Raw genomic sequence first — 144,179 nt, forward strand, 5'->3', positions numbered from 1 at the left:
AAAAAATAAATAAATGCAGGGAGATTCTTCGAAAAAGTAAAAATTCAAAAATCGAGGACCTTCTTTCTTTCAGTGCTATGAGCTTGAAAGCTGAAAAGCAGTTGATGTCAAAGAATGGGCATGAATAAAGGTCGCCGTGACGATCTTCTTTTGAAACACTGTAAATAATTCATCACATTTTCTTCGGCAACAAGGTAGCCTCCAGTCGAAATCAAGAAATAGATGGTAGTTTAACGGCGTGTACTTGTAAGAATATAAACTAAGCATTTGAGCACGGCTAAGTTAAAGCAAATGCTGGCTGTCTGCAGAGCAAAGTTCACCCGGGAAAAGCAGCGCTATACGAGGTGGTGCGCTTTGTGCTCTGTTGAAAAGTGGTCCTAGAGCTTAGTAAGACGGGGTGGACAGCCGGGAAAAAAATCTTCAAACGAAAAAAGCGATAAAAAAGGGCAGTCATGATATTGAACAGAAGAATAGTAGGCAGAAAATATGGTAACAAATTATTGTTCCGCACTTTGGCTGACTGGTGAGGCTTCTTATGCGTAGAGTGCCGCAAGTGTATACTAAACGCGACATGACATTTTTCATGGCATTGAGTATTTTCATGCCCGTAGAGTACGTAGGTAAAAAAAAAAGCTTCCTTTGACACCCCTCTATTTATATTGCGCCACTACATTTAGTTTTCGTTCGTGGTCTGTTCTTTCTTGCGAAACAGTTGAATTATTTCGGAGTGAAAAAAAGAGACTAGGATAGCGTTTTGTAAATGAATGTATCCTGGACGCAATGTACCTTTTCGTTATTTCAATTGATTCCATTCGTGTTATAGAAATAGGGCTTGAAAACACGGACACAAATTATAGGTGCACCATAACTAGCCTGGCAGTAGTTTCTTTTTTGTTCCCTTAACTCTTAAGTGTGTATATTTGTAGGCCTTGTCACTTTAACTTGAATACCTGCAAACTAAGCTCTCTCTCATTCGACTGATTGCTAAGAGAGATCGATATTTGATGTAGCTGAGTAAACAATGTACCGGGCCCCGCCGCGGCGGTCTAGTGGCTAAGGTACTCGGATACTGACCCGCAGGTCGCGGGATCGAATCCCGGCTGCGGTGGCTGCACTTTTGATGTAGGCCAAAATTGCTGTAAGCCCGTGTGTTCAGATTTGAGTGCGCGGTAATAAACCTCAGGGGGTCGAAAATTCCGCAGCCCTCCATTACATCGTCTCTCCTAAACATATGGTGGTGTTCTGGGAAGTTAAATAAAGCCCACGTATCAATCAATGTCACAGACCAAAAACAAAAATGAATATAGGCGTTACTATTAACCTAATTTTCCACCATTCATTTCTTCCAAAGGCAAGGACGCTAAAGTATTTTTGGATGTAACTCTGTAAACTTTTTTGTGAAAATTCTGCAAGAAAAATTACTGAGCCCTGAAACTTCACCGTTACAGGTTGAACGTTATTGCGATGTCCTGTTACTAGTGCATACTTCAAACGCTTTGTGCATGAAACCTTCTCGAAATCGCTATGCCCCCCCTACGTGGTCATAACGGAATAGGCGCAGCAGCATGTGTGTTTTCTGTACTTGGTGACGGGCTTTAAACTACGAAGCCATTACGATGATCAGATATTCTGACGCCCCCTGGCCCTGGGCGCTTGTACCATGCCTTAATGCGACAATATTTCATTTTGCATTGCGAAGAATGTATACAGGACGCGTGTGTTTGTAAAGAATGAAAGCCATTTTCACTGAATTCACGAGCAGATGCTCGGCCGAGTGTTAGAAGATCTGCTTGCTATGCAAACGACTCGTGTTGGATCCCCACTCGCACTTAAATGACTCCGTAGCGGTCTCCATTCTGTCCGAAGGTTTTTCTATCATTTATTTTATTTTCTATTAGATGCGGAGCATCTTATACTCGCGCCTTGTAGTGCGCCGTCCACGCCGTCCGCGCCGTCCACACCGCTTCTCAAACATTCGACAGCTGACGCGCGCGCATGCGCCGTCGCGCCGTCGCCCACTCTTCCACCATCTGTGCATCCCTTCCTCCTCTACACACCGCGCGCGCTTCACTCCTCCACCATCTGTGCACCCTTCCTCCTCTACACACCGCGTTCGACATCAACAATTCTCCTGATTCTCCAGTGGACGCGCATGTGGCGTCGAGCTTCGAGAACATTCAACAGCTGACAGTGCATGCGCCGTCGTGCTGTATATATACTCAAGGTCGGCGCTTGCTCGCTCAGTTGCCGCTCGTCGGTTGGTTTGTACGGCGCGTCGACGTCCAAGGTCGCGGTGAAATGAATTCCAACGAATCTACAAACACAATGATCGACGTCCCTTCGACCAGCGCCGCCCTTTCGCATACGTGTGTATGTGTTCACTCATTTAACACCCCCTCCTACAACCACGTTAACCAATTTAGCCATCGACCCAAGTAAGTCGCAATTTAACACCCCATTTCACAACCACGTTAACCAATTTAGCCATCGACCCAAGTAAGTCGCACTTTAACACCCCGTTAACCAATTATATGCTCCGCATCCTCCTCAGTGTTCCCCCGAGGGAAGCTGCGGGCAATTTTTTATTTTATTTGCATCAGTCTCAATTTTACGGCAAGGCTCTAGATAATAGTTTTTCGCGCACAGCCAATCACACCGACGCCAAAATTTTCGGAAAATGAGCTATTTAACGCTTTTGCGTTAAAGGTAATCTACATGGCCAACGCCATCTTTCAAATCTGCGCCTAGAGACCATCGCAACCTAGCAAATATATCCTAAACGTATATATTTGCTCGTGTTTCAAGAGTGCGCTAATCACCTCCGTGTTCCATCACTGCGACATTATATTTGGTCCTCCAGCCATAAGTTACGCGATGAGAGGGTGTGCCACGTGAGTTACGAAGCTACAGCTTGCAACACACGTCATGGCTGTCTGACAGCGGCTCACATGTTGACCCAAATACGGAGCACCGTTCAGGTTTATATCAGTTCACTTATCTGGTTTCATCGTTCCACTCACAAAACACGCAAATAGTAAAGTTAGTTTTATATTTGCTTATTAGCCGGTAGCTTTTATTGGTGAATCCAAACAGCCAAACAGTCTAGATATAATGGAAATGTGAATAAACAAGGACCATTACCGAATGTTTTGCAATATCAAGATACGAATAGCCCTGAGTTTTTTGCTGTGCGATAGGGCTAACAACGACGGATCAGCGGGAGCATTGAGCTGCATGTGCAACTATCGGCAACATGAAGAGTGGTGTTGCACAACGCAATCATGGCTGCCCGCTTTTCTCTGCGAAGCACATTGGTAACCTTTGGTCAGATCCTGGTATATTCAAATTTTTTTTTATTCCCGAGAAAGTGTATAAAATAAATTTTTTGAGCTCTCGCAAAATATAACACTTCAAACAGTTATTCAGTGTTGTTCGCAGGTGACAGCTCACTTTTATCTCTACAACCTATACCACTTCTATTGTAGGTGTTGACAAAATCAGATGATTGCTACTAGTGCTCTAGAAAACTTTCTTTATTCAGATACATGAGGTGGTATTACTTTCGCCGTTCACGGGCAGTACCATTCCTTGATATTGCATAGGCTTGTTTCGAAGCAGCCCTCACGGCAAGTCACTGGAAAATAAAAAAAAGAAATTCAGTCAAACATTAAAAACGGCAAGGGCTCGTGAATCTGTATGCCACTTCGAGTAGCACCATCCTCTAGTAAGCGGAACCAGGATAAATGCGCAAGCATTACTGAATGAAGAAAAAAACAACGTATTTTTATGAGCTTGAAAGTATTTCCTACATGGAGAAAGGTCAGGCTACTCGCACCTCGCACTCGAGTTCATGGATTTGCTTTGTAGCCATGGCGACTCTCCTTTATTAGGGTCAAAACGTCAAATCACTACTGTATAAAATCATTCTAGCGTAAAAAAATATTCCAGCTTTGCTACTGGTTTGTTACGCAAAGCAGTAATTATTTTGCTACTTTCGTCACAATATAAAGCTACAAAAAATAAATAAATACACAAAACAATAATGAAAATATGTCAACAGTGCACATTGGCTGTTTTTAGGGGTTATATTCACAAACGCATATTCGCTAGGGCACTGTATATTTCATATTTAGGTGACCTGAAAATGTGTCAATTTTTGTTGCTTGTGCTCATGTGATACCTGTTTTGGCTTCTTTCCAGCCATTACTCTTTTAAAAAGCGCAGCAGCTGCCACTGCTTCACAACAATTCACGAAATGCGAAACATGCAAAGGAAGGTGACTGTTGTATTTTTTGTTTAGCAAAACCTCACGAAATAATGTAAAACGTACAAATGTTATGCGCACGACTATGCCTGTTGAACAATCACGTATGTTCTACATATGCAGCTGTGCTTAGTTGCCTAATTATACCGATAGCAATATGAGTATCAATAACACAAGAAGCGCTGAGTTCGCATGTAACGCTTGTGCTTGCGAGCATAGCATCCCTAGATAGTGCTACGCAAATCAACTTCAGTGAATGGCGCTTAACTACAATGGACGCTAACCTGATGTGACCCCCGTATTATTGGAATACATGTGTACTGCATATAAAATGAGATTTGCAGCACTGGAACTTCACCTGACGTTTCAAAAACATAACGCCTGCATTTATAGGGCCTTTTTTTAAAACAGTGCCGAAACCTGGCGTGACTCACGTGGTAGAACGACTGAATGCCACACAGACTGCTTGTGTAAGATTCCAGCTGGTAAAGTAACATTTATTTATGGGGTCGGCACTGCCAACGTCAATTTATTTTAACTGCTCTATCTCATAAATAGCCCATCAATTCTCCCCATTTCTTGGTAAAAATAAAGTGCCAAAACCGAAGGCACGTACCCGCATTGCGGCCCGCCTTCAACGGGCATGTGCCACCACACGTGTCTTGAGGAAAGTATTCGATATCGTACGCGACGGTATTTTAACGTTATTCATTTGACGCTGTAGTCATAATCGTAAAACCCTCTTACCCTCCCATACTAATTTTTATCTACCCCACGTAAACGAGATTATCACCAGAGCATCAAGACGTAGGTTGCTAGATAGATAGACGGATAGATAGATAGATAGATGGATAGATAGATAGATAGATAGATAGATAGATAGATAGATAGTTAGATAGATAGATAGATAGATAGATAGATAGATAGATAGATAGATAGATAGATAGATAGATAGATAGATAGATAGATAGATAGATAGATAGATAGATAGATAGATAGATAGATAGATAGATAGAAATTCGCAAGGAATTCGCAACTCACGAAAACCCTCTGAGGGCTGGTAAGACTGGTCGAAAAAACAGAGGTGGCTGCGCTTAACAGGGTCAACGCGGCACTTTCGCTTGGCGCCACTTTCACTTGCTTCATCAAAGGCGAGAAGTAGCTGGCCGCGAACCACCTCATTCTCATCGGCATAAAGCATTTTACTCCGCAAACAGTGGAAATAGTGGCGCTGTGTGCGCAGTTATCGAGACTTAATGGCAAGCCGCATCGGATTTACTTCAAGTTTAAGAACTTGTCTTGCGAGCCTGAGGTTGAAGAAGGGAACTGCTCGTGTGTAGTGTACCTCTCCAAAAGTTGCTAGCATTTTTGCGCTGTGTTGGTGTACTTCTACAGGCGAGGCCTGAACAGTTCTCGAGGGATTGGTTGATATGTGTAATATAACGTGCCAAAAGCACCATATGGTTATGAGAGACGCCTAAGTGGAGAGGTCTCCCGAAAATTTGACAACCTGGGGCTCTTAACATGTAGTCAAATTTGAGCACACGCGCCTATAGCATTTTTGCCTCCATCAAAAATGCCGCCGCCACAGCTGAGATTCAATCCCACGATCTGCGGGTCAGCAGCCGAGTACCTTAGCCACTGCACCTGCCAGTGCGGCTGGACACATTTCTTGAGATAACTGCGTGGCGAATCGTGCTGCCCACTGCATTTATTCCATTGAGTTCCGTTGTCTCATCGAAATCTAAATACGCATGCCATTCATTAGATCACAGAACAGAGCTATGTCTGGGCTAGTGTATTTTGAGATGAATAAAATCGTAGTTTTGATTGTATTACAAGCCTTCTTTCTTTTTGTTGGCGACCGTGTAATGAAATTTCTGATGATTAACATCATGTGCTTCGGAAGACTCGATTGTTCGTGTTAGCAGTAGTTGATATTCAAAGTAGCTATATGTAGGCACATTATGCACGCTATGAATGCACGGACATGATCTTGTCATGGGGTCATGACGTCGACGAAGGAAACAGACTGAAAGTTGAAGTCGAAACAGTTAAGTTGTCACTGGTCGTTTAACACGAAGTCAGAATACAGAGATGGCACGGAAAGCGGCGAACAGTGCATCGGCCATCGACCAACTGACAAGCGGTGGATCGTGTCGGCATTTATGAATGTGCATTTGAATATTTCAGCGTTATCGCTAACGGCTGCATAGTTTACAGAATTGTCGGTAATGTTCACGTAGTGGGTTCGAAGTGCGTTGCTTCGTCGAAGACGAAAGGTAGATGGCCGCGGATAAACTATTTCTGATCGGCATAAATGGTTTTACTCTTTAAAGAGCGGAAATATAAGAGCTTCCCGCACAAACATTTAGCCTCATCGGCAAACCGCAACAGATTTACTTCAAATTTAAGAACCTTACTTACGGCCCTGATGTTGAAGAAGTACAAAAAAGAGGACGACCTTATTTTCGATCTGGTGGTCCCATGCCGCCACTTTTCCACGGCGTGGGTGCCCTCCCAAGTGAAGAAAGTTCGTTCTGCCCAGCACTAAGCCAGAAGTGTGCTTGTACCTATTAACCTGGCAGCAGTGATTCTCTGCCTCCCACAGGATCCGCGAGTGCTCCACTATTTATGCTGACTTTATATGTGCCCCCGCCGTGGTTGTCTAGTGGCTAATATATTCAACAGCTGACCTCTAGGTCGTGGGATTGAATCTCGGCAATGGGTGAATTTTCGATGCAGGCGAAAATGCTGTAGGCGCGTGTGGTCAGGTTTTGGTGCACGTTAAAGAAAACCAGGTGGTAAAAATTTCCGGAGCGTTCCAATACGACGTCTCTCGTAATCATATGGTGCTTTTTGCACGTTAAAGCTCACATATCAATCAAACATCAATTATTTTACATGTGCGGATGTTTCATATTCTAGCCAATCTTAGCTCCCGCTTTTTCAAAGAAGCAAAGAAATGAACAATATTTTCGAAAGGTGGGCGGCGTTTAGACTGGTTTATGTAAGCATGATTGAACATCATTCCTATTAGTGTATAGTTACTGATTGTTCAGAAAACTAAGCAAGCACAGCTCTGCAGAAAAACTGTCGATTCGAAGTCACATTATATAGGAATGGCATATAAATAAATAGGCAGCCATCCAAATACGACTGCATAACATTTTAGCGTGAATAAAAGCCACGATGAAACACCAATGTTTTGACCACACTTGCTCACCCCACTTGGAAGTTATATACCGCTATAGAGTTCTGCCAAAGTCGCTCATGAATACTCATGAGCAACAGCGGCTCCCAGGTACTCCATGTGCGAAAGCAAGAGTTGCGAAGCACGGTATTCCATCTATCATAATTTCGACGAAGCATCGAGTGCCTGTGTATGGCGATGTTTTGTTGTATTTTCGTTATGCCATAAAAATATTTCATGCGCACGCAGCCGGCGGGGCGCACGTACAGGGCTTGAAACCACGGCTCTTGGCCGATTTATATTATACTATATTTATATTTATACTATATTTTCTCACTAGTGTGCAAAAAGTGTCGTCGAAGGTATTAAAAGCAAAACATTTTTTTATTTGGTGGTCGATGTTATCATGACAATAGTGAATGCGTTCGTTTTTTTTTTACAAGCGCGCGTTAAACAACTAAAACACATATCTTTTCAATTCGGCTCCCGTAAACAGTAAAAGTAAAATTCAACCAGTCAGCTCTACGACCTGTAAATACGCATTCAATTTATCCATTTATTTGTTTAACGTCCCTAAACTACCATATCAATAAGACAGACGCCGTAGTAGAAGTCTCTCAAAATTTCGACCACTTGTGGTTATTTAACGTGCATCAAAATCTGAGCACACGGGCCTACAGCACTTTCACCTCCAACAAAAATGTGACATCTGAATTATAGATATTAGCTTGAGCGCTGTTTTTGGTTTTTTTTGGGGGGGGTGTAGAGGGATGATTTTACGTAACTTGCTGCCTGGTATAAAACTCTTTAAGAACTGGTCATGTTTTCGAACTATGTGAAAGGGACACCTTCCCCTGAAGTTGTAGCACTCTATACTATGTGATCTCTTTTTTTATATATGAATAACTACATGTCTACACAACGGACCATCTATTCTTCGCGTCTTCGTTGAATTGCAAATGAAACAAACCACTCAGTTGTCGTGAACACAAAGTGAAATCATTACTGGCATACCACTAAAAGATCAGCTCCTTTGTTTCTCCCTGTACCACTTACCTGTCTAGGTGATAGTGAAGCAAACAAAACTACGTCAAAATAGAAATGACCCTATAATTATTCGAGGTGAGCACAGTCTAGCAAAACTCTAAAGCCTTTCGGGTTACCTAAGTAAACAAATCAATGGTTTATCGTATCGCAAAATGTCCAGAGAGGCACCTTGTGGGACAAAGCAACGTATCATCATATCAGAGGCCTAAACACCCTTGCCCAGGAGTTTGGTACAGCACTAAATATGTAAGCTTGAAACGGAGGTTTCCCGAAAACAAATTATGCCTTTAAAATCCGTTGAATGTGTATGGTGTGTTGACAAAGCAAACTGGAAATGAGAGAATAAATCTGCACCTTCCCATTCAAAGACTGGGTCATGAAATACGAAGTTATTTTTTTTCCTCAGCACGACGTATTTCTTCTGAAATTAGACCACATATATAAGGGAAATTCCGATCTTAGTATTATCGGAAAGTTGCCTGGTTTGTTACGCTTGTCCGGATCTTTATCTGCGTGTTTGGTTTGCAAGAGAAATACATCGATATTATTTTGTCTATTTCAGCAAAGCCAAATATACCAAGATCTTATATTCGTTACGATAGACATATACTTGATGTCATGTTTTACAAAAAAAATGTGTTTCAAATAAGGATATGTAGAACAAGTACTGAAAGATAATTCACTCTGTGAAATAGGTAATAATAATAAATGAAATGACCCTTTATGAAGAAATAACAAAAAAGCTGAAAATGTTTATCTGGTACAAGAAGTTGGCTTAAAGTGAGAGCCTGAAGATAACCTAAGTTCGGGCTCGTTATCATTACGTGATGAAATTTTCTACTTATTTACGACTCTCGTTACGTAACGGTCTAACAATTGCCTTCTTTATCGCTTCAAGCACACGGGTACATTTGGACTTAGACTGCCTGGTACTGTAGAAACAGTTAAATAACAGGGAGGCGCCATACAGTGTGCCATATTGTTATCCTAATGTCTCGAGCAAATTTGTCTACTCATGTGGGTGCTATTTCAAATCCACTTGCTTTGATTTTTGTGGGATCACTTTTTTTGCAGAATTCCAATTTATTTAACAAGACCTCGTTTAAAGGTATGCCTTCACCTCTCTGTAACTTTCTATGGCACACTTCCGCCTCCAAATAGAAGCCTGTCTTGTAGTCTTGAGCCCACTCAGGTCATTTCTGAGCGGGTAGGCACTACTTCACGCCGCTGTTGTGAGTAAAGCCTCGAGCGGCCATGGCTCTTTTTACGCGAGCCCGACGAAGCCGAGGTGCCTGCCAGCATACGAGCTCAGAGGCCCTTCGCTGCGATAGGTATTGATTACCAATCACTGCATTTGGACTGCCGGAATGTGGAACTCTTGTGATGCGGCGCATTATTTGAATGTTGGTTCAATTTCATTCAAATCATTCCTTCACTTTGACTTTCTTGGAACCAGCACATGACTGGTGGCATCGAGCAAACATCTCATAAAATGTAAGCTAAAATAAGGCTTTGTTGCACAATACTTTCGGTGCTGCAATTGCTCTACTCTCTAGAGTATATTAGGGCGAAAATAATTTATCGCAGAATCAAGATATTCCGTCAATCCAAGTAATTGGCAAAGCGGTAAGTAAGAAAGGCAAACTATAATGATCCAGAAATGCGAAATGTCTTTTGAAATTTTCAAGTGTCCAGCAGGGCTGTCCGACGAAACATAGGACTATTCATATAAAATCACTGGTTGTTTTCAAAAGCAGGATCTCTCTGTTGTTAGAACTAACCATTCACGTATTGGGTAAGTCCACATGAATAGGCTCTGAAACTCCTACCTATATGGCACACCTCGTGTTGCGGAAATAAATTATAATAGAGATAAGAAATGCGCCAAGTAAAGCATACTAAGCAACATGAAAACACATACCAGTACAATAACTACTTAATAGGGAGCAATACAATCAGCCACACTGTATACAACTTCTCTATTTTTGACGTTTCCTTATGGTAAAAGTGTTCGTATTAAATAAAAGTAGAATCCGTTTCATTTCTTCCTAAATTTTGAAAGGGGGTCAACTGTCGAAGTTGATACTTTTTTTTCTTTATATATATATATATATATATATATATATATATATATATATATATTGTTTTTCACTTTAAGCTTCACAGCAAGACCACATATTTCTGACAGTTTTGATTTAAATATTGTTCATTGAGAGTTTTTAACGCAGCTGTAGTGAGCAAATGCAAACCACTGGTGACAATAAAGTTATTTATGTAATGTATAAAGAAATCTTTTTTAGAAGCATAATAATAACCAACCAATCGACCATCAAGGATTAAGAAGAACTGTGACTGTCATCTTTCATCCCTGCAAGGAATTCCAGACCAGCTGAGTCAACACAAATTTTGGATAACGAGAAAGAATTGCGAAACCAAAGTTTCAGGGGAAGAGAAAGAGGGACACTAGAGAAGGAAGGAAAGATTTAGCGTGTCTCTGGAAGACTTGCTCATCAGCGATTTCCAAAGAGGCCACCGTTGTCGTATATGTCTGGCTTATGTTCGCGTCAGACCCGGGAACGTGTGCGTTAAGCAAATAACAAGTAGCAGCAAACGAGAGCCTTCGGTGGTTTGAAAAGAAGAAAGCGGTGCGTCATTTGTCAGAGGCTGCTGCTTTGTTAAGTAGGTCTTGATCTCGTTTGCACTGCACAGGTGGTCTCAAGCGTTTCGCATGCCTGGCTGTTCAACAAGCTGCGTCGTCATTGTCAAGGCAGAACTTTCTCCGCGAAACCATCCTCCATGCGAATCTGAATTTCTTGCTTACAAGAAATTCAGATAGTGTCTTCAAATTTTTTACTCCTTCTTGGTGCAGCATAGCACAAGTCGCTTTAGCGCTTATAAACTCCAACAAAAGTTTTTCATTGTTCTGCTTTTTATGTTTACGGAACTGCCTAAACTAAGGTCAAGTCTGCGAAAAACAACAACAAAATAACTCTACGTTGACACAAAAAAGGAACAAGGACGACGCAATATTTTATTTTATGTCTTCTTCCTTTTCTCGCCCTTTTTCGTGATGTGTCACTACCTATTCATCCAACTTTTCATTCTGCTGATGGTTTCATATCACTAGATTTGTTTCGATATCCATAAAACTCTGATTTCTGGCAGCCAAACTTCCGCAGCATTCTTAGAACCAAGATGATACAAGCTCTTTTGTACGTGAAGGGTGGATAAATACCTAATAATAATCTTAATAATTGGTGGTGTTTTACATGCTAAAAGCAAAATATGAATATGAGGTCTCCATAGGGGTAGGCTTCGCCAGTTTCAAACTAAATGATTTTTTTAAGTTTGCAGTAGCGCCCAAGTACACGGGCTACGGCCATCAAGCTTTTTTGCCTGGATTGAAAATAAATATTCGATCATCCCGGGCTGCACTACATCAACAACCTCCGCATCAGCGGCAGAGAACCGAAAGCACTATACCGACCCGGCAGCCACAAAATTTCATTTGATACAATAGAAGTGCGCTTGCCCCATGCACACACAATAACAGTAATTTTACAGTATTGGTGCCAAAAAGCATACCTTCGGTTCTTAGATACTGTTTGAAACTGAACTCACGTAAACTGAGAACAGGAACTATAAACTATCTTGGCAAAAATATGGGTGAATTCCGTAGGTGGAGCATTTCGTAGAAAAAAAGAAACAAAAAAGAGAGAGAAGTGCTAAGTTGACGGCTTTACTCACGGTAAATTGTACTACGTCTGGATAAGCCTGCGCAGGTAAAGGTAAAGCAAGTCAGCAATATTTAGGAGTTAGAAGAGACAGTGCCTTCTAGGAGAGCATTACTGGTGGAGCTATCAATGAGGAGCCATAAAACGGCACTGATAGATGTTTTACTGTTATGCACCTCTAGCTAGCTCCAACTCGGCATGATAATACACAACAGAAGCGTTGTTACACTTTTAGGAGCACGAGAAGTATACTAGTTGCTGCGACAACACTTGCTTATTGTGCGTAAAAGCAAGGGTGCTTTGAAAATATTTCCAACAGAAATGAAATAGCCCTTTACAGCTGGTGTTGATAGGTTTGATGAGCAGGAGAAGGCGTCCTTAACAGCCTGACTAAGGCACAATTTCCTGCTAGTTCAAGCTATCCACAATTTCAGTTTTCATTCATCAGCTTCCAGCTTTAGTTTTGTAACTGATGAACTATTACTATAGTTCCGACCGAGATACGACACCCCAAAGGAGAATGGGTTAAATAAACTGTAAACCAGTTTGCGCCCTGCAGGGTGCTTGCCGCGTCTATACCTAACACCTTCGATAAGGGTGTTTTGACAAACCAAACACCAATGTCATTTGTGTTTGGAACACAAAAACACCCATGCAATGGGTGTTTTGGTTTGTCAAAACACCTTTATTGTGGGTGCTAGTCATAGATACGCAAAGTACCCTGAAGGGTGGAAGCAGGTTTTAGTTTAGGCTATTGACAACGATAATATACCTCTTTACCAGGGACCTATTCACAATAAAAAGAGATATTCTTTTCTTGAAGCAGCAGCGCAAGCAAGAAAATAATCTTGAATATTATGAGTCTAACATGATAAAGGGAGTGTGTTAATAGAGAAACCATGAATGCTTGCAGCAGAGCAATTTGGGGCCAAAATTTAACAGAGCCATAAAAGGGCAAGCCTACATTTCAACAATATCTGCAAACAAGACAATGGCTCAGTCGTACAATAGATCAGTGGCCTTTGAGGGGGTGGTATTAGGGAATGGGATAAATTTTAGAAACCTGGTTTGATTACATGGGAGATGTTCCTAAAACAACTCTAGTAAAGCGACAACGATGGTACTAGACAGTGTTGCTTCTGAGTTAGCACTGAAAGTTAATTTGACTAGTACCAGATGTCAACTTTTTGAGTCAAGCGTTTGCTCAAATATAGAGAATTTGTTATGCCTTGATGAGAAGTCTATACTGCCAAATAGGAGGGGAGGCGCGGTGACTTGGACATATTTCTCGTCTTAGATGTAGGACGGGGCCTTGCGGCTTATTTCAAGAGCTCTTCGTGGTTCGTTTAATTTTTCTTATTAAGTGCAGTCAAGTGATTATACGCGTTTTATCTGTGAAATATATCACTAACCACGCAAGCAGCGAGAAAAACCAAAGATAACAGAGACAACACACCGCACAATAAAGGAAAGCATCGGTGTGTGACCTGGGAACACGAACGAAACAAACAGAGGATTAGAAACGAACGTGATAGCTTGTATCTGCTTTCCTGTAGATTCTTGTCTCCAAGAGAGGCTATCTCAATCCGCATACTTTTATTGACAGCTTTGTTACGTAGACTTCAATACCAAGTGCTTATGTATTTACAGATTTTAGAGCAGTGTAATTAAAACAACGTGCATGTGATTATTATAACTACTACGCTACGCTTACCTGAATGGGAAATTCCTTTACCGCAGTATGGTGCTCCTCTTTATCAGTGGCTTGTCCGAATGACAACGCTTCTGCAAGGTAATTCGTTTGCCTTGCAAGCAAAAATAAAGCCAGTACACTATTTCTCCTTACGATTTCAACCACTGAACAAATAGAAGATTTCTGGTACCAAATATTCGACTGCATGAGCTATTACGCGCTAATGCGTCTATTTAAGAGAAGGGTTGGCCTTTTTAGTGCTATTTTTATGCTCGTGGAAAATTTACTGTCTGAAACTTGCAACAAATGACGAGCGATTACTCCCAGCAAGTATTCTGAAACACGTGTCGTACGATATTCAAACGACTCACAAAAAAATAAAGCAGCACACGCACTTCAGGAATGATAGCACTAGCAAAACAGCCTGGAAATAATTGTCGAAACCTCACTATAAGAACACCTTGCTACAATTCCTTTTCGGCGTTGTGCAACTTCTTGACGTGTTGCGGTATTACGGGACTCTGTGCTCTGCTTTTTTTACACACTTTTCTTCATTAGGGTGAATTGTGCCGAGTGTGTGTTCTAGTCATCCAGCAATCTCGTTATGGCAATGACGCTCACGAGAGAGGTTAAGAGAAGTCGTAAAAGCAGGTATTGCAAAATTTTTGACGTCATCATCGAGAAACGAGTGGAGCAAGCAGTGCTTTCGTTTATGCAGTCTTACAGCTGGCGAATCCAGACCACTCCACAGTGCTTTCATGTAAAATCCCACCTTTTACTATTCACCGTGCACCCTGTACGGGGCTTCGCTTAGGTGCGCAGAGAGAATTAAATTCAGCGCACGCACGTTAAGCGAAATTCTTTTGGGGCATCGCTATTTATTTATCACGTAGGGTAGTATCCATTAAAACTGAGCAGTAAACCTGGTGGCTTCGACGAAAAAATTGGAGCCACATTCTTTCCTTCTCTCTATCTCTCTCTGTTTTCGGCTTGAAAAGAACGCCTGTGCTGGTGTAAGTCGCCGGCACATTCTCAGCACAACTCGCTGCAGTCAGGTACTCTTCCCCTGCGATTACCATTCAGGTTTTCTAAAGAGTATGTTTTAGAGGTCCTCGACTAATTCAAAATTGTCTAAGTGATTTAGCATCCATAGATGAGGTATACCCAATGCAGCTGCGTGTTTTTGTGACGTCAATCTGTCTTTTAGGCGAGAGGCTTATTCTGTGTCAGAAGACATCCACGTTTATTTTGAGTTGTCCACAAACAGTTTAGTGCACTTGGTGTATTCCTGAAGAGCTTTGTTGATCTATTTTAGCGCATTTGACCGGGTGCCTTTTATTCCCAAAGAAGCAAGTGGTTGTGCTATCTCGGTGAGGCACTGTTCATATAACAAGCGGTCGTTATTTATTGAAATCGTAAACAACTAGCAACTAACGCTCGCTAGTTGGTTTAGGACAAGTAGAAGATGGAAATGTGAATTATGTGAATGGCTAATTAGAAAGCACACTTCCGTTTGCCAGTTCAGCAACGCAGCTTTGAAAACAAATTTTCAGGCTACGTGACACCATTTGTATCCTTCCATTAGGTAACACCCTTCAGCCACACGCTTTCTTTCCATGGTGCGGTAATTGCGGTAATTACGAGCTTAAATGGATGCGCGACAACAACAAGGTTTGAAGTGTGCGTAAATGAACTAGGATGTAATTCTGATACACTGATTCTTTTTTATTAAAATTCTCAGAGTACCACATGTCTTCTCATAGCCACATATGAATATCTTCCATTTCATTTGGTGAAGCCTTTGCTCACTTATTAGTAAATCCGAAAGTACTATAGCAAACATCGAATTATTCCCGATATTGACACTTGCCTTCTTAACCCAAAGTAATGGCGTCATTTCTCGTACAAGTCAAGAAAAATGAGTTTATCTTTCAGTAAATCGAATCTTGAGAAAATTCGTAAACAGATTGTTTTAACTTAGGGCCCAACTGATTGATGCACACTGCAAGTAGTCCTTTCATTTATCAATAATCTTGAGATCGCCAAAACCGGTCGTTAGCTGTTCTCATTTTCATCATCCTTTCATGCATTACATTATCTCAATTTTTCTGCATGCTCAGCGATGCCGGAAAATCCTATATAACTGACATCTTCCTTTTTTTCTTGTTTTTTTTTCTTTTTCAAACCAAACCGTACGTCTCGCAGCAAGCGATGAATCTTCATGGCTACCACATAGTCTGAAAAATAGCGTGTAACAGGCACTGCTTTCCGTATACCGATGTTCGAAAATGTCACAAACTAACTTGCCTTGAACAAGCACTACGCTATGCCCTGTGTAGGTTTGCGTCTCCAAACGTTAAAATTACTCTGACCTCTCTCCTACAGCGAACAGGGGTTGAAGAAACTCAGCAGGGCATCCATGATGAATGGTGTCGCAAACAGTCAATGTACGCACAGCGAATGCATGTATGGACATAAGTATGCGCGTTCACGCATACAGAAAAGCATTGCTGTTCTTTTACGCATAGAGAAAAGAAGTTGCCGAAGCAGACTGAGAAAAAGCAATTTGCCAAGCACACAACACGTGCACTCTTAGGATGAAGTATGCCGGGGAGAGACTTTTTTAAGACAAAGTGCTATGCCACCGCTTGTCAAAGTTGAATCTCCACCGACGACGTGGTGATTCTGTGGGCCCTACGGACTTCAGTGTTCTTTGTTCCTGTAGTTCTCATGCCTTTTATTTCTCAGCAAAATTGCTCTTTTTCCCATATTGTTTTATATTTTATATTTCCACCGATATTGCCAACTTGCCTGGCGCTATCCCTTGTTTTACTTAGTCTGCGCTGGTTGGTGGACTTTCAGGTTATGTGTTTTTAGAACCGTGTTCTAAAACAACGCAGAAGAAGTTTCAACCCACCATCTCCGATAGTTCGTATTTGCTTTCGCGTCTTTTTGGCCTTTTCTTATACTTTTGGCGAGTTTCTGCCAGTTGTATCACATTTGACGGCTGACTTATGGCCGTTACAAGTGAGGATCGAGTAGTATAGATGCCAACCTCTTTGATTTATTGACTGGCTTCAGAGATGGATTGATAGTTTTATGCCGCACAGCGCGTGAGCTCGACGAGTCGTGAAAGAGGGTAGACAATTTTTGGGGGGAGAAAGATGGGTCAACCACCCGTTATAGGTGTTTGTGCGTTCGCGTATAAAACATGTGCGCATGTACCTGTTTTATGGGTTCGTGCATTGATGTTTACAACAGTATGCATACAACATGCACAATTGAAAAATTCAGAAAAGTTATTCTTCCTCCAGTGATGAAGGAATGTCCCCTTGATCATGAAACTGCTACACCACCTCTCATCCCTTCCTCCCACCGCCTACGCCCCCCAAAAAATGAAGCACTGGTCATCCAAGCTCTCTGAGAATAATAACAGTTTTGTCATTTAACAACATGCCTCAGTAAGGAATCTTCACCTCGTTAGCTCATCCAGCATTGTGGTTTATGTAATTATTACTTTTGTCGTCGTTCTGATCTCGCGCTATACCAATCGTCATGTCATACCAACTGGCCCAAACCGCCACGCTTCTAAGTGACTACCACCTCCTTGCGGCTAGAGTTCCATTCGATATCGACTATACTATCAGGTTTAAGAGGAGTGCGTTTTTATCTCAGAATCCGTCCTTCTGAAGCTGGTGGTCTTACATATACAGTTCAGGCAGTAGCTGGGTGCTGCTGAAAATTTATTGCTTACGTAAACGAAAATACGAGCGAGTAAGTCCACATGTGGGTGTTTGAAATCATAAAGAAGTGTACAATTAATACAAAAGTTAGTTCTCCTGTCAAAAAAAGGCATAAAAATGTATACATATAAAGGCCTCTAGTTCCTAAGTCAACACTATGGGTTAAAAAGGCCGTGTTTAGAAACAAAAACTCTTTTTAGCTGTTCGAATATAACCGAAATGAAAATAGTGGTTTCGCCTGCGTCCTCGTTATCACATTGTTTGTAATTATAATTTTTTGGAATATAGAATATTATTCATGCTCTTTTTGCAAAAGGCCATAAGTGCATATCACCAGCCCTACATCACATCAAAGTATGAAATAAGAGACGTTTCGTTCATGTTGATTGTGAAAGTTGACAAAGCGAAAAATCATTTGGTGCACCAAAAAAAAAACTGGCAGAATAAATGGAGATGTGCTTCAAATAAACAGGTTTATTGGCTTGCCACCCGAGGCTCCGAGATTATCGCAGTATTTTCGCAACCGCTACTCTGTATGTGCAGCCAAAGCACTCGTATTTCAACACCTCTATTTAGACAAACCTTCGTTTAAAAGAAGCTTGCCTGTATGTAGGCTGCATATTGCGCAATACGTGAGTTTACAAAACCTTTTGTCATTTTTTTGCTCCCTGTGTAAGCATGGCTGTACGTTGCGTGGTCGTTCGTGTGCGTGGTAACGACATATCTAAGTCAAGATGTGCTGTAGCTTGACGGAAGCTGTGACTGTCAGCTTACAGCCAGGCAAAAAAGGGTGGGCAGCCAAATTTCGTGGCTTTAAAGAAGCTACACAGCAGTGAGAAATGAATGCACCATCCTAGAGCATTAATTGCGAGAATAGTTCTCGTTGAGCTTTTTGAGAGGCCACCAAGAGCTTCTCAAGAACCCTACAAGACCAAGAAGCTGCTCTTGTACGAATTCCACAGCTAGGTTGAGCAGTTTTGCACACGCGGTGTTCGACAACCGACAGTGAATAAAGGTATGCCAGCTCATATAGGAAACGCATAATTAAGAATACTGCCGGGAAACAAAAGAAATGACCACGTATCTGCATGTTACATTGCAAATGTCGTCAAAAGACGATAGTGTTGCGTCTGGAGAGAGTGAATAAAACGTTTATTTGATGTTCTGCGCAAGAAATTTGGTGAATCGTATTCCAGAGGCCCTGCGTTAGAGTGCCTCGACCATGCAGCGGAGGTGAAAAAGCGCATCAAGTCACGTCACATGTGAGACATGAGCGCTATCTGGCAGTACTCTTGGAAAACAAAGCATGCACGGTCTCGGAGGTGATAAGGTGTAGAACACAAGGCGACGGGTAGGTGCCACCACCCTGTCGTCTTAGCAAAGCGTTGGAAACACTTGCTTTTTCGTGCAAGCGTTTCCTCGTCAGAGCAACGTGAGAAATGATACGGTCCTTATAATTACTTATGTATGCTCTTTCTAGTAAGAGACATACATACAGAATATTGACGTGTTCTCATGGTGCCTCAGATATGCGCAATAATTGCTTTTCAATTGACAATCGCACAAGCTGAATCTCGAGCAATATTGGTGGGCGCTGTGGATTGGGTCGGCCGTTTGGAGTATCATTTGGCCACTTTGGTGCCGTTTAGGGTACCGTTAAGGGCAGACAAGCAGACATTGTACAGACAGACAGACAGACAGACAGACAGACAGACAGACAGACAGACAGACAGACAGACAGACAGACAAATGAGCAGACAGACAGACAGACAGACAGACAGACAGACAGACAGACAGACACACAGACAGAAAGACAGACAGACAGACATTGTACAGACATACAGGCAGGCAGGTGCTTTTGATATCTATCCGCTTATTCTTCACACGTAGACAGTTCTGCGTGCTAAACGCTGATAATAATATCCATGCGCTTACGCACTCTGCGCAGCTTTGTTCCTTTCAAAGCACTTTCGAGGACACTCGGACTTCTTCCTAAAGATGAAAACGCTATAGCGGAATCAGGCCCCGTTCTCATTACTATCGATCGCGCTTCACCCGAAAAGACTTCCTAGCGTGTAAAATTGGTCATTTGGAACTCTTCCAGAACATCCTATGCAAATTACTTTGCAAATTACCCACTGCGTCATTATTTTCACTTTTTGAAATTGCGGAACTACCATGACGCGTCCTTTGTGCAGTTGCGCAGCTGCTTACTTTGTTGTGGAATGGAAGTTTTAAACCACTCACTCTTCGTGCAATTCACATTTTCGACGTCTGGTGCGATTTAATGATTCTGTCACGCAAGACTGAAAGCACTGGACGACTCCTTCTATTGCATGATTTCTCAATGCATTAAATATTACGCATCGGTCTCAAACATTTTCGCAGCTCCATGGCAGAGCAGCGGCTTGCTACACGAAAGGCCTGGGTTCGCTTCTCACCAGTATCAAACATTTATATTTACTTGCATCTATTTCGGTCACGCACAACGCTGGTTTTTAGCTCACATTCAACGATGCCAACACCGACACCAGTATTTCCGTGAAACTAAGTTTGTAAAATTGTCCTTTTATAGTTAAATGTAGTTTGCTTCAAAGCAATTTCTGCTTTAGTAGTTGTCTTTGCGGACGAAAGATTTCCATCAAGAAAACAGTTCACGCCTTTACGGCTTACTTTAGGAATTATGGTCATACTTCCTATAAATACCGAACGTCCAACAAATGCAGATGTTTGTATACATACTTTGAGGTTGCTTGAATAAATAAAAGTCTACTTATGCATTGTTTTTCTCTTTAAATGCAACTTGAGTCAGTACGCTTAGATTTTATTTTGTCCTGAGAGGAAGAGAAATGAGAGGACACACATTCATTTGGTTGTGCGTGGAGGCGAATGGATTCATTGTAGTGTGTGAGCTAAATGACCAGGTGTCTAAACGGAGCTGGGCCATTTGTTCTCAAACACCGCAAAACACAGCTGTGAGAAGTCCTTCTGAAAGCGTACCAGATTTCATGAAATGGAACTTACTCTTCGATTGATTGTAATGCTGGGGGCCAGGATGAGAAAATTTATAGCGCTGCCATTTGTTTTGAGTAGGATTGGCAATGACCCTCTACTGCAACTTTTGTGGAAAGGATTTTGACAATATGAGAACATTCCTTTCTTGTTTCCTCTATATTTTCTCACCAGCTTCAGTACAACGACAGTCATAAGAACACGTCTAAACTGGTGCCCCTTCATTAGACAAGAGGAGTCATCAGTAGGAAGGTAAGCTGTTTGTGGCGTATGAATAGAGGTACATCAAGTCTATAACTCTTATCTTCTGATGTGTAAACTTGTTGTCGGCCGATTTTATAGCTCGGAATGATGTTGCGTAACGGCTCTAAAAGGAACACACCGGAACAACTCGCTTCCCGTAGACTGAGAGAAACTTTCACTGTGTGTTGTGTCAGCTGTGTACAAACTATATGGAGCCAAAATTTAGAGTGTTATCTAACCAGAAAACGTGAGCTGCACTAATGAGGATGTAAACACGTTTATTTAGTGCATTAGTCACTCCTTCGTGGTCCTAACGGCTTGAGCACGGCTATGAATTTCGGCATACGCCAACCACTCTCCGCGGAGACAATCTCGAAAAGCACAGGTTATCAAACACGTTGATAAAATGCAGGGTAATGCAGTGCTGGGTTTGGAGTTCAACAACGCAAGAGATCTTGGAAGGTAAAGGTTCGCTTCCTGTCGATCAGTGTTCCAAAGTAGATCAAACTTTGGCGGACGCCACAGTGAGGAGCTTAGGAATAGTACGACCACCTGGAGTTATTTAGGCGTCCACTAATTCTTCACATTACACCAGCTTCTATAATTCTTTTCTATGAAAAAGTAACTACCACGGCTAAGTTTGAAACCAGCCTTTTGAGTCAGCAGCTGAGTGCCGTAACCTCTCAGGCGCCTAGGCAACGAAGTCAAAGAAAAGACCGTTCTGCACACTCAAGCTATTGAGCATAGTTGTCGTTGCGGTTGCAGTTGAATAAGTGATACGGGGTTCTGTTTATTGAAAGAATCTGTCGATGAATCTCTGCCACCATTTTGCTTCCTGTGAGAAGGGAGATGGAGAGCCTGCGTAAACCTCTTCAGCCGTAACAGTGCAATCCACCACAACATATTTTGTCACAATTATTTGTATTTTGAGTGCAATGGTATCAGTGCCTCTAATCCCTCCTACTTCTATTTTGGTCCTGAGAACACCATTACATTGCTAGGCGTTTGAGTGAAGAAGGTTGGTGACGTTCGGAGAAGAAATTGTTGAACACGCACACAACAAAGAGAATGGCAGGCAGTGAAGGACACAGAAAGAGTGCGGCCTATAATGCAGGATAGCAGCCCAGAAGTGACGTGCATTACGTTTGTCGCTGTATGTGCGCTTCACACGGAAATGACTGAAGGCACTTTCGAGTGACAGTCTTGCTTGTGCATCTTGCTTCCTTGACGCAAAGCCCAATATACCAATCAATCAACCAATCAATTTTAAACCGCAAAAATAAAACAATAAAACGTTACAGCTTTGCCACAAAGACAAAGCAATGAAAGTGATAGCAACAAATTGCAAGGTCACGCGCAGAATGGCAAGAAGATCAAAACGTGCCCCACGTTTGTGACGCACAAGTGACGCACGCAACGTACTAACAGGTACATATGAATGCGAATAAGCGTCTCAGTTGTTACTTCGCTGGATCTGAAAAGCGTGCCCTTATCGCAAACGGAGGCTGTACAACAATTTTAGTGACCTTTGTGCGCCCCGTAACTACCACAGAAAATTTCCAGTGAAAGGCTAACGCAAATCAAGGCGTATGATCCTCCGTACCAGCTGATAAGGGCGTGTGGAAGATTGTCCACTCCCCTCCTCTTCGCAGGCCACAGTACGCATGAGAGATGATAGCCGCCGCACGCTCATTGCGCCATTTCTGATAATGCTGAAAACACGATTGCCCCCCCCCCTCCGAGATTGCCGCCAGCAGCGGCAAGTGGTAAATATATATAGCTTGCTGTTTAGATGGTAACGAAGGTACCCATCAATGGCTCAGTGGTTAATTCCACGCATTCACCCCACAGAGGTTCCACGTTGGATTCGCGCGCTGGAGCCTTTTTTAATTTTTTTATTTCTTGCATTTTCATATATATATATATGCGTTTACATATAGGGTGCACAGCGAAATTCAGCCGAGAGTGTTCATATAAGTGCTACCGCAATAACAATTAACAGTTCAATAGAGACACTCTTCATAAAGCGAAATAAATGAAAAAGTGGAAAAACGCATAGGCTAAAAAACCAGCCTAAAAAGGAAAGAATAAAAATACAAGAGAAGCATGGAATGAGGGTGAAAATATACACATTTGTCTAGAAATGTTCATAATAATAATAATAATAATAATAATAATAATAATAATAATAATAATAATAATAATAATAATAATAATAATATTATTATTAATAATAATAATAATAATAATAATAATAATAATAATAATAATAATAATAATAATAATAATAATAATAATAACGCAACACCTCAACACCATGATATGATAGTGACAGACGTCGTAGTGCAGAATTTTAGAAATTTCTATGACCTAGGGTTTTGTAACATGCATTCATATCAAGTAAGCCCATGTACCCCAAGCATTTCCGACGCTTCCATTGTTATATATATATATATATATATATATATACTGATGTACTACCTTAGAGCCAGGTGTAGCCGTAAGCTTTTTTTTTACGTATATGATTGCTTGTGTGCGCCTTTCAGGATATTGAGCATTCTCTTGTTCAACGTTAAAAAACGCTCCTTTGGTGAACGTTTCTTATAATGTCGACGATACTACTTTTTTTTTTCACTATGCGAGAGACAGTTTTTCAGCCGCTCATTCGGTAGCCATGCACCTCCCTTGCTACAACGAGAGCGAGCACAATTAGAAAAAAACAACAACACGCGTGCGTTTGCAAATTATGAACGAAAGCGTGCTCCTCCAAAAATTCAGCCCATTCTTTTCGAGCAGCTCAATCGAAACTAAATAGCGTGGCTACAAAATTAGAAATTATGCTAGAAAAAAAAACACGTGCAGGATAGCGAAATATTTGCAAGGGCTGCGTTATTTTCTTTTGTTTGCGACTGTTCTTTTTTGAAGTTGAATTTATATTAAGCACGATCAAAGTGCTAGCTCTCATGATCCCCATTTCGTTTATCTTTTTCCATGCTATTTGTGAGCCAGACTGTTTGAGTATAAACAGATAACGAGAAAAAAACAAGCATATTGACGTTATAGGAAAGCATGTCCATGTTATAGCAAGGCAGCGACGTTTCGTAGCATCGCACCACTGCGAAAGTAGCAGTGATGCAATGAAGACAGGCAATATGGCCTCTACGAGAGTTCTATTTAGTGAAATGTTTCCAAAACCTTTCAAATTCGAGGGGGGGGGATAAACATGCAGTATTTGTGTTTGTGAATGAAAGCAGCTGTGCGCCGTGGTGCAACAGTGGCTAGGGTGCTCGGCTGCTTTCTCGGAGGTCATTGGTTCTAGCCCAGCGGCGACGGAAGGATTTCAGTAGAGGCAGAGTGGTAGAGGCCTCTGTACTGTGTGATATTAGTGAACGGTAAAGAACACCGGATGTATAAAATTTCCTGAGCCCTCTACTGTAAAGTTTATTATAATCATGTCGTAGTTTAGGGGCGTAAAAAAAGCAGACGCAGGTTGTGTTATTAGTCACAGCCGCTGTCTGTACTTTATTGAGGAGGTACGTATATACGCTTAATTACTGCAACTACCTCGCTGCGATGACTGACTGTGCTCAACTTTCTGTGCAGATACTGCAACAACGCAGCCCCATCGCCTGTCAGCCCACACGACAAAGAAGGCCCATTTTACCCCTTCAGCACGACGGGTTTGAGCTGAGGCTTTGACCATTTATGCACCCCTGCACTCATTAGTGGATCGATGGCTTATTTCCTCCTTTCTATTCATCATCTCGCACAATTTAAATCCACCCACATTTAAATCCACCAGCGTAGGGTGGGCGCGTTCCTGCTTCAACACCCTGCCTCGCGCTTTCATGTTTCCTTCATTCCTAAACTTCTTGATTGATGCGTTCATTGCCTTTTTGCCGCAACACTCTTTTCAGTGCCTCTGGGTGCATAATCATGAATATTCATCGGCTTAGTTGTGCGGGAGTGGTACAGAACACTGCAGTTAGCGCTAATTCTTTACTGCGCTGATTTCGTTTCATGTTATTGTTTTACCTAGGGAGACCTATTTGAACGAGGCTCAGCTCAGGTGTGATCACTACGCTTAATGCGTTATATCACCCTTGGGAGCACTCAATCTAACTGAATTCTGGAATACTGACTACATCATAACCTCTATGAATATACATACTCTAGAGAGAACTCTAAGAAGAGCAGAAAAACAAGAAAACTGCCACAAGAAGGCCAGCGTCACAATTTATATCCTAGCTCTTTCTTTAATTTATGTTTTTATATACACGTATCATGTGTGCCACAGTTTCCTATAAAAGAACGAGAGGAAGGATATGCATCGGTGATTTCTTCGTTTTAGAAATACCTAATGAAGCCACCAGACAATGGAGGCAATAAGAACAAAGTGTTAATTATCTATACAACCTTCAAATGCAGTGGGGCATCATGCTGACAGACGTCAAGATTTCGCATCGAGACTACTCATTATCTATTTATGCTGTAAACAAAACATAGCAGTTAGATACTTCAATTGATATCCCCCCGTGATTTACCGGCTGTGCTGTCTGCTGGCTTCGTTAGACTTCTATATCTGCCGCATCTTCAATTATCCCGAAGCTATAGAAATAAAACATACAATACTGCAGCTACAGTAAAAAAACACAACCAAGAATTAGAGTAATGAGAATAACATTGTCTGCAGTTTTACGTGCCAAAATCACGATAATATTATGAAAGACGCGGTGGTGGAGGGCTCTTAAACTGTTGACCAGGTTGTGTTCTTGAACGTGCAGTGACATCGCACAGTTCACGGGCCTCTACCATTTCACCTCCATCGAAACGTGACCTCCACGGCCGGGTTCGAACCCACGTCCTTCGGCGCAGCAGCCAAGCCCCATAGCCACTCATGCACCGCCGCGGACAACAATATCTAGAAAGTTCGCACGTTGAGTATAGGTTGTTTCTGCATTTTCGTGTCCTCTGCAAAAAAAATTAGATTACCTAATATTAGGTCAATTTTTAGAGATTATAGCTACACTAAAAAGGGAAGCTTTAGTTTTCCTTTTTGCTGGGTAGGTCTGTGGTGAAAGACGAATGTCTTGTCACTTTTTTTTAAAACTTTGTCATTCATTTTGTACACGACGTGAATGCCCCAACCTGGCTACATTCATGACTAAACTGGGATGCCTAATTTCACGGAATCAGCAGATTTCAGCACTGAGGAAGTATGGAAATTCTATTTGTTTTACCTTATAGCTATTCTACTGCAAACAATGAAGTTTAAACCAAAATACTGCTACTTGCATAAGTAATTTTGAACACAAACTATTGTGACCCAACACGACTAACTCGATTACAAAAATTAGATTCAATATTCACTAGAATATCCTTCAGCTTGTCAAACCTGTTCTGCAGACAGATTTCCATGCCTTTTTAATGCAATATTTTATTCTAAGCCATAGATCTTTAGAGCAGAACAAAAGCGAGTCCAACTAACGAACCATTGTTTCAAGACACTTGAGTTTCACCTCATGGAAAAAGCGTGATATTAGTATCGGGCCCGGCTCGCGTCGCCTTTTCACTCCACAACGTCGCCTCACTTCTCCGTGGAGACTTGAACGATGTCGCAAGGAAATAAGCATCAATGCGAGTAGCATTGGCAGTTCGAAACTATCTTAGGACACTTACTGCAAGTACAGTTACGAAGTGCCCGCTGCTCCATAATCCTTCTTTTTCCGAATATTCGAAGTACCCATTACGACCCTCTATGGCAGCAGGTGAAACTTTCCAATTGCTAAAATGGTTGACGCTTTCGTTGCTGTTGATGATGAGAATTAAACTTCCCTGAGCCCTTCCTAAGAGGTACGCTTGAAAGACCCCCGACAGCTTGGGCTATTTCCGTGTGTTGACGTCTGGCCCAATTCAACGATTCTTCCGCTCAACATTAGTGCGTTCAGGAGACTGCTGGCATGGCATGACATTCGTATAGGTTTTTTCCGGAAAGTTTCAAGCAGTGACTGTGGTAGATCACATGCTTGCCACGCAAAAAGTGCTGCATTCGCTTCTAAGTCGGAGAGATAGATTTAATGGTTTATTTCCACCAATCTCGCAGTTTCATTTACAGAATTCGTGGATTTTTGCTTACAAACAACGATGCTGATGCCGGCATTTCGATGAAACAAGCTCTTTATTGGTAACACAGTCCAATTTTTGTATATGCTGCACTGGAACTTTTCTTTAAAATTCTACTGCTTATGACTGTGTCATATACAGTATATCTTACTTCCCAATGTGCACTTTCTATCTTGTACCATTCCAAGTTAGTCATCACCTGCTGAAGGTTAGAGTAATTGAGAACAATATTGGTGCTTCAAGCACAACATGAAAACAAATATATCAGCGGGAAATGAGATGGTCAGCACGGCCTCTCTCGAATAATTCTCAGGCTTAGGATTTCTTGGGCTGCTTAGTGGCTTGGGTGGTTTCACGTCTTACAATCCTAATAATGGGGCTTATTTGCTTAATTTTAGCGACGCTCTCTTGTGAACACTTGCTTCACGCTCTGTGGACATAGTCCTGATGTGACTTTGAATATGCTATATACGCTGAAAGTATTACAATCACTCATTTATGTGACTGCATTGTTTGATTCAACTCCTTTCCTGGCTCACATGAACGAAACCAAGAATGTTGAAGGCAAAATATATCACAGAGGTGTGGTGCAAATATTTTTTCATGAGCACATTTGGTGGCATATTTTATAGAATAACCATTCGCCTTAACGCAGACAAAACAACACTTCGTGTGTTCTTTTGTCCCTGTTCGTCTTGTCCGCGTCCAAGTAGTGCGCTCTTATTTTAAACAGTCAAGTATCGCCAACTCGCCTAATCAATCATATTGACTGTATAAATCTTTAACAATTTTTCCCGGTAGGCTCTTTAATAGGGTTTGTGCGTGACGCCACGTAAAAACGTTGCAAAAACACACAGATGCAAATGAGCATAAAGTTTGCGCTTGAAATCACACCCCCGTCAGCATCCTTACAGTCACTTTTTCTCATAGTTGTCTGATTGTCTTTGCATCATAAGAGTACATTGGTGGCTCTTATGTGTTACTTTATTATGCACGTATGTATGGCATTAGGTTTCCCACATTCATCACTCTTCGGTGACATTCAACAACGTTGTGTGGTCGTTGTACTCTCTTTTGCTTTTTGTGTTGCCTTGTTCAAATGCTTGTCTTCTTTAATGGCACAAACTATGTACATAAACATCAAACCCCAGTGTTGGGAGCGTTCAGTCTTTAAACATCGGGTTGATTTTTTGGGTAACAGGAACACATTCTGAAAACCTAAATACTTTCTATAGATTTATAGTACTGGCAAAAATGCGATGGTAGCGATGGCAAAAAAAAACGCAATAAGCATTACAAAGTTTGTTTTCAGCTGAGCCTGGCATAGTTCCTCAGCGCATTCCCGTAAATGTGCCATTACATACGCTGCAGAATACTCAGGCAGAATTTATGATAAAAGAAAATAAAAATTATATAACGCAACAAAGAACACAAGAAAACGCGATGGATGCATTTCGGACGTAAAGAAGAAGACTTTAGTGCGCGAGGCTTCCACATGAAGTAAGGTACCTTGCAATAAGGGAACTGTTCCCAAAACTTTTATTCTTATATGTGCGAACCATCCACGTATCCTCAACCTTATCTGCGAGAACTTCACATAGGAAAAAACATGGACGCTGTTAGAGGTGCAATAAGAAGTTTGACCCGTTTTTTCAAACGACCAATATGTTTTCCTTCTCACTCTCTACCTCTCAGCCTTTCTCCTCTACTTCCCGCCGTTTCTAAGTCTCCTTTCCAGGAGAACTTTTTTTTTCCTTAGCACAAAGACATCATCTACTATTTGCGCAAGGCTTTTAATACCAAGCCCCTTTAGTGCACCTCAGTTATCACGACTTCTAAGGGACCGTAATCTGCTTTTGCTGCTAATTTGTGCTACCTCATCATGTCTGTGATTCATTCCTTTTTCTATTTGCTTAGATTCTCTTCTCCACATTTGTTTTTTTTCAGAAACAATACATTCACAAATTCAGTGCATTACAAATAGTTCACTCAATTCTTACATCCTGCCTACATTTATTCAATCGATTTATTCGTAAGCACACATCCTGCAGCTCTGTATACCGAGTGTATGGGAGAAGAAAAGCCTTTAGAACCGCTTTTTCCCCAGTGTGCTTTGTAAATATACATTTATTTATATGTCCTTATGGTATTGAACGTTGCCCGAGGTGTGACATGTCGAGCCTATTGAAAAGGAAGGAAATACGAGTATAAAGTGTTGCAATAACAGGCTGACCGTAACCTACAGTCAAGTACAACTTTAGAAGTGGCCCGAATTCCCCCTTGAAGTCTGATGAACATAGGCGGGCTCTAATGTGCACCTGATGACGTCTCCAGACGCCTGCCTCATGACGTCAGTCATGAGCCAGACGTCTGGAGATCCGGTCTTCGTAGTCAATCGCCGAACGTATCCGCGAGACTATTTGATTAGTGGTGGAAGCGATGGCTACCGTGCTTCAGTCATCTGGGAGAGGGGGAAGGGCGGAGGACTTCTTTGGACCACTTATGCTGTATACCACTCTTATTTTTTCTTTACTCGGTATAGCTTCAAGAGATACAGAAGCACGCATCATATTTGATTATTTGACGTTAGTAGAAGTCGTCGACACCACAGGAATTTCGTAGGATCAGAGGGAAGGAAGCGAGTTTCTTCTCTTTATTCATTTCTTTATTGGCCGGACTACAAGCATTTCTAGAACATAATCAAAAAGCGTGCCATGATTCTGCTAGTTCAGTAAAATTTTCTTAATAAACTCAAACTCAACTCAAACTCAAAAAGAGCTTTTCTACCAGAGGAAGCAACCAGCTACTTGTAGTCCCGACGTTCCTTCGTGAAAATGTACAAGGTGCTTGCCCCAATGGGCCTGCCTATACGTCCGGTCACGTTGACTGCATGATCACACTTGTCAGAATTAAACAAAAAAGCTACTGGCCACCGTCCCTAACTGTTATGAGGCCAGGTTCTTAAAGACAGTCCTTGAGCTCAGCGAAGTAGCCTAGTGAAAAACCACATCTTGCCACCCGCAAGCCAACGGTTTAACAGAACGCCTCAACATGGCTATTGCTTACATTTTCAATATGTACACAGACGTGGATCATACAAATTGTGATGACATTCTACCATATGTCACTTTAACGTATAATACAGCGAAGCAAGATGCTACTAGAAGAACGCCGTTTTGTCGTTTTCGTAAGCGTGAAGTGAGGATAATATTTGAGACCACGTTATTACATGATTGCAATGATGCAGACTCGGACGCTGGAGCCATTTCTCTGAGAGTTGGAGGAGCAAGCTGAAGAACAGGCAGGTTGCATGCATTTAAAAAAAAAACCTGTCAGAAAAATCACTACGGACAGCGTTATAATCTGTGACACCGACACTTCATCTATCAACGAGACGAGAATTGTGATTTTGGATCTTCAAAATAACTGAAGAAAATTTCGGCCCCCGTACAGTTGTACGACGCCTAAGTGGTGTTAACTACGAGGTCGTTCGTGACAGTCTTTTGCAAACTCTTCAACACAAACCGGAAAATGCACGTGTTGTGCGAATGAAGCCTTATTGCTCAAATTTTTTTTCTACCACATATATACTGCAGCGTCTTCTGTAGTAGAACATCGGAACGATGCTCTCCCTGGAGGGAGGTAAACGCCCCATCTCTAATGCCGTGCTAAAAAAATAACGAAGAGCACGCAGCAACAACGAAAAAGAAGGTTCTCACCCCACCAGCTTTACAGTGCTGTGTAAAATGAAACTGAGCTGCCCTGTACTCGACTTCTGCGGTGTCTACATCATGACAGTATGTTTTATGACCAGCAGGCACAAAAGTTCGAAAAAGCAAAAGAAAAAAATTCAAAAACAGATTGGAAGAATAAATCATTAATTTCTCAAACGCTAAGTTTCCCAGTGATATGATTTGAGGCAAGTAGAAATCAAAAGTGCAGTTTTGATAGATATCTCTCTGGTAGCGCATTGTAAAGCCTGCTTTTTGCCACTCTCCTCGCTTACAGTCGATGTTTTATTTCACCCTAGCGTTTCCCTAACAGCTAGCTTCACGAATGGTGCTGCAAATACGGGAAACGCTAGGAGAAAGCACACTTGTTCTTTGTATTTCTAAAATTTGTTTAAGTGCACTTTAGGAGCACTTACGTTTCACAGTGGTGTATTTCATGTCTCATTCGTGCTCTAAGCGCTGTTCTCACGAGCAAGCGGATCTTGTGCGTGCCGGAGTGGCACTCATGTAGCGTGTGTGCCTGCCTGCGGCATCGAGCGACGGCTGCTGCATATTTGTCAAGTGGATAATCACATGACAAATCTTGCTGCACCATACAGTCTGGCAGCGCATTTGTTGTTTTCGAGTTGATGATTGGTGATGATATTGCGTACATATATTTTAAACAGCCTAAATACTAATAAACGGTGCAGCTACAAGGCTGACTTGGTCACATATGACGCGTCACAAATTGTTAGCAACAAAAACAATGCAACATTTTTTTACGCAGAATGATAGGTGGGGTCATGAACTTATTGATGAAGAATAATCAAAATAAAAATGCCTTTTTTTGAGAAAAACATTGTCAAAATTAGATGCTCTTAGTAAGCCACTTACGTTTTGTCACAATTATGAATTAAGAATAACGATGAAACCACCAACGCCATTTACCGAAAAGGTCAAATTATGAAAACTAATTTGTACTGAACATCGTTATCCTCAAATGAAGATGTTAGCAGCTATAGGTTTTTCTATTACAGATACTTTGTTTGGTTTTCCATGTCTCTGACGTCTTCCCTGAAAGATTTTCAACAAAAAAGAAAAATGATCACTTCAAAAGACTCTATGTCACTTGTTCTTTGAGAAAACTAAATACTGCAATTAGAAAGGACAGTGTTTTTTTTTTACTTACGTGCGCGACCAACATTATAGACATATAAGTATATAAATATAGGCAGGCATGGTAATAGAGTGGCCGTAGCGTTGCAAGGAGTCGAGTATATCCTTTGTTTTTTTTTTCATAAAATGAACTTAGAATCCATTGCTCTGTCTTTATTGCTTAGGCCCACAGAAATTTTTATCAAAATCGGGAATGGTGACCAGAAACTATTGTTAGATCTTATATGAACACACCAAGTAAACATTGATGAACTTCTGCAAGGGCGCGTTTTAACGGAACAGCATGGAGTGCCTTCTGCAGAAGTTTCAGCAGTGGCGCTGGTGTCGGTGTTGGCGTCATTGGTTGTGAGCAAAAAATACCCTTTTGCTCATAACAAAAAATTGAGAAAGGTGAGACAAAATAAATTATAAAAGTTTCCAGGGCTAAACGAGGTTCAAAGCAAGGCTGCCTGCGTGGCGAGCAAGTACTCTGCCACAGAGTGAATAAATATACTTCTCTTTATTACTAGAAAGGCAGCTATTGCACTCAGAATCACATTAAAATTTAGTATTAAGGCATACCTTGACCCAATTCAAACATTTGCAACTAGTCTAATGCAGCACTCTAATGTTCATACTTTAATATGTGGCCTCATCTTTCTTATTGGTTTGCATATTCTCTGGAAAGCAATACTTACTGCCAGACAGGCTAGACCTCTGCGATCAACTAAAAGCATCTTCAAGGAGCGAATAATTCTATTCTGAGCCAAGAGGTTTGTTGAAACTGCATTGAAAAAAAAAACTCTAACTCGTACATAGGAAGACGTGTTTTTTAACCCATGTATTATTCCATGAAATAAGGATAAAATCACACCTGGCGTCAAAATATATGAATATATCAATGAGCGGCTGTTTTAAAGTCCCACCTATTCTAGAGCGTTCGTATATGTTTGATCAGCATCAACCGCAGTGCCATCAACAAACTGAACAGCTGCTTACGTTCCCGTGTTGCCATTTCGGTGATTGGCAGAATAAATAATAATAGCGCACTGGGCACATAACTGTTCTTGCGATAGGCATTTAACATATTTTTTATTCAAGAATAATCCCGCATTGTCCTTAGGCGTTAAAGCAGGGGCGGGGGGGGGGTGCTTACCACAGAGATATAAATAGGTCTTCATTTCCACAAAATCCATGTTCTTTCAAAAAGCTTATTTCGTTTCCTACACTCCCCCACCCAAAAAATTGCCCGCAGCTTCCCTCGGGGGAACACTGAGGAGGATGCGGAAGCATGTAATTGGTTAACGGGTGTTAAATTGCGACTTACTTGGGTCGATGGCTAAATTGGTTAACGTGGTTGTGAAATGGGGTGTTAAATGAGTGAACACGCTTGCGGTTCCGCCAACAGTTTGGCCGGCGCTGGTCGAAGGGACATCGATCATTCTGTTTGTGGATTCGTTGGCATTCATTTCACGGCGACTTCGGACGTCGACGCGCCGTACAAACCAACAGACGAGCGGCAACTGAGCGAGCGAGCGCCGACCTTGAGTATATATACAGCGCGACGGCGCATGCGCTGTCAGCTGTCGAATGTTCTCGAAGGAGAAGCGCGCGCGCGGCACAGATGGCGACGGCGCGACGGCGCATGCGCTGTCAGCTGTCGAATGTTCTCGAAGGAGAAGCGCGCGCGGCACAGATGGTGGGCGACGGCGCGACGGCGCATGCGCGCGCATCAGCTGTCGAATGTTCGAGAAGCGGTGTGGACGGCGCGGACGGCGCACTACAAGGCGCGAGTATAAGATGCTTCCGCATCTAAAAAAGCGAACATGCAGGTCCCGGGTGAGCATTCACAAATTTTGAGATTGTGATCGTTATAATCGAATATAAAAGGTTGTCTTTAGGTGTGTATTCTTTTTTATGCGTATGTTGTTCTTACATATTTGAAAACAGATTCAGCCTTAACTTTCGTCGGCGCGAACACAAGAACGCCAAACTCTACTCTTGCCCCATCACTGTAACACTGCTTGTTATACAATAGTTGCTTAAGACGAACCTGGCCACTCTGTTTTCAATACCTTCCATCTGAGAACTCACAGTGGATTACGATGGATCCCATAGTGAGCAGGCATACTCTAATATTTATCTTACACGTGCAGTAAACGCATTTTGTTTAATTCTCTCTCGAGATATCAGCTTTCCTTGAACAAAGATGCACCCGTCCATCCTTACTAACTATCGCACTTATATGCGCATTCCATGAACAATCAGCTGAAAACATGACACCTAAGTTTTCAGAAACATCAAATGTGGTAACTAACTCTTTCTTTACACTGTAGTTATTTATCAGTGGTTTTTTTTTCTTTAGGAAAACACGTATGAATGCATTTTCTTAATATTTAAACGCATGTTCCACTCTTCACATCACTCATGAGTTCTACATGTCTCGCTCAAGTGCTGTCGCGCCCTGATCACTAGATATATTTCGGTACACCACGCAATCATCTGGTAACAGTCGTAAGATGGGCGTAATAACGAAGTATATAAAGTTATATATATCAAAACTATTCTACGTCGAAACACAGAGCTCTCTGCGACTCCTGAAGTGACGTTTACGTAGCTCTTTTTTTCCATTAGCAACAGCATACTTTGAAACAGCCAGTGTTACGCTTTACAATCGTCAGTTGCCTTACGGCTAAGTTCAGGCAGGTACCAAGAACGGATGGAAGTTATAACTTCAGAAGGCGATGCGCACAAAGTTAGATGACACTATTGCGACCCACTCGTTAAAGCGAAGACACCGATTCTCACGACGGAGGGATCAACCATGTTTTTATTGTCATTTTATGCAATATATCTTTATTCAACTTCGCCGTATTTGCCTCTACTTCATTGCTAACACCTCAAAATCTTGTATGAAACATGCTCATGTACCTTGCGATATGATAAATGATGGAATGAATGACTGGATGATTATTACTACTCGGTGTGCCTCTCCTCCTACATTAAACTGTTAGAAGCCTCCATTACAGACAGTAATTATTCACTGGTACTTGTTAGCCTTTATCCTCCCATGTCGCCCTCATTGTAACGTGGCGGACAGTGTTTTTATAATAAGGCCAAGGCTGCCTCACCAACAACAGTAAAGCTTCAAAAGCCTACAAGAGTATGAGCAGGCCTTCCTATAAGCCAGCTGTATCAGCAATGGTCCTCAACAACCCAATGTGTAAGCGTGTATCCTTGTCCGGTAGGTACTTCATATATTCTACATGAACTCTGAATAGTAAATGTTTTTTTGGACTAACTTTGGCATTACTAACCAAATCGCAATAATAAATGAACGTGCTTACGCCTTTAGATGTGAGTTTTTTCTACTTTCCTTTTGTACCACGTCATTTGAGCAATTGCTAACCACTGTTCTGTATCGTCAAAGTAAACAGCAGTGCCGAGGTAACGAGGAGATTGAACAAGTTAGACACGCAGCTGCATATCGCAAAATGCCCTGACATTCTTACGGAACACATAACCTATCGTGACTTTTATCTTTGCGCTTGAAAACCTTCGGAGTGATGCTCTCGATCACTCGAGTCATTTTCAGAACACTAAAACCCATTTTCTTGATGCGAAACCGGTCATAAGAGCTTATCGCGACAGTGCAATCAAGCAGAAATGGAAGAATCAAGATGGAGGTAGAACAAAAGTATAGAAAAAAAATTCCGCCATATCCACGAAGTGAATGATGATGAGTGGGCGAAGCTCCGGAGGTAAACCTGGTAAACCATGAATCCTCTGTACATTTTGCCCACTCGATTTTATTACATCGCTCCCCCTAGCGTACGTCGCCGCACTAAATCGAATGATTGCCTTCAACCAATGACACGCGCCATATGTGACATCATTCCTATTTTATAAGATCTCGCGTCTTTCATCAACTACAAGTACCACTTTCTAGTTTATAACATCTTGCATCTTTTCATCATCAGCTACAAGTACCACCATCTAGTAAACACTACAAGAACTAAACGAGAGGTGGCTACATACAGGAGACGGCACCGCCATCTAGTGAACACTGCAAGAACTAAACTAGAGGTGGCTAGATACAGGGGACGGTACCGCCATCTAGTGAACACTGCAAGAACTAAACTAGAGGTGGCTACATACAGGCTACAGGGGACGCACAGCCCACGCCCTAAGGAGCTTCGCCCCTAAAAAGAGCTGATAATTGGTAGTTTAACGCGCTCCTGAAACTTACGTAGCCCGTTGAACTATACCACGTGTAGTGACCCAAGCGCCACGTAAGCGAGGTGTATCATGATGAACGTAGTAACGCGCTGTTCGTAAGAAAAGAAGGCAAACCTGAAGTGTTTTCTTAATAACAAATGAGTTGGAGCGTCTTGAATGCATCAGCCAGTGCAAAAAAGTGACGCATTTTTATAAAACAGCTAGAAACATTATAATGGTAGTGGCAAAGAAGGAAGTAAAGCATGAGAGAGGAGCATCAACGATGTTAATCATTTGAGAAATGCCTGCACAGAAAAAAGGCTGCAAAGAAAAAAAAAGAGAAGGATGGCTGGGAAATATATGTAAGAAAACACGGCATGAGAAAAGAGGACTGCTGCGTTGTTCCGTCCGCCATTGCGTAATTTTATATTTGTGGAAGTACTGCGTGTTACGTTCGTAGCAAACTACGTGATGTGCCAGTACTCTTCGACAAGATCACGTGCCTTCAGAACGATGCTGTAAGGCTGGGCTAATTTTCTTGTCTGAGAGGGTTTGGACGCGAGAAACCTGGTGGGTGCACAAAATTCAGGTGGCAGAAAGCAAGGGATGGATTGTGATCAAGAAATGCGAACGTTGCACTGCCGTAGATTGAGATATGTGTTCTCCAGTGTCGTGTCGGAACGCTGTAGATTGAACCTTGTGTCAAATTTGCAAGTTGTTTTAGATGCGAAGCAGTTTTTGACTAGCCTGCGTAACACTGTTCGTCCATGTCTCCATGACAACGCACCGCACTGCATTGCCCCCGCCGTAGTTGTTCCAACGATTCCAATAGGTCAATTCATACCGGTGCCCTGACGTCCCTCTCACCCTAACCCGCAGTTGCTGCCGGCTCTTCCCAACACACCTAGGTGGTGTTGCTCCTCCGCCCACTCCCAACACACTTCTCTCTCATTTCATCCTCTCCATCGGCCGCAACTTTCGACCGCACGTCGAGTGGAAACGCTTTTGGCTCGTTTGTCAGCGATGAAACCTACACAAAACTCAACCCACCTCCCGTTTCTTTGCGTTTCAAAAAACTTTTACACGAGTAAAGACTACACAAAGTTTTGCTTCAAACCAATCTTCCTGCACCCGCGTCCGTGCCCGTATCAGCCGGGTCAACGCGGCGCGCACCGCTGGTGCTTCACATCCAATTATGGTTCTCTTCAGGGACACGGTCAATAATTTTCTTGCCTTGCTTTTCAAATGCACGTTTTTTGTTTTTTTTTTCTCGAGCTTTGGCACGCGCACGCATGCTATACGAAATGGGCACGTAGCTCAACGAGAATGCTAGGCGTCCAGAAAATGTGCGATGTGTGCTGATTGAAAAAAAGTGTTTACTGAAGTTCTAATATAAAAAATGTTGTGTCAATCAAAGAGTATAAAAACTTTACAGACAGGCCCTCGAAGCAAAATTTTATCACTTACAAATGTTACAATCATATTGTGGGCAAAAAAATATCAGGCCTGCGTGGGACGAGCGGTAAGATTTTTTTTAATTGTAACTTTCACATCCATGTAACAAAAAACTTCGCAAACACTTGTTTGCGAAGTTTCAGCTAAACTTGAAAAAATGGCCTTTCACAGCGTTTTCTACACTCTTTAGCTAATTGTTACAGCCCCGCCACGGTGGTCTAGTGGCTGAGGTACTCGGGTGCTGACCCGCAGGTCCGGGGATCAAGTCCCGGCTGTGGTGGCTGCATTTCTGATGGAGGCGGAAATGTTGTAGGCCCGTGTACTCGTATTTGGGTGCACGGTAAAGAACCCCAGGTGGTCGAAATTTCTGGAGCCCTCCACTATGGCGTCTCCCATAATCATATGGTGGTTTTGGGACGTTAAACCCCACGAAATAATCAATTAGCTAACTGTTACAAGTACACTTACTGGGTACCCACTATGCCGTATATAAGGAAGGAGGTAAGATGTCTTTATTTTGGTCCTGCGCAACGCGAATCATAATATCTGTGTAATTGGCCGGCATTCACTATGTTATCCTTCTTCATTCGTCAGAGAAGCATGGTATCCGCTACACACTTATTATGTGTTAAGATTTATGCTTGAAGTTGGTATGCGCCACCGGTAATAAGTGATCAAGAACAAGCTTCAGTAAGGGGTTGGAAAATTGGACGACCCACTTGTTACAAAATTCTCATATGGACGCCAGGTTGTTCCTGTGGTGTTCCAAAACGCTTTATTATTCATAACGCGAATCCTGTCCCGAAATTATGCCTGCCTAGGGCCAGGTTGGAAAGGCGTGTGAAGCACCTGTGGGGCTCAGTGGTAGATCAAGGCACTTGCACGCAAGGGAACCATGTTTGAATCACATAGTGTCCTTGTGTTTATTTATTTGCTGGATATTTTTTTCTTAAATGATGAGATAGTGGTTACGAAACACTATGGCACCGCACGTGAGCCGTGTTGTTATCTCTTAAAAGCTATCACTGTAAAGTTTGTCGTACAATAAAGAAAACTTCATATATATATAATCTACAAGGCTTTCGAATCTTGTTTCTATGAACCACGTTTTCCTTGTTCCTTCTCTGTTTAATATTATTGGCTACTTGACAATAGCTCAACAGTTAATTTTAGGCAACCATATAAACTATATAACTTATCGAAGAAAGCACCGCAGCACCTTTTAGTTGGCTCACCACTTTGTTTAACATGCTGAAGTCTGCTGCTGCCTTCAATGTAAGCTCATGTTTCTTTTCTAAGTGAGAATTCAAATGAGTGTGCATGTAAGAGAAAGAAAAATAATTGATCTCTTCTGTCTGAAAAGAAAAACAAATTAAAAATTTTCTAAGACGTCAACTGCAGCATGCTAGGAGAGGGAACCCGGGTCGAAGTCCCGAAAACTATCTTCTAACAATCACGTTAAGCTTTCAATAACGTGCGCAACTCGCCTAACCCAATTTAGTTTCTTCAAAAAACAACCACCGTTTTTTCGCTAAAAGCAATTTAAAATCGAAGAAAAAAAAAGAAAGCGAATTTTTAGGGGGTGTCTCTTGATTTCTGGAGCGTGAACGGAAAAAAGAAAAAAAATACTAATTTGTGCGGCACAGGATACTACGTTTGGACTAAATTTATAATGGAGTGCAGAGAGCACGAGGGGGAAAGAAACTTGCTTCTTTAGCAGGCTCAGATACAGCAGCACTTAAAAAGCGGTATATTTAAACATAAAAAAATGTTTGGTAGAGAGGAAAGAGGGGCTACCCAACGTAACAAGCCTACTAAGCACTGAATTAGCTGTTTGTGTTTTAGTGGACACAAAGTGTTCGCTTGCAAGCTACAGCAGGGAACAGTAACCTACGTTGCGTGATGTGAAGTGGCTCCGTTTTCGGATTTGGCTATTTTTCGTACTACTGGCGTTGACACTATGAATATCAAGAAAACCGAGAATCACTAAAACTTGTTAAGCTCCTGTAAACAGATCACGTTTTTATCTTTGCTGAATGCTTTAACGCGTTTTTTTTGCTCTACCAGCACCTAAAGTACCTGTAGTATGCGTTGTGGTGTCACTAGCAGTAGTCGCGCTTTCTCAGTTTTTTCACGGAATGAAAGATATCCCACTTTATACCTTTTTAGATATTTCGTTACAAGCTTATTTTCACCTAATTGATCAAAATAATAGGTATGCTGCACTTTTACAAACCTTTATATATCGTCAAGCTATGAATTTGCTGCTTGGTCAAGGCTAAATGCATCAAGGATTGCTTAAGTTTACATCACCTAAATAAAAAAACTACGTGAAACCTAATATCATGTGAGACGTGTGGAACAGACTCGTGGGCGAGTATGTGCCATTGGTATGTGGCCATGTGCCACAGATGATGAAGAGCTTGTATCTACACAGTAACGCAAAAATATATAGATCCTAATGTCACTATTATCTACGTTTAAGTAGCCGACTGGTATAAAATACGGGCAGATGGACGCATGGACGTATGAATTGCCGGACAGGTTGAGGTATGCGCGGACGCATGTAGAACGGACGAGCACATCAATGAACGGATGAACAGATGAATGGATGGATGGACTGAGAGATGCACGGACTGACAGAGGGCACCAGTGTTCAGGTATTGTGTTGTCACACGATTGATGTACACATAAAGCGGTTTTTTACGCAAATGCTTTTCGCTTTTTGCTGTACAGGTTTTCAGTTTCAGTTTCAGCTTAATGGGGCGTGATGGTCGCGAGCTAGAACGGCCCTAAGACATTTCACCCCTAAATGCTGGCTTCGACAGAGTTGAAATAACGAACGCACAGAGTAAATGTCATGGTCCAAGCTGGAGTCGAGCCTAACAATTCTGCGTGGCAGTCAAGTATTCTACCAAAGCGCCAAGCCAGGTCTCGGAACAGTTTTTAAAGTAGACCATAACGTTCGCGAAAAATATTTGCGGTTGCTGTGCTGGCTATTTACTCTTATAAAAAGTACATGCTTAATTCTATCATACAGCCGTTACGTTGGGTTAAACACAATTGTTGTACAGTGCCAATCAATGAAGCTCATTTGTGTAGCAGTGTCCAGGGCCACCATCCTCTCTTGTACAAGCGCTTAATATCAGCTTATTTCTTCTGGTGTTGCTAATACCCATGTTGCAGTTGGCATTGTTACACAACAGTAAACAGGCTACTATGCAACATGTGTCTGTGTGTAGAGCATTTCTACATATATTCAGAGCGATACCTCAACGTTTCGCTCAATAGAAAAATTACAACGCAGTGACCTTTCATCCGCATGCTTCACATAACAATAATTCCCAAGTTACGTGCGATCAGGGGAATCGTTTTTCGTGTTTTTTTCTCTTCAGCAGGCTAATGAACTTCTCATTCTTTTAGCATAAACGGCTAATATGTTTAAATAGTTCAGTGTTATCGATCATTCCTTTCCATCGTCTTTTCAGCATTTAACAAGAAATACCAAAATAAGTATGCTATACGAGCACGTAACCGTATAGCTCATACACGTCCTTGCGTAATCAAATGCAGGTCAACAATGTATAGCTATTTAAAGTTTGTATATAAAGTCTGTCATCAGCATTGTTATTGTTTTATCAGCGCGATTGAATATGGGAGACCGAATGATACGCCGTTGGCAATGACAAGAAAGGTATAGAAGTGGTGTGCAGGTAGATCAAACCAACTCCCACCTAGTTCTGTTGTTGTTCAAAAGAACACTTCACTATTTTCAGCAGTAGTCGCGAGAAGTAGAACATGGGTCAGTTGATTAGCTTAAAATAGCTGAATCGGTCGCTTCACTCACGTAGCAGTGTCACCATATAGAGTCGCCTGGCTTCCTAAGAAGTGATAGTGTGATCTTTTGCAAAAGAGTGCTGTCACTTTTCCTAAAAGAGTGAGAGTACACTTCTAGAATTCACTGAGTCTGACCCACCAAGAGAGTCACACTATTTCTCTAAAGAAAGTCGTTTACGTGGCAAGTCAGAACCATCGAAAAAGAGTCTGGTATACCCTCTCTTTTAGAGTATACTCCACGCAACCATCTGCTAATTGTGAAGCACAATAGTGACAGAGACCTTACCAGAAGAAAAGCTTTATAACCTCAATTATGATTCATGTTTGGGTGACATTTTTTAGTGTTTCTAAGCCGGTGCTACTTGATTCTGTAAAGAACTGGCTAAGATCGCGCTCTGGTGAACACACCAGTAAAGCAGCCTAAAAGCCCATGAGTAACACAAAGCTCAAATGCTGCATAGATTCATTTGGGCGTGACAAGAGACCGTGGTGTAGTTACTGACAATCAGTAATGTATGTAAATAAACAGAATAACTTATGTAAATATGTTACATATGAATGTGTCAATATATTGTAACATATTTACATATGGTATATATATATATATAAATATATATATATATATATATATATATATATTTATATATATATATATATATATATATTTATGTTACTATATAATTTATGTACATAAACAATATAAGAAGCAATCTTCAGAAGCAAGAGTATACAGAATCGTTACCCAGCACAAAGGCTTCTGGTAATATCCATTCATAGCAGTTGCCGCCGATAAGATACGATGTCTGGTTTTGCGCAATTCAGTTTCTTACCCCCCCCCCCTTTCTGTTTTTGTCTTTCAATTTTTCATGTTTTATCATGAAGGTCTCTTTCGCAGGCTCTGCACTTAAGCATCAAAATTATTTCTCTTCTAAGTGGAATCGCATTTGTTACATTGTCGTTCTTCAGCAACTTACCATCCTAAACATGCGACTGACGCATACAGTACAAAAGTCACAACATCTCCCGCTAAAGGCAACCATTTGTGGATGCTAAGCAGTGTGTAAATGGTGAATGGCAATAACAGAAGCTCGTCTACGTTGCCTTAAGCAGGTGCACTAACATTCAGAATCTCTACGTTGCTAACGCTGATGGTGCCCATCACTCAATGGCGGGGATTGTTTCCGTGATAGTTGCCGGTGACTATGACTACAGCATTTCTAACCAGCTGGTGTATAAATGCACAAGCCAGAGATACAGAGAGAACGTGATCCGGTGCTAACCAAAGCCGACGTGCTTTCAACGCTGCAAGACCGATGATCAACAGGTACCAAGTAAGCATGTTTACTGAGGCAGCGTCTCATTGCCCTAGCCACCGACTCGAAATAGAGGAGGAGCATAGGATAGGATAAAGAGGGAAGGAGGGGCATGCACGTGCACTGTGGAGGGTGTGGTGGCCGCACTACTGAGGGGGCATTTGGTCGGCTTTGCTGCCAACGCGGTAGAGAGAGGAGAGGAGTGTAGGAGAGGAGAGAGATAGAGAGAGGTCGAGGGAGATGCGCAGTGTTGTAGCGGACGCGTGAGAAGACAAACACAGCCTCGAGCAAAAGCTCCTACGCATCTAAGAAAACCACGCTGTCCGTATGATATATCAAGTGTTGTGTCTTTACAAGATCTCGTGCTTTCAGAAAAATTCAGCGGCTGTCATTCAAGCTTGATTTCTTGTCCAAGTGCTTTCTTCCTTAGATTCCTAAAATAGGTTCGTGTGCACTTTGATCCTTGCCGAAATTGTATGACATATTGAAATTTATTTCAAAATGCGAAGCGCCTTTTTCAAATAAATCGCCTGTCATGTATACTTCATGCTATCGCTGATTTTTACAAAATTTATTCAGTTGAGCTGTTCCGTCATGTGAGCTTTTCACAGGAATAAAAGTTTCAGATGCGTGAACTTCTCTAATATGTGTATGGAACCAAGGATCAGCGTGACAGCAGGTGCGTCAGGCAGCTAGTGCTGCCCCGTTTACTCAGTTCGTCACATTTATAATACACTCTGGGCAACGCCCCTTTGATCAACACGCGATAGCTTCAAGATCGGGCGAAGCCCCTTGAGCTTATCGTGCGTAGCGCACGAGTGAGGTGCGATACAATACAATATGCAATACAACCATCAACGCTGACATTCCAAAGGTGGGCTGCAAGTACTGCCTAAGAAGTCTACCGAAGCCTATGTTTTCACACGCCTAAGGAAACGTTCATGTGTGAATGCGCACGGCACTTGCCTTTGGAAATGCGTTTTTATTAGTAGTCTAGAAGATATTTTAGCACGGAGGGCAATACGGGGACATTGAAAAATGCACGCATGGCACAAACTCAATTCCAAAGTGAAGTTTCCTTTGAACAAAAGACATTTTTTTATTCCCCAATTTTTTGTGTTTCCGGTAAACTGTATTCTAGTAAAAGCAACTTGCTCCCCTTTCAGAAATAACTATAAGTAGCAACTTACTCCGTATGTAGTCAAACCATACGGCAAGTACAGTTCTGTTCTGGCTGGACGTTTCCTGTATGTGTTCTGATAATGCATTCCGAAGCTGTATGCACATTGCTGTATGCACCAGACATACAAATACTGTAGACAGTGGGGGCGGAGAGTCGATATGGCATTCTCAGTTGTTTGGAATATGGTACCCATTATATGAATTTCCAGATGTCAGAGTTTGTGCTTTCTTGTTCTTTCTGTACAGTAACTGTTTTGCCAAGAAAAAGTCATACAGAAATTCTTTTTTGAGTTTATAAAGTATTTGTAAGCATTAAAATTAACCGAATCAAAGTGTGCAGGTCTAAAACTGTTTTGGGAGCATATTATAATAACTTATTTATTTTTTTCTCGTGTTATTCAGCACCTATAACAGCCTAATGGAAGACTCGTATCTTCACCAATCGAAGGGGTGTTTGGCATAAAATTTTCGAAAATCAAAACTTTCCTGATATGTGCGATCCACAAAGTCGGCTTTTCACTTCATAGTACAAATATTTTTATTGTACCATGACGAAAAAATTTTAGCAGTTGCTTCATGGCAAATTCCCTGCTTTTACTTTCCATATGGTTTCATGTAACACATTCACATGCTCTGATTGTATTGAGAAAAAGAGTGAAACAGGTTTATTTAAAGAAAGGCAGAGAGGTCAGTCTGAGCCACAGCAGGCTCTACCCTGCTACTCTACACTGGGAGAGGGTAAGGAGAACAAAAATGAGCAATGCAAAAGTAGGAAAACCCTGCTGTCCAGCAGTTGCAGCCCTCCCACTACGCGCTCAGGGCGCAGGTTCACGCACCAAGTGGTCAAAGAATTTTTTCTTTTATACATTTTATTTTTATCATTTCAGATTGAATTGTCACATGGGACGAAGGGCAGACGGGCAGTTTCCTAATTTAGTCACCATACAAGTGCTTACGCAGTTAAAATCTTCTAACGTTAGTTACTCTTTCTTACAGAAAGGGTATGCGTGTGGCGGTGCACCCTTTACAGGCAAAAGTAAAGCTGCGTTTTGTACTGCCGGTGTGTTGCTGACGGAGCTTCCCTTATTTAAAACTATGTTTTAACACCTCTGAATTATCACGCGTTCATTGAAATAACCACGGTAATAAACAACTATGAAAAGAAACGCCACACACAACATACGCATGCGCTCGCGCGTTTGTGTGTGTGTGTGTGTCATAGCGCCATAAGCTATATTGGAGTGGACTGTAGCGATGAAACGTGCTGTGTCGCCGTGTTGTCGCTCTATGGTGTCCTTAGAATTTATGTTTAAGTCTGAGCTCAGCCTTTCAAACTTATGCAAGCACTTTAATAAGAAACATGAGACACTTCTTTTAGAAATATTTTTATAGTAAATACAAAAAAGGCGCCACGAGCTCTATGACTTGAAGTACCTCCTTTATTGAAATCCTTTTAGGAGCGAAGCTCCTCATGGCGTGGCTTGGGCGTCCCTCGTATGTAACCACCAGTGGCACATACCCGAAATAGGTATAACACTTGACCTCCAAGGTGGTGCCAGTGAGAGATTTCTTCTGTGCGTTGTTTAACAATGAAAAATAGTGCTCAATGTACATGCCAATGGCTGCTAATGGGGAATGAGAGACATGAGCATTCGGCTTTTAGTCAACGCGCACGCTGCGATCCCCAATAGCAGCCATTGGCATGTACATTGAGCACTATCGGACAAGAAAGGGATGCTACATTATACTCGCTGGGTGTAACCTCCTTAGCTTTAGAAAGGTTTAGCGAGCGTTGAGCCGCAGTGCCATGATTACAATGAACTTGTATATACCATGAATGAACTCAAGGTGGTTAAAAATGAGAAGTAGATACGAAGCGCAAGCCGTAAGAAAGTAAAAGCCGAATTCTCCTGTCTCTCATTTCTCATTAGCAGCCATTGGCATGTAAATTGAGCCCTATCTGACAGGGAAAGGTTGCTACGTTATACTCGCTGGGCGTAACCTCCTTGGTTTTCGAAAGGTTTAGCGAGCGTTTGGTCGCAGTGCCATGAATACAGTGAACTAGAATATACCATGAACTCGAGGTGGTTAAAGGTGGGAAGTGAACCCAAAGCGCAGGCCGTAAGAAAGTGTGCGTGTGCCACCTCTCGTTTAGTCCTTGGAATGTCCGCTGGATGGCGGTGCTTCTACATGGGGAATATATGATAAAAAGATGCGAGATGGTGGGACTTGGAGTGTTGAATAGATGAACGAACGGACACACAAACAGATGCATGGATGGACGCATGAACGGACGCAGGGGCGGATGCACGAAAGAACGCAGGGACGGGCGCACAAACAGACGCATGGACGGTCACACAGACGGACGCATGGACGGACGAATGCTTCGCCCCACTCTCCATCATTCACTCCGTGGATATGCTGCCATCTTTTTTATTTATGTTTTTGATATTGCTTGCGAACCATTAAGAGTGTACATTTTACTCCTCTTGAAATAATTATCCATTATTTTTGAATTCCCCCACACCAGCTACGCGAAGCAGACATCATAGCAAAAGGTTCACACCAATTTTTATGCTAGTGTACCGTATTTTGTTGGTGTTGAAGTCCTTCGCCAACCTTCTGTTCACGCCATACTGCTTCCCGACCTGTCCACGGAACCGCCCTCTTGACCGTCATTGTACATTGTAGAACTTTCCACTTTTGCGCCAGGTACTCTAAGCGCAGTGCAGCCTTTTCATCCTTCTCACCTCGCTCCACTCTCACCACTGGGGTCACACGACTTTGCGCTTTGTACGTCAACGACAAGCGGTCGACTAATGCAACATTGCCTCAATAACTGTTTACTGAAAGCGTCCGCAAACGCTACACCAGGCTAAACCAAGCAGAAACGAAAGCAAGCTAGTTTTGCGCGATGCTGGATACTACCGTCTGATCTAAGCTTGATGGCACGAATTCTATTGTTATCGATATCCTTCGGTGGGTGGAAAAGTAGGTAGAATGTGGATTGGTGGTAGACAAATTAAAGTACATTCACAATTGTGAAAATATGATTTCTAACGAACAGACGCCAGATTACGACTGTCGCCTCTGTAACGCTAGTTTCAATCATAAAAGTTAGAATTCGCTCCACCCTAAGGATGATTAAAAATCACGTGCGCCGAATATGCAGTGTACCCGAGTCGGGTACTATTGATAATGTATTCCTTCAAACTCGCAAAACTATGATAGGAAAAGTGGTCAACAATTTAGACCATTCAGCGGCACTTTGCCACTGAACTGAATATTGGGCGACTTTGTTAATATGTACCACGTGATGCCGAACATTGTCTTTTTAGTTAGAAATACTAAAGCATATGCGCTTCCCGCTGTATCTTCGCGTGTAGAAGGGATACAGAGAAATGTCTGTATTTTCCCTGTGTTATCCTATGGAGAACAAACTAAAGCACTGTGTCTAAAAGCACGGTAACAAAAGCTCTAGTGATCGAGGTAAGATATACAAGACAATGTTCTAATAAGAAAAGAACGCCGCCATGAACTTCAGAGCTCGTTGGGTCGACTATTTTAAAGCTTGTTTTAAAATCCTTCATCTTCAAGAAAGTAGACAGCTTCGAAACGGCCGCTTTCGTACTTCGGTTTCACAGTGTCTGTTGAACAATGACCACAGGAAAAATAGGAGCAAAAAAGGGCTACTCAAGGGCTATAGACGCACAGGGCTAGGTGAAGCGCAAAACACTAATAAAGTCGATAGACGAAACGACATATATGGTCTATTCTAGCAGCAACATGAAAAAAAAGGGTTAAAACGACCCGGAGGGTTTTATGCATTTGGCCTAGCACAGGCCCTGCTGTTTCCGCTCATGCTCAAGATGCTATCATGAGGTGAACATACGTGCTCCCAATCTCCGCTTTGTTCGTCAGCCACCCAGTCAGCTTTGCCTCTACACGCATAAAAGAACAGCAGCAGGACGAAATCGCGCTTTAGTACGGCATCAATGCTGCGTTAATGGTCATTATTGTACAGGGCGTAGAAAAATCACTGTGAAATGTAACGGCCACCGGCTCTCCGACTAGTCGCAAGCTTACGCATGTCTGTCTGTATGCAGTTTACTTCGTCTGGCTTTTTCGTTGCAATTTATATAGCGTTGTTTGAAAATAAATCGCGGACGTTGTTTGAATAAACAATAAGATGAACTGCGGCGACAATAGCAAAAATGTTCAGCTATTCCGCTGTGTAGCTTGATTGATAGAGAAGCGGTTTAGCATTCGACTCACTCATAACAAATTTTCAGACTTTAGCCAATCGCACATCCTACTACTGAATTCGAAGAGATTTTTGAAAACGTTCTTCTGGAATGAATGTTATGTTTTTTTATTTTACCACAGGCGTATCGGGGTAATCGAGTCTTTTTGCAGCATTCTTTCTTTCACAACATGCATCGTTTTGTTTGGCTGTCCACTATGCTTTGCGCTCTGGGCATCATTTTGCTGTTTGTCTGTCGACCGTATGTCGCCTCCTTCAATATTATTTACACCTGAGTAATGATAAAGCTTTCCTTTTCAGTTGATGAGGAGCTCACGTTATACTGAGCTACAGGAAAAATACATAATACACAGCTTCACGGCAGTATATACACGATTACTCTAACATAATTTTGTTGACACCAGAACATGATGAAAAGCAAGAAGTAATTTATTAGACATGCGTAGCTCATGCGTCTTCTTTGTTGCTGACCAGTGCCGGGGTGTCACTTGACGAAAAAGTACAAAAATGGACGAAAATTACACTAATATATTTTATGCCTAATACTGTGGGACGCGTACCTCTGCTGCACCTTACGACACCTGAGCCTCACCGGCTATAAATAGATTTCTCCTGCGCCACCAAGCCACTAAACAAAGCAGGGCACAGATGTTACCAACGAGAGAAACAAGAGATATGTTACGGTGTCCAATGACAAAACGACCCAACACATAAACCCATCAACGTAGCCTTGCTCGTTGCGAAAGCCATTCAGACTGAGCTCTGCCGGACCTACGGCCCTGTAAGCAAGGCGCTTGCAGAGACAGTATAGAGTAGAGAGACCTCTAGGAATGTGAAGCTATAGACACGAGCAGTGCAGATAGCAGTAAGTGCTAAGGGGTCTAAGAGAGCAGACGCTCGATTGATGGAAACACTCGGGAAAATCGCCCTGCGTGCATCTCCCGTTCTCCGTGCGTTAAGCTAGGCGGTTCAAGCGTGACTAGGTGCGTTATTACAGGCTGCAGCACACTGGTAATATTGAGAAAGAAACAGGGAATGTCGCAAGGGACGCTCAATAAAGTAAGCCGCATGCCAAAACCCGTTGCAATGGCTGATGTTACAGCGTTGTCGTTGTAAAAAGGCCACACTGTCCGATCCTCGCCTGGTTTGTCAGGCAGCACAGCACGCTTTCTGCTCAGGTGCTGCCTGAATGATTCCTCGGAAGCGCCCGTAGCACCGGGCTTCACGCCCACTGCACATGACTGCCGTTGCGCACGAATGCCTGTCCTTGTTGAGTTCCCTTCACAGATGCGCACTGTTAACTAAAGAAAAAAAAGATAGCGTTAGTAAAATTTGTAGAAGAGAAAAAATGAAGTCTGGGTATATTGTTATGTGTACACATCCATTTCAAAAAGAAATAAAAGAAGGAAAGTGTATCCCCTGTAGAAACATCACAGCATATCTACGGAGCGAATGATGATGACTGGGGCGTAGCGTCCATGAGTCCATCCGTGCTTCTGTCTGTCTGTTTGTTTTTGCTTCCATCCATCCGCGTGACCATCCGTGCGTCCATCCATGCGTGCGTCCGTCTGTCCATGCATCTGTCCGCGAGTCCGTTCATCTATCTGTCTGTCTGTACGTTTTTGCGCCCGTCCGTCCGTACGTCCACGTGTCTATCCATATGTCCGTCCGTCCGCTAGTTTCTCTGTCCGTCCGTCCATGCGTCCATCTAGTGAACAGTCCAAGTACCGCCATCTCCCATCTCGCATCCATTGTGGCACATCGCCGCTCTAGAGCGGGTATGTGTATGTATGTATGTAGTATGTATGCAGTATGTATGTATGTAGTAGTACGTACGTATGTATGTATGTAGTACGTAACCACCGGTGGCACATACCCGCTCTAGAGCGGGTATGTGCCACTGGTGGTTACGTACTACTACATACATACAAGGTTTGGACAGACCAACTTAAGGAGCTTCACTCCTAAAAATTTTGTTGGCAGTAGCAAGCGTTCAAGAACAGTTACACCTGCACATATATCTCAGTCATCAATACGTACTTACAGAAGGTAACTAGGACGAAGACACTGGGTGACGCGTCACCGAATAGGTATGTTCCCTGCGTGGGAATTGCCTCGCACGGCCAATACACGTGTAGATGTAATGGGGTTACATGCAGCAGTAACGTTGCTTCTTTTTTTAAATCGCTGTATATCTATGAATGAACTTTATGATACTGAAACGGTAAAGAATTTATTTTACTAGATCGTTAAATAGCCTCCGGACGTGATCACTGTTATGCGGAGATTTCGTAAGAGCGTTGGGAAGACACGAATCATAAAAAAGTGGTCATGGATTAGCCTTGCCCTTTTTCGTCGCCTTAAGGCTATTAGATGCACCAGCTCACGTGCTTAGTATGTGAACATTGACGTTAACCTCGTTAACGTTCAGTGACCTCGTTAACGTTCAGAACAGCATGTTATACCACGTTGTGTTACTGCATTTATTACTTATTCAGTAGTAATCTTCGTGCTCCCGTAGGAATGACACGTACCAGTCAGTCTTTTCTTGTAAATCTTAGCATTGATTACACATACTGTTATTCTAGAAAGAGCAGCGAAATTGTCACACTCCTGAGCATGAACCAGCAACCATATTTGCTTGCGCTTCTGTTACAACAACATGCCTTTCCCCTTCGCAATGGTTTGCTCTGTTGCACTATAGACCACAGATTGCAATGGAAACTGTGCGGCTGTGTCTCGCGATGCACAAAGATAGAATAGAAGAGTGCAGGATTTTAGTGAGAAATTGGTGCCACCAAACATATGAATTAACAAAAAAAGGTGAAAATGAAAGAACTTTTAGCAAGATGAAGGTCTCAGTAAACGCGACGCAATGCAGAAGCTACACTCAAAAAGGCAATACTTTTGAAGGTCATTTGACGTAACCTTGAATGCGTTTACTGGAGGCTCAAAATCGGTGCTTGACTGCTATCCCAATATTTAAATAAAACCGGAAGAAGCACGGTATAGCACTGTGGCCAAACCCCTAGCTCCTTCTTTGCAAGCTAATCCAATGCACAGCGCCATGACTTTCTATTCCTAATTGCTATATTTTTTGCTATTTTGTTTCTCATTTTTGGGCTTCTGCGTCAGCTAATGCTTCACCTAAAAGATCCACATTGTCATTGCTTTATGCCACTTACGACGCTGAGATAATACTAGGGAGATTTAGAATGGCACACCGCAAGCGCTAGCGGAGCGGTCGCTGCCACTGCGCATGCGTCGTAACGCGAGCTGCCGTTTACGTTCGTCACCCACCCGCATAAATTTTGAAATGGTGGGCCGTGTGTGTGGCCCGCATGCGGCCCACGAATGCTGGTGTCGAGGCTATGTGTTGTTCCCGTAAATTTTAGTTTGCGGGGCAGCTAAAGTCTCTAGATTATTCTCTAGGAAGAGCCAACGTTATTCTAAAACTCCTATGATGCCCGCTATGGCCGCAACGCCCGCAGCGCCTTCAAACGCAATTTAAAACCTCCCTACTAACGTCACTAACGTTACTAAGTGTCACAGAACCACACTAACGTCACTGATCTAATACAATGATGCAATACACATACACAGCCATCCAAACCCACCGCTGTCGTTCTGTTCTGGTTTCCCGGAAGAGAAACTTGTATTCTTATCGACGTTTCATGGCAGCACGTGGTAATTGTGTATACTTTGAAATCTCTAGTGAATTTCAGTCAACTTTAAACAAATGGCATAGGTTTTATATTGCGTAACTATCAAACAAGCCGCGCGATGTTGACACCTTTTTTCTTTCTTCAAAAATCATAATATTGCCAGGAGAGCTCACTTTGCGAAAATGGTGGTGTTGCTGCCATGCTCGTAATTTGATACCAGGCATAATACAGAACTCCGAAACTGTAGCTTTATGAATGTTTCACGAGGGGGAGCAGCCTTCAACATTTTATATATGTATATGCATTCTATGAAAAGAATATCCCAACCCAGGCAGTTCCCTTATTTTCTATATAACAGTAAATAAATCAAACAAAAAGAGTTAACGGTCACCCCCATTAAGCAAATAGTGGGTCGTTTTTGAATAAAGTGTCATGTGGTAGATGCCCACACCACTCTTTGTGATGTCGAAGCCAGTATAGATAAATAGGCGGAACACTCATATGTGCGTGCAAAGTTCATGTTTGCACACTCTGAAAGTCACTGCCAAAATTAAATTTGTGCCTCGAGTGGTAGCTTTAGAAGCCGCGTTCTGTATATGAGCGAAGCGGCTGTCAAAACCAGATTCGCTCATAGGACACCGCAGAGCTGAATGAAACAAGCTCAGTCAGCCATGCCTGCTTTTTTAAGCTTTTTAATGAACCTGACCTACGCGTGGCTGGCAGCTCGTTGGTCGGCTCAGTGCCTGTAGCTATCATAATGGTAGCTGTTATTGGGACATTATAACATGGTCGAACAAGTGGGTGAATAGCATGGTATTTTCGTGTTACTTCGTTTAAAAGCCATTTGTAAACTCAACGACACCCTAGAACGGCTTCTTTTTCATGTTTCTGTGCGAAGCCCACTGGCTTCGCCTAGACCACCTACGCTCACCCTACGAGAATTCGCAGCCTGTGAACAGGAAGTTCACGATGCGCGCGGAGTTTTGCTCTGGTCGGGCAATGGTGATACACATCCTTCTCCACGACTAATGCTATTTTTAACTGGTCGTTTCGGAGGGCTCTATAGCGCTCTCCTGAGAGAGAGAGGGGTTTAAGTAAGGAAGAGACACAATCTCTCTTTCTGAGGAGAGCGCTCTAGAGCACTTTTATACGCCCAGTCAAAGATGACGTAGCGTCCATCATTTACAGTAAATACCCATTGTGTCCGTAGATGCTTATAATAGCTGTGGTGGTCAAAAACTCTTAAGTTGCGTTAAATAACTCCATGCCGCGAGTAGACGAATTTAGCCCAAGCTTGGCGTCCAACCAGTCCCGCTCTTCTGCCTGTCGCATCGGTTTATCTTGTTCTGCTCTCACAACTAACTACTAAGATCACCACAAATATCTGTGACGACAATGATCTGTTTATTCATTCATGATGGACGTTAGTCGTCGGGTGGAGTTGTATTATTAAGCGCTAACGTGGATTCATCCGGTGCTGTATAGTTGTCCAACACAAGCAGGAATTGTGGAAGCTCTTCTATCAGTTTACAGTAAACATTAAACTACTTGAGCCCGTTTTATTTTTGCATTATACCACTTCATATGACGGAGCGATCAACCATGTGTTCTCCTTTCTTTCTTTCTATCTGGTTTAAAATATACCTGCTGAGTGAATGTTTGTAGACATTCTACATCGCAGCTAGTAAAAGATCAGTCATAAAATATAATGAAAGGGAGAATGGTAGGCCGCTGACTGAGCCTATTTTTCATAACATTAGAAAAAATATACACCGGAACATGGGCGGATGCCAATTGCAGAGCACGGTTTATGTGTCATGACTTACTGGGGTCTCTCCCCCCGACCTGAGCAAAACTCATTACAGGAGTCACGTCCACTCCCAAGAACACGATGTCTGGATTGGTACTTCCGCATTTTGAGAGCTTACAGGTCTCGGACAGGGCCTGGCAGCTGCTCCAGCTACATCAATAACTGTGGTTTTCTGGGCGAAAGGGGCCTGCTCTCACAGACAGCGGCACAGACTTCACTTCAGGCCGTCTCTTCTAAACTGGCACTCTTTCTCATTCACTATAATTTTTTGTGCTTGTTCTTGTTATTGGGTAAGTGCTTCAAAAATAGATGCTTGTTAAGTGTTGTTTATTGTAGTACAAATGTTGAAGGTACCTACGCACAAGAATGGAATGAATAATTTGCAATGTTTTTATCAGGGCACAGAGAAAGAATTTTGAAAACAAGTTTTATTATCTGCTGATCATTGAAAGTGTGGCAAATCAACTAAACAAAAATTTGTGCAAATGCTATACAATAGAATTGTAATGATAAGAACAGAGTTATGATGTATATCGCTCTTACTACTATAGTATTAAGTCATTGTAATAATTATAATAATATAGTATTGAAATGGTATTATAATGTAGTGATAGTAGTAGTAGTAGTAGTAGTAGTAAACAGAAACAGATGCTTCATTGATTGCTTAATGTATAATTGACACATGCGGAACTAGGAATGCACGAGAGAATAAGCTCCACAGCTGCTATGAGGACTGTTTAGCTAAAAGAAAACAAATCCATGACATAGAAAGAATAATGACAAAAAAGTAGTGTATTGACATGAAAAACAATCACAAACGTAATTACTATTACGAAGTAATTACAACACATACAAATAAAACTTCGTTGGCCCTTTCCGTACTGTTTAAATAGTGACTCATCTGATATCAACAAGTTATGCTGCTATATTCACTCTGTGTGAAATCTTTCAGCAGTATAATAATTTCGATCAGCTACCGAATTCATTTCATGTTTTGTCAGAGCCAACAAGCTAATAACGAGTATGAAAGATGGTTTCTCGATCTAGTTGAGAATACAGGTGGCTGTGCTGCTCCCGGAAAACCATCGTATCCAGACTAAACTAAGCGAAAACAATGGAACTCGAAACAAGCGCGGCAGAACAAGCAACAAGGAAAGGTACACTGCGATAAAGAAAAATAAAGGAACGTGCATATCATAGTAGGGTGCCGTACGGTAAACTAGGGCTTAGCTGTCAAGTTCAATAACTCTTTGTCAGGGACACTGCTTGCTATTAGAGTTTGATGGGGTGCAAGCTTTGTAGATTACAGTGCTGTCATTTCATGTCTGTCATCTGCTGTTGGAAAAGCGGGGAATAGGCACCCATGTCGCAATTAAACGCAGTGAAAAATGTATTGTGGCATGTAGGATAAACCATCGCTAGAGCGTGGTCTAATAGCCTTACAAGTTGTCTGTTTTGAATATAATCCTTCGCCGGGCCTACTCACAAACGGTTTTGGCAGAACCGCCATGCAGTGCAAAGCTTTGGTCTATAGATTAGACGCTGCAATGGTAACAGCATTTGGTGACATACGTGTATTGACAGCGCAATCATTCCTGCAATTTTATGTACGTGTATGTTCGCGTACGATTCTTCCATGTTGGTGCAGAAGTTTTGGTTATTTTAACGAGTAAAACAGTTTTCTATAAACAACATTCTATCCAAAGATACTTTGCTTTGTGCCGACTCCTTAGTTATCTATGAATACCGTGTGCATGGCCGTATTTATATTTTACAGCGAAAAAATCATTAAATACATGAAAATACAGGATTTATTTTGAATTCACTGATCTTGCAAGGCTCCTTTTTTTTCTAAAGCAACTTAGAGTTTTCATACAAGCTCCTCGCTATAAGGGCAGCATGCAACCATTCTTTGTAAAAAAGCATCTCCTGAAATTCGTGTAGTTTGTGTTAATGCAAGACAAAAGAATATTTCTATGGACGTCTAGTTTAATGAGATCTTACAAGCTGAAGCCACTTTTATGTACTATAAGATGTACACGAGTAACCTCCCGAAAAAAATGGCTTTAAGTTTCGTGATTTCTTTCGACATGGGAGAACACTGTCAATATTTCTTTTAGAAGGACGTTCTACTCAAATCGTATTTCACAGAATGGGATTCATTCGAAACCAAACTGTAAGAAGTTACCGAAGGTGTTCTCAATTTTGTAGTCGTAAGCCTCTCTAGCATTTTGTTTTGCAAATCGACTTGCTACGCTTCATTTAACAATGCACTGAACAATAATTACAACAGCTGTCCCTTTCATCTATTTCTCTTTATCGTCCAAGACTTTCTAAAGTGTTTTTGTCTTTTTGGTTCTCTAGCAATCACAGTGACTTGTAAAACAACATGAATTGATACCGTAATGAAAGCGTTCTTGAAGCTTCTCTCATCGTACGTCAAGGCTTGAACCACAGAAACCTCCGACCCATTAGTTTTCTTGATAAGGGGACCTCGTTCGTCCCTGCCCGTCATTTGGTCTGATTGAAATAGGTTGCACAATGATACACGTTAGGTTCACTTTGTGGCCACTGGGCTGCAGACAAGCGAATGGGGCGTGCAGGATAGCATGTGATCAGAGCTCAGCGAAGATGATGCTGCAAAGGCGTAATCGAAGATTGCAACTCCCCGACTGAAAACGTACCAGGTTTACCAAGAGTACGTGTTATGAAGAAACAAATGAGATCCAAGACAACGACGAATAGCAAAAAGGAATTGAATAACACACTTCTCAATCTCATCGACCACACTTCTCAATTTCATCGACCCAGGGAACAAAAATAAATGAATAAGCACGCCTGTGACTGACTGGAATGAGATACATAGGGCGCAGAGCGTAGAGTTTTCTAAAATGAACTACAGGGGACTCTGGCGCTGTCATTGTTCAGCGACCATGAAAATGATGGATAGTACAAAAATTTGCCTAATCTTCGCACTTGCAGGTTTGTTTATTGCCGATCACGGTTTTGTATTGAAGGAAAGAACAAACCCTTTTGAACTTTGTGACCAAATTCGAAATGCTAAGCCTAAAATAATAAGGTGGTGAAGCGCAACCGCTGAACGGTTGCTGATTTTTGTTTAGTGAGAACACAGCTTTAAGCCACATGAACACAGACGAAGCCAGAAGCAGACCATAAGTACGATAATGAGACAAATACGTCCACTACCCGTCATTCCCATGCTCACTGAAGCGCCGTGCGTTGCAGCTCCCATAGACACTAGTGCCGGAGTTCTTTCTAGTGTATATTAAAAAACTCTATGGTGCAGAGGACGCATTTCACTTTGATTTTTCCCCCCACTTCCACCCACCTCATTTCATCTGTCTTGGAACAGAAACAGGTTTACTGGTGAGAGTTAATCAGTGATGTCAAACACTTCGAGGTGTTCTGTTTTGTGCAATGTACCAACATTTTTTCATAGAATAGGAAGTTGGGAACTGAGAAATTAATGGAATAGTAAGAAGAGCTCTCTTAGAGATTTCTTAAACGGCAGAACGTGTAGGTTTTACGTGCTTTCACATATACAGAATGTATTGTTTTACAGGCGAGATGAAAAGAGGTAGGAACATGTACAATATGACGTAAAAGATGAAAGAACAAGCAGAGCAAAAGCATTCGGGACCATATTTTCATATTGTCTGCTTGCGAATTTGTTTATTGCCAGTGTTCTCAAAAGACGGCACAGCACATTACGTCTTGCATGCCAGAACAAAAAGAAAACACAACTTATTCGCGCATATCTACAAAAACTGTTAAAATGCTATCATTTTTGCTGAAGCACTGGTGCAGAAAATATTGGTGCGCATACATTTTTTTAATCAACAGAATTAATTAAAGATATTGTTCCCTAGTAATTCATTGCAAAAAGCAGACATTGGCTGTACACAACTTTCTGAAAAGTTGGCACAAACACATGGTGTTAATAGTTACGTCTAACACGATCATATGCATGTCACACACTTGCAACTGTAGCATTTTTTTGTTGTTGTTGCAGTGTTCCTACGTATCTGTCACAGATATATGCAAATTATAAGTCTTTGGCAATAATGAAAAAGAAATGTTGAAAAAAACAGTAACGCTGAAACTTGAAAACTCAAGTCTAGTGGCAGCCCATAAAAAAGTCAAATATAGCACTGCAATAAGCTATACAGAAACCCTGGGCACCTAGCTTGCATTTGGTCGGGAAAATTCAGGTTTTGAATTAAGAAGCAAGAAAAACCCACTACAATCTCTGCAAATAAAACGAAATTCCTCAGACTGAAATTTTGCAGAATAGGCAGCTATTCCACAAGCTTGAACATTTTTGTTCGCACACGGGAAAAAAAAAAACTAAGCATAACCATGGAGTGAGTGATGACGAGTGTGGCGAAGCGTCCGTAAGCCCGTCCGTGCTTCCCTCCATGAGTCCATCCATCCGTCTGTCCGTCCATTCGTACGTCCATCTGTCCGTACGTCCGCGTGGCCATCCATCCGTCCGTACGTGTATGCGTCCATCTAGTGAACACTCCAAGTACCGCCATCTCGCATCTCGCAACCCCTGTGGCACATACCCGCTCCGCTCGTCCATCCATCTGTCCGTCCGTCTGCTAGTCTGTCTGTCCGTCCGTCCATGCGTCCGTCCGTGCGTCCATCTAGTGAACAATTCAAGTACCGCCATTTTCTATCTTGCCATCCTCTGTGGCACATACCCGCTCAAGAGCGGGCACATGCCAACGGTGGCTACCAACACCAAAGGAAGAAGGACAGACCCACACCCTAATGAGCTTTGCCCCTAAAAAGAACCGTTAAAGAAAACCGCCAGGCCTGCGAGGAACGTGCAGCACAGTCACAGTGAAAACTAGAAGAGCGGCCTTTCAAACCCTTTGTTTGGGTAAGTCTACAAGCACACTTGAAGGGCGCTCACTAGTCACAGTCATCATAATTTATGTGTTGCAGAGAGGCCTTAATTAATTAACTATAGAGTTTTCTATATGTACACAAGAGAGAACTATGACACTAGTGTCTATGTGAGTTGCAATGCATGGTGCTTCAGTGAGCATGGGAATGATGGAAAGTACATGAATTTGTCTAATCTTCGTACTTTTGACTCTGTGGGTGTTCGTGTGGCTTGAAACTCTTCTGTCATTTAGCAAAATCAGTGATTGTCCAGCGTTTTCTCTTCACCACCTTAACATTTAGGCTCATAACTACAAATTGAATCAAGGTGTTCAAAAGGGTTTGTTAATTCCTTCGAAACAAAATCGAAACCTATCAGTAAAAGAAGCCCCAAGTGCCATTCGCCTTCCGAAAGTACGAATACTAGACAAATCCATGTGCTACCCATCATTCTCACGGTCACTGAACAATCACAGCGCCAGAGTACACTCTGGCTAATTTTTGGGAAACCTATGACCTTCACAATGCCGTCTTTTGCCATCTTTTAGAGAAACGTGATATTCACTACACACTGAATTTCCAAAGAATATTGTGCCATTTTCGATGCTGTGGCCGATATTGATGCAGAATCAGGTTTGAAGCTTTTGTAATGGGTTGGAAGATCCGACGGCCTACTCCTCACGCAATCCGCATTGTGTGACACTTGTTTGTTCTTTTGCCGTTCGAAAAATCTTCATCACTCATATTACTGCGATTCCTTTGCCAACATCAAGCCTGCCTAAGGCCAGTTTACAAAGGCTTTTCAAGGAGCAGCATGGCTCTGTAGTAGAATATTTGGGCTCGCGTGCTCTAGACCCGGATTGAAATTACATTGTTTTCATGGTGTTTTTCATTGTCTTAATTTTTTTTTCTTATTTTAGTGGTAGTGGCTATGAGCACCGGTAGCAGCGTCGGAGAACTACGACTTACGCGACCTTTGTTGCGTTATCATAACGATTTTCGCCTTAAAACAACGCGTTTATGATACTTCAGCACAGCATAGCAGGAAAGAGCACTGGAAATGTTATTGAAACTAGCCAGCAGTGCAATTGCAGCTGACGTTTCACCTACAATAAACACAGCTGTGGTGTTTTTGCAAAACAGTTTCGACACCTGGTACGTCTCTGTAGTAGAATACCTAATTATCAGACACGAGTGTTTGGTTGTATTCCTGCTGAGACCACCATACTTATTTGTTAAGGTCTTTAGGCTAACGCTTCACATTTAGGTTTATCCTAATGCTGTCACATTTGATTTACCAATTATGTTCTCGCTGTTTCTGGGCAGATATAAACTGTCAATCACTTGTCCGACATACCCACTGAGACCTCTGTCACACGGGTACCCACGAACACCGTTTAACTCCTTCGTCGTCACACAAGAAAGATGCTGTCCGTGTAACACGACTACCCTTGCGCAAAAAAAAAATGTGCAGAACTCACGGTCAGTGGAAATTGATGATATGCGAAGCATAAATAAGAAATGTTGACATGTCACTTTAAAATCAGCATAACGTTACGAGGTGGAGGTAAATGATGCCGTACATGACTTCCGCGTCATGATTATTATTTATATGTGACATATACGTTCGTCATCTATTCACGCAACGTGATACCAAATTTAGTATATGCGGAGATAGCGAAACGACCGCGAGCATGTTATGAGCGTGGTACGTTGTCATGTTCTTACCTAACACGCTTGTAAGGATTATCATGTTTCCAGCAGTCATATATTTCGTCATTCATTGACGTCACATAACACCAAGTTTGGTATATGTGAAGCTAGCGAAACAGCCGCGAGCGCATCTTGAAGGGGCGAGTATACTCTAATGCAGCGTTAACGTGCGCGCACGCTGCGCATAGCCACGCTAGGTTAGCAAAACGCGAGCACTCTAGTCTGACACCAGTCGTGACCAGCGTCCGTCGGCGTGGCCCAACGGCAACCGGTGTGATGCGACATGCTGCATTTCGCGGCGATGCCTTAGAGTAACATTACTCTATGCCGATGCGTTACCCAGACAAGCCTGCGTCTCCCTTTTTTTGTGATGGAGGGACGCGGTGAAACGCGCATGCGTCAAAGCAACACAGTGCAGCGCGCGCCGGCGAGTATATGGCAGGACTGGCGCCTGGCGTGGCAACGTCGGCGTGACGCGACAAAATGAACGCTGGCGAGCATGCGCACCTCGTCACGTCGAAATATATTGGCGCCTTCACTGTAGCATGTAGTCATGCTCTCACATGACACGCATCTCATGATTGTCATGCTTGCACTAGTCACATACCTTCGTCATCTATTGGCGTCATGTAATACCAGACTTGACATATGTGAAGCTAGCGAAATGGCCGCGAGCGCATCATCAGTGTGGCATGTAGTCATGTTGTTGCATGACACGCATGTTGTGATTATGATGTTTGGTTGCGTCATTTGCCTATGTCGTCCGCTCGCGTCACGTAATACCGAGTTTGGTACATGTGAAGCTAGCGAAACGGCCGTGATCGCATGATGAGCGTAGCATGTAGTCATGTTGTTACATGGCCCGCATCTCATGTTTATCATGCTTGAACCAGTATCATACCTTCGTCATCCATACACGTCCCGTAATGCCAAATTTGGTATAAGTGATGCTAGCGAAGCGGGCTCCAGCGCATCATGAGCGTGGCATGTCGCGATATTATTTTTAACACGCATCTCATGATTATCAAGTTTGCACAAGTCACATACCATCATCATTCATTCACGTGCTGTAATACCGAATTTGATATACGTGACGCTAACAAAACGTAGACAGAGCACTTCGCAAAAGAAGTTCGATGATCTCCTTTTGCAGCGGAACAAATTGCTCTCGCCCCGTGTAGTCTGAAGGTCGACAAAACTTTCGAGCACTAAATTGCCGCAGTGAAAATAATTAGAGACTTTGGCGATATTGAATGTTTTTATATTTCAGTAATCATTCATAACGTGTGTTTATTTAGATATGTATACACCCGCCGGAGTGCCGCTACTTTACACACCGATTAACTCCACACCGTGACTCGCACGTCGGGCCGGGCGGCCGTCATTTAGAGATATTTCGTCCGTGTGTGCGGTTGTTATCATCACCGTGTTTGCGTTTTTCCGTGAGATAAATGACTGACAGTGCTCCAACTCTCCTGCAGAAGCTACAAAACAGCTAGTCATTGAGCACGGCGCCATTGTATACAAACATAGCCTTAGGCGCGAGGTGGCCAGCGTCACTGCCAGCACCACTGCATTTAGCAAATTGATTTTCATTTGAAATGATTTTTGTGCTTTGTTCCCTACAGACCTACTTCATACTGTGGTTTTGTAAAAACCGCATAACAAAGATTAACATAAAGGCAACTAGAGATGAAATTAGGATACTGTTGCGACAACCAATTTATGTTGGCTGACTTCTTCGCGGCAGCGATTGCAACCTTGTCATACTGCCACAATTCCATCTCCATCGAAATTCCTTGGGGATGATGAAGATGATGGTGATCAAAACTCTATTTCTCCCAAAAGAGGGGAGATTCACGTTGAAGGAGTTCTAGAAAGTTCTTTGTCGCCGTGTGGCAGAGGTATTACCGCGGCCCGGGGTACCCGGGTGTGTGCCGCACGTGTCTGCAGGATATTGTTTAAGACGTCGTGACCAGACAGTCATATTCATCAAACCCAATCAGGCCGAAGCATTTGATAGAGCGGAACACGGGTATCTTTTCGCTATTTTGTACATCTTTCGCTTCCCAGAGCAGTATGTTCGACTGGTCGAAATACTTTATCAGGATCTATCAAGCTGTGTTTATTTCAACTAAGAAGGGACCAGAAGCTTTGCGATTCAAAAAGGGGTGAGACTAGGCTGTTCGTTGTCCCCGGTATTAATCTTTTTGTCTCTATAGCCTTTCATTATTAAGGTGGCAAACTGCGAGCGCATAGTGGGTTTCCTTATGCCAGGCAGTAAATTCTTCAAAATTATCACATACGCCGATGATATTCTGGTATTTTTTCGCAACTTGTTTAGCTATAGTACATTCCTTAACAATTTTTGACATTCCTTAACACAAGGAAAGCCTCCTTGACACGAGGCTTTCCTTCGACGATGATACAAACGCTTTTCAGAGTAAGGAAGGAACAGTTCAAGCTTGCAGTTGTTCCGTACTAGCCATGCGCCCTCTCTAGTACGCATGTACGTGTGGTATTCTGTAAAATGTGAATACCTTGATTCATTTTTTTTACTTGTAACATTTGAACACCAAGTGTTTTGGTGCTCATTTGTAAGATGTATGCACTGTCTTTACTTGTTTTAGATGTTTCGTGTGTGTATGTACAAATTGATTGCACATTAAGCTTCTATTTTTCAACAAACAATAGCTAGAGTAACATCGTACATAATCAGGGGCATACTTTAAATGACAATATTCTCGGAGAACACAATCGTCAAGTTTCAATAAAGACAACACTTTTTTCAGCCCATTGACATGCTACAGCAGGACAGCAGTTATGTTAAAAATAGCAAATACTAAGAACTAAATCTATGCACTGATAAACAGTGCACATATGCAGCCTTCATCTATTCTTCAACAGACAACGACTGTAGTACTGTAAGCGTGAACTGAAGTGTCGGCGGTGAAGTTTGCTATTTAGAGTCTGCATTCAAGTTGAAACTGCCACCTTCTCAAACATTCCTTACTAAGCTTAAAGGGTGAGTGAACTTTTTACTTACAAAGTTTTAGGGGCGAATCTCCTTAGGGCGTGGGCTGTGCGTCCCCTGTAGCCTGTATGTAGCCACCTCTAGTTTAGTTCTTGCAGTGTTCACTAGATGGCGGTACCGTCCCCTGTATGTAGCCACCTCTAGTTTAGTTCTTGCAGTGTTCACTAGATGGCGGTACCGTCTCCTGTATGTAGCCACCTCTCGTTTAGTTCTTGTAGTGTTTACTAGATGGTGGTACTTGTAGCTGATGATGAAAAGATGCAAGATGTTATAAACTAGAAAGCGGTACTTGTAGTTGATGAAAGACGCGAGATCTTATAAAATAGGAATGATGTCACATATGGCGCGTGTCATTGGTTGAAGGCAATCGTTCGATTTAGTGCGGCGACGTACGCTAGGGGGAGCGATGTAATAAAATCGAGTGGGCAAAATGTACAGAGGATTCATGGTTTACCAGGTTTACCTCCGGAGCTTCGCCCACTCATCATCATTCACTTCGTGAATATGGCGGAATTTTTTTTATTGTGCAGGAAACTGTGTGGAACGCTGCAGCATATAAAGCACTCAAAGTAAAAAAATTAATTCGATACATGCGCCCACCGACACAAAAGAAGTGTGCTGCTGCAGGTAGTCCTCACAAATAGTATAAGTGCGGAGACGACATTTCTCGGTAAAAAGCGAGATAACTGCTTTCTCAAATGTGTTGACGACCTTGGCATGTCACGTAGTTCTGACGCTCTGCTAACACCAAACATTAGTCATTGCAACTCCGTCATCCATACTCGATTGCGCTACCTGGATGCTAATAGAACTCCAAGGCTGCCTACTTTTCTTGGGGCCCCAAAGCCTTCTAATCTATTTATTTTCCTTGTTTGCGAGCGGTTCACAGGATCGACGTCAAGTTCTTTTTTATCGCAACAACATGTGTACGGGTGTATACAGCTCTAAGTTGTCGCTTAATAAAGATGCTGCCCGTATGCACGCACACCAATGATGCAGTGACACGAACATGCTATCTGAGGATAGAAGGACCTATCCCTATTTTTATATTCTGACTTCCTTTCTTTATTGTGGAGCACTATGGTGGCAGTTGATTCGTTGTAGGTTTTTTCAGTATATTTATATATGCTTCGTCGACGCCCTGTTTCTGCAATGTCTGTATGAATGCTTATATATCTACTGAATCAAATACCATCTCGTAATCGATGAAGGCTACCTAGAGTGTCTGGGTGTATTCAGAACATTTCTATATTATCTGATTAATAGTATGAGCGTGTTCAATTGTTCACTACACTGTATGAAGTTCTGTTTGATCATTTGGTTCATGTATTTCGAATGTTGTCTTAATTCTGTTAGCAATCACTTTTGTACATAGCTTGTGTACAACGAAGAGCAAACTGATCAGCCTGTAATTCTTCAAGTACATGTTGTCCCCTTTCTTATGAATTAAGACGATGTTACTTTTCTTCCAAGATTCAGGTACCAACTCCATCAAGAGACGCTTAAACCAGAGTGGCCAGTTTTTTTAACACAATCTGTCTTCCGTCTCTCAGCAGATCTGATGTTACCTGATCCTTACCTGCGGCTTTACCTCTTTCCTTCCCTTCAATCATTTCCTGTCTTTTCTTCTCTCATTATTGGTAGGATTTTATTTGGGGCACTGGCAGTTCTTACATGATGGTATTGGTTTTCCCGGCTACTTACAGATCTCGGTAAAATTCCTCAGCTCCTTTACCTATCCTATTTAATATGGTAGTTACTTTGTCTTCCTTCTCCCTTTGTGCATACATTGGGTTTTCGCCTATCCCAAGTTTTCTCTCCAAAGGTTTGGCGCATCCTCTATACGGCGAACTTGAACTGCGACCATGATGCTCCATAAGAAAGCGGCAGCATACAAAATCAAAAAAGGGTGTAAAAACAAGAAATATAATCTCACCATTGCAATTTACCGTGTGATTACAGGATATCTTCAGAAGCATTGAATCGGAAGAAATATGAATACGAGTTAATGGAGAAAGAGAGAGAGATAAAGATGCAAGGAAAGGCAGGGAGGTTAACCAGACGCACATCCGGTTTGATACCCTGCACTGGGGAAGGGATGAAGGGGAGAGAAGAGGTTGCTTAACCGGCCGAGTTAATGGAGAGTGCCTTAGTAACGTGCTACCTGCCCGGCCTATGCCCACACTTCTTGATTTCAACAATGATATCCTTAACCCCGGTTCGTTCCCTGATCCACTATGCTCTCTTCTCGTCTTTTAAGGTTACACATATAATTTTCCTTTCCATCGCTCACTGTGTCATCCTAAATTTAAGCTGAACACTCTTTGTAAGCGTTCAGGTTTCTGCTTTGTAGCTACGTACTGGCAACATGCAGCTGTTGTATACCTTTCTCTCGAGGGCTAGTGGCACATTGCCATTCATATTGGAAAATGCTTGCCGAATGTGATCCACACAATCTTAGTTCTTCTAGTTATTTCACTCTCATGGTTCTGGTTGCCGGTTTCTACCTGTCCTAAGCAGACATAATTCTCTGCATTTTTCAGCCTTTCCACCTATTGCAATGAGCTGTTTTCTGCCGAGACTGTTGCACATTACTTTAGTTGTTTTGTGCATATCAATTTTCAGACCTTCTTTTCTACTTTTTGTGTCCAGTTTTGTAATCATGAGCCGCAATCGGTCCCCTGAAGTGCTCATGAACCAATGTCATCAACGAATCGCTGGTTACTCAGATACTCTCCCTAATTCTGATCTCTAACTCCTCCCTATCTAGAGTCCTGAAAACGTCCTGTAAACACGTGGTGAATAGCATTGGAGAGATGGTGTCTCTCTGCATTACACCCTTCTTTATTGGAACTCTGTCGCTTTCTTTATAGAGAGCTATGGTGGCCATGGATTCACTCTAGATTTCTTCCAGTATATTTGTGTAGCCTGCTTCGATACCCTGATTCCATTGTGTCTGAATTAGTGCTGATACCTCAACTGAGTCTAACGCTTTCTCATAATTTATGAAGGCTATGTATCAGGGCTGGTTGTATTCGACGGATTTCTCTATTACCTGATTGATATATAAATACGGTCTTTTGTGTAGTAGCTTGTACAAACAAAATCCTGCTTGTTCTTTTGGTTGATAGAGCTTTAATGTCGAATTATATTTATTAGCTATTATTTTTGTAAAAAAGTTTGTAGAGAACCGGCAGTAAGCTGATTAGCCTGTAATTTTTAAGTGCTTGACTTCTCCTTTCTTATATAATAAGATGATGTTGGCGTTCTTCCGAGATTCTGGTACCCTTCCCGTCAAAAGACACTTTCGTATATAAGGTGACCCAGATTTCTAACACAATTTCTCCACCATCTTTCAGGAGGTCCATTCTTATTTTATTTTTACCAGTGCCTTTGCCTATTTGCATTCCATCTAAGGCTTTTCTTTTTACTTCCACTGTCACGTAGCACCTAGGCGTGATAACCGCTGGTCACTAAGCGTAACTGGCTGGATACCCAGAGAACGCAGACGCACGGAGACGAGGCAAAAAGTTAGCTGGGCCGAGGAGATTAAAAAGTTTGCTAGTATAACTTGGCAACAGAAAGCGCAAAACCAAGTTGATTGCAGGACATGGGAGAGGGCTTGGCCCTGCAGTGGGCGTAGTCAGTCTGATTAGGTTGATGATGATGATTATGAGGATGATGATGATGATGATCTTAGTAACCTGCACTTCGCCGATGACATTGCATTGCTGAGTAAGTCAAGGGATGATTTGCAGTTCATGACCACAGAAATATAGAAAAAAAGACGGGATGAAGGTTTTAAAATTATACCGCAGAAAAACGAAAGTACTCCACAGCAACGTCGGGAGAGAACAGCGCTTCGAGAGAGGTAGCGGTAACACTAAACAGCAGTAAGAGAGTACGTCTATTTAGGACAGGTAGTAACCGCGTAACTGAAAGAGGAAAATAAAGTAACTAGAAAAGTAAGAACAGGATAGAACACATTCGGCAAGCATTCTAAGATCATTACTGGTGGATTACTACTCTACCTCAAAAAAAAAGTATAGAACAGATGCATCTTGCCAGTACTTACCTACCTACGCAGCAAAAACCTGCAGGCTTACAAAGAGGGTTAAGCTCAATTTAGCATGACACAGCGAGCGATGGAAAAGCAAACGGCAGGTGTAACCTTAAGAGCCAAAAAAGAGCAGAATAGGCCAGGGAACAAACGCGTGTTAAAAAAACTGAAAGTTGAAAACAAGAAGAACTGGTGAAGGCCAAGGCACGTATGAAGAAGAAAAGATGACTGTTGATCATTAAGGGCAACTGACTGGATTCCAAGCGAAAGCGAGTGGGTGAAGGGGGGGGCAGCAGAAACTTAGGTGGGCAGATGAGATTAGGAAGTTGGCGAGTATAAAGTAGCAGCAGCAAGCACTGGACTAGGTTGCATGGCAGAACACGGGATATGCCTTTGTCTTGCAGTGAACATAGTCAGGGTGATTATGATGATGAAGGCTTCCTTTTCTATAGTGAAACAAACTTTGAAACTTTCTCCAGTTTGCACACTCTTGCATAAGTAGTGTCGTGTACCACAAGGTTCCGTGTAGAACGCAAAAATTGTTGTCCCACTTTCTACTGCAGCAACTGCGAACCTAAATTGCCGGTGTTCGTGCCTAGGTTTTCCCGAGTTCTCGGAGCACTCCATATAAAACATCGCAAATGACATGCCTCATCCTGCATACTCAAGAAATACTGGCTGGACAAAAATTTGCATGTTTACGGGACATGGTACAATTAGCACACAAGACTGAACTTTGTTTGTGCGCGTTGTTTTGCATCATTATCTTTCGGCCACCAATATATCGTACCCTGTACTCAGCTGCGACAAAGAAATGCAAGCAGAAAAAAATTGCTGCATGCATTGAAGATCCACGCCTTAACTTACTCCATGTTCATTAGTGCGTTTCGGTGAAAGATTGTCATTTTACTTGCTTCACCACGCAAGATGTATTCGTGTCTAAAGAAATTGCTGCCACATTTTGTGCTCTTCTCCTTGTCTGTTCGTACTTCGCATGACTCCATCACCATTAAGGTCATGCGTCCAAGTTTATTTCTTGTAAAAACACTCACTTTTAAAGTAATCAACTTCTCTCTCTATTTATCAGGATGCATCATGAAACACGAGAGCCACAGCTCTCACATATGCGCGTTTCCCATTGGGCAGCCGAGTTTGCTGGTGGCATGTTTCTTACTATGATTGGCTGAAATGCTCCCTTAAGAAAACTGGAAAGCATGTGGTCTTTTGTTATTGGGCGCATAGATTATTTGTTGTCTTGTGGCATGGGCATCCACATTATAAACAAGTAGAATGCAAACACACCTGCAGATTTAGTATAAGATTGCGAGCGTGAACGCCAGGTGTGATATTATCTCTCATTAGCAAAAATGCCATTGGCTGGTAACAGTATAGAAAAACAAATAATTTATTAGAGATACCTGTTCAATAGCTTGGACTATGAAAAGTCTTGTCATGTTTGAATATTTAGTTATAAGTGAGAAAATCTGAGTCTGAAGCGCCTTTTTTTTCGTTGTTACATTAGGTAAGACATTGCTTTTTTTGTAAACCCGAGATAAAACATATAGAAAACATTCAGCGCAGAGTAGAATTTAACTCAAAAATGCGAAGCATTCAGTATAAATAAGAAAATTGTACACAAAATCAGGAAATACCAAGTACCAAAGGAATCGATGTTATGGTATACATGCACAGTGAATAGGTGAACGTGTTGCGACTTGAACGCTGCGAAATGAAAACAAAGATAATAAAATTGCTTTAAGCGCAGACGTATATGCTCCACATGCCGAAAAATTCTTCTTCCAGCACCCGCGTCGACGCCAGTTTCAACCGAGTAAACGCGGTGCGCACCACTGATGCTTTGCATTCCGTCAGGGTTACCTTCAGGGAGATGGTCTTTCTTTATTCTTCTAGTTACTTTAATCTCGTCTTTCGGCTACGCGCTACTACCTTCCCTCGACTTCTGACGAGAAGGTCGAGGGTTTCAGCCAGGCTGTGGTGGTCACATTTCAGTTAAGGAGATGGTAGAGGCTCGTGTACTGTACGACGTCAATGCACGCGTTAAAGAAAACCAGATGGTCAAAATTTCCGGAGCCCTCCACTATGGCGTTTTTCATAAGTTGATATTACTTTTGAGACGTAAAACCCCGGACATTATTATAATGAGAAGTCACATACCTTATATAACCCCTCGTGATAACACAAGTAGCTCGAAAAAGCTCTAGCAACTTGTGTTATTGCGCTTCCTGTAAATTATGAGGTTTCTGACGCAGCTAAATTGGCATAAGAAGAAGGAGTTTAGCGGTAGCGAGAACACGCATTTGCTTTCTACGCTGTCCTTCGTAATTATTAAATCACAATGATACACTCTGACACTGCTGGAACCTGGTCTGCAGTACAAATTTCACTGAATAGACTAAGCGGAGATGCGGGTAAAAAACGCAAGTTCTTTTATTTTCAATTACCCATTTTTAATTTTCGCCTGTTTTGATAACATTAGTACGTCTACTGTTATGAAAAAAATTAGGTCGAGACTTAACTGGAAATGCTTTTAAATGGCATCTAAAGAGCACAAGGTGCCTATTAAAAGGTCCAAAGTATGCAGTCTTCGAGCACCTTGCCGCCAATAATGCGCCGCCACTCGCCATTGTTGATCGCATGAGCTAAAGAGTCGAGCCTCACTCTTCAAATAACAACAGTTTCGCTCACTGATGTAGCGTAAGAAATAATAAAAAGAAGCACGCTTCTGCGCGTTTTTCGAGCGCCGCGACTAGCTTATCACGTGGTACGAATCGGCGGAGCACGCAAACGTAAACGGGACTGCCACTGGGCGCTGCGCGCTTGTATGTGCTGTGAAGCCTATTGTGGGGTCCATGCCAAGTCTTGTCGAGCAGCGCAGCTGAACAATGCTCTTCTCGTGTAATTATCTCCATTATGAATGAAAAAAAAACATTGCTCGCAAGTGAAAGCCGTTGTGCGGTGCGCTCTGTCGGAATAGGCTAAGAGCAGCTGGTCCGATTTCCGGCAGTTGTTGGCTTGCAAAAGCCAATGCATCAAAAGTCGTTCACTCCCGTCAGCCGAAAAGTTCGTGATGCGGCAATGGATGACGTCAGCGCCAATCTTGCGAGGTCGAAAGAGCTCGCAGTGAAGGAACTTAGCAGGGACGACATTGCCATTATGTACGATGGTATGTGGCACAAACATGGCCGCAAAATTGCATGACACTGGACTTAGTTTAGATTTGGCAGTCCTGTTCAACTTCTTCCTAGCTTGCAGTTGGCACATGGCTCTGCCAGATGGAGAGGAAGTTTAGCAAGCATTTCATTGCACTGTCTGTGAGCAAAATGTCTGTGAGGATTCGGCTCAAAAAAGCCGAGAGGGACAAACTTATGGTGCTGTCGTAATTTAGTGGCAGTGGCCACTACAAGAAGGATTGTTCTTTTTGGTTGTCAAATTTCATCTGATTTAATGATATATTTCATAAATAAAAACTCACTTTTAACTTTAAAACTTCTGAAAACACAAATTTTGCCTTTTCTTTAATGTGCCTCTCCTTTTTCGGGCACTTCTATTGCTCGAATCTGCATGAAATTTTGCCCAATTTTTTTGTAATGTATGAAAAATGAAAAATGCAATGAAATAGTTTAATTTTCAATATTTTAATGTATAATAAAAGTATTGTATGTAAACTTTTACTAGGGTAGGTGAAATATAGAATTTTCACGTCTGTTATTTTTCACGCCTATTACATATTTTCTATGTGCTTCCTAACTAAGCGTTCGCATTCTACACTTTATTTTAAACATTATCTACTAGGAATTGTAAAAAATTATGGAAGTTCAGGTGTGAAAAGAGGGGATGGGGCAAGAGGTTTAAGGTTTTCACGTTGTCAAGTTGTAGAGCTAAAAGTTTGCAACTTGCAAGAAAACTAATCATATATTTGAAATTAGCATAAAAAGTTTCACAAACAGCTCAAGTTTCAATATTCTAGGGTGAATATTTAAAAAAGTGTCTGAGTAGCATCTCCCCTTTGGACTAAATGTCTCAAGATTCGTATTTACCTACCCATACCTTTTTATTGAATAAAAATACTCATCTAAGGCCCTCAACTTTCAGATGGACTCATTCCTCACTCGAATCCCCTCATCCATCTTCAGGGCGTTTTGTCCGATGATGGAGTAACGAGACGGGAGCTTCTATCACGTAGCCCTTCTCGCCTGGCACAGATTTACTCTGCACGTATATTTTTCTCGTGTGTATGCTTGAGTGGCAACAATGCTTTTGCACTTATGTTGTATGGTTCTCGTTATATGGTTCTCAACTCGCGTCCATGAATGTCATCAATTGCAAAGTTAATGGGTCCAAAATTACTTATGCGTTTTATAACGGATATTGTGCTTTAATATGCGTTTCAGTGTTTAAGTTTCTGCTTACGAAAAGGGCGTACACATTGACACAATAACAATACACTCTCAACCACGCACGTAATATATCTAGTAGGTTTTTTTTTACATTCAAGTGGAACCGCAGCCTGATCAGGTAGTATAGAAAATGCTGTGTGAAATTATTTCTAAGCTGCTAAAGGTTTCCCACGCTAAGTATTCAAGTTATGTATTATATTTCCCTTCAGCTTTTTTAACTCAGCATAAGTCAACAGTAGGATGAATCATCACGAAATCAACTTTTAAAAAACTAGGAATTTGGGGAGTGAATAATAGTATGTGCTGCGGCATTTCGGACCCACTGTCTGCGTAGGTGATAACCACGGGCAGTACAAGTTGCATAAAGTGGAGGCCTGTCGTAAAATGTCGTCAATGGGACAAGTGATAGCGCCAGGCTACCAGCTTAGTGACGAGAAATCCGAAGCAGAAAGGTTTAACGTCCCAAAGCCGAAATATGGTTATGAGGCGCCGTAGTGGAAGACTCCAGAAATTTCGGCCATTTGGTGTTCTTTATTGTGTGCTGACAACGAACAGTGCATGGCCCTCTAACATTTAGCCTCTATCGAAATGCGACCGCCGCTGCCGGAATCGAACCCACGACCTTCATGTCAGCAGCCGAAAAAGTAGGAGGAGACAGGATACCTGCAGATGGAACAGTTCTCGAGGTTTACATCACCAAGAAACTGGAGGCAGAGTGGTGCTAGGTCTCTCTTTTCACTGGCCAAACAGCTGAGCGAGCTTCCCTGCGGCACACATTTATACATTCAGTACATGCCCAACAGCAAGACAAGTGATCGGTGTTTGGCATAGATCAACACGCCGACCACAATTGCTGGCAAACACGGGCAAAGTCCTGCGCCACGGCGAACGATTTCGCACAAATAAAGGCACCACACAAGTGTGCTCATTGAAACATCCGAGAACTAACCCCTTCATCCTTTTTGACGTACTCGAAAGGAATGGTATACTTTGAACCATTCACACCATTGGGGCCTTTTTTTGTCAAATGATGACAAATAGCGCCAGTGGTGAGCTACGGTGATTTCATGTGCCCCTTGCTTCCATCTTCAGGACAGTGGTTTGCCGCGTAAATAGGGTAGCAGTAGCGCAAGGTTTGAAGCATAGCAGTCTCTTGTATCATTTTCTCCAAGCCTAAATGTATCGCGTGAAAATACACTGCGTTGAATGCGCTAGGTATTCATTGATGTTTCAGACCATTCTCCCTAATTGCCTGGTATAATAATGCTTATATTCCCCTGCTTCGTAGCGCCACATATGGTGATTTACGTTCGCACATGTTTTACATTGAGAGAAAGATAGAAACCTGTTAACTCCCGAAAAGAAGACAGCGCTTGAAAGAAGCATTGCTGTTTGCTTTTTTGCTGATTATTATGGTGAAACACTTAGCATACATTACACATTAAAAAAAATAACCAGCATCTCTAATTGGCTGGCGTGATTATGTGTTAAGGACAAATGTTCGATGATTTAGAGAAAGATGTATTTCTTTATTGAAAAGCAATGAGCTGTAGTACTTATTGTATATTGCAGATACTCAACTATACAGATTGGGTCATTTTCAGAAAGTGTGCGCAATATAAGAATCATCGCATTACTGTAAGCTATTGCCGCAATCTGGTGACTAACACCTCAGTTTAACCAAACAATTACGTATTTAATAACGCATCAACCAAGTAGCGACATACTTCGTTGTTTCTTTTCTCTTCGTTTTCTATATTTGTATACAGCTTTGTATGTTTTATTTTTTAGATGCCATGCTTTTTACAATTTATAATGTTAAGCTCAAACGCATTTTACAGAGGTCGTTGTGATAGTGTCCTCCCGACAAAACTTCACTAACACTGTACGTATGTACAAAAACCTCTTTCTGTTATAATAGATTAATTCAAAACGTACTAAAGCCCCAAGCCTGATGTGACGTGCGACATATCAAAAACAAAAAAAACATGGTTATTCGACAGTGTGATCAGCATCAACAAATCGAAGGGACTAAACATAATCTGTTATTTTTCTTGTGACGAGGAAGTTTGTCTGCATTCGTATGCTCAGGTGGCTCCAGATCATTACTCTAAAGCAGAAACTTCATTTGAGGAATAACCTCAGGTTATCCTCTGCGGTCGTTGTAACAACCCCTGCCTAGGTTATCTTCTCCAGAGGCACACCGAATACTATCATGCACATTGTGCTCCCATTGATTTCATTAGCTTTCTTCAGAGTACGTGCCTCAGTTTGAATGCGAGGGCGTTTTCGGTCTGCATTCTTTGTTTCCCATGACACGTGGTGTAGGTGCAGTCTTTTTTCTATCACATTCTGTTCAAGTACGAAGAGAAAGCTTGAAACTCGAAGATTAATTGGGTTGAATCAGAGGCAATCTGTTCCGTACGCGCGCATCTCACGTCTTTGATTGGCCGAAACCTCGATGGGTCGGCAGAAATTGGACTTCCGCTTCTGGTGCGCACGTAATGAAAGAAAGGAAGCTTCTACGTTCATCCTGCTTCTGGTTCTTCAGCTTCCAACCACACGCACACACAATAAAAAAGGTGGAAGCGAGCGGTCTAGTGAGAATCTGTGCTCAATAATTCTCCTCACGGTTCTCGTTTTCTTTCCCCGTTATAATCCTTTGTTTGAACAATGCCATGGGTTTACCAAATGAGAGTGTGGGTCTTTTGGGCAAAGGAAGAAACTTTCTTCCACGTTTCTGGACGCTATAGAAACCATTCTCTTTGAGAACCTAGTTTGAAGATCTAATGAAAATTGTACGTGCTCGGGAGCCCTGAATTAACCATGCGAAGACTGACTGATTTCTGTATGAAATAACTTTCTTAATAAACTGAAAGCGCAGTTAGAGCATTCTCTTTTTTAATTTGCCGCCAGCGAATGCCTTGTAGGGGTGTGCAACTTTGACTTATCTGTGACCTGATTGTCAGATGTGTCTATTTCTGCTATGACATTAGCCCAAACAGCTCGAGCAGTCATGAGCACAGTTACTTGAACTGCCACCAAGACTACCTGACAAAATTAACACATGTCGTTTACTCAAGCGCTGTTTCTAATCCTTATTCTCCAGAATCTAAACAATATTTTACTTGGTTCTTGTCGTAGAGTATGCAATACGTTGTCTCATTTGGGAGCGACAATTCATGATATTGACTTGACAAATCATAATATTGAATGTTGACAAGCATAAGTTGCGTGTTTGAAATGCAGCGTTAAGTTTTGTCATTGCTGCCATGGCTATATCCTGACAATAAAGTGATTTTTTGTATTTGAATATTTGTATTTTCTTGTATTTGAAGATTTTTCGCACCGTGAAGATTGCGGTGCCCTGACATCTAGAAACTGCGACATCTAATCTGCAGGTCCTCAGCTCCTCCATTTATGAACATTTCAGTGGCAACGTGCAATTACACGAGACCGCTGTTACCTTAGTACCCTGGTTACATCCCCACACCGGGCTCTTGTGTGACTGCCGTTAAAATTTTACAGCCCAAGAACTTTTTTATTGTCTAAAAAGGAAAGGTTCTGGGAAAAAAACAAATTTCACTCAATGAACCCTTGTAGCTAAGTCTTAACAGTGAAAAAAAAGGGCGGCCACTTTACTCTGTACAACTACAACTTACTTGAGATCTTTAGACGAGGTGTTCCTTTAAAGCAAGCAGTTTTAAGATGCAATGGTGCCTCTGTGTAACTTACTAATGTCGTAGGAAGCAGGTTTTTCTCTCGCAGATTACTCGTTTAGGGTGCAACATCATAGCGCTGAAGAGCTCTGATAGAACGCGAAGTTGTACAAAAGAGCGCCAACTGTGCAAACTAAGTATTACACAACAGCAGCACAGAAAGGGAAGATTTAGCAGAGCGGCCCGCACAAAGCTATGCTGGGCATGTTCAAGACTCTCGGTCTAAATTAAGGTACGCCTCGTTAGAGGTAAGTGGCAATTCCATGCTCAACCAAGCTGTGTGGGTTTCTGCTGCTCAACGCGCACTTCAGGAGAGTTCGTAATGGGCACAACAAGAAACTTCTCGTAAGGGAACAAGAGAGGGGTGCACAAAATAAGCACCGGTCATTTACAAAGTTGGTCACCGCAACAGCTTCATCTTCGCGCACTCTTTGTTCTCTTGACGTCGTTTCTGTGTGGCCTCCAAAGCAATTTGATTGCCTCTTGCAGCGACTAAATACAAAGCTCTGCACGAAGAACTAATTGTTCTCCTTTTGTCAACAAGCATATAGTGACTCTCTTTGTTTGGTAGTTTAGATCCTTTACTATCCAAGCGTGCTTCACCAGGATCTCTTGAATACATACAGTCAGGGTGCAAGATTCAGTGGTGGTTGACGCTTACACTCTGTAGATAACTCTATACTACGTGCTGCATGCTACCAATTGTTACGTGCAACCTTTCCCATGAAATTGAGAAGACTAGTGCAGATGATAGCTCTTAAATGCTGCAGCAGGATGCACGGCCAAACATTATCACGCGAGCGAATCCCTTTTTACCATCCGATAGCCCGATTCGGCCTGATTATCTGTCTGTTTCTACGAGTTACTGGGAAAGCGTCTACCATACCATGATTTACCGCGTTCTAGTCACCGTACTCCAAGAGCCCCGACTTGATTGTTAAGCAGCTTGGGTATGATTGAGCCTCACCTGAAGTCTTCATAAACATGTTGTATAGGCTCACCAAACGAATCAGGCCAACACAAAAAATATGACCTGAATGATGATTCTGTTTCTATTTTATCAGTTAGTATTTGAATAGAATGATGGTTTCAAAGCAGGGATACAGTTGTATTTGCAACTGAAAATCTATGAAAGCAAGCATTCAGTGCTTACAAAAACATAATCGCAAAGCAATACTAAAAAATTTCATCGAGGAGGTATGTATAGACAACGAAACGTTTCAGAAGTGAGCCATCAAGAAATTCAGAAGTGTATTGGAAGAATATAGTCAGTTTTAAAGATGCGGTAACAAAAAGTGCTTTTGGTCGAGATAAACGTGCCACATTGCTACAAATGTAACCTTGAAGAGACCATACAAGTTTCAGTCGCATTTAAGCCATATGACGCAAAGTGTTGACGCCGTGAAGGAGTGCACGTGAAATATTTAATCCTGCAGAACTCTATGGTTTATTCGGGCTTGGAAACACTAGCGCGAAGCTCTTTTAAATACCACTACATAATAAATTATAATCATACAGGTGATTTCCATTGTTATCACGGTAAGGCGTTCAGCTCTCCAATAGTATAGTACCGAGTGCTCTGAATCGTTAACCACTTTTTTCTAAACACTTACTAACACCTGCATTAGGCAACAGCGAAGGGTACGTCCAACTGCACCTCCACTTGTTTAATGCTCGGCAATCCTGTCAGGGCCAGCTGTGGCACGCGTGGATAACTGGTTCGTGTACAACTCTCAGAGCAGCTTGCAAATGATACTGACATTATTCAGCATTAGGCTCACAGTGCATACGCAAACATTTGTGCGACGACTCTAAATGTAGAGGGCAGGCCACCTCAGCTACATTATGCGAAAGAAATTGGGGGAGAGAGGTACGGTGACTACAACGCTCCCTGAAGGCATTAGGAGGCTCACAGATGCAAGCGCTATACGTTCGCATTAGAGCGAAATCTTTCCGCAAGTTTTTTACCAGCCTCAAATCGAATTTCTCTTTACATATAGCACAAACGCATGCGCTGTGCACACGAAACACACATTCCTTGTTTGGACAGCGTGCGAGCATGCCTAATGGTCGGAGCAAAGACGCGTAGATGGAAACAGTGGTGCCGTGAAGCGTGTTTCTTCCCGCAGTATGGAAGTCATCTCAACAGCATGGAAATTCAGCTGATTACCAAAGAGTGTGATGAAGGCGAAACAGCGCTATCTGTTTCCTGCAGCAACGAGGAGCCTCGTGTGTCAACAGCTCACGCCCGCACATTTTCATTTGCGCACTTCCTTAATTAACAGCCGCAACTTTGAAAACTTTGCCGTGAGACATTCAGCCTAGCCTATAAAAGGAGGAAAAAAGAGTGCAGAGAGTTTACAAACATCCCTCACGAAGAGAGTTCTGTAGCCGTAGTTTATATCATGAAGTGACGTGCCCAACGGCTAGAGGATTGCGACAGACTGTTTCGATTTCTGCGATAGATTTGAAAATCTGTTAGGTGTAACTAAGATGCTATTATTAAAAGCCTACAAAATGTATTTACCTAGAAGTGGTTGAAGTATGGGCTTATTATCTGACTGCAGCTGTGCTGGACAGTTTCAATAATTCACATAGCTGGCAGTCAGAGCCGATATTTTCGGCAAATACATAATGAAAGGTTTTGTTGGAAATGACCCAAAAATAGTAATTGATGATGAGAGAGAGATGACACCAATGAACTAGGCGATATTATAAGAATGAATCATTCATATTTTGAAATGTAGGTTATCAAGCTTTCTCATTTGATGTAGCAAGTTTAGTTACGGAATAGCTTGATAAGGAATGTTTCAACACTGCTTGCTTGCCTGCCTACGCTATGTCAATGCGAAGTGCGGCAATATGACGTGGTTATATTGATGTTTCAAACAAGACAACATAGAACTGAAATAAGTGAGAGTGAGGAAAAAAATAACAAAATTAAACGATGCTGAAAAAAAATTGGCATTGCAGCGACTCAACAGCACATTTGAAACCTATGAAATCATATTGCGATGTACTATCGGTGTCGAACGAAACAGAACAACGGAAAGCATTCGTAGTGGTATAGTGTGCGCCGTCCAGCTATCAGCTTGGACAAGTGCACATATGCGTAATGCTTCCACACAGGATGCGCGCGCATGTCAGTGCTGATGACTGTATACAGCGCGCACTATAGGGAACCAGCACTGGAGCTACCGCGGTTGCCTTGACGGTCAAAGCGCGCCTATTCCAGCCACTCCCGCTTACGTCATCTGCTTTGCAAAGCTTCTTTCCGTCTTTGAGGCCCTTCCTGTCAAAGTGGCCTGAAACTAAAGTGACATCATATGATTAAGTGTACCACAGTGCAGTATTTGGGGGCGTAAAGGCTGCCCGAGTTGTTCGAGCCAATATCAAGACCGGGAGCGGCGCACGTGAGAGGGTTCGCAGAGGTACACTGCGGCCGGTCCTTTTCACGAGCGACTGAGTTTTGTCGCGACTCCCTGTTAGAGACCATTTAACAGCGCGCCAATCTATTGATGGTCTTCCATACCATTGCGAGTGCTTGCTGCTGTTCGGGTTTCCTCGAAAATTGATTGTTACTGAAGAAGCAAGCTCAGAAAACAAACAAAAAAATGCCCGACATACTGCCTGAACAATATTAGACGTGAACCTGGTTACAGGGCAACATCAGAAACACAGATAGATGCAAGGAGCAAAAGGGAAAGAAAATACAGCAATGTCCTTTTTTTTCTCTTTTCCTCCTTCCAAGTATATTTGTGAAAGCTGGTATTGCTCTCCTATGATCGAGGATTCGGCTTTAATTCACCACAGTAATATAGTGGTCAGGTCGCCTGATCAAAGCCCTTTCATGGTCGTCGAATTTCGGTGGCGGCAAAAAGCTTTAGCTTGTGTATTTAGATTTAGGCGCATTTTCGGGGACATCAGATCTTCGAAATTTTCAGATCGTGCAACTAAAGTGTTTCTCATGAATATATCGTGCTTTTGGCACGCGAACCCCCAGCAGTTGTTTGGGCGTGGCTTCAATTTCAGGCCATGAAGAAGGTACTTCGATAGGCAAAATTCAATGCACTGTAATGAATTAATGAATCTGAATAACGGACGCTCTGCTGGCAATGAAGAAGACGATGATGATCAGTGGCTGCAGTAGTAGCTCGCGCACGCCACTCGCCATTAGCCAGACCTGCCTGATAAAGGACATTTTGCCAAGCTACGTCTGAACCTTTCTCGACGTACAACACCTCTATTTTAAGTGGTGGAGGAGCCGGGGTTCCCATCAACCTGGAACTTCGCAATCGAACGCTACCCTCACCATTCACCATGACTGCTCCTGGCCCTTCTCAAGCTGCCTTACCAACGACAGTCTACTGTACTGGCGCGCCTCGGCAACGCGACCCACCAATTTTTCGCGGCAACGACGAACAAGACGTCGAGGACTGGCTCGTCGAGTACGAAATCGTAAGCGCTTCCAACAAGTGGAACGCCTGCGACCAGCTCACAAACGTGCGCTTTTACCTCGCTGATGTGGCCAGCCTCTGGTTCAAGAACCACGAAGGCGAAATTACCAACTGGTCCGCCTTCAAGACCACCATCGCCGCGGTCTTCGATCGTCCCGCCGTGCGCCGGCTTCGCGCGGAACAGCGTCTCCGTAGTCGAATCCAGCGCAGGGACGAGACCTTTACGAGTTACATTGAAGATGTCTTGTCTCTTTGCAAGCGCGTCGATGAATCTCTAACCAAACGTGACAAAATCAAGCACATCATCAAAGGAGTTGACGACGACACGTTCCAGATGCTCGTCGCTAGGAATCCACAGACCGTCACCGATGTTATCCAGCTCTGTCAGGAGTACGACGAGTTGCGTAAGCAGCGTGTCTCGACGCGCAGGGCCGCAGAAGATACGGCTGAAGTTTCCGCCCTCGTACACGACGTCGCTGCTGATCACACCATCTTACTGCCCCAAATCAAGCAATTCATTCGTGAGGAAGTTGCGCGTCAGCTTTCTCTTGTGGCCAAAGCACCCGCGCCAGTGACCTCGTTAGACCCACGTCTACGCCAGGTCATTGAGACACAGATCACGCAGGCACTGCCTCCATCGCCATCTGTTCCTACGCCACTGACCTACGCTGCCGTCGTTGCTAGACCCCCAGCCCCACCTGTCTCTGCCGCATACCGGGGCACCGGGTCCTCCTACCCTACGACGCTGCCTACATACACGGCACCCCATCCCGTTTCACACCCTGCACCTTCTGTCGTTAACCCATGGCGCACCTTGGATAATCGACCCATCTGTTTCCAATGCGGTTTCATGGGACATATAGCACGCTACTGTCGCCGTCGCAACTTCCAGCCTCCAGACTATGGGAATTCTGCAAATTACCAAACTGCCCAGAATCCCGAGCGACCATCTTCGCCTATCACCGACTAATTGTCCCCACGACGCCCCATCGATTCTCGCCGGTCATTACCACCCCGTCGCCGATCTGTCTCCCCGATGCTTCGGCGCACGAGCCCCGCTCGAGAGGAAAACTGACAGCCGCAGTTCCGGAGGCAAGCAAGAACTGCGTCGTCGTCGAACTTTCTAAGACCTCCTCTTTGTCCGACCAACGAAATTGATGTGCTAGTAGAAGGTGTTGCTGTGCGTGCACTTGTCGACACAGGCGCCGTCGTTTCTGTAATTAGTGAAAAACTGTGTCGCGATTTGAGAAAAGTTACAACGCCGCTTACGAATCTTGCTCTGCGTACAGCCACCTCCCATTTCATCGCGCCGACAGCTCAGTGCACAGCACGCGTTCTTATTCAAGATGTTTGGTACGCCGTCAACTTTGTTGTTCTCCCACGTTCATCTTACGACGTCATGCTAAAATGGGATTTCCTTTCTACCCATCAGGCCCTCGTCGACTGCGCTCGTGCTGAACTCACGTTGACGAATCCGTGCCTTGATATCGACCACCACAGTCCCTCGAAAGTGTTTGCCGCAGCTGACATCCGCATCGCGCCGTTGTCCGCCGTCCTAGTGCCTGTGTTTTCCCCTGCTGCCACTAACTCGACGCTCCTGTTCCAACCAACTATAGCTAGTGTGCAACACCGAACCATCGTCCTCCCATTTGCCGTCATCAACTTTTCCAATGGTTTGGCGGTACTTTATGCGTGCAACGTTTCTGCTTGTCCGTACATCCTGCTACGCGGTGAGTGTCTGGGAAGCCTCGAGACCTTAAATTGTATTTTCGAAGACCCGATCTATCCAGACAAGCCATTTTTACCGACTTGTGCCATTACACCCGCAACTGACGCTAATGAACCTATGGATGTATTCCGCAAGTCCATTGATTGTAACCTCACGCCTGGGCAGCAGGAACAGCTGATCAAGCTCCAACAGCGCTTTCGAGTCTCGTTTGACCACAATCAGCCTTCCTTAGGTCGAGCGTCATCTGTTGTTCACCGTATAGATACCGGTCAAGAGACGCCATTACGGCAGCGTCCATATCGTGTGTCAACTACCGAACGCCGTGCCATCAATGAACAAGTTGACGACATGCTGACACGTGGCATAATCGAACCTTCAAGCAGTCCCTGGGCCTCTCCAGTTGTGTTGGTGAAGAAGAAGGATGGATCCATACGGTTTTGCGTGGACTACCGGCGTCTCAACTGAATCACGCGCAAGGATGCCTATAAGCTGCCACGCATTGACGATGCCTTGGACTGCCTACAGGGAGCCGAATTTTTCTCTTCTTTAGATCTGCGCTCTGGATACTGGCAGGTACCCATGGCAGAGGCCGATCGTGAAAAAACTGCTTTCATCACGCCTGACGGGCTTTACGAATTCACAGTCATGCCCTTCGGCCTCTGCAACGCGCCAGCTACTTTCGAGCGGGTGATGGACTCTATCCTTCGAGGCCTCAAATGGAACGTTTGCCTTTGTTATTTAGATGATATTGTCGTCTTTTCAACTGATTTCGCAACCCATTTAACCCGCCTCGAGAAAGTCCTCGCGTGTATTTCTGCCGCGGGGCTGCAACTGAACCTGAAGAAGTGCAATTTCGCCGCTCGAAAGCTTACGATTCTTGGCCACGTGGTTTCAAAAGACGGCATTCTTCCTGACCCTGCCAAACTTGATTGATTGATTGAATGAGTGATATGTGGGGTTTAACGTCCCAAAACCACTCTATGATTATGAGAGACGCCGTAGTGGAAGGCTCCGGAAATTTAGACCACCTGGGGTTCTTTAACGTGCACCCAAATCGTAGCACACGGGCCTACAACATTTCCGCCTCCATCGGAAACCCTGCCAAACTTACAGCCGTTTCAGTGTTTCCTAAACCGACCACCATGAAAGAGCTCCGAAGCTTCATAGGCCTTTGCTCTTACTTCCGGCGCTTCGTCCGCAATTTCGCGACGATCATCGCTCCTTTGACCAAGCTCCTCGCCGGCTCTAGAGACCTTTCAGCCTGGTCTGCCACCTGTGACGACTCTTTCAATGAACTGCGCCGCCTCCTCACGTCACCGCCTATTCTGCGACATTACGACCCATCAGCACCCACAGAGATCCACACCGACGCTAGTGGTGTCGGGCTAGGCGCTATTCTTGCACAGAAGAAAGACGGCTTCCAAGAGTACGTGATTGCCTACGCAAGCCGAACTCTTAGCAAAGCCGAAACCAACTATTCTGTCACTGAAAAGGAATGCCTCGCCATTATTTGGGCGATAGAGAAATTTCGACCTTACGTGTACGGGCACCCTTTTGACGTTGTGACTGACCACCACGCCCTCTGCTGGTTGTCGTCACTGAAGGATCCAAGCGGTCGCCTCGCCCGATGGGCATTACGCCTCCAAAAATATAATATTCGCGTGGTCTATCGCTCCGGCCGAAAACATTCGGACGCAGACGCCCTATCCCGTTCGCCTCTACCTCCTGACCCGGACTGCTGCGAAAGTCTAACCCCTGATGCCACTGCCGTCACCATCGCCGACATGCCATCTGAGCAACGCAAGGACCCTTGGGTTGCTTCGATTCTAGACATCCTCGCTGGGCGGACGGCTTCCCCCCCTTCTCGCACGTTGCGTCGGCAAGTCGAGCACTTCGCCACTCGCGACGACCTGCTGTACCGACGCAACTACGCACCCGGTGGACGTCAGTGGCTACTCGTGAATCTACGTCATCTGCGATCCGAAATTTGTTCCACGTTTCATGACGACCCCCAATGTGGCCACGCAGGTTTCCTGAAGGCTTATTCTCGCATACGTCTCCGATATTACTGGCGTGGCATGTACCGTTTTATACGACAATACGTTCGGGCCTGCTCGACGTGCCAGAGATGAAAAACTCCCCCTTGTCACGCCAGCGGTACCTTGCTACCCTTACCATGCCCATCCCGACCATTCGACCGCGTCGGCATTGATATCTATGGTCCCCTTCCCAACACTGCTGACGGTAACCGCTGGATCATAGTTGCCGTCGACCATCTCACGCGGTATGCCGAAACTTCATCCCTTCCCTCGTCTACAGCAAAAGACGTTGCGACTTTCGTTTTTCACAACATGGTATTACGTCATGGAGCACCTCGGGAGTTACTGAGCGATCGTGGTCGCGTATTCTTGTCAGACGTCTTCACAGCATTGCTGCGTGAGTGCCACGTCGTTCACCGCACTACAAGCGCCTATCATCCTCAGACCAATGGAATGACAGAGCGCTTCAACCGCACCCTTGGTGACATGCTGTCTATGTATATCTCGTCAGACCACTCCAATTGGGACCGAGTGCTCCCGTTTATCACGTTCGCTTATAATACCGCCATTCAAAGCACTACTGGGTTCTCTCCTTTTTTCCTCCTTTACGGACGCAAACCTTCTTGCACTATGGACACCATTCTTTCGTACAAACCTGACTCTTCAGAGTCCACGACTTTGTCTCAAGCCGCTACATACGCTGAAGAATGCCGCCAACTGGCAAGATCATTCACAACCCAAGATCAAGGACGCGAAAAGCACCACCATGACGCATCAAATAACACTACTTCCTACCATCCAGGTTCACTCGTCTAGCTGCATGTCCCTTCTGCTACACCTGGCCTTTCTACCAAGTTGGTCCCCAAGTATCACGGCCCATATCGTGTGCTACAAAAAAACGTCACCGGTGAATTATCTCATCGAGCCACTGGAACCATCTTCTGACCAACGTCGTCGTGGCCAGGAAATTGTCCACGTCTCGAGACTTAAGCCCTGCTACGACCCTCCCGTGTGTACTTGTCCATAGGTCGCCAGGATGGCTGCTTATTTCGAGGGGAGAAATTGTAATGAATTAATGAATCTGAATAACGTACGCTCTGCTGGCAATGAAGACGATGATGATCGGTGGCTGCAGTAGTAGCTCGCGCACGCCGCTCGCCATTAGCCAGACCTGCCTGATAAAGGACATTTTGCCAAGCTACGTCTGAACCTTTCTCGACGTACAACACCTCTATTTTAGCACATTCATTTTTTTATTTCTGTGCATTCCAAAGAACGCCATCTGGTGAAGTTAATCCACAGTCCTTAACCAAGGCGCGACTCATAGCCGTCCCACGTTAACCTCTTCTATTTATTATATTTTCTGCATAAAAAGTTTCACAGCATACGCTTACGTAGAAAACAGCTTTAATGATGCGCTCTGTTTTGCTTCAGAAAAGCAAGAAGCGACAGTGTCTTTCTATTTTCATGAAGCATGCCAGTCCACGTAATCCGGTTTTATCGCGACCACATACGACCGTCCCTGTCGCCTGATAAGGTGACGCATCACGTGATTTCAGCACGGACCGGGATATATGTCTGTTCAAAAGACAGAAAACTTGATTCTCTCACTCCCATATTCTCAAACGTTCCTCGACTTGAGTTTCACCCTTCACTACATGAAGCTGAGCACTGTGCCACTGCTTCAATAAAAATAACCGTGCGCTTTTGAAGAACCGGTGCAGATTATCACTGACACGCAGTTCCTTGCTCTGCCAAGGGATGGCGCCCCCATCGACTTCCTCAAGCCAAGGTGAAGCGTTGAGTGAAGGGACGTCCTAAATTACGGGCCTTTGTTTGTTCGTGTTTTCTCGAAAACGATAGCTTGACGAAGGTGGCAAGCCCAGCGCGAAACTAGCAAGCACTCGCACGCTGGGGTCCGGACGGCCGAAGTAAATCATCATAGCTGCTTTCGGGGCGAATGGCACCTTTACGCTTTGCTCAATGAACAAACGTCTTGCATGAGTGGCTATAACTTGGCCGACGGAATTAAGCGCAGCTTCAATTGGGACATCGCCAGATGTGACTGCAAGACAAGATGCACCTCGTTCCTCACGAAGCAAGCCCAGCTGTGTGGCAGGTAAGCTACCAATCTTTATTATCAATTTTTTTTTCTTTGAAACATTGTTCACTGTCTGACCTAATGCCGTGATATGAGTTAAAAGCACCGGAAACAAATTAGTGGCGGTCGCTGTCTGGTTCAACGCTATTAAATGAGCAAAAAGTAAAGAAAACAAACGAGTATCCTGTTTTTACGCGGGAAAAACGGTTGTGAGAGAAGGTACTGTGAACTGGTGTCCTCAGCGTCTACATTTTATGTTTTCCGTAATTTCTTGGGACTTATGTTTCAAGCTGACGACGTAAAAGAGCCACTCATAAGGCAAACTCTAACAGTGACTATATTCGCCTTCATAGTGCTGAATTGACGGCCATCATGCCATTCATCTGACACTTGTGCTATTTTCTCGTGTCAAGAAATATAGTCAATGACTTCAGCGTAGTGGGGATCGCAGGGTCTATTATGGGACCACTTAGAGTTCAAAAGAATAATGGAATAGAAAAAAAAACTTGATTTTTGTCCTGCAAAGAGCACTTCCACGCAGGCACTAATAGGGAATACCTGGCAGCCTTTTTGTGCAAAAAATGCCTAAAATAGCTTGTTTTAGTGCACGCAAGCTGCCACTTCAGGCTGATTTCACTTCAGTACCACTAGTCGATAGTTCTGAATTTTCTGTAAAAACTTTTGGTCACCTTGCATTTCTTAGTGGACACTCAAATTTCGTTTAGCATGCGCACCACTACGATCTCGTCTTCCCCAAAAATTAACCGTCGCGGCCAGCAACAAACCGCCTCTTCCGCGACTGCACTTGAGTACTTAACCATGGTAGGCTACGAAGCAGTTCTATAGATGCAGAGCATATATCGCTTCGCGGGTATGTTACCCGTCAGCCGGCATGCGCACTCAGAATACGCATGCGCGACTCTCCTCTTTCCCTCTCTCCATTAGGTGTGCGTCACTCTCCACTTGTCTTCTAACATCTGTTTGCACTCGCTCCCCCTATTGCGTGTGTGTGTCCTCTAACCTCTTTTTCTTCCCCTGCGCTCAGCCTCTTCAGCCTCGCTATGCCGACGCATCGAGCGTCTGCTAAATTACGCTGCTAACCTACCCAGCACCCTCGACGCCATAAATAATCATAATTTTTGTATAGTAGGCCAGCATTTACTATGCCATCTTTAGTCATTCTTCGGAGAAGCATTGTATTCGCTACACACTTTTGAGGAATTTAGAGCAATTTTTTATGCAGTGGTTCACACAGATGAGGAATGATGCTTGAAATGTGTATGCACCAGAGGTAATAGGATTATTCCAGGTAACATCGAAGAAATCATGCCCTGTTGCGGTGGTTATATGTACTAGTGACAAAGGTACTCGGCTGCTGACCCGCGGCTCGCAGGATCGAGTCTTGGCTGTGGCGGCTGCACTTACGATGGAGGCCGAAATGCCTGCAGCCTGTGAGCTTAGATTCAGGTGCACGTCAAAGAACTCCATGTGGTGGAACTATCTAGAGTCCTGCACTACACGTGTTCTCATATTCTTGTGGTGGTTTTGGGACGTTAAACGCCTACAATTATTAGACTGCTGCACTCTGTTGTTTTGTCGTCCTCTAATCTGTGTAGCGCGGATCTTTTTAATGTTAACTGACACGCTTACAAGCCTTCCGGTTGCAACGAAGCATTGTTGCCAGTGTACTGATGCACAGGTGCGCGGAAGTCACTGTTCACATTATGAAGTTACTTAGTGAAAAAAAAAGAAAAAAAGCGTGAGAAATAAACGTCGTGTCTAGGTAGTACTTGCGCTCACCAAATTGAAGTTTATAGTATATATCCAAAGAAGCGGAATGTTCGTGCATGCGACGTGACAAATCAAGTAAATGCGTGCAAGAAATGCAAAAAGTAGAGAACTTCGTTCTGTTCCTCTTCGTGAGAGCAAGCTATACTGCTTCATTACTGACACTATTAAATTTGTATTTATTGCTATTCATTTCTTTCGTCGTTTTATTGCTTTTTTGCGTTTCGAACAGCAGTGCTACTTTGCGTCACTTGGTACACGTTCCCATTAAAGCGAAAAATAGCGCGAAGCACAGGAGAAGCACAAACTGACAGCACTTGATTTGTCTCCAACCTTTTTTTTTCTTGTACTTCCCACAGTTCTTTGTATTCTATATAGTGATTTAGGCAACCCTGAGGCAGTTATTTCTGTTTTGTTTTGTGTTTCCGACGTTTCCTAGGTGAATTTTTACGCGGACATTATTAGCTACGTGGAAAACTATGAAGCATTCCTGGAATCGCTATCCCATTCGATATGAAGCCTGGACACGGAAATTATTTGGTCAATCCAAAACATGCTGCGGCTCAGGCCGCACAGCGCCTTCTTTTGCCTGTAGACAATCTCTGTGGCACACATTTTAGGAGCTTTTTTATTACATTCGCTTGTGTAAGTGTTTACCAGCATGCACTAGAAGCAGCAATAATGGCCTGCGTTGTGCCACATTTTCACTGTTCGTGTCGAAGTCAAGAAATTAGACATCCGCCGCGATAGGCCGTAAATTGGGATTGAATGGTCGTAAAATAGATTGCAAATCCTTTGCCTCTTCTTAGTATTTAGTGGAGGTAATACTAGAAGAAAGAGTGGGATTAGGTGGCTGTGAGTGGGAGAGGAGAAGTAAAAAGGCAAGACGAGACAAATCACAGGTTTGTGGTATATCTTGCAAATTATAACTTATATGTATTAATGGAGGAAAATTCGGCAGATCACACATACCTGAGTAGTGACGTTATGCGAAGCCTGCGGAGGAAGGTGACCGTGTTGCAGTTTTTTATTGAGTGACACGTCATGAAATGACGCTAAATACACGTACAAATATTGCACGCACAGACCTATGTTAAAGAGTTGCAGATGTTTATATAACCAGTTGTTTACACTTGCGCAACGATGCCAACTGGAACATGCATATTAGCAATAGCAGAAGCTGATATGAAGTGCTGATGCTCGCGAGGATGCTGGCCCTGGACACTGCTACATATATAAACGTCAGCGCATGTCACCTCACCACAATTTACATTAACCCGATGGGACGGTTGTATGAGACAAGTACATATGTAATGTTTATAAAATTATGTAGGCAGCCGTGCAACCACTATTGACGTTTTACAAGGTCTATTTGAAAAGTACTTCCGAGATCGTGGCGTAGCTCTGGTAAAATGGTTCATTGCCACGAAGAATGCTTGAGTTCGCCTCCAGCTGGGACCCTGACATTTATTATTTGCATTCGTCGGGTCGATGCTACCGATGTCGGGTATTTCTTAATGCTCGTGCGTTACAATTGTCCATGTGTGCTCTCATCGTTCTTGGGTAGATACTAAGTGTCAATCACTAGTGGCACATACCCGCATACCAGCGGCACATAGTTGTCCGAAGATATGTGCCACTCTTTGGCGGAAAGTGTTTGACGAGGTACGCAACGGAATTGTGACATTATTTATCTTGACCAGCGCGTCATATTCGTCAAACCATCTTACACTCCCATGCTAATTTTGATTGACGCCAAGTTAAGAGGGTGAGCACGAGAGTGCCCAAACATAAGCGGTAAATAGATAGATAGATAAATAAATATATACCATCAAAGTCGCAGAAGTTCTCCAAGAAGTGCTTCACATTTAATAACGAAGGCCTGATACGAGTGAGTGAAGTGGCTTTTCATAGTCAAGCAGGCTAGTTAGGCCACGGTTATCAACACTACTTGCATATATATATATATATATATATATATATATATATATATATATATATATATATATATATATATATATAGGTGCGGTACAATATTGTTGTTTCAAGAAAATGAAGATAAAACGTTCTGTTCATTTTTGATGTCCGAGTACCTCATGGTGCTTTTACTGCTGTCATTCTGATCGTCCTGTTTTTTATACACCATTTCTGAGCGCTGATTTCTTTATATATTAAACGAAAGATTACCATGCTTGCTTGAATGAGTTGTGTAGTTCACAATAAAGAAAATCTTGGAATTCATTGTTTGGCTCAAGTATTTTCTAGAAGGTACCACTTCGTTTTTGTTTTGTTGAATCATATGACTGCTAATTGTTTCAGTGGTGTCAATCTACAAACGAAGACTTATATGCTCTGTTTATGTATATACTGTACTGTGTACAAGAGTCCAGCGCTCAATGTTGACAAAGAGATGAAAAATACTTCGTTCGATCAAACATTAATGATGCGTTTTGAAACGTCTGACTACTGTGTGACAAGTATGATTGTTTTAGTTATAAAATACGGCACTAAAGTTATTATAGCGTGAAAACATGGAACAGTGTTTTAGTACCAAGAACGTATTTATCATGACGTAAAACCTATTGTGCAACTCTAGCGCCCACCTACTTTTATTTTATTCATGCGTCAGTATGCGCATATACTTTTCAAAAACAACCTTTCACATTTTCAAAACAACTTTTCAAATGTCAAAACAACTTTTCAATTTTCAAAAACAACTTTTCTAATTTTCAAAAACGGAATGGGCCGTGAATAGCATGAATGTTTTCAGGACTACTATGTTCCCAAAGATGATATTACTGGGCAGTCACGAAACCATTTTCAAACCCATAAAATACGATTTCGCAGCAATGTTTAGCGTTTGCAGAACGAAGCGGTCAAAGAAAGCTGTGCAGAGTTACGCCACTGTCTCCATAAATTTCCTCTAGTGAAACCATGATTCCTGCTGCATTTTTTTTTCCATATCCGGCAGGCTGAGCTTACGCATGCAAATGTCCCTTGTTTGTCACATTTGCCGCAATTTGCTGTCACATAACAACACAGCTCACTCTTCACTTAATCATTCTCACCCCTGTAGAAATCAACAGTAGATGTGAGTGAATACTCCGAGTACTGCCCGCGTGGGTAGTGCTTTGAACGCAGCCTTCCAGACTGAATTCTTCTCAACTCGTAGTAAATGGCATTGGTTGCGCTCCGTAATACCCCAGTTTAAACACTGTTGCTACAATTTAGCAAAACAGAAGTGTTTCCTGATATGTACTGTTGGGCTATTTGTCGAGCCATGATTTTCAAAGAAACCATGTGAAATTGATGCCTACTACGCATACACAATTTTTTTTTTTTTTTTTTTTTATAGAAGCGAACAATAGAAGCGAACACAAGCGCAGGCGCGCGCTTGTTTTTGCTCTTTTATGCGTGCATGTTTGGTGTTTTTTTGCGCAATTCTTCTTCGAAAAAAAAAAAAGAATCCCTCTTGTCACAGCTGGCTCACAACTGCAACTAAAGTTTAATAAAAATTGGGGCAGCAAGCAGCACTCTGTCCCCCTTTAGGGCTAAAGCTGCTTGTATATTGTCACGTAATAATATTGTGAAACCATTTTACAATCGCAGTAATGCATCTTTGTACAATCGGAATGTCTAGACAGACTTTTCCCAAGATTCACGGCACCGTGATGCGAGAGAGACGCAATAAATTACATTGACATTTTCAAACCTCCACTGCGCAATTCTTCCCCCTTTGAAGCTTTCTGCATTGCGCGTGGCGATGTGCGAGCTCCAGAATTGTTAAATGACTGTATACGACAGGGCGTTGTGGTACATAATTACGATTGTGAATGAGCGATATTGGCAGGATAGAAGAGAATAGAGGACGCAGAACGCTAAAATCAGCTATCTATGACAAGAAAACAACATTAATTGAATGACGAAATTTCACATCAGAATTACGTTGCTATGAGGCCACATATGAATGTTATGGGGAAGCAAAACAGCATCTTCAGGGTCGTAGATCATGCTGCTTGTCTAAAGCTTCATTCGCCTTCTTTGTTTTGCTCATGGTGCTGCCCAGCGAGGAACCTAAAACTTCAGCATTAAAATAAGCAAATTCACAATATAAAGGAGTGTTATAAGGTGAAATGTCGAGGCAGAAGTTACGTTCACCTGTCTCGGAGTTAGCTAGTAGATATATATTTTCAAATAGTGAGGTTTGATAACGCGAAGTCAACCGACACATGCTAACAGTAGTTAAACACGTGTTTAATAACATGACCCAGCGTCCAAACGTGTTGTGATGTCTCGTCATGCAAGGTTGCTCTTCTCTCTACCGCAGGACACGTCAATATGACGGGTGTACTGTCAGTGAAGACACGGGAAATTATATTTGACAGTTTTACTACTTCACCCTTTCTACAATATAATATAAACAAGTATCGCTGCAGTCCAACTCTACAAACTGACCACGCCCCGGCGTGGTGGTCTAGTGGCTAAGGTACTCGGCTGCTGACCCGCTGGTCGCGGGTTCGAATCCCGGTTGCGGCGGCTGCATTTCCGATGGAGGCGGAAATGTTGTGGGCCCGTGTGCTCAGATTTGGCTGCACGTTAAAGAACACCAGGTGGTCGAAATATCCGGTACCCTCCACTACGGCGTCTCTCATAATCATATGGTGGTTTTGGGACGTTAAACCTCACATATCAATCAATCTACAAAGTGACCAATATGTTTTGAGTGACCTTTTAGGAGAATTTTTTTGTGCAATACATACAGTTAACTATAAAAAACTGCGATTCCGTACAAAAACAATGACTTGGAAAGAACAAATTGATCGAACTTTTCACCGTTACAATGCCATAAAATACGGAACGAGTATCAAAGTAATCGCATTGAAACAGGCTACATTGCCTAAGTATACAATAAACTTCATGGCATTGCAGTGAATCATGCAGATTACAAAACCTACTGTTCCTCATCTACGCTGAAATATTTCAGTAAAGAACTGATCTTATGGTTCTACATGTATTTTTTAAAGCACTGAGCCGGTGGCACGGTTTGAGTTATCGAGTTATGGGAACTCCAGATTGCGAGAGGCTCTACGAAATATTTGATATGCATAAGTTCTGACTACTTGCGAAATGAGATCCGACCGGAAATAGCATTTATGTCTCTCGGCTCCATGGGTCCAAATGGAGCCCATGCTTTCGCTGCTTATCTGAAAGAATGATTGAAAGAGAAAAATACCATTATGAAAACATGAGCTACGAATAGCGCATAGCAACTTTTTTAGTTGCCCATTTATTTCTGTTGAACTGACTTGCAACAGTTCTTCGGTGACAATGCCCGCTGAAATCCTCTCAACTTAGCGCATTGTTGCAATGAAGGTTGGAAAAAGATTGCAGAGGGCGAGCTCCCTACTTTTCCCTTTGTTACTTGATTAACATTTTGATTTCCCCTGGCACTGGCTTATCCGTATGGTTTTTCTTTTTGACACAAAATCACTGGCTTCAGCGACTTCGGCTTTTATTCAATCGAAATTTCGCGCGCTTTCAGACGTTCTTACAATGCTTCAGCACTGACGTAGGTTAGAGTGAGTGAATCTTCGCTGCTGAGCAGCTGTACATGGTAGTAATGTTGTATGTATTCATAGGTGATAAAAGGGATGAAAAATTCAATTCCTCTGGCGTCTAGTTTTCTGTAAATGCAAAGATTGTGTGGGAACAAGAAAAATAAATCAAACTGTAAAGAAGCAAGTAAAATGGTACATATTTTGCATTTAGGGTGAAAGCAAGGTAGTGTGTTTTGTAATTATTTGTTCTTTTCAACTCAAAAGGCCTTTCACAAGGTCTGACCATCCTGAGCTGACAAGTGCAATGCTTGCCATGAACCTTCACGTCTGCCATAATTAGAAGTACGGACCGCAAAAATGGGTCATCATTTCAAGATGAAAGCCGCTAGCCTTTCATCTCGTGTGCACAAGCCTACTTTGGAAAGACTGACGTACGACAAGAAATGGCCCATGCCTCCACGTGGCTCCCCTACTTGTAAATCAGTAATCTCAAGTCCCTTACAGTATCCCGTGGCATTGCGAGAATTATTCAAGACAACATGCATAACATATTCAGTGTGGTGCTTGAATACATGAATGAGAGCTCAGAGAAGAAAAACTCAGTTTCACTGCAAGGGTGAAGCAGAAAATTCAATAGCGAAAAATTGTAATGTTATATGAAATGCGGCTAGCAGCCAACTTTTTTTTAATGTCATCTCACAGAGCGGTCGACAAAATCCTGGTGTAATAGAATACAGACGCTCCAGACACGTGTTTCGCACTATCTGTTCGCGTTCAGAGCATAGCATGTGGAGATGCCTGCTGAATGCTGCCGAGATAGCGAGATTACGCGTGCGCCCCCGAAGACCGCGCTCGTCCAATCAACAGTCTCAGTAGCTTTTCTAAGCCCCGCCCTCCCCTCTCCCTTCTTCCCACGCATCTTTCACGCTAGTCAAAGACGGGTGGGGCATTTCTCTCTGGCTTGAAAATGCGACGGCCAGCCTAACGAGCACGCAGGAGATCTTCTCGCATGCACCTCGGCGCGATGGAGATCAGTCGGCATGATTGGTTTCTGCTTCAGCTGCTTTCGTCGCCCTCGTTAGTGCGCCATTACGCACGGGTATAACGTACGATGCGTTGGGGGGATTTTATAACAATAGTATTATGACATCGGGTTTGTAAAGCTGTTTATTACTCATATTGATATGTTCTAAGACATATTAGTGCGATTCTTCTCCCGATACCAAGCCTGCCTAAGAGGGCTATTTGAAATTAGGCGGCGGCTTGGCTCAGTGGTAGAATACTGTGTCAGCACCCAGCGTACCTGTGTTCGAATCCCACTGTGTCTGTGGTAAACTTTTTTTACTGAGTTTGTTTTTCATTTCTTGAGATACTCGTTAGGAACACCGGCCACAGCACGGCGGCACCGCACGTTATCCGTGTTCTGGCCTCATAACAGCTTTTGCTGTGAAATATGTCGGTGAACGCACACGTATAGCGTTCAAAAAATCGGAACAATAATAAATACGCGCATAATATATGACCACAAGCCATCGTAAACGATCCATGTGCAGTAGCAGAGCCACTGGGGCCCTTTGGGCCGCAACACAGCTAAAACGTATGATCATAATTTTTTTTAACACACCCCTCACTCGCATTTTCATGCCTTCTTTATTTTGAGTAAACTACGACACACGGCGTTGCGAAGGGTGTTCACTCTAAGGAAAAGGGATCTACATTGATATGTGGGGCTTAACCTCAGAAAACCACCATATGATTATGAGAGACGCCGTAGTGGAGAAGTCTGAAAATTTTGACCACCTGGGGTTCTTCTACATGCACACAAATCTGAGCACACCGGCCTATAACATTTCGGCCTCCACCGAAAAGCAGCCACCGTAGCCGGGATTTGCTTCCGCGACCTACGGGTCTGCAGGCTTAGCCACTAGATCACCGCGGGGGAGGGGGGATGAGGCGACAGAGGGTGTTAAAGTTCTCACTTGTTTTTTTTTCGTCTATAATCGGGCTGCTTTATCCATTAATTCCTTGAATGACTGATGGAACCGGGTATAGCATTAGTTCCTATGCCGCGGACTGTTATCTTCTACAGATCAAACCAGTAAATTAAATTTAGTCTTCCAATTTACACTTTACCGGGAAATAAATAGCTCCAGCCCTTGCACCTCGCCGGATGAATCCCGTGTGCTCAGATTTGGGTGCACGTTAAAGAACCCCAGGTGGTCTAAATTTCCGGAGCCCTCCACTACGGCGTCTCTCATAATCATATGGTGGTTTTGGGACGTTAAACCCTAAAATAAATCAATCAAATCAATCAATCGCCGCATGAATGGTCAATCCGCTCAAGTACTCCTGTGTTATGATCTTTTTATCCCCTGTTCAGGTGATCCATTGATTTTCAGGGATGATTTTATACGGTTACTTTCCGCGAGGCTTAATACTTTATTTCGTGTTTTTTTACCGTGGTCAGCAACAAGTGCTGTGCAAAAGACCACGCAAAAAGTATTTACCAATGCGTGTATCACTACTTTCGCCACCAAGGCGACTATGATAGACAACACTGAGACATTTAAACATTTCATTCTGTTCCCGCGTGTCATATTTCGTACAGTCTATTTCAGTAAGCTGTTACAACGGAAGCGTTCCGTGACTCCCATTGCAGATCCCGACGCACACATCATTCTGCGCTTCCAGCGCCTCACTATAGGTTATAAGGTGAGGGGCCCTTCAAATGGTCACAATATATATATATATATACATTGTGGTGAAGCCTTTGAACAGTGGGTCGTCCTCTCCAGCGCCTTCTAGTGGGTTGCCCTTTTTAGCAAGAAGAAGAGCAGCTCGTGCAGAGAGTCGGTACCCGCATTGACTGTCACTGTCAAGCATCGTCGACAAGCGTCCGCCAATAAACGTCTCAACAATTTGGTGGAGAGTGCTGTGCCCTTCTAACACCTTCGGTTAGCATTTGATGCCTCTGGAGCTTCGATCCCGCACCGTGCCTTCTACCATGCACCAAGACGCCGCACAGCAAACGCTTCCTCTTGCGCCGACGCCATGTTCCGGTGTTCCCCGCATCCGCGACCCTCCTGTCTTCACTGGCGCGGATGGCACCGACGTCGAGGACTGGCTTGCTATGTACGAACGCGTCAGCGTCCCCAATCATTGGGACGAGGCAGGTAAACTCGGCAACTTGGTTTTCTACCTCGCGGGTGTGGCCGGCATGTGGTACAACAACCACGCATCCGATTTCCCCACTTGGTCCGCTTTTAAAACCGCCGTTGTCGACGTGTTCGGCCGTCCTGCCGTTCGTAAGCTCCAAGCCGAACAGCGGTTACGTGAACGAGCACAGCAGACCGGTGAGTCCTTCACAAGCTACATAGAGGACATCATTGACTTGTGCAAGAAAGTGGACGCGAGCATGTCAGAGGCCGACAGAATTACCCATATTCTAAAAGGCATCGCCGACGATGCCTTCACCATGTTCCTGGCCAAGAACCCTTGCAATGTGGCAGAGATCATTACACTTTGCCAAAGTTACGAGGAGCTGCGACGGCAGCGCTCGATGACCCGTCGACCACCCTCACGTGACGCTGATCTCACGGCCTTGTCAACACTTCCTGACCACACCGCCTTGCTTGCTGAAATCAAGTCATTCGCGCGTGAGGAAGTTGCCCGCCAGGTCTCTTTACTAGCCTTTGCTTCCCCGCAACGTGCTGAACAGTCGTCAGTCGTCAAGCACACTTCTGCCTCCCCTCCGCCGAGCCATTCAGCAGGAAATCGCGGAGGTCGTTCCAGAATATCACCAGCCGCCTCCAGTATCTACACCACTCAGTTACGCCCAAGTTGTCGCCAGGCCACCCCCACCGATTCCTGTGACTGGCCCTCTTGGTTACACCGAAACCATCGCCAGACCCCAGGCCTTCGGGGAAACTGTGCCGCCTACATATACCGACGTCATCCACGTGCCCCGTGTGCTGCCCACTATGCAGTTATATCAGCAGCCGGCTCGCCCATCGCGTTCTCCGACATGGATGGGACCCGCGAACCGATGGCGCACTGCGGACAATCGCCCCATCTGCTTTGCTTGTGGTTGCGTCGGGCACGTAGCACGCTACTGCAATCGTGTGCAGCGACCGCAGGTCGCCTCCAATTTTCCCAGCCAATCGAGCCGATTTTATGACCAACCGCCACCTACGTCACCGTCGTCCCACCCCGCTCCATCTACCCGCCGCTCACATTCTCCGCGACGTCGCTCACTGTCGCCGATGCGGCCACGTCCACTAGAGGGTGACCAGGAAAACTAGTCGTCGCAGTCCACGAGGCAGGGGCTGCGACGCTGTCGAACTGCGGAAGCCATAAGGAAAGACCATCGAACGTGATAGACGTGCTTGTGGATGGTGTTCGTGCATCTGCCCTTGTAGATACTGGAGCCACCGTATCCGTGATGGACGCAAAGCTTAGCCGATTACTGCGCAAAGTGACCACGCCACATTCCGGGCTCTCCCTCCGTACAGCCAGTGCCCAAAGCATTCACCCTACAACGATGTGTACAGCCCGCCTCATGATTCAGGACGTGATGTATGCCATCGAATTCATAATTCCTTCATGCTCTCACGACGTCATCCTAGGATGGGATTTTCTCTCCCGCCACGACGCCGTCATTCATTGCGCACCAGCATAAATAGAGCTGACACCATTCTCTTCTTTGACGCCGGCCGAAAGTCCATCTACTGCAAGCAAATTACTCGTCAGGGACGACACGCAAGTGCCTGCAAACTCGTCCGCGGTGGTGTCGGTCTACTGTGCAAGTCTTTCAGACACCGCTGCACTCATCTCACCATTTCATTGTGTTTTCACCAGAAAAGGTTTGCTGGTTCCTTTCGCGACCGTGCAAGTAACTAGCGGCAGCACCACTATTTTTGTTCTGAACTCATCCCCGTGCAGTGTTACGTTGGTGCGAGGGGAATGTCTCGGCAGCGTGGAACCCATCGAAGACGCACAAGTCATGGATCAACTTGATGACACGCACTGCCGAAGTTCCAATACGCTTAGTGCTGTTTCTACATCTGTTTCATCATCCGCTGATGTATTTGGTCCTTCCATTGCCGACAACCTTACGCCGGTCCAGCGCTCCCAGCTTCTGGCCCTGTTGGAAGAATTCCGCTCTTCTTTCGATGTCTCTCAACCTTCTCTCGGCCGCACATCCACTTTTACGCATCGCATTGACACAGGCGCACAACCACCACTACGGCAACGTCCATATCGCGTATCTCCCACAGAACGCCGTGTAATCAACGAGCAAGTGGATGACATGCTACGCCGCGATGTTATTCGACCCTTTAACAGCCCCTGGGCATCTCCTGTCGTTCTCGTCACGAAGAAGGACGGTTCTGTGCGGTTCTGTGTGGACTACCGACGTCTCAACAAGATCACTCGTAAGGACGTGTACCCACTACCGCGTGTGGATGACGCGATTGACAGCCTGCAAGGAGCCGAATTCTTTTCATCTCTAGATTTGCGCTCAGGGTACTGGCAAGTACCTATGGCTGAGGACGCTCGACCGAAGACCGCTTTCGTCACTCCCGACGGCTTGTACGAATTCAACGTCATGCCGTTTGGGCTGTGCAATGCGCCTGCCACCTTTGAGCGCATGATGGATACCGTTCTGCGTGACCTGAAATGGCACACGTGCCTGTGCTACCTCGATGACGTCGTCGTTTTTGCTCCGGACTTCTCCACGCACCTTCAACGCCTGCGGCATGTTTTAACGCGTCTGAGTGACGCCAGTCTGCAACTGAACCTAAACAAGTGCCGATTTGCAGCTCGGCAGTTGACAATACTCGGCTACGTCGTGTCCAAGGACGGAATTCTCCCCGATCCAGCCATGCTTCGGGCCGTGACCGAGTTCCCCAAGCCGACATCCATCAAGAAACTGCGCAGTTTCATAGGACTGTGTTCCTACTTTCGGCGCTTCATCCGAAACTGCGCGTCTATCGTATCGCCGCTGACAAAGCTCCTCGGTAGTAACGGGCCTCTCCATTCGTAGTCGTCCCAGTGTGACGACGCATTCACAACGCTCCGTCGTTTACTGACGTCGCCTCCCATACTCCGCCACTACGACCCTGCTGCCCCTAAAGAGGTACACACGGACGCCAGTGGTGTCGGTCTCGGCGCTGTCCTTGCGCAGCGCAAACCAGGGTTCCCGGAATATGTCGTGGCGTATGCAAGCCGTACGCTTACAATAGCCGAGACTAATTACACCGTCACTGAGAAAGAATGTCTGGCAATCGTCTGGGCCCTTACCAAGTTCCGACCTTATTTATATGGTCGCCCATTTGATGTAGTCACCGACCATCACGCACTATGCTGGTTGTCATCATTGAAAGATCCCTCAGGCCGTCTCGCCCGGTGGGCACTTCGCCTGCAAGACTACGATATCCGCGTGCTGTACCGCAACGGAAGGCAACATGCTGACGCCGACGCCCTGTCGCGCTCTCCCTTGCCTGACGACAATGCCCACGACTCAGCGTCTCACCTTGCCGTTTCTTCCATTAGCATTCATGCCGTTGCTACTGAACAGCGCAAGGATCAATGGATTGCCTCACTGATAGACTTGCTGACTGATCCATCCAATCCATCCACTCGCGCGTTGCGTCGTCAAGCCCACCAATTCGCCGTTCGCGACGACCTTCTCCTCCGACGCAATTACAGCGGTGACGGCCGCCAGTGGCTACTAGTCATATCCCGCAGTCTGCGCTCTGACATATACGAATTCTTTCATACTGATCCGCAATGTGCGCACTCCGGCGTATCGAAGACTTACCAGCGCATTCGCCAACGGTACTTTTGGCGCGGCATGTACCGCTATGTGCAGAAATTCGTTCGCTCCTGCATAGAATGTCAGCGCCGCAAAACTTCAACGCACCTGTCGCCGGTAGGTCTGCAACCTCTACCTTGCCCTGCCAGGCCGTTTGGGCGCGTTGGCATCGATTTGTATGGGCCACTTCCACTAACGTTGGCCCGTAACCTCTGGGCCATTGTTGCTGTGGACCACCTCACGCGATACGCCGAAACTGCTGCTCTCCCCGCGGCTACAGCGAGCGATGTGGCCTCCTTCCTGCTCCAACGATTCATGCTGCGACACGGTCCACCTCAGGAACTGCTCAGTGATCGAGGCCGCGTCTTCCTGTCTGAAGTCGTCGAAGCCATTCTCAAAGAGTGCAACGTTGTTCACCGCAAAACTGCTGCTTACCACCCGCAGACGAATGGCCTCACTGAACGCTTCAACCGTACGCTCGGCGACATGCTCTTCAAGTACGTCGCCGCCGATCACACAAATTGGGATTCCATTCTACCCTTCGTCACCTACGCATATAACACCGCCCCTTAGAGCACTACTGGCTTTTCACCTTTCTTTTTATTATATGGAAGGCACCCGTCGCACACCATCGACACTATACTTCCGTACAAGCCAGATCCGTCAGAGTGGGCGCCTATTTCTGCTACAGCCAAGCTTGCTGAAGAGTGTCGAGAGCTTGCAAGGACCTTTACAGCGCATGATCAAGAGCGGAAAAAAGGTATTTGCGCTGACACCAGCACTACTGTGCCCATGTTCCTCCCTGGAGCGCTCGTCTGGCTCTCGATCCCTACCACTTTAACTGGCCTATCTTCAAAACTATTGCCCAAATACGAAGGCCCCTACCGTGTCGTCGAACGCACTTCCCCTGTAAATTAGTTGATCGAACCCATCGAACCATCTTCGGACATGCGCCGTCGAGGGCGCGACATTGTCAACGTGGAGCGCCTCAAAGCCTACCACGACCCGCTCATAGTAACCAGCTGCTAGGTCGCCAGGCGGCTCCCTCTTCGTACCCGGGGTAGTTGTGGTGAAGCCTTCGAACAGTGGGTCGTCCTCTCCAGCGCCTTCTAGTGGGTCGCCCTTTTTAGCAAGAAGAAGAGCAGCTCGTGCAGAGAGTCGGTACCCGCATTGACTGTCACTGTCAAGGATCGTCGACAAGCGTCCGCCAATAAACATCTCAACAACATATTTATTTATTTATTTATTTATTTATTTATTTACAAGATACTGCAGGCATGGAGCCCAAGCGGGAATGGTACAGGCAGTAAGGCAATCAAGCCAAGCATCACACAGCATACAATAATCCAATCATCACACATATACAACAATAATGCAACCAAGCTTATCATAACAGCAAAGAATTAAGTGGGATTGCGAGAATTGCATTTGCGTGAATCGCAAAGGAAAACAACATGGCACTGAAAGTAAGCAATCAACAAAAAGGATCAGTGGATAAAAAAAACTGCAAAACAATTTTACATCCTCAGGAAAACATGTGCGTCAATAGAATCTGTCGACAGCAGCGCGGCAAACGGTAAATTGCTCCACTCACAGATTGTGCGCGGGAAAAACAAAAATTTGAAGAGATTAGTTTTGGAGAAATACGGAGTTAAGGCAAGGGAGTGTGAATGACGAGCGCGCCGTGTTTCCAGGCGACTAATGTAGGGGCTGTGATCAAATAAGAGCTTCCGGTTAACTAATTGGTACAGTATATATATATATATATATATATATATATATATATATATAGAGAGAGAGAGAGAGAGAGAGAGTTTGTGCTGTAAACCTTTGAAGAGACAAGGACGCATGTATGAAATGTGGTTTTAATAAGGTTTGGACTGGTAAGCCAGCCTTACGCTCTGCGCATCGAGACCAATTAAACGTTCGTGGTGGACACAAAACCAAGGTGAAAACAAGAAAAACAGATTATTCGCGTTAGAAAATGAAAGCAAAACATCGTCAATTATATCGCATTTGAACCACCATCGTTTCTAATGTCTTGATGACGTTCGTGTCATGAACGTAAGCTGATCGATTGGTTCAATAAATGGTTATTTAATCGAAACATTTGTGATGGCTTCCGTGGTTCTGCGTGAAGTACTTTAGTGTAACGGGATAGAGCTCTTTCCAATATGTCTTAACGCGTGATTTGTCACACTGCACAATGAGATGAAGTTCTATGTTGGTACAGGACAATGGTTCACCGCAAACGAGCAGAAAAAAATTTTTTTTGTCATCTATGTCTCAAAAAAGGTGTAAACGCCTAAAGCAACACGATGACAGGAGGAAAAAAGAAGCAAATGTGCAGGCTAAATACCTACTTAAACTCACTCGCAATTATGGAAACTCTATTACATTGTGAATACCTTGCCTATGTTCATTATAGATATATAATTATTGTTTCACGAAGCACACGCCATAAGCAGCCTTTTAACTGAGCGCATTCTAATGTGGCTTTTTTAAAATTCAAAACATGAAAACTGTTACCTGAGCGGGAAGCAGGACAAGCCAGCATAGAAACCCGTAAGCATAGCGGTATGTCCTATCCGGTTATCCTAACACTACTACCTACAATGTTACTGAGATATTACGTTTTTTACAACAAACAGCTCAATGTTTGTATAGAAGTACAATTTGAGCGGAGCACTAGAAACGCGTCAGTGTACATTCGCCAAGTGCGTTTTACACGGCAGCTGAAGCGCCGAAATGCAATCAAATTCTGCCGAGTCCCGGGATATCTCTGTATCACTTAACGTCACTTTATACTGATTACACTGCCACCCGCGCCCTGAATCGGAAGCGTAATGGCCTAATAAATCGACATTATATCATACCTCTAGCAAAAACAGTTGAGAGTTGAAAGGAAGGTAATAGTAAACATTATGCTTTAGCGGAACATACTTCCGAATCAGCCTGCTGAACACATACCAGGAACTCACGAACAACCGCTTACGAGTGTGCTACTCCTGTACACAGGATCAGAGCCACGAGGACTCGTCCCGACAACGTCCGCCGCGCCTAATGAAGCCGTAAGGTTTGCGTTGAGCGCGCAGCGCCTTCTCTTTTCGACGCGCCCTCTAGGTGAATAGAGTCTATCGATCTGCACGGGAAGAGCCAATCGCTATGGCTGGAGACACCCAATCTCAGCGCCGTCGTGTGCTTACGCATGCATCTGCCATTTCTTTGCGGCACTTTGAATCGGTACCATTCCGCAACGTTCTTTTCGCAGGCACCAAGCCTCCACCTGGACGCCAAGGAGCAATCTTACTGTTTATATCTATGAGTGTGGCAACAGGCTTGTTGGTGCCAAATTAAAATATTGTAAGCACTATGTCAATATCTGGCTCTAATACGTCTACCTTGAACATCTTTGCGTCCTTTTTCCTCTTTGTCTGTCTCTCCCTCTTGCTGTATCTCTTTTGACGGATACAAGCCCGCTATCAGTTGCGTCATAATTTCGATCAACAACTGCAACGTTCATTGGTAACATTACTCTCGAAGTGCACCGAAATGTATTGAATGGCTCTGGTAATTTATAGCACCAAGTGTTCTTTTACATACACTGCCAACGCACATTACTCAAGCCTTTAGCATTTCACCTCCATCAAATTGCGACCACCGCAGCCATAATCCTGCCCGAAATGTTTGGGCCAGCCGCTACGCTCCGCATTCGATATAATACGATGGGGAAGGAACCTTGAAGAAAACAGCTTAATATATTTCTGTACACGTATTAAGTTAAATAAGAAAAAAAGGACACACATCTACATGGTAATTTTTCTAACCGTACATATATCTTTGTTCTTGAAATATTCCCTTTTGGAACGTTTTCTTAGTGTTTTGAAAATATTCGAACCTTAAAGCACGCCCCTGATCCCTCCCTTTTCTCAGTCAATAGTCAAACATATGATGAAACACATGAGCACTAATTTCAATAATATGTATACATAATGTATATAGGTTAGTTAAGATTACCTTGGCGAGCATGACTTATTTATTTATTTATTTATTTATTTATCTATTTATTTATTTATTCATTTATTATAGTACCCACAGCGCCCAAGGGCATTACAGTGGGGGAGAAAGAATACAAAATTTCAACACTGAATACAAATACTGGCACTTCTACATCATATTAATAACACAATTGTCAACTACGTAGTGGCACGTGGGAGTACACAAATGAAAACAGCTTCAATCTACCGTTTCATTCCTACACATCCTCGCAAGTACGCTACTCTGGACCCTGATAGGGTCCCATCAATGAGTCTTGATAACGCAGTTGTGCATGTGCAGCCAGTAGTTGACTTCAAGGCCCGATTGCGTGGAAAATGTACCGGGATCACGGGGGGTTGGGTATCAGTAGGTACGTAGGGGTGGGCGCCCCAGGTGCAGACGATGATGGGATGTTGTCATTGGAAGCCATAGCTGGAGTCTGAACGCTGCGGGCACCGCAAAGCTTCGTGGCGAGAACTGGGAACGCTCCACCTCCGCCAAAGATATTACTTGAAAGAGGATACGCTGGATTGACAAGGCTCTATACAAAATATATTACAACCAGCAGTAGCAACGTGACCAGTTAACCAGGGATCGAGCCAGCTAGTTTTGTTTGTTTGTTTGTTGTTGTTGTTGTTGTTGTTGTTGTTGTTGTTGTAGTTGTTGTCTGTGAGCACTTGCGCATACCCACTCTGGATGATTGGCCCAGAAAATTTGGTGGTATCCTCTAGACAATGATGGTCAGCCTATTACTGAAATGTAAAAAATAAGAATAAATTGAAAATCTCTTTGAGAAATAAATAAAATGAAATGACTCTATAAAAGAAAGTGACAGCTAATATTACATTGGTAGACTAAAACTTAGAGCTGACCAGACAGCTGTCTTTACCTCACCACATCAAAATTGAAAGAATATCGTGGATTTATTCATACTACCGATTATATCACTAGTATTTATCACGTATATATTGACACGAGGCTTCAGGTGTACCGGGGATTTTATTAATCCACCGAGTAGATGACTCCTGAACACTCCGTTCGTCACGGCTGGCTTTCGAGCAGAGAAGAACCACACGATCTTTTTCCTTCGGGGCTCATGCCCTCGACCCACTGTGTGCGGGTGGCAATATTAAAGCAGATAATATATCTGCATGCGTTTAGACTCTTGATAAAAATTACATCCTTCATTAAATACATTCATGTGAGAATGTCCGAAGCCGGAGGCACTGAAACTAAGAACACTATCAGTAGTTAAATTTAAATGTACTATAAAAACGGAGTAATAGAAACCTTTTCCTTATTATGAATAGTTTTGATATGATATAAAATAATTATCAATGGTTTCTGTTTTTTTTCACAAAATAGGCAAAAAGGAGATATTGTTGGACCAACTCTGTGTAAATCAAAGTTTCACGAGGAGACACGGCACCAAAATTTGGTCAAAATAACTTTGAACTTTCTAGAATGAATATACTGATGTTGGCAGCAATATCTGAGATGCTGATTACCAGTTCTTTACTAATACTTTCCGCAATATCTGTACAAATATTTAATTTTCTTTATCTGATCAATACTAACTATTATATTTCTGGCAGTGCCGAAATCATAGGACCATCAAGCGAAGTTCGGGCTAATGAAGTCGGGCAGCCTCACTGAGAATGAACAGTCAAGGTAATCAGAGTCATTCCTGCACGTCTGTAGCTAATATTGTATTTGTTTCTGCATGAACTATGTAATTTTTCAATCTGCTATTCAAAAATTTCAGGAATTTGAATTTACATTAGGGGAGGGGGGATTCTATCATAATTTGTTGTAATATTGTTATTTCATTCAATAGTTTCAATTACCGATCTAATGTCTACCTGTATTTTTTCTACTTTTCTTTGGAAAAAAATATTCTCGGGAGTACGAAATCGTGGCCAATGCACAAGAAAGAAATCATTGGAGCCACTAATAAAGACATAATCAGATCATCTAGCCAATATGCTGTAAAATTTAAGAAAGTTTATACTGTCAGCATAAGGAACCAACGAAGAATAGTTGGCGTTCGAGGTTTGTGATACAATACATTAGAAGCCACCAACCTGGAGAGACTCTAACACAAATTAGCGCTTCTCACTCCAACAGAATTCAAGATTTTGCTTTGTAAGCAGGGCCACCTGAAATTCATATGCACCTGAGTCATAGTATTGAACATGTACATTTTGTATAACAATAATAAGTTGTGTCTACATAGCCCATATTCCCTGATGCGCAATAAGACTGAAGCCGTTTGAGCCCTTGCTGCTATATATTCTAGGTGAAGGCTCCGGTTAGGTTTTTCATTAGAATAATTCGATATAAATATTTCATAGACAGAACTTGTGGAATGGGTTTCCGCTCATATGCTACAGACATCAAAATAGAATCTGCGCGTGGAAACATCGGGAGAGCACTTTAACTGATGTTTCGAGACAACAAAATGGACCACAGCCCAATTTCTAGGAAATACTTATAGCTTCGCAATTTTTATGTAAAAATAAAAGTCACTGTCTTATTTAAAAACGAAATATATCATCTGCATAAAAGTAGACAGTGGTATTATGTCTTGGTCAGTGGGAATGATGTGCATCAGAACATTGAATATTTGAAGATTGAAACGCCCGCTGAGAAACTCCACGTTTATTGTTGAATTGAGGTCATCCATATTTTACACAGTATAATTTCGCTGATATTAAACTTTTCGACATCATTTTATTATTATATTGCGAAAAACTTATGTCCTGAAGTGCATTCAGTAAAATTGGTTGTTCGACGCTCTCATGAGCTTCAGCTAGAGTGTACTAGAACAAGGGGAGTGCCCGGACCGAGATCCAAAAAGTGAGGCCCAAACGGGGTCAAATCCGCTAGTGGCGCTGCGATCGGTAGTCTGTGACCTGTCGTCGTTTTAAGAGCCGTGCGCAGCTCCGCCGAAGTGGTCGAGGGGTAGAATGCTCGCATACCACTAAAAAGACCCAGGTTCGAATCACCGCTGTGACCATAGATTTTTTTTTTAATTTCACGTGTACAACTGTATTGTTTGGCTTTTTTTTTAAATATGCCTTCAGTTTCTACATATTGCTACAAAACATTACGCGAGATATGAAGTAAAGGAGAAAAAAACTTGACAGCAAGCGCATTTATTTGCAGCGCCACCGCACGGGATTCAACGAAAACTTAAAAGCATAGCTTGCGAGATTTTAGCGAATAAAAGAGAGACGGTGTGCTTTCACTCGCCTGCGGTCGCCGCCCACTGGCTCGCTTAAAAAAAGAAAAAGAAAAACTGAAAGTAAACGATTTTCAGTCGGCGGGAAGTCGCGAAGGTTTGAATACTGGTAAAGCAGCGATGTTCTGTCTGCTCGAGTTTTCAGTGTTCCTCCTCACACTAAATGCGTAAGATATTGGCGTGTAACATTAATAAAGCTATCACGAGGTGTGCGGAAACAGACAGGTGAACGTGTTCATATTTTTGTGGCAGACGATAAAAAAGCGCTGTCCGCAGTGCTCGTGCGCGAAACCTCATAGTTGCCGCAGCGGGCTGGCGGTGTAGCCGAGCAGACGACACGCGTGTTCCCCTTCAGATGTGGACCCCTCTGTACAAGTGAGAGTCTCACGTCCTGTTACACCTTTCGCAAATGAAACCAAAGCGGCAGGGCAACTGCTGTGTGCCCGGCTGCGGGGTTACCTACATAGGATCTACTGAAGGCAGTAAGTGTTCGCTATTCGCCGTTCCAACATCTCCGACCCTGAGGGAGAAATGGGAGTACAGCTTACGCTTGCCAAGAGGGCACATGAAAAGTTCAAGTGTGGTCTGCGAGGCACATTTCGAGCCGCATCATCTGCTTCGAGACTTCGTGCACATTATAGGCGGTAGAGAGGTCAGGTTGCCCCGTGACCGGCCAAAGCTTGCAGTCGGAGCAGTGCCTGTTATACTGAGTGGACAACAACGTTCCGACGGGGGTGACCAGGTGACTAATAATTCGACAAGTCGTCAGCATGCCAAACAAGATGCCCCCGGGCCATCAATGACCAAGTGCGAAGAGAAAAAAAGGTCCTCTAGCGCTGCGAGCTTGACAGAGAGGCATGCAAAGTGTGTGAAGTCGGCAGCGCATCCCGTGATGGACTGCAATTCGGAGACACAAGGCGGTACCACGAATGAAGGAAGACGTTCCCTTCTTACACTGACGATGCCGTCAACCTCCAGATGGACAGCCCTTCAGTTCCCGCATGTTGATGGTGTCTTCTATGTCACCTCCACACTAATACCGCCTTCAGAAATATCCCATGACAAAGTTATATTCCTGAAAGAAGAAGAAGACGGACTTCTCTGCCGAACACATATAAACGGCAGTCCTTACGACGAAAAACGGGCTCTATCTTTCGCACAGGCAGAGGAACATATGCAAAAAATCGACGCAGCTTCTGTATGCCCTGGCTCCATAAGGAAAAATGAACCTAATGATGGCCCACTTGAGACATTTGCCTCTGGACGGAACTTCAGATGCCATGGAGGAGCGTTTTACAGCAGAAGCTGTGAAGGTGTTGTACCTAACGGAGGTAAGTAGGTCTATGTACTTCACCGATACGGACAGAGCTTAAATTAAAGCGTATAGGAGAGGGACGTTTTGATAAAATTTATGGTGATTTTGAACGAGTTGTCAAAATATATGCAAGGAAACGACATTAATATGCACATCTTATTTCCATTTGCATGTTTTAATTGCTAACGGGCAGGGGTGTTTCTCTTACAGAGGTATAAAAAAAAAAGATCGCACAAGTTTACATTTCATGTGTGCAATTATTATCACGAAAATAAAAGAAAAAGAACTCGAGTGAAATTTATCACTGTTTAACACTACTGTGAGTTAATGTTCTTCCCATTACTCCTCTCAAATCGAGAAAGCTTGATGGTTGACGGTGCGTGCGTGCATATGTTTGTGTGCGTTAATGCGACTGTTTGTGGGTAGGCGTCTGTGTGTGTCTGTCTGTGGGGCGTAAACATGTAATCAGACCTTTTTTTTTTAACTGTGCAGGTGTAAAATGCCGTCCATGCGCCAAGGCAAGGCTGTCCCTGATTAGGAAAAAATGTAAGGTGATGCGTACCACTGCTGCTACTGGTGCCACTTCTGCAAAGCGAGCCATTTGTCGCCAAACGAAAACCTTGAGACAGCAAAATCGCCGACTGCTTGGACGGGTGTCAAACTTGAAATCAAAACTGAGAGAAATGGTGAAGCAGAACAAAGCTATAAAGGAAGGCACTTTTGAAGAAAGTATTGCTGACATGCCTCCAAAACAAAGAGAAGCAGCACTTCATTTTTTCCGCGCTTCCAAACGAGCGAGTACCAGGGGATTAAAATTCACTCAGAATTGGATCTTAGAGTGTCTGCTCATGAAGATGAAAAGTCCAAAGCTTTACAAATACATGAGAAGCAACAAGATCTTAGTCCTACCAAGTGAAGACACCTTGAGGAAATATTTGAGCTCGTACAAGACAGGGTTCGGTTTCTGCACAAGGGTCCTGAGTGCTCTAAAAAAAAAGACGAGATCTATGGACGCCTTTAAGCGACACGGAGGGCTGCTAATTGATGAAATGAAACTATCTGAACACTTGTCAGTCACATCCGCCGCCACTATTGAAGGTTTGGTTGATTTAGGCCATTTTACATCAAAAAAAGATAAATGTGAGCCATGCGACCATGGCATGGTGATTATGTTTGCACCTTTCACCGGCAAGTGGACACAAGTATTAGCAGTATTCGCAACACACGGGAACGTTAAAGGAGAGCTCCTCGCGAAAATTCTAGTGGAGGCTGTATTGCTTGCAGAAGATGCCGGTCTTTTCGTGGACTTTGTCACTTGCGACGGTGCGACATGGAACAGGAAGATGTGGAAGGTACTTGGAATCGAAGCAACGTCTGAGAACATTCAATGCAGAATGAGGTATCCCAAAGACAGCAGTCGCTACGTCCACTTCCTTTCGGACTTTCCGCATCTCATAAAGTGTCTTCGCAACAACTTGCTCCTCCACGACTTCAACACTCCAGATGGGCTGGTAGGTTTTCAAGCTCCCATTTATTCCTTTTTCTTCTGTTGTTTTATTGTTGTGTGTTTGTTATAGAACTTGAACGAATGCTTTCCGATAATTTTTGCGTTTATGTTATGGAGATACACTTCTTTGAGAAATGTATGCTTCGCGTCCAGTTGGTTCATTGGGTAAATGTCAATGTAAGATAGCACTCACTCACTACAGTTGAGGAAAACAAACTGGGAAGGCTGCCGGAGCGCCGCCATAGTCCTCTTTGTGGGCTGTTGTTACCATGAGTGACACTCCCCCTCCCCTCCCTCCAAGAAAAAAAAGAAAAAAAAATGTCTGCTGAACTTGAGATGTCGGATTTAGGGCTCCCATGCAACAGCCCAGAAGGGATGGGGTCCTCGATCCTCTCCATTCAAAAAACAATAAAAGAAAAGAAAAGGTTTGTAGACGTTTTAGTGCGACAACGTTAGAACTGTATCTACAAAATAAAAAAGAATCCTGTGTTCGAGTGGGTTTGGCGGACAAATTCGTTCGCTAATTCTGGAACATCGCCAAATCAAGTATACACACACACACACACACACACACGTATATATATATATATATATATATATATATATATATATATATATATATATATATATATATATATATATATATATATATATATATATATATATATTGCCACGAGGCCACCCATCTTTTCACCGAGACCTACTAACTTCTCGAGATCCATGGTGTCTCGCAAATAAAACCTTGCCACGTGCACAAAATATCTGCCTAAAACGGTCTATCGGAACACTCTCTGCTCACTCGCTAACGAGAACAATGAGCAACACACAGAAATCGGACCGATAGCACTATCAACGACTCGAGGCTCTTTCTCACTACTTTGGACACACCGTGCACCATATATATGGTGCACGGTGGTTATATATGGTTATATATATATATATATATATATTGTAACGCGGAGAAATAAGAGACAACGCCTTTGCTGCAGGTCGGCTGTTCTTATTCTGCCTTCTCCTCTTCGTCTTCTTCTCTAGCATGCGAGTCTGTGCCAGAGAGAGTTCCAGTTTCGGTTTTCGTCATTACACTCGGCCATGACTGCTAGCATTGTCGTTGGGCCAAACGACAATGTTCTGGTAGGTAAGGCTAGCTGCAGCAGTTGACAGTGCTTCAGGTGGGCGAGGTTGGCTACATCGTCGTGGTCGGTCTCGACCATGGTGCAACGTTTCCTGACAACTCGTAGAATGCAGTTCAGGTGGACGGCCCTGACTGTTCCGGCAAGGTCGCAGAGTAACCTGGAAACGCTGGTGCTTGTCCCACCGTCGCTGGTGGACTGAACTGCAGCGGGATGCTCTGCGAGGCAGCCATGATGACGTTTGGGCCATTTCTTGAAATGAGATGGGACGCAGCTCATGGTTGGGCATAAATACCACAGCAGAACTCCCAGACGTAGTCGAGCCGGTGGCTTCATCGTAGCTAGGTATCTGGGCTTTCTCGAAGGAAACGTTCCTTGGTAGCCGAGTGTCTGCGTGGCTGAGCATGATCGTGGTCTGGTAGGGTTCAGTTGTGTCTAATACAATAGGATTGAGTGCCTCGATGTCCTCAGACGACGAGCGCGAGGGCCGTATCTCCGGACGAAGGTCTGGTGGCGGTATTTTCAGGTCGAATACCGATGCAGAGTCCGGGACCTGTAGTGTAGGATTCCAGCCACTTCGGTCAGGTTTAGCAGCAGGGAACTCCTGGCAGCATTCCGTTGACGAGCTGCAACGAACGATTGCAGCCTCGAGGCGGGGCGCTGCCTGGGCTCCATCCTCGGCCTCGGGGAAGATCGAGCTGGACTTGCTGGAGTCACAGGAAATCCGTCCGAAAGCGGCAATCAGGGCTGCACTCCATTCTGCCCAGGACTGCTGCCCGACGCCTTCGTACCTGTGCCATGCTGCGGCAGCATCCCGCAGGCGATCTATGGCCATGTCCCACTTCTGCTCTTCAGTCGTTCCGAGAGCGTTGACGGTTGCCACCCATTCCTCGGCGTCGTCCTGGAAGCCGCGAAATTCCGGTAGCGCGAAGGAAATCGGCGATGGCGGGACGGCGGGCAGAACTCCGAAATGTGCCCCCGCCAAGCAGTTCACTTGCTCCGATACCTCCGCGAGAGAACGCCGGAGATTGCGACGGTTCTCGGGCGAGCTTACCTCGAAGTTTTGTGCGGCGGCCGCAGCCAACATGGCATTGAGTGCGCACAATGTTGGCAAGATGGCAGGACATAGCTTGGAGCTCGACGCTATGAGGGCGTTGGTCGTGACGCGGAGTTGCGCGATGGTATGCTGCAGCTCCGCTGCGCTGTCGTGTGATCCGCACGAAGAGCCAAGGCCCGCCTCTGCGGAGGATACAGTGACTGCGGTACTCGAGGTGGTACAATTCCTGACCAAGGACGCGTGGACGGCGTCCCTTGGAAATCCAGCTGTGGTCGGATTCGTGGACATGGGTTCCAGGGCGCTGGAAGCGTCAACGACGTTCCCAGACAAGCGGAACCCGTGTGATGAGTTGTGACCTGGTACTGTGGCGTAGATGAAGCGGTGTTGCGCCGCCGGGTAGGCCTCGACGCCGTACACGGTGGGTGTTTGAAGCGCCGACAGGTTGCCAGGTATGGAGGAGGCATGTACGCCATCCCTAGGTGCGAGAGGCCCGTGCGCATGGTTGCCGTGACGTGTCGCGCCCTTGGGCAAGTTCCCCGAAACCACCACGGAGGCCTGGACGCCATCCGTCGGTGCTGGGATCGATGCTGGCCGCGACGGACGCCTTGCGGGTTCCATCAGCGAAGAAGCGTGACGGCGTTCCTTATCGTGAACTGGTACCGGGAACGGGTGCTGGAGCCGCCGAGGAGGCCTTGACGCCGTCCTCAAGCGACGCTTACCGCGGCTACACGTCGGCGGGTATCCTGGGTGACGAAGCCGGGACGTAAGACGTCTTCATCCTGTCGACTGCGCCATTGTAACGCGGAGAAATAAGAGACAACGCCTTTGCTGCAGGTCGGCTGTTCTTATTCTGCCTTCTCCTCTTCGTCTTCTTCTCTAGCATGCGAGTCTGTGCCAGAGAGAGTTCCAGTTTCGGTTTTCGTCATTACAATATATATATATATATATATATATATATATATAACATTATTTTGACACTTTACAATAAACTATTGCTATATGCTAAGGAAAGGCCTTTGCTCAGCAGGAGGAAGAGTCGGGAATGATCCGAGATTCGTAAACTGTACGAATTTGTCCGCCAAACCCACTCGAACACAGGATTCTTTTTTTATTTTGTAGATACAGTTCTAACGTTGTCGCACTAAAACGTCTACAAACCTTTTCTTTTCTTTTATTGTTTTTTGAATGGAGAGGATCGAGGACCCCGTCCCTTCTGGGCTGTTGCATGGGAGCCCTAAATCCGACATCTCAAGTTCAGCAGACATTTTTTTTTTTCCTTTTTTTTCTTGGAGGGGGGGGGGGGGAGTGTCACTCATGGTAACAACAGCCCACAAAGAGGACTATGGCGGCGCTCCGGCAGCCTTCAGTGGAAAAGTCTATACTTCTTACGACGTTAGCTTTCGTTTGACGAAGCCGCACGCCACCTACCGGCATTGAGCATTGGACTCGGTAGTCGACCTTTTACGTACCGTATGAAGCGTGCGGCGATGTTTCGTTTCATGATTTCATGGCAGTAACCGTCTCCTTCCAAGCTTGTGCATCGGCCTTAGTGGCGGATCCAGGGGAAGGGGGGGGGGGGAACAGGGGCGATCGCCTTCCTTCCCTAAATTTCTGTCAGCGCTCCTCCCCCTCAATTCAATGCTCGCAGTCCACCTCCTATCACCAATTAGGACAAATGAGTGGAACCCCTGTGAGCACATAGTAACAGTGTTGGCACAACGAAGAGGTTTTTCTGCTAGTAAAAAGAAAAATTCATTACCACGCCCCCCCCCCCCCCCTCCTGTGTTACTTAATGTGACCTCCCATCTCAAATAAGTGGCTAGATCCGCCCGTGCTCACACGGTAACTTCCTTCGTTTACCGCGTCTTTACATATCATGAATTCACTTGTTATGGAAACCTCGCCCGGAAACGGTTCCATTTTTGTCCGGGTGACATTAGAGGAGGCTTCATGTCAGAACCCCCTAGCAGATTTTCACATACGCAGGATTAGATTGGTGGCATTAACGATGACCTGATATTTTTTATTCGTTGCCTCGTTAAATATTTGAGCCCTTGAAGAGCCATAAAATTACTTCCTCTAGTTGAAGAGTTTCCGGGTTTTACAACATAATTCGAACTTCCCCATCAATTGTTAGAACTAGTTTCAATTACATATGATTTATGTTTCAGGTCTCCTTGGACGCTGTCAAAGACGTCTACGCAATGGATGGGAGCATCGTGACACTTCGCGTGATGCATGGCATACGGGAGGCCCACCTCAATCCGAACAACTTTGAGAAGATGCGCGTCCCCTACGCCTACCAATTGTTCGGTCCACAAGTGACCCGTGGTCTGCGGTTCTACCAACAAGATGTCGAACCGTCGAGACGCAGCTGCATACAGGCGACTTTGCGGTTCTTTGAGTAAGTGTGTCCGACATCCTAATTGTGTTGGTATTAACAGCAAAGCTTACGATATGTTTGAAGAGGGAAGTAGAAGGACATATATGTTTGCACAGCTGGGCACTTGAGCATGCAATATACACTAGAGCGAGTGTACCGTGCTGAGTGTGTGTATATATCAGAGTCACCTGAAACGGCAAGCCTAGGAACTGTCGTCAACGGACACCTCATTACTACGGCGTTTTGTTCTCCTTGTGATATATTGCAGGACACTTCGAACATGCTGCAAGGGAAGCCTGTGGCATGTTCCGAAACCACATAAAACGCTCTTATAGGTTATTCGAACATCTTACTAGAATGTTAAGCTCACAGGGATAAAACAAATTTTCTCTACGCAGATTATAACATGTGGCATTTACTGCGTTTCTTGTCGCCCAAACCCCCAGCGTTTCTTTCAAACTTAGTAGTAAATTTCGCAACGTTACCTGTGCTAAGTTGTACTCAGTGTACATCTGTCCGTAAACCAAACAGCATAATTATATCATACTATTAATTTGGCGACACCTTCATGCACCTGAAATAGTGAGGCACGAATCCCCACGATGGCATGCAGTGTGATGTGCATTGCGCGGTCTTGGTAAAATTATCTTGCACACGTACAAATACATAAAACGGCGTGCAGAGAGTAACGTTCTTCTTATTTTCTTTTATTTTATGCAGGATGATAAACAGCATCATCAACATCATGTCCTCTCGGTACGCGAGAGTAGCGCTGCGGTTGAACTCAAGTGCGGTCGACTGCCTCTACACCTTTCTTGCGTACTTGACTGAATGGGAGTCGCACGTAAAAGGCACGCGGGGCTTCCTTAGTCAGTCCACAGCAGCAGGGTTTCGAGTAACCATCAAAAGCACCTTGCTATTGCTGGAATACCTGACGACGGAAGTAGGCTATGCCTACCTGATGACAGCCCGGCTCAACCAAGACCCCCTGGAGAACACTTTTGGTATAGTGCGGCAGTGCAGCGGGAATAATGATCATCCTACGCCGCAGCAGTTCCTCGACACAATGGCATGCATCAGCTTTTGCAACCTTGTGCGCTCGCCGGACAAGGGCAATGTGACTCCTGGCACACTTGACTCTCTTTTGTCCCCTATACTGTGCTCGCCTCCGTCACCGCCACCGCAGACCTCCGGCTTCACTCATGCACTAGATGAAATTCACTTTGAAAGCAATGAAAACGACATGTTGGATGATGTGGTGACACATGAGAGTGACCATGAGGCATACGTGTCTGTCAGAAGTGACCGCAGACTGGTCCACTACATAAGCGGGTATGTTGCAAGGAAATGCATCGTGCCGTTGCACTGTTCTGCTTGCGAAAACGACTTGTTGACTTCACGAGAATCTGAAAGTGCTATCGCACAGTTCACACAACAGTGTGATTACGGGGGCCTTTTGTACCCATCTTCGACCTTGTCCAACTTTATTGGTTTTCTCGAAGACACTTTCACTGAATGTTTTAGCACTCGCCGCGTGCACCATGACAGCATCATGGATGTGATAGAGCTTCTGAAGGTGAAAAAAGCAAAACTAATTGGATGCGAGGAGCACCGTGAACATGTCACGGCACGAGTGGTAGGTTTTTATGTGCTGACAAGACTGAGATTCTTTGTCAAAGCCTTGAATCGTGCACAGCCATCTAGGCGGAAGTCTGCACAACAAAGAAAACAGAGCAGGTGCTCGTAAGGAGCCAGGGTTGTTTATAAATGAAGAAGTGGCCATCAAAACAAATTCATTGAAAGTTCGGTTTCGATGTGCATTGGGAGTACTCGTGCAGTGCTACGTAGCTGACATATCAGCGATCAGAAGATGACAACGAAAGAATGGACTGACTTGCCCGCCGTGCTTGCTGTGCTCTGTGTGGTTCGGTGTTATTACACTCGCGAATAGTCATTTTACGTGACATATTTGTGGTGGAGCTGCTGGCTCTTCCCTGTACCCATCACGAAGCTCCACTTCGGACGTATCATCACGGGTCCAACCATGTCACAGGTTCAAGGAACATCGTCTTCACCACCCGCCTCTTCTGTGACTCCTACCTACGTTGTCGTATACCTCCTGCTCGTGATCCTGGCATATTTCCAGGATATATAGATCGCTTTGACGTTAGATATATATGGGGGGTTTAACGTCCCAAAACCACGATATGATTATGAGAGACGCCGTAGTGGAGGGCTCCGGAAATTTCGACCACCTGGGGTCCTTTAACGTGCACCCAAATCTTAGCACACGGGCCTACATCATTTCAGACCGCATGGGAAATGCAGCCGCAGCAGCCGGGATTCGATCTCGCGACCTGTGGGTCAGCAGCCGAGTACTTTAGCTACTGGACCACCATGGCGGGGCACGCTTTGACGTTGACAAGTGCCTTAACGTGTACGAACAGATCAGCGCCGGCTATAGGTGGGCCCGACACTCATGCTCGCCAACGTGTTTCTTTACCTTGATGGCCCACTGCAGATGTGGTTCCTGTAGGTTATTCGAACACGTTACTGAAATGTCAAGCTCACAAGGCTAAACCAAATTTCCTCTACGTAGAATATATAGTGTGACATTTACTGCGTTTGTTGTGGTTCGAGACGCACGAAGTCGACATTGCCAGCTGGGACACTTTCAAGGAGACGATCCGTGACCTTTTCGGCGACACTGCTGCACGGCAGACGACTGCACTAAATCAGTCGGCTACTCGGGTATAGGCGTCTACCGAATCGGTAGACGTCTCACGGTTACCCAGTTCTGACGAAGCCATTTTCGAAGTATGATTGGATCAGACCTTTCGCCTGATCAGGCCGATGCTCTCTGTCAGGTTTCGGACTCGATCACGGTGACATTTTTGGTATCCGTGGTCATCCCTTGGGCCAGACTAATATTGTCAAGCACCTAATTAACAATGGTGACTCTGCGCTTATCCACTGTCGGCCTTGCCGCGTGTCCGCATCAGAACGAGCAGTGATTCAAAAGGAAGTGGCCAAAATGCCAACGAAAGACACCATCGAGCCATCGTCGAGCCCTTGGGCCTTCCCAGTGGTCTTGGTAAAGAAGAAAAGCGGCTCCTGGCGTTTCTGCGCTAGTTATCGGCACCTCAAAAAAATTACGAAAAAAAAAACGTGTACCCTCTTCTCCGTATTGACGACGCACTTGACTGTCTGCATGGCGCCACCTTCTTTTCATCTCCCGACCTCCGATCTGGCTACTGGCAAATTGCTGTAGACGAAATGGATCGTGAGACAACTGCATTCGTTACCCCCTGACGGCATTTACCAATTCAAGGTCATGCCGTTTGGCCTCTGCAATGCCCCGGCAACCTTCGAGAGAATGACAGATACGCTACTTCAAGGATTTAAATGGGCGACGTGCTTGTGCTACTTGGATGACGTGATAACTTCTCACCCACCTTCGCCACACACCTTGAACGCCTTTCTACCATTCTATAATATTCCGCTCTGTCCATGATGTTCTCAGTTTCGTGGGCCTCTGCTCCTACTTTCGGCGGTTCGTGAAAACTTTGCGGCACTCGCACGGCCACTTACCGACCTTCTCAAACAAGATGCCCCATTTCATTGGGGCCCTCTTCAAACTGACGCCTTCTCTCAACTAATTACCACTCTCACGACAACCCTATTCTTGCGCATTTCGACCCCGATGCTCCTACAGAAGCGCGCACAGACACGTGTAGTCACGGCATTGGTGCAGTTTTGGCGCAAACTCAGCGGGGCAACGACCGTGCAATTGCGTATGCAAGTCGTCTCCTTTCGAAATCTCAACGCAAATACAGAGAAATTTCATTCATTGTTTGCTGTACACCTATGACTTCTTCGCCAGTTGAACACAACTTATGCGGATACGCGTTCAACGAATGATTTTGTACTATGTGCTAGCGTGTTTTTTATGTACGTCACTAACAAGACAAAACAAACCACGACCACTTGCTTGCCTTCGGCATAGCACGCTATACTTAGGATTAGGAGACCTCACATTTAAGCCTGACTGCGAAAACTCCCGTAGCTACCATGCAACCGCGGATCATTTCATGTCTACATTTTTGGCATCACGTCTGAATAGAACCAACGCACTTTCAACAAAACAAAACAACAACGACGACGACGACAATGGTTTTGCGTGATAAAACTATATACCGCGTGAGGCTCGCCGTATTCAGTGTAGCACTCTCCCAATTACGACCACCTGTGGTTCTTAGCGCCTACATCTAAGAACGCAGGCCTCTATCATTTCCACGCCATCGAAATGCAACTGTCGAGATCGGGATGCGATCCTTATCTGCGGGTCAGCAGCCTCGTGCACATCAATCACCACTGTGCCATTGACATCAAAACCGATTCCTTTACAACTGTAATGGGCAGGCCTGGTTGGTACACTACTGGAATGGTCATGACGTATCTGTCATTCTTACCTTGTGTCACGCGTCTTAAGCACTGTTCCGTGCCACCCCATCCCTACAATAAACGCTAGTGACCATCGGCCGTATGCACAAAGTGTGCACCACTAAATATGCTTTCAAAAGACAAAATGTATACGTTGACAAAAAATAGTTGTACAAGAAAAGTACATTTGTATTTCAATACTACTTCATCAAAAGCACAGGCAACCGGCGCGCTTTAGTTTTGCCGTTTAGCTGCCGCTGAGAGAGTTGAAAACGATGCAGGCGCCAATGACGCAAAAGCTAAATACAACAAAAAGCGCGCCGATCACATATAGATGCGCCCGCAAAACACAAGCATTGGTTTGCATCATTTATTTTCGCTGAGGGCGGCCATAATTATAAGATATATGTTCGCAATATCAGTTGTACAGGAATACTACATATGTATCCAAAATATCAACACGTTCACCTCTTTCCGCACACCTCGTGATCGCTTTACTCGAGCAGACAGAACATCGCTGCTTTACCAGTATTCAAACCTTCGCGACTTCCCGCCGACTGAAAATCGTTTACTTTCAGTTTTTCTTTTTCTTTTTTTAAGCGAGCCAGTGGGCGGCGACCGCAGGCGAGTGAAAGCACACCGTCTCTCTTTTATTCGCTAAAATCTCGCAAGCTATGCTTTTAAGTTTTCGTTGAATCCCGTGCGGTGGCGCTGCAAATAAATGCGCTTGCTGTCAAGTTTTTTTCTCCTTTACTTCATATCTCGCGTAATGTTTTGTAGCAATATGTAGAAACTGAAGGCATATTTAAAAAAAAAGCCAAACAATACAGTTGTACACGTGAAATTAAAAAAAAAATCTATGGTCACAGCGGTGATTCGAACCTGGGTCTTTTTAGTGGTATGCGAGCATTCTACCCCTCGACCACTTCGGCGGAGCTGCGCACGGCTCTTAAAACGACGACAGGTCACAGACTACCGATCGCAGCGCCACTAGCGGATTTGACCCCGTTTGGGCTTCACTTTTAATGCATTGGTGCTGCGGCCGGTCCGGGCACTCCCCTTGTTCTAGTACACTCTACTTCAGCTACATAAAGAGTTATTAGAATCATGTAGTGTCTTCTTTTTCGGGCAAGCTGTATTCGGCTCTCTAAATCAGCATGAGGGACCGAGCGGACACAACCTTTCGTCCTCTTCGCCAGGCACATACACGCATCGTCCCAGAAAATGTCAAGATGCATGTGGCATTACTCACGAACAGCAGACATTTTCGCTTGTAAGCGAAGTGCCTGAATAATTACTGCATTTCACAATTTCGTAAGCTTACCCTAAGTCAACAGTCCTACGAACTGCTCATTTAGGTTTTTTTTTTGCACTTCTGCGTCTCAACTGTCGACTCTATGTCCGATCCCGCTTCAATCCTAAAAGCCTTGGAATGAGTAACAAGAGCACAAATGGAGAAACAGCTTCTTCGCAACAATGCCTTCGAAAGAATGTTTCATTTTGATTAGACGAAGCCTTACCTGATATGGTATTTCACCTCATTTTATTTCACGATGTTTCAGTATTCTTCTGTAGCAGCATTCATTGCTTTTCTGGCTATGCTTTACTACGCATCGTTAAGATTTAACTTGCACAGCGCTTTCTGGCACTCAACCATCAAATAAAGTGCGTACTATACGAGCGCATAAGCTGTTCAAAGTGACGTTAAACAGCACCACTTCAGATACAACGGGATAGATCATTACTGTTTGAACTCGGTTTGCTGATGCGGCTCGTCACTGAAAGGTTTCTTGGGGTACTTCAAGGAAACCGTGGCTGAACTATACCGCAGGAACTTCACTTCTTTAACTTCGCTTTTATTCTTATTCAATGCCGATAATCGTTATTACTCCTTCTTTTCCTGTAGGAAGTTTCACGTCTGGATCACGCGCATCTTATCTCCTGACCCGTTTTATTCTAACACGTCTGATTCGTTTTTGCTTTAGAAATGTCGCTGAAGCTACGCAAGCAGTATTATCTGAAGATAAGCACCTTGTATCTGAATTCAAGATGGTGTCCAGAACCCTGATAGCTATGGGAGACCTAACTGCTACCAGGCATGTCTGCTCTTTGTTACCTTGCTTATGGCCTCTGCGCCAGCACTTTCCGCGGGCTCTTCTGACATACGACAGGCTTTAGCACTGAGCTTCGCTTCAACTTGACTTTTTTGCTGAGTCTTGCAAAAACTGGTCGGTGGTTCGTTTGATCACCTAGAGGATCAAGCTTCATGCCGCTAGTGGATCGTCCTTACGACAGGGGCAATTTAACCTAACGGTGTTCCTTGAGGCACGCCCACAGTGTTTTGTTCAGATACGACTCATTCTTTATATGTAACATTGCAGATAAAACATCATCAGTAATTTTTATGGTTACTTGTTTACGAAAGTTTTCGAGCAATTTTTGGCCTGATTAAAAAGAGCTGCTTAAACACGACGTTAAAGGAACTGACAGCTGACCAGACCGTGTGATTAGATCCTGCTGAAAGAAAGCGTAAATACAAGGGCTCGTTTTATAGCGAAAGCGGTTATGACATTGCAACATGGGTCACGTACGACGCAGTAATTGTCCGCCACCACAGGTGTCCACAACCACTATCGCACTAAATAAGAAAAGAAAACTGAGGTTAGTTAGGAAACAGCAAGGACACGATAGAATTCAAACCCAAATCTCCTTCGTGCCAGACCAGTATTATAGAACTAAGCCATTCCGGTACTTCAAACTCCTTTGCAAACTCGGCTTAGGCACGCTTGATAGAGGTGAAGGAGTCGCAATAATATGAATAATGAAGCGATTTGGAATGGCAAAGGAATAATCAGGTGTCAATTGATGCGAAATGTGCAACGAGTACAGCGAAAGCTGTTATACGAACAAAACATGGGTCGCGTGTGACGCCGTAGTTTTCTACCGCCACCGCCACCGCTGGTGTCCGTCACCACTATCGCACAAAGAAAAAAACTGACTATAAAAAGACAAAAAGGACACAGTGGGATTCAAACACGAGTCTCCTGCGTGCCAGCTCTGTATTCTACCACTGAGCAACGCCGGTTCTTGTTTTTCTTTCCTCTAATGCATGAAATCATCACCAGTAATTCCGAACTACGTACAAAATACTTCATCACAAGCCTAGCAAACACTAGGAACTTTTTTGCAAACTCGCCTTACGTAGGCTTGGTGTCAGGAAAGGAATCACATTGTTATGAGTAATTAGGTCTTTTATAACGACAAAGAAACAACCAGATGTCACACATTGCAAATTGTGCAATGAGTGGGTCGTCGAATGCTTGAATCATTTACAAAAGCTTGATCTTTTTTTTATTAAATGTTTGTAAGGACAGGTTGGTGCCAATGCGTGGCGCCGGCTACTCCTTCTCTCTTGCACAAAAGTCAACATAGCACATTCAGTAGCAAACACAAGGCTATACATATGTATATAGCACAACACTTACACAATGAGTTCACGTTTTTCCACACTGAGTGTCCCCACCACACTGAAATGAGTCCACACTGCGTAGAACTGTGTCCGCACCACACTGAGTTTGTAAAAAACAAAATAAAAAAATCCACACAAGTAATCACGCCAATTTAGGTGTTCACACAAAAACGTGAAAGTTCAATAAAACGTGTAAGGTGATCTTGTCGCTTAAATACTGACATGTTTTCAGAAAAGTTTTCCCAAAAATATCGTAGTGAAGCAGGAAAATACTGTTGTGAAACATACTGCGGTTAACAATTGTTTTTTGTTTAGTACTTTTGAGCTATTTCTGATTCCTCCAGAAAGTGAACGACTGCACATGCTGCAGTGGCTTGTAGCTTTCCTTTTGGAAATGAACCCAAGATTTTTGCAATTGATGGAGGTCGCTTATCCAAAGAATTGAGTTTTTGAAAAGGTTCTTTCGAGGTACGCCATGATTTTTAAAATGCAGAAGAATATGCTCCGCGTCTTCTTGAGATTCTCCACATGAGCAGGTGGGACTGCCAGGTCTCCTTATTCTATACAGGAAAGCCTTCGTGTAAGCTGTACTAAGTCGAAGCCTATGGATGGCTGTTTCTACCGATTGGCTAACCTTTAACGGAATATTCAATTCTATACCGGGATCAATGTTATACAACAGAGAGTTTTGCGCACCATTTTCGAACCAGGTTTCCTTAGACAGTTGACAGCTCATCTTATTTATAAGACAACGAGCATCGCTCATCGATAGAGGTAGCAGTGCTATATTATTTTCTTCATGTGCTGCACGTGCAATGTGATCAGCTATGTCGTTTCCTGTGATTCCACAGTGGCTTGGCACCCACTGGAACATTATAGTGTGGTTTAAATCTTTTGCTATAGCGTACGTCCTCTGTATTTCATATGAGAGCTCACTAGCTTTGTTTCCCAAGCTGATTCCTTTTAAAGAAACTAATGAGGACTGTGAGTCATCCATCGAAGTGGACCTGGCTGTAAACATATGAAGCATAAAGCACAGAGTATTGCATAGAGTTCTGCCGTTGTGGATGTTGTGAAATAACTGAGTTTAAAAGCTGTTTTCGCTTGGTATGCAGGTACAAAGAATGCCGACGTAGAGCTGTGATTCAGACATGATCCGTCACTGTACACGTGAATATAGTCTTCATAGTTGGTATAAAGGTGTGTTAAAGTTAATTACTTTATTACTATTATGGGCAGATCGTTCTTACAATTTATTCCCGGAATCGAAGTTGTCATATCTGTGATAGAGAGTCGCCATGGTGGGTGGGATGCACATGGAGGCCAGTATCCATGCGTAGGCAGTAACTCTTGAATTCTAGTATATTTTTATGCATTCTTGCAGCTGATCTTTCCTGAATAGCTCGGTATAGGGGATGATTAGCGTGTTGAGTTGCCAACCGAAGATAATGCCGGCAAGTTTCCGTAAATCTCATAGCATGGAAAGTCGGTTGACGAGACTCCGCAATTACTAAAGCACTGGCAGCCACGCGCGGTACACCAAGACATATACGAAAGCTTCTGGCCAACAATCTTTGAATCCTCTCCTCTAAGTTACCATGTAGAACCGGGGCAGAGTAAGCTATTCTTTGTCGAATTATTGCTGAATGTACACGCAATAAAGAACATGAACTACCCCATCTCACTCCGGTCAGTCGCCGTAATATATTGGTTAGGGAGTTGACTTTGTCCTCTAATGATTTTATCTGTGGTGCCCAAGACAGACGTCTGTAAAAAAAAACCCTAAAAATTTGCGCTGCCGCACAAGTTTTAAGCGCAGAAAGTCTATCTGAAGTTTGAATTTCTTAAGGCATTTCCTTGTGAACGGAGGTACAGATGTTTTCTCATGGGAAAGAATTATGCCTCTGCTCTGAAAAAAGTCATTGATTATAGTTAGCTCATCCTGAAGTTTTTGCTGAACTGCTTGAATGCTCGTGTCTGATGCCCAAATGCACAGATCATCTGCATATATGGAATATTTTAAACTAGAAGGTAAGATATGGGATATTTCAGCCATAACGCAATTAAATTGAAATGGGCTTAGTACGCTACCCTTTCGGACTCCTTGACTAACTTCATGCTCTTTACTTTTACCGTCAGCTGTGTCAGTGATGATTTTCCTGTCTCTTAGAAATTCTGCAATCCATCTTAGTGTCCTGCCTACTATTCCCGACTGAATTAAACCATGTAGTACATGACCGTGGCTGGTTGTGTCAAATGCTCGCTTTATATCTAAAAATAGTGCAACGACGATTCTTCCACAGCTCCTCTCATGGTCTACATAAGTTACAATGTCTAGAATGGCATCCATGGTGCAGTGGCGTTTACGAAAGCTTGCCATATTTTCTGGAAGCACGTTCGTACATTCCACCCACCACTGAAGTCTAGCGTCTATCATATTTTCCATAAGTTTACAAAGACAGCTAGTCAGGCTGACAGGACGGAAAGAGTCTATGGATAAAGGCGTTTTTCCGGGTTTGAGAATTGGGACCACTCTTGCAACTTTCCAGGAACTTTTTGCAACTTTCACCCTCCTGGAAAGCTTGACCTTGTTCACCTATTACGGACACTGGCGTCAGCGGCGGCGGATAACTACGGCACAACACGTGACTCGCGTTCTGATCTCATAACAGCTTTTCGCTGTAATACAAAAAAAGATAAAATGACCATTAAATATTTAGAGAAGAATTAGGAAGAAAGCAAGACAAACAAAAGATAGAAAGAGAGAGCCAGAAATAAATATAGAGAGAATAGAGAATGAACAACGGAAAGATATACAGAACGAGAAAGCAAATAGAGATAGAGAGAGAGAGATAGAACAAAGATAGACGAAATGGAATGAGTGTTAGAGTTTAAAATAAGAATAAGCAAAGAGAAAAGAGTATAGCTTGCCGCCTAATGTTCGCACCAACCACAGGCATGCGAGGCCAAGCACAGAACGATTTGTTTTAATATCCACTCATTTCTTCCGGAAGTGGTAGCATAAAATAAAGAAAACGAATGTACTTCTAGTTATGCCACTTACACCTGCATAGTCTCTCATTACTGTTTACTAGAAGTTTGTACGCAGAGTTAAGACAAGCGTGAATATAAGCATGGCCTCGCAACGGAAGGGCAAGAACTATGCAGAAAAGTGGAAAGTCCTACGTCGTCATTGCTGCAATAACAACAGCGGAGGTGTTTCCGAAATGCCGAGATACGCAGTACTACCTACGTTCTGAAAATCATTGAAACTATAATGGACGAATTGAAACAAATGCCCAAGCGATATCTGTGAGATAAACATTGCAAACCGTGATAAAAAGTTTGTCAGTTGTATAACTATTGCTGAATGATATGCTCTCCACGAATGAACTTGTTTTGAGCTATACACAATTACAAAATTATAAGAAGAACATGGCTTGCCTAAGGCACTGAATATGAAACGTACGTTCGCAAGCAGAGGAGGAGCAAAGCTAGCCAGCATTTAGATCTTCCACGAGCTTGCATTGATGCTTTAAGCACTACAGCAAATTCGATAAGAGTCCCGAGACTTAAGGAGTGATCGGTGGGACTGTTAAGGGCTTTTGGGCTCCTTCCCTAAGTTCAGAGTGGCTGTATTAGGTACGCCACTTGCACGAAAACTACTCCTCTCTTACCACGCAACCTACAACGACGGCCATGGTACCGAAGTGCGTAAGAAGTTAAGTCCTGTTCAAACCACTGCCAAGAAACATGCACCCGATTCACAATGAAGAAAGAAGAGCTGCAAGGTCTGAACCATTACGAAAAAGTACCGCAATGATCCACGGGACACTTACACGGACGCCTTCGTTACACCGTGTAACCTGGCAGAAGAACCTCAATATTGACCGTCATTGTAGGTAAAAAAAAAAACTAGCGACAAGCGTCTCTATCCAAAAAAAAATGGCAGCATATCCACGGAGTGAATGATGGAGAGTGGGGCGAAGCATTCGTCCGTCCATGCGTCCGTCTGTGTGACCGTCCATGCGTCTGTTTGTGCGCCCGTCCCTGCGTTCTTTCATGCATCCGCCCCTGCGTCCGTTCATGCGTCCATCCATGCATCTGTTTGTGTGTCCGTTCGTTCATCTATTCAACACTCCAAGTCCCACCATCTCGCATCTTTTTATCATATATTCCCCATATAGAAGCACCGCCATCCAGCGGACATTCCAAGGACTAAACGAGAGGTGGCACACGCACACTTTCTTATGGCCTGCGCTTTAGGTCCACTTCCCTCCTTTAACCACCTCGAGTTCATGGTATATTCTAGTTCACTGTATTCATGGCACTGCGACCAAACGCTCGCTAAACCTTTCGAAAACCAAAGAGGTTACGCCCAGCGAGTATAACGTAGCAACCTTTCCCTGTCAGATAGGGCTCAATTTACATGCCAATGGCTGCTAATGAGAAATGAGAGACAGGAGAATTCGGCTTTTACTTTCTTACGGCTTGCGCTTCGTATCTACTTCTCATTTTTAACCACCTTGAGTTCATTCATGGTATATACAAGTTCATTGTATTCATGGCACTGCGGCTCAACGCTCGCTAAACCTTTCTAAAGCTAAGGAGGTTACACCCAGGGAGTATAATGTAGCATCCCTTTCTTGTCCGATAGTGCTCAATGTACATGCCAATGGCTGCTAATGGGGATCGCAGCGTGCGCGTTGACTAAAAGCCGAATGATCATGTCTCTCATTCTCCATTAGCAGCCATTGGCATGTACATTGAGCACTATTTTTTATTGTTAAACAACGCACAGAAGAAATCTCTCACTGGCACCACCTTGGAGGTCAAATGTTATACCTATTTCGGGTATGTGCCACTGGTGGTTACATACGAGGGACGCCCAAGCCACGCCATAAGGAGCTTCGCCCCTAAAAGACAACCCTATCATCACCGAAGAACTTGCCATTACCTTGGCGATCGTACAGACTACCACATACACGATCATAACCGACTGTCAACAAGCGCGCCGAAATTGCTATACTGGCGTAATTAATCAAGCGTCCTGGCAAATATTACAAAACGGGTGACCTAAGAGACGACTAAAGATTGCGTGGGCACTAGGGTATCAAGACATCTCAGGCAACGAGATGGCGCATCTCATGGCTCGAGGATTCACTAACTGAGCTCCTGGCAGTGCGGAAGTACCCTGGCATCATCACCCTCTTGTCTCAAATCAGAGCATAACGTCATACTACAGGATGCATAGAAGAATATTCCCATCCCCACAGAATGCTTACCATTGCTCAAGAACGCATCCTAAGAGCACTGCAAACCGGCAGATTTCCCCACCCTTCTAGAAATTGTCACTTTACTCTCTACATGTCCTCCCCACAGTGCCACTCTTGTGGAGCACAGGGCACGCTTTACCGTAAGGTAGGGGGTTGTACACACTGACCTCTTATTGCATCCAACCCATACCACACACATGAGCTTTGGGAGCAAGCCTTAGCCAGTCCCACCCTCAAAAATCAGCGTTAGCTGGGGGAGAGGGCTGTCGACGCGGCGAAAACCTATGGTTTTCTGGAAGGGAGAGACCACCCCCAAGAGGACACTTAAAGAATATTGACAAAAGGATGTTTATTCTCTCTCTCCCTCTTTTGTTATCACTATAGAGACTAAGTGTTAGGCTATCTTCTTAGAGAAAACATATGTTTGGAATAAAAAAGAAGAATAACTTAGATTTGGCAAGCTAGTGCTTACAAGTGTCGCTTCATCAGGTTGTCTTTGTTAGAGCTTTACTTGATACAAGTAAAGCCGTGTATGAAGTCGATGCGGCAAACATTATGCAACCTTAAAGATAATTAGTGCACCTTCGTGGAGTTGTTTGTTGGCATCACCCCTCTAGCAATGACGACTTCAGATAAGCAAATCCTGCATGACAAACTATAATATTAAAAGAACACTAAAACACCAAGTTTTATTCTTTAAGAGGAGTGTCAAACGCTTAGTAAAGCAGCAAAGTTTAAAGAAATCAACAGAAGCCAAACTATATCGCATAAAAATTCATGTTTGCAGCAATGTGGCTCATACACTCATGCAACCAGATGGTTTTTGCCTTACGTTGCTCGTTCGTCTGTGATAGAATCCGCATACGTGCTCTGTTCGTTGCAACGTTAACAACGGTTGCTTAAAAAATTAAGGTTCCCATTCGGATTTCAAAAGCATAAATTATTTCGCAGCGCTGAAAATTAAAAACAATGGCCATTGCTGAGGGATTTTTTGAGCCTGTGGAGTGTTAAACGACTGTTCGTCTAAAGAGTTGATTGAAGCCATGGAAGGGATATTTTCGGGTAATTGTCTAACATTAAACTGGTTATCAGTGACTGTGGCTTTTCTTTCTACTAAATACATCGCTAAAAGTATATATAATACTTTGTTTCGAATATACGATGACATAGATAAGAACCATAGCAGCGCTTGTTTTTCTTCCACTTCAATAAAGTGTAGCCAAATTGCGCGGCTCATTTAAAGAAGCCGTTGTTCTTAAGAGCATTTTTTCACAAACCTCATCGCAATATCACAAAAATGCAAATATAAAAAATAGCATTCGCATATACATTCAGACAACTGTGCTTCGTTAGATTTGTATGCCACTCATTGAAAAGGAGCAACAGTCTAGACTTTCAATGTACTTCATCCTGTATTTATTACTTACCTTTATGCAAACTAAAAAAAAAACATGACCACGCGATATAGAAGTGCCTTGCCGGCTCGAGAGTCTGCAACTTTTGTGTCAATTCCGGTTCCGATAGACGCCAAGAGCGCAGCGATGCATATTCGGAAAACTGCTATTAAGACTATCGCTGTTGGTAACGACCGTTTCGTGAAAGAGCAGCCAGGCAAACGACGTTCGTTGGTGCCGTTAGAGCGAATTTTGAACAATAACCGGAAACAAAATTGAAAGTCAAATCCTGGTCGTTCCATCGTGAGCAGAAAAATAGCATTTTTTATAGGTCTCATTCGACATCTCTGCCCTCATGTAAAAACTAATCTGAACAACGGAAACAGACAGTTACGACAGAGGAAATGAAGGGTGGCGAAACTTCTGGTTCCGGGAATGAATGTTGCGATAAAAAGGAGGCTACTGAAACGACCATCGAGAACGGGCGTCCGCGCCAAACAGACGCAATAGTCTCGATAGCATGTGCAATGCGAAAATGGTGCGCGTGAAGCAAAAAAATTGCCCGCAGCTTCCCTCGGGGGAACACTGAGGAGGATGCGGAGCATATAATTGGTTAACGGGGTGTTAAAGTGCGACTTACTTGGGTCGATGGCTAAATTGGTTAACGTGGTTGTGAAATGGGGTGTTAAATTTCGACTTACTTGGGTCGATGGCTAAATTGGTTAACGTGGTTGTAGGAGGGGGTGTTAAATGAGTGAACACGTACACACGTATGCGAAAGGATGGCGCTGGTCGAAGGGACGTCGATCATTGTGTTTGTGGATTCGTTGGAATTCATTTCACCGCGACCTTGGACGTCGACGCGCCGTACAAACCAACCGACGAGCAGCAACTGAGCGAGCGAGCGCCGACCTTGAGTATATATACAGCGCGACGGCGCATGCACTGTCAGCTGTCGGATGTTCTCGAAGGAGAAGCGCGCGCGGCACAGATGGTGGGCGACGGCGCATGCGCGCGCGTCAGCTGTCGAATGTTCGAGAAGCGGTGCGGACGGCGTGGACGGCGCACTACAAGGCGCGAGTATAAGATGCTTCCGCATCTAAAATGTATCAAATGCTCGTAGACGATACGAGTGCATTGGCTAAAAGTAGTAGTGTATCAGGCAAACACACGCATGCGTGTATGGCGACAATCGGTCGCAGAAAAGACATTATGCTTATCTGTACGAGACATAACGTTATTCCCCGTGCAAATATTACTCTTAAATAAATTTCCTTTTTTTATTTTCGTCATCGGCCTTCTCCCATCTCTGTTAGATTTCACTCTCGTATCTATCATATTCTTGGAGAAAAGGAATCGAAGTATTAATAACAAAACGAAAATTCAGTGACGCGTTTGCAGCCATTACAGCAAGAGAAAAAGCTGTCATCTTGTTCGTTCTATATATAACAATAAAAAAACAAAAAAATGTCTTGCCAAGGTCAAGCCACCTTAATTCGATGTTTATTTATTCTTAAAGTTAGTGAGGCTCCGGGTGGTAGCCGGTTCAAAAACCACTCGGGAGCAACACCAGACAGACAGACAGACAGACAGACAGACAGACAGACAGACAGACAGACACACGGACGGATGGACGGAGCTTCGCCGTGCCAGTGCAAATGACTGACCTCACTCTGGCTTCTACAAACCTAAGTTACGTCGTGCTGAGTACTGGGCTGTCCTTCTGCAAAGAAATAGAGACCACGGTAACGTTGCCGCAGGCTGTTTTCATTGAAACCCACTTCAGCCCGGGGCTATGTTCCAAACTATGTTTCGCCCTTTGAGCAACAGTGCCTATAAAAACAGGGACAAAAGGTATTTGGATCAAACCCGCCACAGGTTTTGTGAAGCCGCCCTCCAGTGGAAGCCAGGAAGAAAAACGTGTTTGTCCACGGCATGTTTGCTTGGTGTTTTTCCCTCGTCTTTTTCTTTATTGGTCCTCCTTTTATATTTGTTTCCCTTTCACCTGCGGAAACGCTAGTTCAAATCGAAGAATGGCAAGACCACTCTTTTTTCACGTCTTTGTGTTTCTGACATTTCAATTTCCGGAAACTTTGTTTTTTCTTTGTAAGGTCTCCCGAATGAATATAGTTTTCGATAAATTGCAGTATTTATCGCGGTAGGTGAAGAGTGCTACAATTTACTTAAAAAACGCCTCGCCAGGGTATTTAAAGTCACCTAAACTTAATAACACTATTAGAATTCGCTATACGGCTTTGGCAAATAAACGTGTTTCGTTTCATTACCCATATAAAAGCGGGTTTAAATGCTTCAAAATAGTTATATTATGCCACAATTCATTCTATGGGCGAAGTGCCTCAGGGCCTTACTACACTCACGCTTTGCAGTGTGTCAAGTGCGTAGCTTTTTGACGCTGCTGCACACACTCTCCCTACGGAGAGAGCTCGTCGTCATCTTTCCATAGAAAGTGGGCAAGGCGTCAAGTATAAAATCAACGTGATGACATGCCGCAACGCGTAGATGTGGATGGTTTTTTAGAGTCTAGCTTTGCGGCGTGTCGTGTATATCATCTCGTCACGGCCCATCATAAACGCTGAGTGCTGCGTCATAGAGGCATGGAGAACCTCACCACCGTGGAGAGCTTCACCACATCATGCGTTTTATGAGTTTCGTCACAAGCTCGCGCGATAAAGCTTTGCTACGGCGTCTCATATCAACACGATGAGCCATATTGTTGCGTTCTGAAGTGTATGCGTAACAAAAGATGCTTCATGTATTCATTGTTTCTCATAGAAATGGATATGTGCCACTAAAACCAGTTAAATTCCCCTACTTGTTATCTGTTCACTAAGATGAAGTTGAGAGTTAGCTCAACTGATAGCCAACGACATTAGTGCTGCCGCAACACAATTCACTGCATGCGGTGAAGTTAATATGGTTAGATACCGAAGTTACATACCGAAGCATCGTAAGGTATGGTATCCTACGAAATGCTTGACAAGATGCATACCGAAGCAGTTTTCCGAAAACGTTAGTAGAGCGCAAACACACTCCCTACACGCCATGTTTCAGGCTAGGCACCACCGATGTTTCACCAAAGAAATCGCTCTCAAAACACTACATGATTTGCCCCTGCCCAGGTTTCATACTAAAGTAGTAAAACACATGCTTCCCTCCTTCCCAGTTTCTAAGAATAAACTGTTCATGTGTGACCAGAATTCGCTCAGTGTTCTGCGTTTGCGCTTCGTTTTCGTAACTGCTCATAGATCAAGCAGTCTGCGCATATGTTTTACTAGAATAACAAAGCGTTGTCAGCTTGCGAGACAAGCAGGCCTGTACACGAAGCTAATAAGCATTCAATGATAATTGGCATATTTTGTTTTGGTTACATTTTTTATGGTCAACCCCAAACCTGCTGTTGTACCACGACCGACGTTGCCTTCATTCAAAACACTGCATTTGCTGCTCTTTACTCACTCGGATGAAAGATTGGCTTTCTTATTTCAGTTCAGTAACATGCACGCTTCCTGCTATGTTTTTAAATTTGCAGGCATTTGATATATGTGAATTTCTGTATATTACATCTCGTAAGTAGGGAAGGTGTACACTTCCTGTCTTATTTTCATTAGTTTGAAGGTTCTCTTTGTTACAGAACTCATCGTACTGCGGTGGTGCACCCTTTACAGAAAAAACTCTGGCAAGACGCAAAACAATTTTGTACATACAAGAACAGTTTTCGAAGCAATGCTACTATGGAGGTGGTTGTTACGGCTTCATCAAGGGTGTGCCTTCAGTCTGTTTTTTCGTAAGTTATACCGTTGTCACACGGGCACTTTTATTGGCGATCAGTGTCGATCCACATTTGCACGATCCGGATTAGGTGCTGCTACACGGTCACTTTTAATCACGATCAGGTGTTATCGGGATCAAGGCGATCGCGATTCGCGCATCGCGATCTCCCTGAGATGCCGCGATTTTGCTGTCGTTTGCATCCCCTAGCTGAACTTGTTCAAAACACAATAAGCAAGAAAATCGAGCATAGTTCAATAAAAACGCTTTAAAACAGCTAGATGTTTATAAAAAACTAATTTTAAGATGAAACGTACAATATATAAACTATTGGATATTTTAGGATTTGAATCGGCCGCATGTATAGTTACGTGAGAAGCAGACGACAAGAAGAGACCATTGCCTTCAGCGCTTAGCTCAACTCTCACTCCGTTGGAGCTGTTGGAGCACCTAAAAGCAAACTGATTATGAGTGTCGCAAGCCTATCGACTACGTCGCAAAGTACCCGCACTTCAGGGTCGAATGAAAAGATCTTCACAGTAATTGACCAAAAGCAGGAGTGACTGGAACAGACTTGAGACGCCAGAAGTGAAATAATGGCACGTACAACGAGATTAACGCTTCGCTGCGACTACATGGTTACGTGCGGGGGCCATCAGAAATAAAAGCGAAGGTCAAGAGCCTCGCACAGCAATAGGGGTAAGTGCTAGGAATACTTTATCGAATGAATCACTATCGTAGTGGCATGTCAAGTTTTTGACGTTCGAGTGTTTTTTGCACGAATAACATTGCTGATAAAGGACTCTATAGATATACCGCACGTTCAGTTTTGTCAGTAACATGTTTTACGACACGCAAATGCCATCTGGGGCATTTCATCTGACCTGAGCTCGAACTGGATTAGCTTGGGTCGTGTAACAGTGGTCATAAAGTTGATCGCGATCAAGAGAACTGATCAGGATCGTCCTGATCGTGACTAATAGTGCCAGTGTGACACCAGTGTTATACGTAGTTCATATAGCGATGAAGTTCTGGAAATGATCTGCCCACACATTTTTGCATTTTTTTGGGACTTTTAACTCTGCTGAAGTTGCTGTCATAGTACGGTAAGTTTTTTCCATGCGTATCTCTGTTTCATAGTGACAAGCTGGTAAAATGAAGCCATAAAGGGGAATTTAATCAGCACTATCACAAATCAAATTATCTGAGCACTCTACTAAATTATGGCGGGTGACGACACCTTGCCTGCGCAATGTGCACCAAGGTTTAAGCAGCAGTATAGTGTTACTTTGACACTGTGAATCGCCTGGAAGCAGGACTGGGCTGTCTTCGTTATTCCAATGTCTGCATAACGCTTCTTTGAATGTTTAGAAAGGTACCCCTATCACCACTAGCCGGAAAGAAGTTGCCGCTGAATGCCCTGCATTAAACATACATAAAATTGCTCATGTCAACTCAAGGTTCCACTGATAGATATCTATGAAGCAGTGGTCATTTGAAGAAATTCAGGTTTTCCTCGGCGCGCTGCGAGCGCGCGGAGCTAGTGGTCACGCTTCACATCGTCTCCGTAAGAAATGCTAATTTTCGGCGGACCATCGACCCCTACAGGACTAATTTTGGTACGTGAGTGATCAACTCGGTGAGTGGACCACGTCAATACCAAATTTGGGCCATTTCACCCAATTTTGGGAGTTTTAGAGCTATTTCATGTGCGAAGCGGGTGAGGCCCCGCTATGCCTAACGACGGCTACCTTCGCTCCGACCATGTGCTCGGTCGGCGCGGCACTCGGGGCGGCCTTGAAGGCCTCCCCAGAGCTCGCCAGGCTTCGGAACGACGAAAACGACCAAAACTACGAAGAATACCAAGCCATGGACACCTCGGTCGCGGATATAAGAGCGGATTCTGCTCCAAAGGTTTGAAAATTCTAGGATCAACAGAAGTCCAATTATAGGGGTTGTGGTCACCCCATGTATTCCCTCCATAGGAAGCACAGGGCACGGTAGCTAATCGAATATAACATAATCAAAGAAATCTAAGTGCCACCGACAAAAGTCGAGTTTATTGCTGGATTATACATCCTTGAGTTTACAGAATACTAGGAACTCAGTGTGTATTTTGCCGTAGTAACGCGGGATCAAGCGTTTGAACAGTCTGCATACAGAGCGTCAAGTAGGCAACCATTTTGAATGGGAACGACATCACAATTAAATCCACGTTCATCGAGCTGGAAATCAGGTAGTGAACAAAACTTTTCTGGTAGCTTGGAAGAACATAAAGGGCTTAACAACTACCCAGTAGTATTTTCCGAATTACGTTGTTAATTGAAGAGAAACCGGACCCTATTTCCCCCACTTAAACACATACTGCACGGAACTAAGTAGTCGAGTATTCATACCGCACGCAACATGGCAGAATCTGATATAAAAAAGCACTTCTCGGGTAATACAACAAGGTAGGACACGTTAGATAGTCACGGGCTGGGGTTCCGGGAGCCCCAAACAATGACTGGAGAGACAAAAACAAAGAAAAGTGTCACAAAGGAACGGAGTAAGGGAAAAAAATGAAAGAACCTACTTGCAGCACCCCAATGCAGAGCGCACTAGATAGTGAGAAAACAAAACATGGTGAGGACAATTGTAAGGAAGTCTAGAAGAGATTGATTTGAGAGAAAAGAGGCCAGCTAGCCCGACTATTGGAACGTCAGTACAGATCTGAGACAACCATTCTCGGAGATTCGGCCATATATGGCCAATAAGTCGAAGCAGCAACTCCGCACAGAGACAGAGAAAGATGATATTAGTAGAGATTTAGGGGGAGGTAAGATGGAGTCACCCAAAGAGGAGTGTGAGGGCCAAGACCTACGAGACCCGAGAACGAGAACGAGTGCAATCCCCCACTGCGATAAGGAGTTCCTTGATCTTCATTGAACGCCGCGTCCAATGGCGGCCGCGTCAGCAGCACGGGTAAGTGAGCTCTACACATATCTACGTATAACTTTAGCAATATTGGTTCTAGGAGGGTCAAAGTGGTGTCTATTTGTTCGTGAAGATACAAGGAGTTCAACCGGTACAAATATTCCTATTACGAACGAAAATTTCAAATTTTAGGAGCGCAAAACAGTGAGAATCTGTGAAAACAACAACCTTCGGACCACGGGTTTTTTTTAGAGGTATCTTTCAATCAAAATTAAACCTAATCACTGGAAAAGTAAATTTGTAATATCATCTGCGATATGTGTTTCTGAATTGTGGAAAGTTTTTTTTTAATGTCTCTGATTATTAAAACTTGGGTCTGCAATATATTTCATATTTACTTTATTCCGAAATGTCTTAGGCCACTGCATAGTTTGCATTAGCAAGGTAGTCAAGCTCATGTACCGCTAGTGAAATCAAGCTTGATGCTAAGCTAACCATTTTTACACTTGAATTAATTGAGGAATCACTTGTTGTTAATTCAAAATTTTGAAATGATATACAGGGTTTTTTTAACAAAAAGGTTAAAGGCAAGTTAATATGCATTAAAAAGGTGTTTTTAAGACTTGGTACGCCATTTACTGCAGTGAAGCTGCCTTTACAGGGGGTTACATGTGATTATGACACATCACCTGCATTGCAGTCATCCTCGTACAAAGTGCGGACTTGGGCTAAATAAGATAAACTGGAGCTTGGAATTGCTGCGATAATAATATAGTTATCCATATGGTAGCCTGCCGAGCTTTCAATTGCAGGGTCCTTATTGGTTCCATGTTGCAATATCAAACTTTGATGTGCTTTTGGGAGCAAGAAGTTTTCTAAACTTGGATAGTTACAAGTAAATAAGCCTATCATAATAATTTGAACTAATAACTATAAAGTCAACTGAACACCGATGTTATCACATCCCCTTGAAGTAAAGTTGTAATAAACATCCATGAACAAATTTTAATTTTATGCGGGAAGTTCACTCACAATGTTCAACAGTCAATAACTTTAGTTTAGTCATGTTTAAACATACCGCAGGGGTGCCTGCGCAAGTAGGCGTTTGGTGTGTAGCGACACCACGGACCCGAGCTAATGGGGGAGTTTCGACTCCCTCCCACGCCTAGCCGTGCGTGGCTTTGCCGTGTTCGGGGAAAAGGGGATCCTGGGGGTTGAGCCGACGCTGGGTGATTGGACCGTTAAGGCCCCCCGGCAGAGGCAACACACCCCTTTGGCCCCGGCTTCACGTAGACGTCACCCCTGAGCTGACCCACCCAGGGGAATCGGCATTCGTCTTTTCCTATCTCTCTCTCCCTACATCTTCGTCTTTATCTCTTACTATTTATCTGTCCTGTCTTCTACTCTCTTCCGTTTACTTCCAAACTTCCTGGCGGCTAGGTTTAACCCTGTGCAAATAGCCTACCTTGGTCTAGGCGCATTAGGTTATAGTGGCGTTGTACGGTTGCGTCTACAGCATTTGTAAACTTGTAGCGTCCCCTCGTTGGGCTTCGTGGTGGGTGGCCGCCAACGCTGCTGAACAACAATAAGGAAGACATGCATGGAGCATTCCCACTACTGTCTGATCGTACCGGCTTAAAGCCAGTACGCACCGATGATCTCACAAGAGAAGGATTGGCCACCCTGGTGCAGTATAATGTAGTAATAAATATGAGTGAGCTGCTTATTTTTGGTTATTAGCTAATTATTTTTGTAAACAACTATTGTAACAAGCACCTGTGTACATTAAAAAAAAACCTTGCCTGTCTTAGCACTATGCAAGGATAGTGCTAAATCAGCACCGATGGCGTAGGGATTAGAGCATCCGCCTCGCATGCAAAAGGTCCATGGTTCAAATCCCAGTGCCGCGCAGTTCCCAACCGGATAAAAAAATTGCCCGCAGCTTCCCTCGGGGGAACACTGAGGAGGATGCGGAAGCATGTAATTGGTTAACGGGTGTTAAATTGCGACTTACTTGGGTCGATGGCTAAATTGGTTAACGTGGTTGTGAAATGGGGTGTTAAATGAGTGAACACGTACGGCACGTATGCGAAAGGGCGGTGTTTTATTTATTGCGACGAACCAACGGACGAGCGGCAACTGAGCGAGCGAGCGCCGACCTTGAGTATATATACAGCGCGACGGTGCATGCGCTGTCAGCTGTCGAATGTTCTCGAAGGAGAAGCGCGCGCGCGGCACAGATGGCGACGGCGCGACGGCGCATGCGCTGTCAGCTGTCGAATGTTCTCGAAGGAGAAGCGCGCGCGGCACAGATGGTGGGCGACGGCGCGACGGCGCATGCGCGCGCGTCAGATGGTGGGGGACGGCGCGGACGGCGCACTACAAGGCGCGAGTATAAGATGCTTCCGCATCTAATATGTTGAACGATTTTGAGTACTTCGTACTCAACTATGGGAGAGCACTGAGCCGTCCCGCTAAAACAGTTTAGTGGCTGGTAACAGAGTTAGACACATGCCTGAATACACAGGCATGGTTCAGTGTGCACCGACGCTCGCGTAGGTTTTAAATAGCTAACTTTACCGTACAAGCTCATGTTTGTGTTACTGGTTTCCGTACCAATACTTTACCTTCCTGGTGCATTTATTGTGAAACTTTGACCGTTTTAACTCGGACACATGTATGCTTTTGAAGTGCAACAAATAACCTTATACTTGATGAACGCGTGAATATTGCAGTAGCAGAGAACGAGTGATTATTGTATCAGACGTAATGAATTAGCTCAACTAAGGCGGTGCGGACGGCGCGGACGGCGCGGACGGCGCACTACAAGGCGCGAGTATAAGATGCTTCCGCATCTAAAATCCGCATGGTGATGGAACTGCATTACGAGGCCTGGGGTGCGGCCTCACCGTTAACCACCGCCGGGAACGCACTCCCTCACCAGAGAAGGATTGGCCACCCTGGTGCAGTATCTGGCCGCTACCTCCCACAAGCATACGTCAAATAACTCACGGCCCTCAGTCCCCACCAGCTGCGGAGCAACTGACCACGGCGGCGGTCAGATCTGCAAAGCAGCAGAGGGTGCTAGGAATCTCTGGATACGGACAGGCCACCATTGGAACTTGAACTTAGTAACGTTTAACGTTAGAACGTTATTTAGTGACGGAAGTCTAGCTGTATTATTCGAGGAGCTAGAAGGCATTAAATGGGATATAATAGGGCTGAGCAAGGTTAGGAGGACAGATGAGGCCTATACTGTGCTACAGAATGGGCACGTCATTTGCTATCGGGGCTTGGCAGACAGAAGAGAACTGGGAGTAGGGTTCCTAATTCACAGCAACATAGCTGTCAACATAGAGGATTACTATAGCATTAATGAAAAGGTGGTAGGCATTGTAATTAAAATGAATATAAGATACAAAATGAAGGTAGTACAGGCTTACGCGCCTACATCCAGCCATGATGAAGCTTCAGTTGAAAGCTTCTATGAAGACGTGGAATCGGCAATGAGTAAGGTGAAAACACAGTATACTATAGTAATGGGCGACTATAATGCAAAGGTAGGGAAGAAGCAGGCTGGAGACCAGGCAGTAGGAGATTATGGCATCGGCACTAGAAACGCCAGAGGAGAGCTACTAGTAGAATTCGCAGAACGCAATAATCTGCGTATTTTGAATACCTTCTACCGAAAACGACAAAACCGATGTGGACATGGAGGAGCCCTAATGGCGTAAATAAGAACAAAATAGACTTTATAATGACTGCACACCCAGGAGTCGTGCAGGATGTGGAAGTGGTTGGCAAGGTAAGATGCAGTGACCATAGAATGGTACGGGCTCGAATCCGCCTAGACTTGAAGAAGGAACGACAGAAACTGATACGCAAGAAGCCAATCAATGAGCTAGCACTGAGAGGGAAAGTACAGGAATTCAGAGTGTCACTGCAGAACAGGTACGCTGCTCTTAGCGAGGAAACCAACTTTAGCGTAGATACAATGAATGATAATCTGACGAGTATCATCACGGAGTGTGCAGTGGAAGTTGGAGGCAGGGTAGCTAGACAGGACACCGGCAAGCTTTCCCAGGAAACGAAGAACCTAATTAAGAAGCGTCAAATCATGAAAGTGTCAAGTACAACAGACAAAATAGAACTGGCAGAGCTTTCGAAGTTGATTAATAGACGTAAAGTATGCGATGTAAGAAGGTATAACATGGAGAGAATTGAGCACGCTCTGAAAAACGGAGGAAGCGTCAAAGCAGTGAAGAGTAAACTTGGGATAGGCAAAAGGCGGATGTATGCACTAAGGGACAAAGAAGGCAAAATAACTACCAATATGTATAGGATAGTTAAAATAGCGGAGGAGTTTTATAGAGATCTGTACAGTAGCCGAGACAACCACGACCTTAATACTATAAGAACTAGCAGTAACCCAGACGACACCCCACCGGTAATGATAGAAGAAGTCAGAAAAGCTTTGGAGAGCATGCACAGAGGCAAAGCTGCTGGTGAGGATCGGGTAACATCAAATCTGTTGAAAGATGGAGGACAGATTGTGTTAAAAAAACTAGCCACTCTATTTACGAGGTGTCTCCTGACGGGAAAAGTACCAGAGTCTTGGAAGAACGCTAACGTCATCTTAATACATAAGAAAGGAGATGACAAGGACTTGAATAATTACAGGCCGATCAGCTTGCTCTCTTTATATATACTAGCTATTTACAAAGGTAATTGCTAGCAGAGTAAAGAAAACATTAGAATTCAATCAACCAAAGGAACAAGCAGGATTTAGAACAGGCTACTCAACAATTGACCACATTCATACTATCAATCAGGTGATAGAGAAATGCTCGGAGTATAACCAACCACTATACATAGCCTTCATAGATTACGAGAAGGCGTTTGATTCAGTAGAAATATCAGCCATCATGCAGACACTGCCGAATCAGGGTGTAGATGAATTATATATAAACAGTCTGGAAGAAATCTACAGGGGATCAACTGCTACCATAGTGCTTCATAAAGAAAGCAACAGAATACCAATAAAGAAGGGTGTAAGGCAGGGGGACACAATCTCCCCAATGCTATTCACTGCGTGCTTACAGGACGTTTTCAGAAGCCTAGAATGGGAACAGTTAGGGATAAGAGTTAATGGAGAGTACCTCAGTAACCTGCACTTCGCCGATGACATTGCTTTGCTGAGTAACTTAGGGGACGAATTGCAACTCATGATTACGGAGTTAGACAAGGAGAGCAGAAAGGTGGGTCTTAAAATTAATCTGCAGAAAACGAAAGTAATGTACAACAACCTCGGAAAGGAGCAGCGCTTTGCGATAGGTAATAGTGCACTTGAAGTTGTAAAAGACTATGTCTACTTAGGGCAGGTAATAACCGCAGAGCCTAACCCCGAGATTGAAGTAACTAGAAGAATAAGAATGGGGTGGAGCACATTCGGCAGGCACTCTCAAATTATGACAAGTAGATTGCCACTGTCCCTCAAGAGGAAGGTATATAACAGCTGTATCTTGCCGGTACTTAGCTATGGAGCAGAAACCTGGAGACTCACAAAGAGGGTTCAACTTGAACTGAGGACGACGCAGCGAGCAAGGGAAAGAAAAATGGTAGGTGTAACCTTAAGAGACAAGAAGAGAGCAGAGTGGATTAGGGGACAAACGGGAGTTAAGGATATCATAGCTGCAATAAAGAAGAGGAAATGGACATGGGCCGGGCATGTAGCACGTAGACAGGATAACCGCTGGTCATTAAGGGTCACCAACTGGATTCCCAGAGAAGGGAAGCGGGGTAGGGGGAGACAGAAGGTAAGTGGGCAGATGAGATTAAGAAGTTTGCGGGTATAAATTGGCAACAGCAAGCACAGGACCGGGTTAACTGGCGGAACATGGGAGAGGCCTTTGTTCTGCAGTGGACGTAGACAGGCTGATGATGATGATGATGATGATGATGATGATGATGAGGTTTTCCTTATGACAGACGTCAACTAGAGTAAAACTGCTTGCCCTCGAAAGTGCGGAAAAGTCCGTAATTCAGCGGCGATCTAAGCAGTCCGCCATTTTAAGAGCGAAGCTCCATAAGGCGTGGGCTGAGCGTCCCGTCGTAATCGTATGTAGCCACTTCTCGTTAGTTTTTGAACCGACCGCAGAGGGCAGTACTTGTACATATGACGAAATGCAAATACTCTGATAAAAGCAAGTGCTATAATACAAGAAAACGTTACTTGTAGTATGTTAAATAATAAAATTCCCAGCATATTCATGGAGTGAATGATGATGAGTGGGGCGAAGCGTCCATCATTGCATCCGTGCTTCCGGCCGTCCGTTCGTTCTTGCTTCTGTTCATCCGTGCGTCCATCCATCCGTTCGTGAGTGCATCCATTCATTCATGCGTCCATCCATGCATCCGTAGTTCCGTCCATACGTGCATTCTTCCATGCGTCTGTCCAATTGTCCGTTGGTGCGTCCATCCGTGCGTCCATCCATCCCTGCGTTCGTCCATGCGTCCGTCCTTGCGTTCATCCTTGCATTCTTCTATGCGTCCACCCGTCTGTCTGAGCGTTCATCTGTTCATCCGTGCGTCTGTCCATTCGTGTATCCGTCCATGCGTCCACCCATTCGTCTATCCGTCCATCCACCCTCGTGCGTGCATTCGTGCTTCCATCCGTCCATGCGTGCGTTCGTCCGTGCGTTCGTCCGTGCGTTCGTCCGTGCGTTCGTCCGCGCGTTCGTCCCTCCGTCCGTTGGTCAAACATACAGACAGACACACGACGGATGGACGCGGCCAGCGGATGATTCATAGTTTGCCGAAAAAAGTATGTTACGCGCAAGGCGGTGGTGGCTCGCACTCGAAGACCCGATGTGCGAGCGTGTGAGAACATAGAAATGACGTGACACGAAGACATTAGATATCGCTTGTTCGTGGGCGGCGCCGTACACTAGGGGGCACGATGTAGCAAAATAAAAGCCGTTCCAGCACCCGCGTGCGTGGTCAGAAGGTCTGCTAGTGGACAAGGCTGCAGAGTGGCGTGCACGTAGGTGGTGGTGGCGGCGGCGGCGGCTCGCGCTCGAACATAAAACCCCGATGTGCGTGCGCGCGTGGTAGTAGCGTGCTATGAAACTGCATGGCGGTGCCGACAAGATCCTGGCGTACGAGAACGGGAGGCCATAGTGCTGTGGTAGCGGCGTGTGGACCCAGCTTCACTCCACTCGCCATCATTCACCCCGTGGATATGCTGTATTTTTTTCAACGCGATGTTTGTGTTATAAACACTGCAGATGCCGCAGGAGAAACTTACGAAAAGAAGAGCTGCTAATGTATTAAACAAGACATATTTACTTGTGGGGCTTACTTGATATCTACAGTGGGCAGAGTCAAGGTATAGAACGTGCTTTCAAATATCTAAGAAGCTTCAAAAAGTGAACCACCCTCACTTTTTTTGGGTGGTAGCTTTCAGAACTGTGAGATGATTATAACTTCCAAAACTAGGTCACGTAGACTTTTTCCCATTTTTCGTACCGAGCAACCAACTTTAAACATGTGCGTCTAAGTGTTACAGACAGCAAGAGCTCTCCGTGTTTGTAGGGAACACCACAAAATGCAAATATACCTCGTACGTTCTTCGGCAGGCATCATTACCTTACAGTAATTAGGCACACAGCCGGCTCAGCGTACATCACGTGAATGTGGGGATTGAGAAAAAAAAGAAAAAATTGCAGCATATCCACGAGGTGAAAGATGGAGACTGGGGCGGAGCATCCGTCCATCCATGCGTCCATCTGTGTGAACATCCGTGCGTCCAACCACCTGTCTGTGCGTGCGTCTGTTTGTGCGTGCACACCTCCATCCGTGCGTCCAACCCTGCGTTCCTCCATACATCCGCCCCTGCATCCGTACATGCATCCATCCATCCGTGCAGCCATCCGTGCGTCAATCCATGCATCTGTGTCTGTTCGTCCATCTAGTCAACACTCCAAGTACCACCATATCGCAACTTTTCATCTTATATTCCGCATATAGAAGCACCGCCATCCAGCGGGCATTCTAAGGACTAAACGAGAGGTGGCACATGCACACTTTCTTACGGCTTGCACTTCGTGTCTACTTCCAACCTTCAACCCCCTCGAATTCATGGTGTATACTAGTTCACTGTATTCATGGCACTGTGGCCTAATGCTCGCTGAACCTTTCTAAAACAA

This window comes from Rhipicephalus microplus, chromosome 4 (assembly GCF_043290135.1).
Source record: "Rhipicephalus microplus isolate Deutch F79 chromosome 4, USDA_Rmic, whole genome shotgun sequence".
Classification (NCBI taxonomy): domain Eukaryota; kingdom Metazoa; phylum Arthropoda; class Arachnida; order Ixodida; family Ixodidae; genus Rhipicephalus; species Rhipicephalus microplus.